Below are 144179 nucleotides of genomic sequence, written 5' to 3'. Positions count from 1 at the left end.
AATGACTCTAAACACACTTATTTTTGTTCCAAAAGTGATATTTCACATGCAAAAGTCATTTTGAGTCAAAAAATTAAAAATTAAAAAATTACCATTTTTGACCAACTGGAGAAAGTTCGACATCTTTATAACTACTTTTTAAAGCCTCAATGTGACCAAAATTGCCATTTTTACAGACTTTTTCTCCTTCTCAGAAGCTTCTATTTTGACCAATTTCAGGCATTAAAATGACTCTAAACACACTTATATTAGTTCCAAAAGTGATAATTCACATGCAATAGTCATTTACTGTCAAAAAATTAAATATTAAAAAAATTACCATTTTTGACCATCTGGAGAAAGTTCGACAGGTCACGGGTCATCGTTTTTCATCAGAAAATTGATTTTTTGGACTGTAGAAAAATTGATTCAAAATGTCATTTGGATTGTGCCTCATGTTGAATAACTACTTTTTAAAGCCTCAATGTGACCAAAATTGGCATTTTTACAGACTTTTTCTCCTACTCAGAAGCTTCTATTTTGACCAATTTCCGGCATTAAAATGACTCTAAACACACTTATTTTATTTTTAAAATTGATATTTCACATGCAAAAGTCATTTACTGTCAAAAAATTAAATATTAAAAAATTACAATTTTTGACCATCTGGAGAAAGTTCGACAGGTCACGGGTCATCGTTTTTCATCAGAAAATTGATTTTTTTGGACTGTAGAAAAATTGATTCAAAATGTCATTTGGATTGTGCCTCATGTTGAATAACTACTTTTTAAAGCCTCAATGTGACCAAAATTGGCATTTTTACAGACATTTTCTCCTACTCAGAAACTTCTATTTCCACCAATTTCAGGGATTAAAATGACTCTAAACACACTTATTTTTGTTCCAAAAGTGATATTTCACATGCAAAAGTCATTTTGAGTCAAAAAATTAAAAATTAAAAAATTACCATTTTTGACCATCTGGAGAAAGTTCGACATCTTTATAACTACTTTTTAAAGCCTCAATGTGACCAAAATTGCCATTTTTACAGACTTTTTCTCCTTCTCAGAAGCTTCTATTTTGACCAATTTCAGGCATTAAAATGACTCTAAACACACTTATATTAGTTCCAAAAGTGATAATTCACATGCAATAGTCATTTACTGTCAAAAAATTAAATATTAAAAAATTACCATTTTTGACTATCTGGAGAAAGTTCGACAGGTCACGGGTCATCGTTTTTCATCAGAAAATTGATTTTTTGGACTGTAGAAAAATTGATTCAAAATGTCATTTGGATTGTGCCTCATGTTGAATAACTACTTTTTAAAGCCTCAATGTGACCAAAATTGGCATTTTTACAGACATTTTCTCCTACTCAGAAACTTCTATTTCCACCAATTTCAGGGATTAAAATGACTCTAAACACACTTATTTTTGTTCCAAAAGTGATATTTCACATGCAAAAGTCATTTTGAGTCCAAAAATTAAAAATTAAAAAATTACAATTTTTGACCATCTGGAGAAAGTTCGACACCTTTATAACTACTTTTTAAAGCCTCAATGTGACCAAAATTGCCATTTTTACAGACTTTTTCTCCTTCTCAGAAGCTTCTATTTTGACCAATTTCAGGCATTAAAATGACTCTAAACACACTTATATTAGTTCCAAAACTGATAATTCACATGCAACAGTCATTTACTGTCAAAAAATTAAATATTAAAAAATTACCATTTTTGACCATCTGGAGAAAGTTCGACAGGTCACGGGTCATCGTTTTTCATCAGAAAATTGATTTTTTGGACTGTAGAAAAATTGATTCAAAATGTCATTTGGATTGTGCCTCATGTTGAATAACTACTTTTTAAAGCCTCAATGTGACCAAAATTGCCATTTTTACAGACTTTTTCTCCTTCTCAGAAGCTTCTATTTTGACCAATTTCAGGCATTAAAATGACTCTAAACACACTTATATTAGTTCCAAAAGTGATAATTCACATGCAAAAGTCATTTTGAGTCAAAAAATTAAATATTAAAAATTTACCATCTTTGACCATCTGGAGAAAGTTCGACAGGTCACGGGTCATCGTTTTCATCAGAAAATTGATTTTTTGGACTGTAGAAAAATTGATTCAAAATGTCATTTGGATGGTGCCTCATGTTGAATAACTACTTTTTAAAGCCTCAATGTGACCAAAATTGCCATTTTTACTGACTTTTTCTCCTACTCAGAAGCTTCTATTTTGACCAATTTCAGGCATTAAAATGACTCTAAACACACTTATTTCAGTTCCAAAAGTGATAATTCACATGCAATAGTCATTTACAATCAAGAAATTAAATATTAAAAAATTACCATTTTTGACGATCTGAAGAAAGTTCGACAGGTCACGGGTCATCGTTTTTCATCAGAAAATTGATTTTTTGGACTGTAGAAAAATTGATTCAAAATGTCATTTGGATTGTGCCTCATGTTGAATAAGTACTTTTTAAAGCCTCAATGTGACCAAAATTGCCATTCTTACAGACTTTTTCTCCTTCTCAGAAGCTTCTATTTTGACCAATTTCAGGCATTAAAATGACTCTAAACACACTTATATTAGTTCCAAACGTGATAATTCACATGCAATAGTCATTTACTGTCAAAAAATTAAATATTAAAAAATTACCATTTTTGACTATCTGGAGAAAGTTCGACAGGTCACGGGTCATCGTTTTTCATCAGAAAATTGATTTTTTGGACTGTAGAAAAATTGATTCAAAATGTCATTTGGATTGTGCCTCATGTTGAATAACTACTTTTTAAAGCCTCAATGTGACCAAAATTGGCATTTTTACAGACATTTTCTCCTACTCAGAAACTTCTATTTCGACCAATTTCAGGGATTAAAATGACTCTAAACACACTTATTTGTGTTCCAAAAGTGATATTTCACATGTAAAAGTCATTTTGAGTCAAAAAATTAAATAATAAAAAATTACCATTTTTGACCATCTGGAGAAAGTTTGACATCTTTATAACTACTTTTTAAAGCCTCAATGTGACCAAAATTGCCATTTTTACAGACTTTTTCTCCTTCTCAGAAGCTTCTATTTTGACCAATTTCAGGCATTAAAATGACTCTAAACACACTTATATTAGTTCCAAAAGGGATAATTCACATGCAATAGTCATTTACTGTCAAAAAATTAAATATTAAAAAATTACCATTTTTGACGATCTGGAGAAAGTTCGACAGGTCGGGTCATCGTTTTTCATCAGAAAATTGATTTTTTGGACTGTAGAAAAATTGATTCAAAATGTCATTTGGATTGTGCGTCATGTTGAATAACTCCTTTTTAAAGCCTCAATGTGACCACAATTGGCATTTTTACAGACATTTTCTCCTACTCAGAAACTTCTATTTCCACCAATTTCAGGGATTAAAATGACTCTAAACACACTTATTTTTGTTCCAAAAGTGATATTTCACATGCAAAAGTCATTTTGAGTCCAAAAATTAAAAATTAAAAAATTACCATTTTTGACCATCTGGAGAAAGTTCGACACCTTTATAACTACTTTTTAAAGCCTCAATGTGACCAAAATTGCCATTTTTACAGACTTTTTCTCCTTCTCAGAAGCTTCTATTTTGACCAATTTCAGGCATTAAAATGACTCTAAACACACTTATATTAGTTCCAAAACTGATAATTCACATGCAACAGTCATTTACTGTCAAAAAATTAAATATTAAAAAATTACCATTTTTGACCATCTGGAGAAAGTTCGACAGGTCACGGGTCATCGTTTTTCATCAGAAAATTGATTTTTTGGACTGTAGAAAAATTGATTCAAAATGTCATTTGGATTGTGCCTCATGTTGAATAACTACTTTTTAAAGCCTCAATGTGACCAAAATTGCCATTTTTACAGACTTTTTCTCCTTCTCAGAAGCTTCTATTTTGACCAATTTCAGGCATTAAAATGACTCTAAACACACTTATATTAGTTCCAAAAGTGATAATTCACATGCAAAAGTCATTTTGAGTCAAAAAATTAAATATTAAAAATTTACCATCTTTGACCATCTGGAGAAAGTTCGACAGGTCACGGGTCATCGTTTTCATCAGAAAATTGATTTTTTGGACTGTAGAAAAATTGATTCAAAATGTCATTTGGATGGTGCCTCATGTTGAATAACTACTTTTTAAAGCCTCAATGTGACCAAAATTGCCATTTTTATAGACTTTTTCTCCTACTCAGAAGCTTCTATTTTGACCAATTTCAGGCATTAAAATGACTCTAAACACACTTATTTCAGTTCCAAAAGTGATAATTCACATGCAATAGTCATTTACAATCAAGAAATTAAATATTAAAAAATTACCATTTTTGACGATCTGAAGAAAGTTCGACAGGTCACGGGTCATCGTTTTTCATCAGAAAATTGATTTTTTGGACTGTAGAAAAATTGATTCAAAATGTCATTTGGATTGTGCCTCATGTTGAATAACTACTTTTTAAAGCCTCAATGTGACCAAAATTGGCATTTTTACAGACATTTTCTCCTACTCAGAAACTTCTATTTCCACCAATTTCAGGGATTAAAATGACTCTAAACACACTTATTTTTGTTCCAAAAGTGATATTTCACATGCAAAAGTCATTTTGAGTCCAAAAATTAAAAATTAAAAAATTACCATTTTTGACCATCTGGAGAAAGTTCGACACCTTTATAACTACTTTTTAAAGCCTCAATGTGACCAAAATTGCCATTTTTACAGACTTTTTCTCCTTCTCAGAAGCTTCTATTTTGACCAATTTCAGGCATTAAAATGACTCTAAACACACTTATATTAGTTCCAAAACTGATAATTCACATGCAACAGTCATTTACTGTCAAAAAATTAAATATTAAAAAATTACCATTTTTGACCATCTGGAGAAAGTTCGACAGGTCACGGGTCATCGTTTTTCATCAGAAAATTGATTTTTTGGACTGTAGAAAAATTGATTCAAAATGTCATTTGGATTGTGCCTCATGTTGAATAACTACTTTTTAAAGCCTCAATGTGACCAAAATTGCCATTTTTACAGACTTTTTCTCCTTCTCAGAAGCTTCTATTTTGACCAATTTCAGGCATTAAAATGACTCTAAACACACTTATATTAGTTCCAAAAGTGATAATTCACATGCAAAAGTCATTTTGAGTCAAAAAATTAAATATTAAAAATTTACCATCTTTGACCATCTGGAGAAAGTTCGACAGGTCACGGGTCATCGTTTTCATCAGAAAATTGATTTTTTGGACTGTAGAAAAATTGATTCAAAATGTCATTTGGATGGTGCCTCATGTTGAATAACTACTTTTTAAAGCCTCAATGTGACCAAAATTGCCATTTTTATAGACTTTTTCTCCTACTCAGAAGCTTCTATTTTGACCAATTTCAGGCATTAAAATGACTCTAAACACACTTATTTCAGTTCCAAAAGTGATAATTCACATGCAATAGTCATTTACAATCAAGAAATTAAATATTAAAAAATTACCATTTTTGACGATCTGAAGAAAGTTCGACAGGTCACGGGTCATCGTTTTTCATCAGAAAATTGATTTTTTGGACTGTAGAAAAATTGATTCAAAATGTCATTTGGATTGTGCCTCATGTTGAATAACTACTTTTTAAAGCCTCAATGTGACCAAAATTGGCATTTTTACAGACATTTTCTCCTACTCAGAAACTTCTATTTCGACCAATTTCAGGGATTAAAATGACTCTAAACACACTTATTTGTGTTCCAAAAGTGATATTTCACATGTAAAAGTCATTTTGAGTCAAAAAATTAAATAATAAAAAATTACCATTTTTGACCATCTGGAGAAAGTTTGACATCTTTATAACTACTTTTTAAAGCCTCAATGTGACCAAAATTGCCATTTTTACAGACTTTTTCTCCTTCTCAGAAGCTTCTATTTTGACCAATTTCAGGCATTAAAATGACTCTAAACACACTTATATTAGTTCCAAAAGTGATAATTCACATGCAATAGTCATTTACTGTCAAAAAATTAAATATTAAAAAATTACCATTTTTGACGATCTGGAGAAAGTTCGACAGGTCGGGTCATCGTTTTTCATCAGAAAATTGATTTTTTGGACTGTAGAAAAATTGATTCAAAATGTCATTTGGATTGTGCGTCATGTTGAATAACTCCTTTTTAAAGCCTCAATGTGACCACAATTGGCATTTTTACAGACATTTTCTCCTACTCAGAAACTTCTATTTCCACCAATTTCAGGGATTAAAATGACTCTAAACACACTTATTTTTGTTCCAAAAGTGATATTTCACATGCAAAAGTCATTTTGAGTCCAAAAATTAAAAATTAAAAAATTACCATTTTTGACCATCTGGAGAAAGTTCGACACCTTTATAACTACTTTTTAAAGCCTCAATGTGACCAAAATTGCCATTTTTACAGACTTTTTCTCCTTCTCAGAAGCTTCTATTTTGACCAATTTCAGGCATTAAAATGACTCTAAACACACTTATATTAGTTCCAAAACTGATAATTCACATGCAACAGTCATTTACTGTCAAAAAATTAAATATTAAAAAATTACCATTTTTGACCATCTGGAGAAAGTTCGACAGGTCACGGGTCATCGTTTTTCATCAGAAAATTGATTTTTTGGACTGTAGAAAAATTGATTCAAAATGTCATTTGGATTGTGCCTCATGTTGAATAACTACTTTTTAAAGCCTCAATGTGACCAAAATTGCCATTTTTACAGACTTTTTCTCCTTCTCAGAAGCTTCTATTTTGACCAATTTCAGGCATTAAAATGACTCTAAACACACTTATATTAGTTCCAAAAGTGATAATTCACATGCAAAAGTCATTTTGAGTCAAAAAATTAAATATTAAAAATTTACCATCTTTGACCATCTGGAGAAAGTTCGACAGGTCACGGGTCATCGTTTTCATCAGAAAATTGATTTTTTGGACTGTAGAAAAATTGATTCAAAATGTCATTTGGATGGTGCCTCATGTTGAATAACTACTTTTTAAAGCCTCAATGTGACCAAAATTGCCATTTTTATAGACTTTTTCTCCTACTCAGAAGCTTCTATTTTGACCAATTTCAGGCATTAAAATGACTCTAAACACACTTATTTCAGTTCCAAAAGTGATAATTCACATGCAATAGTCATTTACAATCAAGAAATTAAATATTAAAAAATTACCATTTTTGACGATCTGAAGAAAGTTCGACAGGTCACGGGTCATCGTTTTTCATCAGAAAATTGATTTTTTGGACTGTAGAAAAATTGATTCAAAATGTCATTTGGATTGTGCCTCATGTTGAATAAGTACTTTTTAAAGCCTCAATGTGACCAAAATTGCCATTCTTACAGACTTTTTCTCCTTCTCAGAAGCTTCTATTTTGACCAATTTCAGGCATTAAAATGACTCTAAACACACTTATATTAGTTCCAAAATTGATAATTCACATGCAATAGTCATTTACTGTCAAAAAATTAAATATTAAAAAATTACCATTTTTGACCATCTGGAGAATGTTCGACAGGTCACGGGTCATCGTTTTTCATCAGAAAATTGATTTTTTGGACTGTAGAAAAATTGATTCAAAATGTCATTTGGATTGTGCCTCATGTTGAATAATACTTTTTAAAGCCTCAATGTGACCAAAATTGCCATTTTTACAGACTTTTTCTTCTTCTCAGAAGCTTCTATTTTGACCAATTTCAGGCATTAAAATGACTCTAAACACACTTATATTAGTTCCAAAAGTGATAATTCACATGCAATAGTCATTTACTGTCAAAAAATTAAATATTAAAAAATTACCATTTTTGACGATCTGGAAAAAGTTCGACAGGTCGGGTCATCGTTTTTCATCAGAAAATAGTTTTTTTGGACTGTAGAAAAATTGATTCAAAATGTCATTTGGATTGTGCCTCATGTTGAATAACTACTTTTTAAAGCCTCAATGTGATCAAAATTGGCATTTTTACAGACTTTTTCTCCTACTCAGAAACTTCTATTTCGACCAATTTCAGGCATTAAAATGACTCTAAACACACTTATTTTTGTTCCAAAAGTGATATTTCACATGCAAAAGTCATTTTGAGTCAAAAAATTAAATATTAAAAATTTACCATCTTTGACCATCTGGAGAAAGTTCGACAGGTCACGGGTCATCGTTTTCATCAGAAAATTGATTTTTTGGACTGTAGAAAAATTGATTCAAAATGTCATTTGGGTTGTGCCTCATGTTGAATAACTACTTATTGAAGCCTCAATGTGACCAAAATTGGCATTTTTACAGACATTTTCTCCTACTCAGAAACTTCTATTTCGACCAATTTCAGGCATTAAAATGGCTCTAAACACACTTATTATTGTTCCAAAAGGGATATTTCACATGCAAAAGTCATTTTGAGTCAAAAAATTAAATATTAAAAAATTACCATTTTTGACGATCTGAAGAAAGTTCGACAGGTCACGGGTCATCGTTTTTCATCAGAAAATTGGTTTTTTGGACTGTAGAAAAATTGATTCAAAATGTCATTTGGATGGTGCCTCATGTTGAATAACTACTTTTTAAAGCCTCAATGTGACCAAAATTGCCATTTTTACAGACTTTTTCTCCTACTCAGAAGCTTCTATTTTGACCAATTTCAGGCATTAAAATGACTCTAAACACACTTATTTCAGTTCCAAAAGTGATAATTCACATGCAATAGTCATTTACAGTCAAGAAATTAAATATTAAAAAATTACCATTTTTGACGATCTGAAGAAAGTTCGACAGGTCACGGGTCATCGTTTTTCATCAGAAAATTGATTTTTTGGACTGTAGAAAAATTGATTCAAAATGTCATTTGGATTGTGCCTCATGTTGAATAACTCCTTTTTAAAGCCTCAATGTGACCAAAATTGGCATTTTTTGCAGACTTTTTCTACTACTCAGAAGCCTCTATTTCAACCAATTTCAGGCATTAAAATGACTCTAAACACACTTATATTAGTTCCAAAAGTAATAATTCACATGCACTAGTCATTTTCTGTCAAAAAATTAAATAATAAAAAATTACCATTTTTGACCATCTGGAGAAAGTTAGACTGGTCACGGGTCATCGTTTTTCATCAGAAAATAGTTTTTTTGGACTGTAGAAAAATTGATTCAAAATGTCATTTGGATTGTGCCTCATGTTGAATAACTACTTTTTAAAGCCTCAATGTGATCAAAATTGGCATTTTTACAGACATTTTCTCCTACTCAGAAGCTTCTATTTTGACCAATTTCAGGCATTAAAATGACTCTAAACACACTTATTTCAGTTCCAAAAGTGATAATTCACATGCAATAGTCATTTACAGTCAAGAAATTAAATATTAAAAAATTACCATTTTTGACGATCTGAAGAAAGTTCGACAGGTCACGGGTCATCGTTTTTCATCAGAAAATTGATTTTTTGGACTGTAGAAAAATTGATTCAAAATGTCATTTGGATTGTGCCTCATGTTGAATAACTCCTTTTTAAAGCCTCAATGTGACCAAAATTGGCATTTTTTGCAGACTTTTTCTACTACTCAGAAGCCTCTATTTCAACCAATTTCAGGCATTAAAATGACTCTAAACACACTTATATTAGTTCCAAAAGTAATAATTCACATGCAATAGTCATTTTCTGTCAAAAAATTAAATAATAAAAAATTACCATTTTTGACCATCTGGAGAAAGTTAGACTGGTCACGGGTCATCGTTTTTCATCAGAAAATAGTTTTTTTGGACTGTAGAAAAATTGATTCAAAATGTCATTTGGATTGTGCCTCATGTTGAATAACTACTTTTTAAAGCCTCAATGTGATCAAAATTGGCATTTTTACAGACTTTTTCTCCTACTCAGAAACTTCTATTTCGACCAATTTCAGGCATTAAAATGACTCTAAACACACTTATTTTTGTTCCAAAAGTGATATTTCACATGCAAAAGTCATTTTGAGTCAAAAAATTAAATATTAAAAATTTACCATCTTTGACCATCTGGAGAAAATTCGACAGGTCACGGGTCATCGTTTTCATCAGAAAATTGATTTTTTGGACTGTAGAAAAATTGATTCAAAATGTCATTTGGATTGTGCCTCATGTTGAATAACTACTGTTTTAAGCCTCAATGTGACCAAAATTGGCATTTTTACAGACTTTTTCTCCTACTCAGAAGCTTCTATTTTGACCAATTTCAGGCATTAAAATGACTCTAAACACACTTATTTTTGTTCCAAAAGTGATATTTCACATGTAAAAGTCATTTTGAGTCAAAAAATTAAAAATTAAAAAATTACCATTTTTGACCAACTGGAGAAAGTTCGACATCTTTATAACTACTTTTTAAAGCCTCAATGTGACCAAAATTGCCATTTTTACAGACTTTTTCTCCTTCTCAGAAGCTTCTATTTTGACCAATTTCAGGCATTAAAATGACTCTAAACACACTTATATTAGTTCCAAAAGTGATAATTCACATGCAATAGTCATTTACTGTCAAAAAATTAAATATTAAAAAAATTACCATTTTTGACCATCTGGAGAAAGTTCGACAGGTCACGGGTCATCGTTTTTCATCAGAAAATGGATTTTTTGGACTGTAGAAAAATTGATTCAAAATGTCATTTGGATTGTGCCTCATGTTGAATAACTACTTTTTAAAGCCTCAATGTGACCAAAATTGCCATTTTTACAGACTTTTTCTCCTTCTCAGAAGCTTCTATTTTGACCAATTTCAGGCATTAAAATGACTCTAAACACACTTATATTAGTTCCAAAAGTGATAATTCACATGCAATAGTCATTTACTGTCAAAAAATTAAATATTAAAAAATTACCATTTTTGACGATCTGAAGAAAGTTCGACAGGTCACGGGTCATCGTTTTTCATCAGAAAATCGATTTTTTGGACTGTAGAAAAATTGATTCAAAATGTCATTTGGATTGTGCCTCATGTTGAATAAGTACTTTTTAAAGCCTCAATGTGACCAAAATTGCCATTCTTACAGACTTTTTCTCCTTCTCAGAAGCTTCTATTTTGACCAATTTCAGGCATTAAAATGACTCTAAACACACTTATATTAGTTCCAAACGTGATAATTCACATGCAATAGTCATTTACTGTCAAAAAATTAAATATTAAAAAATTACCATTTTTGACTATCTGGAGAAAGTTCGACAGGTCACGGGTCATCGTTTTTCATCAGAAAATTGATTTTTTGGACTGTAGAAAAATTGATTCAAAATGTCATTTGGATTGTGCCTCATGTTGAATAACTACTTTTTAAAGCCTCAATGTGACCAAAATTGGCATTTTTACAGACATTTTCTCCTACTCAGAAACTTCTATTTCGACCAATTTCAGGGATTAAAATGACTCTAAACACACTTATTTGTGTTCCAAAAGTGATATTTCACATGTAAAAGTCATTTTGAGTCAAAAAATTAAATAATAAAAAATTACCATTTTTGACCATCTGGAGAAAGTTTGACATCTTTATAACTACTTTTTAAAGCCTCAATGTGACCAAAATTGCCATTTTTACAGACTTTTTCTCCTTCTCAGAAGCTTCTATTTTGACCAATTTCAGGCATTAAAATGACTCTAAACACACTTATATTAGTTCCAAAAGTGATAATTCACATGCAATAGTCATTTACTGTCAAAAAATTAAATATTAAAAAATTACCATTTTTGACGATCTGGAGAAAGTTCGACAGGTCGGGTCATCGTTTTTCATCAGAAAATTGATTTTTTGGACTGTAGAAAAATTGATTCAAAATGTCATTTGGATTGTGCGTCATGTTGAATAACTCCTTTTTAAAGCCTCAATGTGACCACAATTGGCATTTTTACAGACATTTTCTCCTACTCAGAAACTTCTATTTCCACCAATTTCAGGGATTAAAATGACTCTAAACACACTTATTTTTGTTCCAAAAGTGATATTTCACATGCAAAAGTCATTTTGAGTCCAAAAATTAAAAATTAAAAAATTACCATTTTTGACCATCTGGAGAAAGTTCGACACCTTTATAACTACTTTTTAAAGCCTCAATGTGACCAAAATTGCCATTTTTACAGACTTTTTCTCCTTCTCAGAAGCTTCTATTTTGACCAATTTCAGGCATTAAAATGACTCTAAACACACTTATATTAGTTCCAAAACTGATAATTCACATGCAACAGTCATTTACTGTCAAAAAATTAAATATTAAAAAATTACCATTTTTGACCATCTGGAGAAAGTTCGACAGGTCACGGGTCATCGTTTTTCATCAGAAAATTGATTTTTTGGACTGTAGAAAAATTGATTCAAAATGTCATTTGGATTGTGCCTCATGTTGAATAACTACTTTTTAAAGCCTCAATGTGACCAAAATTGCCATTTTTACAGACTTTTTCTCCTTCTCAGAAGCTTCTATTTTGACCAATTTCAGGCATTAAAATGACTCTAAACACACTTATATTAGTTCCAAAAGTGATAATTCACATGCAAAAGTCATTTTGAGTCAAAAAATTAAATATTAAAAATTTACCATCTTTGACCATCTGGAGAAAGTTCGACAGGTCACGGGTCATCGTTTTCATCAGAAAATTGATTTTTTGGACTGTAGAAAAATTGATTCAAAATGTCATTTGGATGGTGCCTCATGTTGAATAACTACTTTTTAAAGCCTCAATGTGACCAAAATTGCCATTTTTATAGACTTTTTCTCCTACTCAGAAGCTTCTATTTTGACCAATTTCAGGCATTAAAATGACTCTAAACACACTTATTTCAGTTCCAAAAGTGATAATTCACATGCAATAGTCATTTACAATCAAGAAATTAAATATTAAAAAATTACCATTTTTGACGATCTGAAGAAAGTTCGACAGGTCACGGGTCATCGTTTTTCATCAGAAAATTGATTTTTTGGACTGTAGAAAAATTGATTCAAAATGTCATTTGGATTGTGCCTCATGTTGAATAAGTACTTTTTAAAGCCTCAATGTGACCAAAATTGCCATTCTTACAGACTTTTTCTCCTTCTCAGAAGCTTCTATTTTGACCAATTTCAGGCATTAAAATGACTCTAAACACACTTATATTAGTTCCAAAATTGATAATTCACATGCAATAGTCATTTACTGTCAAAAAATTAAATATTAAAAAATTACCATTTTTGACCATCTGGAGAATGTTCGACAGGTCACGGGTCATCGTTTTTCATCAGAAAATTGATTTTTTGGACTGTAGAAAAATTGATTCAAAATGTCATTTGGATTGTGCCTCATGTTGAATAATACTTTTTAAAGCCTCAATGTGACCAAAATTGCCATTTTTACAGACTTTTTCTTCTTCTCAGAAGCTTCTATTTTGACCAATTTCAGGCATTAAAATGACTCTAAACACACTTATATTAGTTCCAAAAGTGATAATTCACATGCAATAGTCATTTACTGTCAAAAAATTAAATATTAAAAAATTACCATTTTTGACGATCTGGAAAAAGTTCGACAGGTCGGGTCATCGTTTTTCATCAGAAAATAGTTTTTTTGGACTGTAGAAAAATTGATTCAAAATGTCATTTGGATTGTGCCTCATGTTGAATAACTACTTTTTAAAGCCTCAATGTGATCAAAATTGGCATTTTTACAGACTTTTTCTCCTACTCAGAAACTTCTATTTCGACCAATTTCAGGCATTAAAATGACTCTAAACACACTTATTTTTGTTCCAAAAGTGATATTTCACATGCAAAAGTCATTTTGAGTCAAAAAATTAAATATTAAAAATTTACCATCTTTGACCATCTGGAGAAAGTTCGACAGGTCACGGGTCATCGTTTTCATCAGAAAATTGATTTTTTGGACTGTAGAAAAATTGATTCAAAATGTCATTTGGGTTGTGCCTCATGTTGAATAACTACTTATTGAAGCCTCAATGTGACCAAAATTGGCATTTTTACAGACATTTTCTCCTACTCAGAAACTTCTATTTCGACCAATTTCAGGCATTAAAATGGCTCTAAACACACTTATTATTGTTCCAAAAGTGATATTTCACATGCAAAAGTCATTTTGAGTCAAAAAATTAAATATTAAAAAATTACCATTTTTGACGATCTGAAGAAAGTTCGACAGGTCACGGGTCATCGTTTTTCATCAGAAAATTGGTTTTTTGGACTGTAGAAAAATTGATTCAAAATGTCATTTGGATGGTGCCTCATGTTGAATAACTACTTTTTAAAGCCTCAATGTGACCAAAATTGCCATTTTTACAGACTTTTTCTCCTACTCAGAAGCTTCTATTTTGACCAATTTCAGGCATTAAAATGACTCTAAACACACTTATTTCAGTTCCAAAAGTGATAATTCACATGCAATAGTCATTTACAGTCAAGAAATTAAATATTAAAAAATTACCATTTTTGACGATCTGAAGAAAGTTCGACAGGTCACGGGTCATCGTTTTTCATCAGAAAATTGATTTTTTGGACTGTAGAAAAATTGATTCAAAATGTCATTTGGATTGTGCCTCATGTTGAATAACTCCTTTTTAAAGCCTCAATGTGACCAAAATTGGCATTTTTTGCAGACTTTTTCTACTACTCAGAAGCCTCTATTTCAACCAATTTCAGGCATTAAAATGACTCTAAACACACTTATATTAGTTCCAAAAGTAATAATTCACATGCACTAGTCATTTTCTGTCAAAAAATTAAATAATAAAAAATTACCATTTTTGACCATCTGGAGAAAGTTAGACTGGTCACGGGTCATCGTTTTTCATCAGAAAATAGTTTTTTTGGACTGTAGAAAAATTGATTCAAAATGTCATTTGGATTGTGCCTCATGTTGAATAACTACTTTTTAAAGCCTCAATGTGATCAAAATTGGCATTTTTACAGACATTTTCTCCTACTCAGAAGCTTCTATTTTGACCAATTTCAGGCATTAAAATGACTCTAAACACACTTATTTCAGTTCCAAAAGTGATAATTCACATGCAATAGTCATTTACAGTCAAGAAATTAAATATTAAAAAATTACCATTTTTGACGATCTGAAGAAAGTTCGACAGGTCACGGGTCATCGTTTTTCATCAGAAAATTGATTTTTTGGACTGTAGAAAAATTGATTCAAAATGTCATTTGGATTGTGCCTCATGTTGAATAACTCCTTTTTAAAGCCTCAATGTGACCAAAATTGGCATTTTTTGCAGACTTTTTCTACTACTCAGAAGCCTCTATTTCAACCAATTTCAGGCATTAAAATGACTCTAAACACACTTATATTAGTTCCAAAAGTAATAATTCACATGCAATAGTCATTTTCTGTCAAAAAATTAAATAATAAAAAATTACCATTTTTGACCATCTGGAGAAAGTTAGACTGGTCACGGGTCATCGTTTTTCATCAGAAAATAGTTTTTTTGGACTGTAGAAAAATTGATTCAAAATGTCATTTGGATTGTGCCTCATGTTGAATAACTACTTTTTAAAGCCTCAATGTGATCAAAATTGGCATTTTAACAGACTTTTTCTCCTACTCAGAAACTTCTATTTCGACCAATTTCAGGCATTAAAATGACTCTAAACACACTTATTTTTGTTCCAAAAGTGATATTTCACATGCAAAAGTCATTTTGAGTCAAAAAATTAAATATTAAAAATTTACCATCTTTGACCATCTGGAGAAAGTTCGACAGGTCACGGGTCATCGTTTTCATCAGAAAATTGATTTTTTGGACTGTAGAAAAATTGATTCAAAATGTCATTTGGATTGTGCCTCATGTTGAATAACTACTGTTTTAAGCCTCAATGTGACCAAAATTGGCATTTTTACAGACTTTTTCTCCTACTCAGAAGCTTCTATTTTGACCAATTTCAGGCATTAAAATGACTCTAAACACACTTATTTTTGTTCCAAAAGTGATATTTCACATGTAAAAGTCATTTTGAGTCAAAAAATTAAAAATTAAAAAATTACCATTTTTGACCAACTGGAGAAAGTTCGACATCTTTATAACTACTTTTTAAAGCCTCAATGTGACCAAAATTGCCATTTTTACAGACTTTTTCTCCTTCTCAGAAGCTTCTATTTTGACCAATTTCAGGCATTAAAATGACTCTAAACACACTTATATTAGTTCCAAAAGTGATAATTCACATGCAATAGTCATTTACTGTCAAAAAATTAAATATTAAAAAAATTACCATTTTTGACCATCTGGAGAAAGTTCGACAGGTCACGGGTCATCGTTTTTCATCAGAAAATGGATTTTTTGGACTGTAGAAAAATTGATTCAAAATGTCATTTGGATTGTGCCTCATGTTGAATAACTACTTTTTAAAGCCTCAATGTGACCAAAATTGCCATTTTTACAGACTTTTTCTCCTTCTCAGAAGCTTCTATTTTGACCAATTTCAGGCATTAAAATGACTCTAAACACACTTATATTAGTTCCAAAAGTGATAATTCACATGCAATAGTCATTTACTGTCAAAAAATTAAATATTAAAAAATTACCATTTTTGACTATCTGGAGAAAGTTCGACAGGTCACGGGTCATCGTTTTTCATCAGAAAATTGATTTTTTGGACTGTAGAAAAATTGATTCAAAATGTCATTTGGATTGTGCCTCATGTTGAATAACTACTTTTTAAAGCCTCAATGTGACCAAAATTGGCATTTTTACAGACTTTTTCTCCTACTCAGAAGCTTCTATTTTGACCAATTTCCGGCATTAAAATGACTCTAAACACACTTATTTTATTTTTAAAATTGATATTTCACATGCAAAAGTCATTTACTGTCAAAAAATTAAATATTAAAAAATTACAATTTTTGACCATCTGGAGAAAGTTCGACAGGTCACGGGTCATCGTTTTTCATCAGAAAATTGATTTTTTTGGACTGTAGAAAAATTGATTCAAAATGTCATTTGGATTGTGCCTCATGTTGAATAACTACTTTTTAAAGCCTCAATGTGACCAAAATTGGCATTTTTACAGACATTTTCTCCTACTCAGAAACTTCTATTTCCACCAATTTCAGGGATTAAAATGACTCTAAACACACTTATTTTTGTTCCAAAAGTGATATTTCACATGCAAAAGTCATTTTGAGTCAAAAAATTAAAAATTAAAAAATTACCATTTTTGACCATCTGGAGAAAGTTCGACATCTTTATAACTACTTTTTAAAGCCTCAATGTGACCAAAATTGCCATTTTTACAGACTTTTTCTCCTTCTCAGAAGCTTCTATTTTGACCAATTTCAGGCATTAAAATGACTCTAAACACACTTATATTAGTTCCAAAAGTGATAATTCACATGCAATAGTCATTTACTGTCAAAAAATTAAATATTAAAAAATTACCATTTTTGACTATCTGGAGAAAGTTCGACAGGTCACGGGTCATCGTTTTTCATCAGAAAATTGATTTTTTGGACTGTAGAAAAATTGATTCAAAATGTCATTTGGATTGTGCCTCATGTTGAATAACTACTTTTTAAAGCCTCAATGTGACCAAAATTGGCATTTTTACAGACATTTTCTCCTACTCAGAAACTTCTATTTCGACCAATTTCAGGGATTAAAATGACTCTAAACACACTTATTTGTGTTCCAAAAGTGATATTTCACATGTAAAAGTCATTTTGAGTCAAAAAATTAAATAATAAAAAATTACCATTTTTGACCATCTGGAGAAAGTTTGACATCTTTATAACTAATTTTTAAAGCCTCAATGTGACCAAAATTGCCATTTTTACAGACTTTTTCTCCTTCTCAGAAGCTTCTATTTTGACCAATTTCAGGCATTAAAATGACTCTAAACACACTTATATTAGTTCCAAAAGTGATAACTCACATGCAATAGTCATTTACTGTCAAAAAATTAAATATTAAAAAATTACCATTTTTGACGATCTGGAGAAAGTTCGACAGGTCGGGTCATCGTTTTTCATCAGAAAATTGATTTTTTGGACTGTAGAAAAATTGATTCAAAATATCATTTGGATTGTGCCTAATGTTGAATAACTACTTTTTAAAGCCTCAATGTGACCAAAATTGGCATTTTTTGCAGACTTTTTCTACTACTCAGAAGCCTCTATTTCAACCAATTTCAGGCATTAAAATGACTCTAAACACACTTATATTAGTTCCAAAAGTAATAATTCACATGCAATAGTCATTTTCTGTCAAAAAATTAAATAATAAAAAATTACCATTTTTGACCATCTGGAGAAAGTTAGACTGGTCACGGGTCATCGTTTTTCATCAGAAAATAGTTTTTTTGGACTGTAGAAAAATTTATTCAAAATGTCATTTGGATTGTGCCTCATGTTGAATAACTACTTTTTAAAGCCTCAATGTGATCAAAATTGGCATTTTTACAGACTTTTTCTCCTACTCAGAAACTTCTATTTCGACCGATTTCAGGCATTAAAATGACTCTAAACACACTTATTTTTGTTCCAAAAGTGATATTTCACATGCAAAAGTCATTTTGAGTCAAAAAATTAAATATTAAAAATTTACCATCTTTGACCATCTGGAGAAAGTTCGACAGGTCACGGGTCATCATTTTCATCAGAAAATTGATTTTTTGGACTGTAGAAAAATTGATTCAAAATGTCATTTGGGTTGTGCCTCATGTTGAATAACTACTTATTGAAGCCTCAATGTGACCAAAATTGGCATTTTTACAGACATTTTCTCCTACTCAGAAACTTCTATTTCGACCAATTTCAGGCATTAAAATGGCTCTAAACACACTTATTATTGTTCCAAAAGTGATATTTCACATGCAAAAGTCATTTTGAGTCAAAAAATTAAATATTAAAAAATTACCATTTTTGACGATCTGAAGAAAGTTCGACAGGTCACGGGTCATCGTTTTTCATCAGAAAATTGATTTTTTGGACTGTAGAAAAATTGATTCAAAATGTCATTTGGATGGTGCCTCATGTTGAATAATTACTTTTTAAAGCCTCAACGTGACCAAAATTGCCATTTTTACAGACTTTTTCTCCTACTCAGAAGCTTCTATTTTGACCAATTTCAGGCATTAAAATGACTCTAAACACACTTATTTCAGTTCCAAAAGTGATAATTCACATGCAATAGTCATTTACAGTCAAGAAATTAAATATTAAAAAATTACCATTTTTGACGATCTGAAGTAAGTTCGACAGGTCACGGGTCATCGTTTTTCATCAGAAAATTGATTTTTTGGACTGTAGAAAAATTGATTCAAAATGTCATTTGGATTGTGCCTCATGTTGAATAACTACTTTTTAAAGCCTCAATGTGACCAAAATTGGCATTTTTTGCAGACTTTTTCTACTACTCAGAAGCCTCTATTTCAACCAATTTCAGGCATTAAAATGACTCTAAACACACTTATATTAGTTCCAAAAGTAATAATTCACATGCAATAGTCATTTTCTGTCAAAAAATTAAATAATAAAAAATTACCATTTTTGACCATCTGGAGAAAGTTAGACTGGTCACGGGTCATCGTTTTTCATCAGAAAATAGTTTTTTTGGACTGTAGAAAAATTGATTCAAAATGTCATTTGGATTGTGCCTCATGTTGAATAACTACTTTTTAAAGCCTCAATGTGATCAAAATTGGCATTTTTACAGACTTTTTCTCCTACTCAGAAACTTCTATTTCGACCAATTTCAGGCATTAAAATGACTCTAAACACACTTATTTTTGTTCCAAAAGTGATATTTCACATGCAAAAGTCATTTTGAGTCACAAAATTAAATATTAAAAATTTACCATCTTTGACCATCTGGAGAAAGTTCGACAGGTCACGGGTCATCGTTTTCATCAGAAAATTGATTTTTTGGACTGTAGAAAAATTGATTCAAAATGTCATTTGGGTTGTGCCTCATGTTGAATAACTACTTATTGAAGCCTCAATGTGACCAAAATTGGCATTTTTACAGACATTTTCTCCTACTCAGAAACTTCTATTTCGACCAATTTCAGGCATTAAAATGGCTCTAAACACACTTATTATTGTTCCAAAGTGATATTTCACATGCAAAAGTCATTTTGAGTCAAAAAAATAAGTATTAAAAAATTACCATTTTTGACGATCTGAAGAAAGTTCGACAGGTCACGGGTCATCGTTTTTCATCAGAAAATTGATTTTTTGGACTGTAGAAAAATTGATTCAAAATGTCATTTGGATGGTGCCTCATGTTGAATAACTACTTTTTAAAGCCTCAATGTGACCAAAATTGCCATTTTTACAGACTTTTTCTACTACTCAGAAGCTTCTATTTTGACTAATTTCAGGCATTAAAATGACTCTAAACACACTTATATTACTACCAAAACTGATAATTCACATGCAATAGTCATTTAGTGTCAAGAAATTAAATATTAAAAAATTACCATTTTTGACCATCTGGAGAATGTTCAACAGGTCACGGGTCATCGTTTTTCATCAAAAAATTGATTTTTTGGACTGTAGAAAAATTGATTCAAAATGTCATTTGGATTGTGCCTCATGTTGAATAATTACTTTTTAAAGCCTCAATGAGACCAAAATTGCCATTTTTACAGACTTTTTCTCCTTCTCAGAAGCTTCTATTTTGACCAATTTCAGGCATTAAAATGACTCTAAACACAGTTATATTAGTTCCAAAAGTGATAATTCACATGCAATAGTCATTTACTGTCAAAAAATTAAATATTAAAAAATTACCATTTTTGACCATCTGGAGAAAGTCCGACAGGTCACGGGTCATCGTTTTTCATCAGAAAATTGATTTTTTGGATTGTAGAAAAATTGATTCAAAATGTCATTTGGATTGTGCCTCATGTTGAATAACTACTGTTTTAAGCCTCAATGTGACCAAAATTGGCATTTTTACAGACTTTTTCTCCTACTCAGAAGCTTCTATTTTGACCAATTTCAGGCATTAAAATGACTCTAAACACACTTATATTAGTTCCAAAATTGATATTTCACATGCAAAAGTCATTTTGAGTCAAAAAATTAAAAATTAAAAAATTACCACTTTTGACCATCTGGAGAAAGTTCGACATCTTTATAACTACTTTTTAAAGCCTCAATGTGACCAAAATTGCCATTTTTACAGACTTTTTCTCCTTCTCAGAAGCTTCTATTTTGACCAATTTCAGGCATTAAAATGACTCTAAACACACTTATATTAGTTCTAAAATTGATATTTCACATGCAAAAGTCATTTACTGTCAAAAAATTAAATATTAAAAAATTACCATTTTTGACCATCTGGAGAAAGTTCGACAGGTCACGGGTCATCGTTTTTCATCAGAAAATTGATTTTTTGGACTGTAGAAAAATTGATTCAAAATGTCATTTGGATTGTGCCTCATGTTGAATAACTACTTTTTAAAGCCTCAATGTGACCAAAATTGCCATTTTTACAGACTTTTTCTCCTTCTCAGAAGCTTCTATTTTGACCAATTTCAGGCATTAAAATGACTCTAAACACACTTATATTAGTTCCAAAAGTGATAATTCACATGCAATAGTCATTTACTGTCAAAAAATTAAATATTAAAAAATTACCATTTTTGACTATCTGGAGAAAGTTCGACAGGTCACGGGTCATCGTTTTTCATCAGAAAATTGATTTTTTGGACTGTAGAAAAATTGATTCAAAATGTCATTTGGATTGTGCCTCATGTTGAATAACTACTTTTTAAAGCCTCAATGTGACCAAAATTGGCATTTTTACAGACATTTTCTCCTACTCAGAAACTTCTATTTTGACCAATTTCAGGGATTAAAATGACTCTAAACACACTTATTTGTGTTCCAAAAGTGATATTTCACATGTAAAAGTCATTTTGAGTCAAAAAATTAAATAATAAAAAATTATCATTTTTGACCATCTGGAGAAAGTTTGACATCTTTATAACTACTTTTTAAAGCCTCAATGTGACCAAAATTGCCATTTTTACAGACTTTTTCTCCTTCTCAGAAGCTTCTATTTTGACCAATTTCAGGCATTAAAATGACTCTAAACACACTTATATTCGTTCCAAAAGTGATAATTCACATGCAATAGTCATTTACTGTCAAAAAATTAAATATTAAAAAATTACCATTTTTGACCATCTGGAGAAAGTTCGACAGGTCGGGTCATCGTTTTTCATCAGAAAATTGATTTTTTGGACTGTAGAAAAATTGATTCAAAATGTCATTTGGATTGTGCCTCATGTTGAATAACTATCTTTTTAAAGCCTCAATGTGACCAAAATTGGCATTTTTTGCAGACTTTTTCTACTACTCAGAAGTCTCTATTTCAACCAATTTCATGCATTAAAATGACTCTAAACACACTTATATTAGTTCCAAAAGTAATAATTCACATGCAATAGTCATTTTCTGTCAAAAAATTAAATAATAAAAAATTACCATTTTTGACCATCTGGAGAAAGTTAGACTGGTCACGGGTCATCGTTTTTCATCAGAAAATAGTTTTGTGGGACTGTAGAAAAATTGATTCAAAATGTCATTTGGATTGTGCCTCATGTTGAATAACTACTTTTTAAAGCCTCAATGTGACCAAAATTGGAATTTTTACAGACATTTTCTCCTACTCAGAAACTTCTATTTCCACCAATTTCAGGGATTAAAATGACTCTAAACACACTTATTTTTGTTCTCAAAGTGATATTTCACATGCAAAAGTCATTTTGAGTCAAAAAATTAAAAATTAAAAAATTACCATTTTTGACCATCTGGAGAAAGTTCGACATCTTTATAACTCCTTTTTAAAGCCTCAATGTGACCAAAATTGGCATTTTTACAGACATTTTCTCCTACTCAGAAACTTCTATTTCCACCAATTTCAGGGATTAAAATGACTCTAAACACACTTATTTTTGTTCCAAAAGTGATATTTCACATGCAAAAGTCATTTTGAGTCAAAAAATTAAAAATTAAAAAATTACCATTTTTGACCATCTGGAGAAAGTTCGACATCTTTATAACTACTTTTTAAAGCCTCAATGTGACCAAAATTGCCATTTTTACAGACTTTTTCTCCTTCTCAGAAGCTTCTATTTTGACCAATTTCAGGCATTAAAATGACTCTAAACACACTTATATTAGTTCCAAAAGTGATAATTCACATGCAATAGTCATTTACTGTCAAAAAATTAAATATTAAAAAATTAACATTTTTACCATCTGGAGAAAGTTCGACAGGTCACGGGTCATCGTTTTTCATCAGAAAATTGATTTTTTGGACTGTAGAAAAATTGATTCAAAATGTCATTTGGATTGTGCCTCATGTTGAATAACTACTTTTTAAAGCCTCAATGTGACCAAAATTGCCATTTTTACAGACTTTTTCTCCTTCTCAGAAGCTTCTATTTTGACCAATTTCATGCATTAAAATGACTCTAAACACACTTATGTTAGTTCCAAAAGTGATAATTCACATGCAATAGTCATTTACTGTCAAAAAATTAAATATTAAAAAATTACCATTTTTGAATATCTGGAGAAAGTTCGACAGGTCACGGGTCATCGTTTTTCATCAGAAAATTGATTTTTTGGACTGTAGAAAAATTGATTCAAAATGTCATTTGGGTTGTGCCTCATGTTGAATAACTACTTATTGAAGCCTCAATGTGACCAAAATTGGCATTTTTACAGACATTTTCTCCTACTCAGAAACTTCTATTTCGACCAATTTCAGGCATTAAAATGGCTCTAAACACACTTATTATTGTTCCAAAGTGATATTTCACATGCAAAAGTCATTTTGAGTCCAAAAAAAAAATATTAAAAAATTACCATTTTTGATGATCTGAAGAAAGTTCGACAGGTCACGGGTCATCATTTTTCATCAGAAAATTGATTTTTTGGACTGTAGAAAAATTGATTCAAAATGTCATTTGGATTGTGCCTCATGTTGAATAACTACTTTTTAAAGCCTCAATGTGACCAAAATTGCCATTTTTACAGACTTTTTCTCCTTCTCAGAAACTTCTATTTTGACCAATTTCAGGCATTAAAATGACTCTAAACACACTTATATTACTACCAAAAGTGATAATTCACATGCAATAGTCATTTACTGTCAAGAAATTAAATATTAAAAAATTACCATTTTTGACTATCTGGAGAATGTTCGACAGGTCACGGGTCATCGTTTTTCATCAAAAAATTGATTTTTTGGACTGTAGAAAAATTGATTCAAAATGTCATTTGGATTGTGCCTCATGTTGAATAACTACTTTTTAAAGCCTCAATTTGACCAAAATTGCAATTTTTACAGACTTTTTCTCCTTCTCAGAAGCTTCTATTTTGACCAATTTCAGGCATTAAAATGACTCTAAACACACTTATATTAGTTCCAAAAGTGATAATTCACATGCAATAGTCATTTACTGTCAAAAAATTAAATATTAAAAAATTACCATTTTTGACTATCTGGAGAAAGTTCGACAGGTCACGGGTCATCGTTTTTCATCAGAAAATTGATTTTTTGGACTGTAGAAAAATTGATTCAAAATGTCATTTGGATTGTGCCTCATGTTGAATAACTACTTTTTAAAGCCTCAATGTGACCAAAATTGGCATTTTTACAGACATTTTCTCCTACTCAGAAACTTCTATTTTGACCAATTTCAGGGATTAAAATGACTCTAAACACACTTATTTGTGTTCCAAAAGTGATATTTCACATGTAAAAGTCATTTTGAGTCAAAAAATTAAATAATAAAAAATTACCATTTTTGACCATCTGGAGAAAGTTTGACATCTTTATAACTACTTTTTAAAGCCTCAATGTGACCAAAATTGCCATTTTTACAGACTTTTTCTCCTTCTCAGAAGCTTCTATTTTGACCAATTTCAGGCATTAAAATGACTCTAAACACACTTATATTCGTTCCAAAAGTGATAATTCACATGCAATAGTCATTTACTGTCAAAAAATTAAATATTAAAAAATTACCATTTTTGACCATCTGGAGAAAGTTCGACAGGTCGGGTCATCGTTTTTCATCAGAAAATTGATTTTTTGGACTGTAGAAAAATTGATTCAAAATGTCATTTGGATTGTGCCTCATGTTGAATAACTATCTTTTTAAAGCCTCAATGTGACCAAAATTGGCATTTTTTGCAGACTTTTTCTACTACTCAGAAGTCTCTATTTCAACCAATTTCATGCATTAAAATGACTCTAAACACACTTATATTAGTTCCAAAAGTAATAATTCACATGCAATAGTCATTTTCTGTCAAAAAATTAAATAATAAAAAATTACCATTTTTGACCATCTGGAGAAAGTTAGACTGGTCACGGGTCATCGTTTTTCATCAGAAAATAGTTTTGTGGGACTGTAGAAAAATTGATTCAAAATGTCATTTGGATTGTGCCTCATGTTGAATAACTACTTTTTAAAGCCTCAATGTGACCAAAATTGGAATTTTTACAGACATTTTCTCCTACTCAGAAACTTCTATTTCCACCAATTTCAGGGATTAAAATGACTCTAAACACACTTATTTTTGTTCTCAAAGTGATATTTCACATGCAAAAGTCATTTTGAGTCAAAAAATTAAAAATTAAAAAATTACCATTTTTGACCATCTGGAGAAAGTTCGACATCTTTATAACTCCTTTTTAAAGCCTCAATGTGACCAAAATTGGCATTTTTACAGACATTTTCTCCTACTCAGAAACTTCTATTTCCACCAATTTCAGGGATTAAAATGACTCTGAACACACTTATTTTTGTTCCAAAAGTGATATTTCACATGCAAAAGTCATTTTGAGTCAAAAAATTAAAAATTAAAAAATTACCATTTTTGACCATCTGGAGAAAGTTCGACATCTTTATAACTACTTTTTAAAGCCTCAATGTGACCAAAATTGCCATTTTTACAGACTTTTTCTCCTTCTCAGAAGCTTCTATTTTGACCAATTTCAGGCATTAAAATGACTCTAAACACACTTATATTAGTTCCAAAAGTGATAATTCACATGCAATAGTCATTTACTGTCAAAAAATTAAATATTAAAAAATTAACATTTTTACCATCTGGAGAAAGTTCGACAGGTCACGGGTCATCGTTTTTCATCAGAAAATTGATTTTTTGGACTGTAGAAAAATTGATTCAAAATGTCATTTGGATTGTGCCTCATGTTGAATAACTACTTTTTAAAGCCTCAATGTGACCAAAATTGCCATTTTTACAGACTTTTTCTCCTTCTCAGAAGCTTCTATTTTGACCAATTTCATGCATTAAAATGACTCTAAACACACTTATGTTAGTTCCAAAAGTGATAATTCACATGCAATAGTCATTTACTGTCAAAAAATTAAATATTAAAAAATTACCATTTTTGAATATCTGGAGAAAGTTCGACAGGTCACGGGTCATCGTTTTTCATCAGAAAATTGATTTTTTGGACTGTAGAAAAATTGATTCAAAATGTCATTTGGGTTGTGCCTCATGTTGAATAACTACTTATTGAAGCCTCAATGTGACCAAAATTGGCATTTTTACAGACATTTTCTCCTACTCAGAAACTTCTATTTCGACCAATTTCAGGCATTAAAATGGCTCTAAACACACTTATTATTGTTCCAAAGTGATATTTCACATGCAAAAGTCATTTTGAGTCCAAAACAAAAATATTAAAAAATTACCATTTTTGATGATCTGAAGAAAGTTCGACAGGTCACGGGTCATCATTTTTCATCAGAAAATTGATTTTTTGGACTGTAGAAAAATTGATTCAAAATGTCATTTGGATTGTGCCTCATGTTGAATAACTACTTTTTAAAGCCTCAATGTGACCAAAATTGGCATTTTTTGCAGACTTTTTCTACTAATCAGAAGCCTTTATTTCAACCAATTTCAGGCACTAAAATGACTCTAAACACACTTATTTCAGTTCCAAAAGTGATAATTCACAAGCAATAGTCATTTACAGTCAAGAAATTAAATATTAATAAATTACCATTTTTGACGATCTGAAGAAAGTTCGACAAGTCACGGGTCATTGTTTTTCATCAGAAAATTGATTTTTTGGACTGTAGAAAAATTGATTCAAAATGTCATTTGGATTGTGCCTCATGTTGAATAACTACTTTTTAAAGCCTCAATGTGACCAAAATTGCCATTTTTACAGACTTTTTCTCCTTCTCAGAAACTTCTATTTTGACCAATTTCAGGCATTAAAATGACTCTAAACACACTTATATTACTACCAAAAGTGATAATTCACATGCAATAGTCATTTACTGTCAAGAAATTAAATATTAAAAAATTACCATTTTTGACCATCTGGAGAATGTTCAACAGGTCACGGGTCATCGTTTTTCATCAAAAAATTGATTTTTTGGACTGTAGAAAAATTGATTCAAAATGTCATTTGGATTGTGCCTCATGTTGAATAACTACTTTTTAAAGCCTCAATTTGACCAAAATTGCAATTTTTACAGACTTTTTCTCCTTCTCAGAAGCTTCTATTTTGACCAATTTCAGGCATTAAAATGACTCTAAACACACTTATATTAGTTCCAAAAGTGATAATTCACATGCAATAGTCATTTACTGTCAAAAAATTAAATATTAAAAAATTACCATTTTTGACTATCTGGAGAAAGTTCGACAGGTCACGGGTCATCGTTTTTGATCAGAAAATTGATTTTTTGACTGTAGAAAAATTTATTCAAAATGTCATTTGGATTGTGCCTCATGTTGAATAACTACTTTTTAAATCCTCAATGTGACCAAAATTGGCATTTTTACAGACATTTTCTCCTACTCAGAAGCTTCTATTTTGACCAATTTCAGGCATTAAAATGACTCTAAACACACTTATTTCAGTTCCAAAAGTGATAATTCACATGCAATAGTCATTTACAGTCAAGAAATTAAATATTAAAACATTACCATTTTTGATGATCTGAAGAAAGTTGGACAGGTCACGGGTCATCGTTTTTCATCAGAAAATTGATTTTTTGGACTGTAGAAAAATTGATTCAAAATGTCATTTGGATTTTGCCTCATGTTGAATAAGTACTTTTTAAAGCCTCAATGTGACCAAAATTGGCATTTTTTGCAGACTTTTTCTACTAATCAGTAGCCTTTATTTCAACCAATTTCAGGCACTAAAATGACTCTAAACACACTTATTTCAGTTCCAAAAGTGATAATTCACAAGCAATAGTCATTTACAGTCAATAAATTAAATATTAATAAATTACCATTTTTGACGATCTGAAGAAAGTTCGACAAGTCACGGGTCATTGTTTTTCATCAGAAAATTGATTTTTTGGACTGTAGAAAAATTGATTCAAAATGTCATTTGGATTGTGCCTCATGTTGAATAACTACTTTTTAAAGCCTCAATGTGACCAAAATTGCCATTTTTACAGACTTTTTCTCCTTCTCAGAAACTTCTATTTTGACTAATTTCAGGCATTAAAATGACTCTAAACACACTTATATTACTACCAAACGTGATAATTCACATGCAATAGTCATTTACTGTCAAGAAATTAAATATTAGGAGCCTAGCGCGCAACCAAGATGGCCGCGTAGGTGCGAGGCTCCCGAGGACCTCCGCGACCTCCTGAATTAATCCTGGCTATATCCTGTCCTTTTTGAGGGGACTGTGTCGGTGAACCCGAGCTGAGGCGCCACCCGTTTTCCGTGTTCGAATCGGACCCCGAACACCGGCGGGAGCGCCGATCGAAGGTTGCGGCCTTCCCCGCGCCGGCCCCCCGGATTGGAGTAGTGGGGCGATCCGGGGACAAAGTGAACAACAGCGGCGGGCACGGCTGGGCGACTCGCGTACCCCGCGCTTTCACTTTCACTTTTGCACCCTCCTCGCCTCCAGCGAGGTAGGGTCGCAAAGCGGGGTGCGGTGGTGTGGTCTTGTCTAGGTGCCCGGCTGACCCGCCAGCTGTGGATCATCCTGCGGTGCGGTGGCCGCCCTCCCCCCCCCCCGGACCCCGTGAACGGGTTTATCGGCCCTTTTGAGGAGATTGGCACGACGGTGGGAGAGCAAGCATGTCCACCAAACAAGATGGCGACCGGGCGAAGGTGAAGACGACCCGCCGTGGCCCGGTGCACCAATCCAACAGTATGGACCGCTACACTCTCCAGAAGGGATCTCCGGAGACATCGCGCACGTCCCCGGCGGGCCTGACGGAGACGCCTGCCCAGCCGGTGGACCTGACCCTCCGGGACGTCATGGGCGCCATCGCGGAGATGAAGGCCTCGGTGGACCAGCGCTTCGACACCCTAGCGCAAAAAATAGACTCGGTCCTTGTGGATGTGAGCCTGGTGAGGGCCGACCTGTCTAAGACGAATGACCGGGTCGATTCCCTGACCCACACCACAACGGGCCTCGAGACAGATGTGGCGGCCCTCCAAAAGGAGGTGCGCCGGCTTGGCCAGGCGAGCGCCCTGATGGACCGGCGACTGGAGGATTCCGAGGGTCGTGCCAGGAGGAATAATGTTCGTATTGTGGGGGTGCCGGAGGGACGAGAGGCGGAGGCCGCCGACCTTTTTGTGGAAGATCTAATCCTTACCCATCTGCAGCCCCGGGGCCTGAGTAAGCTTTTTGCGGTGGAGCGTGCTCACCGGGTCCCTGGGGGTAGGCCGAAGGCCGGTGCCCCGCCGCGGCCTCTCATTGCCCGGGTTTTTAACTTTCGGGACAGGGACGCTATCCTGCAAACCTCCAGGCAACAGGGACCGGTCAAGCTTGACAACATGGATGTGCGTTTCTACCCGGACTTTACTCCGGCGGTCCAAAAGCAGAGACTGAGTTTTCTCGGTATTAAACGTCGCCTGCGGGACCTGAACCTAAAGTACTCAATGCTCTTTCCAGCTAAGCTAAGGGTGGAGGTGGAAGGTCGCACACACTTCTTTGATCGACCCGAGGCGGCTGGGGACTGGTTGGACACTCTGCCTGATGATCGGGGCCGGGGGGGTGGGGGGGGTGCGGGCGGTGGAGAGGGCCTGCCGGATCAGAATTAAGGGGTGAATAATAGACCCTGCTCGGGACAATACTTCTTTACCATTTCTCGATCGTGTATGTTCCCCTCCTATGGAGGTCGTACGGGGTCTGTTGGGGGCTTCCCTCCTCCTCTGGGGTACTAGTTAGTCTTTCTCTATGGGGCGACAGGCACACTGCACTTTGGGCGGGCTGACTGGGCTCATGCAGGGGTGCAGGGAGGGGGGAGTTCTGTTGGGATGGGGGGGCGGGGGGGGTGTGTTGTTTGTTCGCACCGCAAGGCAAACCCTTTATTGTATTGCTGTTCTCGAAATGCTCTGTGGGGGACGACTGATTGCTTCTACGTATGATGGGGGGTAGGGACTTGGCTGTGTTGTCCTGGAATGTTAACGGCCTGGGGGATCGGATTAAGCGTGGTGTGGTCCTGCAGTTCCTGAAACGTATATCGCCAGATGTTGTCTTCTTGCAGGAGACACACCTTATAGGTAACTCCTTCCATGCCATGAATCGGCGAGGCTATCGTTTGGTGGCCCACTCGGGCTTCACTTCGGGGTCGCGGGGGGTGGGTATCCTGATCAAGAACTCGCTCCCGCTGGAGATTGATGAGGTGCGCCATGACGAGAGGGGACGCTACACTGTCCTGGTGGGTAGAATGGAGGGTAGAGTGTTTGTTTTCATGTCAGTGTACGTCCCGCCTGGGCTACAAGCTACTACATTTGCGGACCTGGGGCGCCTCCTCCTGGACCTCCCGGGTGGCCTGCTGGTGGTTGGGGGGGACTTCAATGCGGTAGTTTCTGGTTCTATGGATCGTCACCCCCCTAGGGACCTCCCCCGGGCACAGGCGTGGCTGTCCGGCCTTTTAGACACACTGGGCCTGGTGGATTGCTGGCAACTAAAACACCCTACGCAGCTGCAGTACACCTTCCACTCGGGTGCCCATGGTAGCCTCTCGCGACTTGACTACATCCTGGTCCCGGCGGCCCACGCTGGGAGGGTAGGAGAGGTGTGCCATCTGGCGCGGGGTATTTCGGATCACTCCCCATTACTGTTACATTTTGATGTCTTCCCGAGGGGGGAGGGCAGGGTGGCCCCAATCAATGCATGGTACTTGCGAGACCCCACCATTCGTGCCGACTTGATCAAATCCTTACAGCGATATTTTGACGAGAATGTGGGGTCTGTCCCTTCGGCCATCTCCCTGTGGGAGGCCTTTAAGGTAGTCCTCAGAGGGGAGGCCCTCTCCTTTATCTCCCATGCCCGGAGGCGTGAGCGGGAGGAGGTGACCCGGGTGGAGGCCGAGATTGTGGAACTGGAGGGTGACCTGGGGAGCGGGGTAACGGATGCCAAGTTGCATGTTTTGCACCTCAAGCAGGCGGCCTATAGGGCCCTCGTCACGGAGGCGGCCAGGGGCCTCAGTAGAGAGCAACAGGGACGATTGTATGATGTGGGCGATAAGGCGGGTAAATTGATTGCGTGGTTGGATAAGAGGGAGAGAGCGAGTCGTGTGGTTCCTTTGATTGAGAGGATGGATGGTGCGCGTGTCACCGAGCCGGAAGCCATTGTCTCCTGCTTCGCGGACTACTTCCGCGAGGAGTACTCCCCGGTTTCCCCCTGCTCGGAGGAAGATTCCCATTCCCTGCTTCGGGACATAGCGCTGCCCTCCCTTTCGGTGGAGGACAGGGATTCACTGGACGCTCCTCCCACCTCGGACGAAATTGCCCTGGCTATTCGCTCGGTCGCGTCCGGCAAGGCCATGGGCCCTAATGGTCTCCCCATCGAGCTTTACAAGCTGCGCCCGGATGTACTAGCGCCCCACCTGCGCGCGATGTTCCTGGCGGCCCACTCGCAGGGTTCCCTCCCGCCGGACCAGCGTCTGGCCACGATCGTGGTGATACACAAGGAGGGGAGACCCCGTGAGCGGGTCACATCCTACAGGCCAATTTCGCTCTTGAACGCGGAACCCAAAATCCTCGCCAAGGTGTTGGCCAACCGGTTGGTCGGTGTGGTGGGCGACTTGGTCCACCAAGACCAATCTGGATTTATACCCCATCGCAACACGGCTCTTAATCTGCGACGCTTGCACGGGGTGCTCGCGCGTGTCCCGTTTGTGCGGGAGCCGGCCATCTTGGCATCCTTAGACGCCACCATGGCGTTTGACACGCTTGAATGGCCATACATCTGGGCGATGCTGGCGAAATTCGGATTTGGCCCGGGGTTCATTAGCTGGGTCAAATTGTTGTATTCGGGCCCATTGGCGCAGGTGGTGGTGAATGGGCGAGTCTCGGCCCCATTCGAGCTGGGGCGGGGCACGCGTCAGGGTTGCCCCTTGTCGCCGCTCCTGTTTGCACTGGCCTTGGAGCCCTTGGCGGAGTGGCTACGGTGGCACCCTTCTATCCGTGGTCTCCGCTGGACCCCTGAGTATGAGGACCGCGTGTCCCTCTACGCCGATGATATCCTTTTGTATCTCGCCTCCCCGCGCAAATCGCTGATTGTCCTGGTTGATGTTTTGCGCTCCTTCGGGCGTAACTCAGGCCTTGTCATCAACTGGGCGAAATCCTGCGTATATGTGCTTTCCGGGGAGGCTCCAGCCCTACCGCGTGACTGCTCGATCCAGATTGCCTCCCAGGGGTTCCGGTACCTGGGTATATATATCACTCTGGACCCGGAGGCCCGCTATGAGCGGAACTTGTTGCCCCCCCTCCAGCGCTTGCGAGAGGATGTCGCCCGTTGGCGGCGTCTTCCGCTCTCGCCACTTGGCCGAGCGGCCTTGTTTAAGATGATGTCCTTGCCGCGCTTCCTGTACGCCCTCCAGAACACTATGGACTTGGTCCCAGCGCGCTACTTCCGCGAGGTGGAGGGCCTGCAGCGGCGCCTGTTCTGGGACGGGAGGCCGCGTATTGCTCTGGCCAAATTGACGCTCCCGTGGTACGATGGGGGGTCGCCCTCCCGGACATTAAACGGTATTACTGGGCCTCCCAGCTAGCTGCAATCAATCATGGCCTTTACGGGCCCGCCTTGAACCCGGCATTTGAAATGGACAAGATGCTCCTGCCCGGTGGCGATTGTAATCGAGCGCTCTACTCTGGCATGCCCGACTCCCGTCTGACGGGACCGACGAGTGTCATGGTGCGTGTATGGCACGCGGCTAATGCAGCTATGGGGTGGAAGGACCGTTTGACCCGGGCATCACCGCTGTATGCGTCTGAGAGGTTGGGCTCCCTGTGGACATCGAAGGGCTTCGAGAAGTGGGACACGATCGGAATCAGCACGGTGGGAGATCTCTGGACGAGGGGGGGCTTCAAGACTTTTGAGACGCTGCAGACGGAGTTTCAGCTGCAAGGCAGTGAGTACTTTCGATACTTACAAGTCCGCCACGCGCTGGCCTCTGTCTTCCCGGATGTTGCGTCCATTCCGGAGTCTTCCCCCCTAGAGGACAGGGTGCTGGATGGCCATGTACCAGACAGCACGATCTCCCTTATATATAAAAAACTGATCAATGACAGATCGTGCCTGCTGACTGGCCTCCGCGAGGCCTGGGTTGCCGATGGGCTGGAGCTGGACGACGAGGACTGGATCTCCGCGGTGGCCTCTCCGAAGGAGGTGGCCATCCCGGCTCGCCTTCGCTTCGTCCAGCTTAAGATCCTTCACCGGGTTTACGTCACGGGGCCGAGGCTTCTACGTATGGGCTTTGCTGCTGACGGATTGTGTAAGCGCGGCTGTGGTGCTTTGGCAACTTTCATGCATATACTGTGGGAGTGCCCGAAAGTGGAGCGATTCTGGCGTGGTGTGCATGAGGTTTTGCGTGTGGTTACGCGTGTCGCACTGCTGCCTGAAGCGAGGAGATGCTTGCTGAATGTGTGGGAACCAAATGATTATTCGGTCCCGCAGGCGCGGTGGGTGACTCTGGGGTACATGATAGCGAAGCGTGACATTGCCCAATTGTGGGGATCCCAGAGGCCCCCGGCGGTGTTGGCCTGGAAAGAACATATGGATTGGTGTATGTTTCGTGAAAAAGTAGTGTATGTGGCGAGGGGTAAGCCTGGGGCGTGGGTGAAAATCTGGAGCCCCTGGAACGCTTACCGTGGGGGTATTTGTGAGCCGCCACTGCTACCGGCAGCCTCGCCAGCCCCATCTCCTTAGCCGACCCCCTCCCTCAGCCGTGGGCACGTGGCTCCCCAGTCCCTGCTATACTCCCATTCCCCTCTTCAGAGTTCTGCTGCTGGTTAGGATCCCCCATCTACGGAGCACGTACTGTCACTTGGATCGCGGGTTGCCTTGCGGGTGTGGTTCTTTGTGTTGTTCTGTTTGATAAAAAGAAACCGTATTGTGGGCTAGGAGTTATGCGGCCTACGCTATTGATGTCACCTGATTTGCCAATCTGCTCCGCCAAGAGACTCTCACTGTATGTATGCTATATGCCTTTTGCTACTCTAGCGGCCGGCCGGATGGTTGTAGGCCCATGCCTGTAACTTTTTCATTGTGCAATAAACGGTTTCAAAAAAAAAAAAAAAAAAGAAATTAAATATTAAAAAATTACCATTTTTGACCATCTGGAGAATGTTCGACAGGTCACGGGTCATCGTTTTTCATCAAAAAATTGATTTTTTGGACTGTAGAAAAATTGATTCAAAATGTCATTTGGATTGTGCCTCATGTTGAATAACTACTTTTTAAAGCCTCAATGTGACCAAAATTGCCATTTTTACAGACTTTTTCTCCTTCTCAGAAGCTTCTATTTTGACCAATTTCAGGCATTAAAATGACTCTAAACACACTTATTTCAGTTCCAAAAGTGATAATTCACAAGCAATAGTCATTTACAGTCAAGAAATTAAATATTAATAAATTACCATTTTTGACGATCTGAAGAAAGTTCGACAAGTCACGGGTCATTGTTTTTCATCAGAAAATTGATTTTTTGGACTGTAGAAAAATTGATTCAAAATGTCATTTGGATTGTGCCTCATGTTGAATAACTACTTTTTAAAGCCTCAATGTGACCAAAATTGCCATTTTTACAGACTTTTTCTCCTTCTCAGAAACTTCTATTTTGACCAATTTCAGGCATTAAAATGACTCTAAACACACTTATATTACTACCAAAAGTGATAATTCACATGCAATAGTCATTTACTGTCAAGAAATTAAATATTAAAAAATTACCATTTTTGACCATCTGGAGAATGTTCGACAGGTCACGGGTCATCGTTTTTCATCAAAAAATTGATTTTTTGGACTGTAGAAAAATTGATTCAAAATGTCATTTGGATTGTGCCTCATGTTGAATAACTACTTTTTAAAGCCTCAATTTGACCAAAATTGCCATTTTTACAGACTTTTTCTCCTTCTCAGAAGCTTCTATTTTGACCAATTTCAGGCATTAAAATGACTCTAAACACACTTATATTAGTTCCAAAAGTGATAATTCACATGCAATAGTCATTTACTGTCAAAAAATTAAATATTAAAAAATTACCATTTTTGACTATCTGGAGAAAGTTCGACAGGTCACTGGTCATCGTTTTTCATCAGAAAATTGATTTTTTGACTGTAGAAAAATTTATTCAAAATGTCATTTGGATTGTGCCTCATGTTGAATAACTACTTTTTAAATCCTCAATGTGACCAAAATTGGCATTTTTACAGACATTTTCTCCTACTCAGAAGCTTCTATTTTGACCAATTTCAGGCATTAAAATGACTCTAAACACACTTATTTCAGTTCCAAAAGTGATAATTCACATGCAATAGTCATTTACAGTCAAGAAATTAAATATTAAAACATTACCATTTTTGATGATCTGAAGAAAGTTCGACAGGTCACGGGTCATCGTTTTTCATCAGAAAATTGATTTTTTGGACTGTAGAAAAATTGATTCAAAATGTCATTTGGATTTTGCCTCATGTTGAATAAGTACTTTTTAAAGCCTCAATGTGACCAAAATTGGCATTTTTACAGACATTTTCTCCTACTCAGAAGCTTCTATTTTGACCAATTTCAGGCACTAAAATGACTCTAAACACACTTATTTCAGTTCCAAAAGTGATAATTCACAAGCAATAGTCATTTACAGTCAAGAAATTAAATATTAATAAATTACCATTTTTGACGATCTGAAGAAAGTTCGACAAGTCACGGGTCATTGTTTTTCATCAGAAAATTGATTTTTTGGACTGTAGAAAAATTGATTCAAAATGTCATTTGGATTGTGCCTCATGTTGAATAACTACTTTTTAAAGCCTCAATGTGACCAAAATTGCCATTTTTACAGACTTTTTCTCCTTCTCAGAAACTTCTATTTTGACCAATTTCAGGCATTAAAATGACTCTAAACACACTTATATTACTACCAAAAGTGATAATTCACATGCAATAGTCATTTACTGTCAAGAAATTAAATATTAAAAAATTACCATTTTTGACCATCTGGAGAATGTTCGACAGGTCACGGGTCATCGTTTTTCATCAAAAAATTGATTTTTTGGACTGTAGAAAAATTGATTCAAAATGTCATTTGGATTGTGCCTCATGTTGAATAACTACTTTTTAAAGCCTCAATGTGACCAAAATTGCCATTTTTACAGACTTTTTCTCCTTCTCAGAAGCTTCTATTTTGACCAATTTCAGGCATTAAAATGACTCTAAACACACTTATATTAGTTCCAAAAGTGATAATTCACATGCAATAGTCATTTACTGTCAAAAAATTAAATATTAAAAAATTACCATTTTTGACTATCTGGAGAAAGTTCGACAGGTCACGGGTCATCGTTTTTCATCAGAAAATTGATTTTTTGGACTGTAGAAAAATTGATTCAAAATGTCATTTGGATTGTGCCTCATGTTGAATAACTACTTTTTAAAGCCTCAATGTGACCAAAATTGGCATTTTTACAGACATTTTCTCCTACTCAGAAACTTCTATTTCGACCAATTTCAGGGATTAAAATGACTCTAAACACACTTATTTGTGTTCCAAAAGTGATATTTCACATGCAAAAGTCATTTTGAGTCAAAAAATTAAAAATTAAAAAATTACCATTTTTGACCATCTGGAGAAAGTTTGACATCTTTATAACTACTTTTTAAAGCCTCAATGTGACCAAAATTGCCATTTTTACAGACTTTTTCTCCTTCTCAGAAGCTTCTATTTTGACCAATTTCAGGCATTAAAATGACTCTAAACACACTCATATTAGTTCCAAAAGTGATAATTCACATGCAATAGTCATTTACTGTCAAAAAATTAAATATTAAAAAATTACCATTTTTGACGATCTGGAGAAAGTTCGACAGGTCGGGTCATCGTTTTTCATCAGAAAATTGATTTTTTGGACTGTAGAAAAATTGATTCAAAATATCATTTGGATTGTGCCTAATGTTGAATAACTACTTTTTAAAGCCTCAATGTGACCAAAATTGGCATTTTTTGCAGACTTTTTCTACTACTCAGAAGCCTCTATTTCAACCAATTTCAGGCATTAAAATGACTCTAAACACACTTATATTAGTTCCAAAAATAATAATTCACATGCAATAGTCATTTTCTGTCAAAAAATTAAATAATAAAAAATTACCATTTTTGACCATCTGGAGAAAGTTAGACTGGTCACTGGTCATCGTTTTTCATCAGAAAATAGTTTTTTTGGACTGTAGAAAAATTGATTCAAAATGTCATTTGGATTGTGCCTCATGTTGAATAACTACTTTTTAAAGCCTCAATGTGATCAAAATTGGCATTTTTACAGACTTTTTCTCCTACTCAGAAACTTCTATTTCGACCGATTTCAGGCATTAAAATGACTCTAAACACACTTATTTTTGTTCCAAAAGTGATATTTCACATGCAAAAGTCATTTTGAGTCAAAAAATTAAATATTAAAAATTTACCATCTTTGACCATCTGGAGAAAGTTCGACAGGTCACGGGTCATCGTTTTCATCAGAAAATTGATTTTTTGGACTGTAGAAAAATTGATTCAAAATGTCATTTGGGTTGTGCCTCATGTTGAATAACTACTTATTGAAGCCTCAATGTGACCAAAATTGGCATTTTTACAGACATTTTCTCCTACTCAGAAACTTCTATTTCGACCAATTTCAGGCATTAAAATGGCTCTAAACACACTTATTATTGTTCCAAAAGTGATATTTCACATGCAAAAGTCATTTTGAGTCAAAAAATTAAATATTAAAAAATTACCATTTTTGACGATCTGAAGAAAGTTCGACAGGTCACGGGTCATCGTTTTTCATCAGAAAATTGATTTTTTGGACTGTAGAAAAATTGATTCAAAATGTCATTTGGATGGTGCCTCATGTTAAATAACTACTTTTTAAAGCCTCAATGTGACCAAAATTGCCACTTTTACAGACTTTTTCTCCTACTCAGAAGCTTCTATTTTGACCAATTTCAGGCATTAAAATGACTCTAAACACACTTATTTCAGTTCCAAAAGTGATAATTCACATGCAATAGTCATTTACAGTCAAGAAATTAAATATTAAAAAATTACCATTTTTGACGATCTGAAGTAAGTTCGACAGGTCACGGGTCATCGTTTTTCATCAGAAAATTGATTTTTTGGACTGTAGAAAAATTGATTCAAAATGTCATTTGGATTGTGCCTCATGTTGAATAACTACTTTTTAAAGCCTCAATGTGACCAAAATTGGCATTTTTTGCAGACTTTTTCTACTACTCAGAAGCCTCTATTTCAACCAATTTCAGGCATTAAAATGACTCTAAACACACTTATATTAGTTCCAAAAGTAATAATTCACATGCAATAGTCATTTTCTGTCAAAAAATTAAATAATAAAAAATTACCATTTTTGACCATCTGGAGAAAGTTAGACTGGTCACGGGTCATCGTTTTTCATCAGAAAATAGTTTTTTTGGACTGTAGAAAAATTGATTCAAAATGTCATTTGGATTGTGCCTCATGTTGAATAACTACTTTTTAAAGCCTCAATGTGATCAAAATCGGCATTTTTACAGACTTTTTCTGCCACTCAGAAACTTCTATTTCGACCAATTTCAGGCATTAAAATGACTCTAAACACACTTATTTTTGTTCCAAAAGTGATATTTCACATGCAAAAGTCATTTTGAGTCAAAAAATTAAATATTAAAAATTTACCATCTTTGACCATCTGGAGAAAGTTCGACAGGTCACGGGTCATCGTTTTCATCAGAAAATTGATTTTTTGGACTGTAGAAAAATTGATTCAAAATGTCATTTGGATTGTGCCTCATGTTGAATAACTCCTTTTTAAAGCGTCAATGTGACCAAAATTGCCATTTTTACAGACTTTTTCTCCTTCTCAGAAGCTTCTATTTTGACCAATTTCAGGCATTAAAATGACTCTAAACACACTTATATTAGTTCCAAAAGTGATAATTCACATGCAATAGTCATTTACTGTCAAAAAATTAAATATTAAAAAATTACCATTTTTGACCATCTGGAGAAAGTTCGACAGGTCACGGGTCATCGTTTTTCATCAGAAAATTGATTTTTTGGACTGTAGAAAAATTGATTCAAAATGTCATTTGGATTGTGCCTCATGTTGAATAACTACTTTTTAAAGCCTCAATGTGACCAAAATTGCCATTTTTACAGACTTTTTCTCCTTCTCAGAAGCTTCTATTTTGACCAATTTCAGGCATTAAAATGACTCTAAACACACTTATATTAGTTCCAAAAGTGATAATTCACATGCAATAGTCATTTACTGTCAAAAAATTAAATATTAAAAAATTACCATTTTTGACCATCTGGAGAAAGTTCGACAGGTCACGGGGTCATCGTTTTTCATCAGAAAATGGATTTTTTGGACTGTAGAAAAATTGATTCAAAATGTCATTTGGATTTTGCCTCATGTTGAATAACTACTTTTTAAAGCCTCAATGTGACCAAAATTGCCATTTTTACAGACTTTTTCTCCTTCTCAGAAGCTTCTATTTTGACCAATTTCAGGCATTAAAATGACTCTAAACACACTTATATTAGTTCCAAAAGTGATAATTCACATGCAATAGTCATTTACTGTCAAAAAATTAAATATTAAAAAATTACCATTTTTGACTATCTGGAGAAAGTTCGACAGGTCACGGGTCATCGTTTTTCATCAGAAAATTGATTTTTTGGACTGTAGAAAAATTGATTCAAAATGTCATTTGGATTGTGCCTCATGTTGAATAACTACTTTTTAAAGCCTCAATGTGACCAAAATTGGCATTTTTACAGACATTTTCTCCTACTCAGAAACTTCTATTTCGACCAATTTCAGGGATTAAAATGACTCTAAACACACTTATTTGTGTTCCAAAAGTGATATTTCACATGTAAAAGTCATTTTGAGTCAAAAAATTAAATAATAAAAAATTACCATTTTTGACCATCTGGAGAAAATTTGAAATCTTTATAACTACTTTTTAAAGCCTCAATGTGACCAAAATTGCCATTTTTACAGACTTTTTCTCCTTCTCAGAAGCTTCTATTTTGACCAATTTCAGGCATTAAAATGACTCTAAACACACTTATATTCGTTCCAAAAGTGATAATTCACATGCAATAGTCATTTACTGTCAAAAAATTAAATATTAAAAAATTACCATTTTTGACCATCTGGAGAAAGTTCGACAGGTCGGGTCATCGTTTTTCATCAGAAAATTGATTTTCTGGACTGTAGAAAAATTGATTCAAAATGTCATTTGGATTGTGCCTCATGTTGAATAACTACTTTTTAAAGCCTCAATGTGACCAAAATTGGCATTTTTTGCAGACTTTTTCTACTACTCAGAAGTCTCTATTTCAACCAATTTCATGCATTAAAATGACTCTAAACACACTTATATTAGTTCCAAAAGTAATAATTCACATGCAATAGTCATTTTCTGTCAAAAAATTAAATAATAAAAAATTACCATTTTTGACCATCTGGAGAAAGTTAGACTGGTCACAGGTCATCGTTTTTCATCAGAAAATAGTTTTTTGGGACTGTAGAAAAATTGATTCAAAATGTCATTTGGATTGTGCCTCATGTTGAATAACTACTTTTTAAAGCCTCAATGTGACCAAAATTGGAATTTTTACAGACATTTTCTCCTACTCAGAAACTTCTATTTCCACCAATTTCAGGGATTAAAATGACTCTAAACACACTTATTTTTGTTCTCAAAGTGATATTTCACATGCAAAAGTCATTTTGAGTCAAAAAATTAAAAATTAAAAAATTACCATTTTTGACCATCTGGAGAAAGTTCGACATCTTTATAACTCCTTTTTAAAGCCTCAATGTGACCAAAATTGGCATTTTTACAGACATTTTCTCCTACTCAGAAACTTCTATTTCCACCAATTTCAGGGATTAAAATGACTCTAAACACACTTATTTTTGTTCCAAAAGTGATATTTCACATGCAAAAGTCATTTTGAGTCAAAAAATTAAAAATTAAAAAATTACCATTTTTGACCATCTGGAGAAAGTTCGACATCTTTATAACTACTTTTTAAAGCCTCAATGTGACCAAAATTGCCATTTTTACAGACTTTTTCTCCTTCTCAGAAGCTTCTATTTTGACCAATTTCAGGCATTAAAATGACTCTAAACACACTTATATTAGTTCCAAAAGTGATAATTCACATGCAATAGTCATTTACTGTCAAAAATTAAAATAAAAAATTACCATTTTTGACCATCTGGAGAAAGTTCGACAGGTCACGGGTCATCGTTTTTCATCAGAAAATTGATTTTTTGGACTGTAGAAAAATTGATTCAAAATGTCATTTGGATTGTGCCTCATGTTGAATAACTACTTTTTAAAGCCTCAATGTGACCAAAATTGCCATTTTTACAGACTTTTTCTCCTTCTCAGAAGCTTCTATTTTGACCAATTTCAGGCATTAAAATGTCTCTAAACACACTTATATTAGTTCCAAAAGTGATAATTCACATGCAATAGTCATTTACTGTCAAAAAATTAAATATTAAAAAATTACCATTTTTGAATATCTGGAGAAAGTTCGACAGGTCACGGGTCATCGTTTTTCATCAGAAAATTGATTTTTTGGACTGTAGAAAAATTGATTCAAAATGTCATTTGGATTGTGCCTCATGTTGAATAACTACTTTTTAAAGCCTCAATGTGACCAAAATTGGCATTTTTACAGACATTTTCTCCTACTCAGAAACTTCTATTTCGACCAATTTCAGGGATTAAAATGACTCTAAACACACTTATTTGTGTTCCAAAAGTGATATTTCACATGTAAAAGTCATTTTGAGTCAAAAAATTAAATAATAAAAAATTACCATTTTTGACCATCTGGAGAAAATTTGAAATCTTTATAACTACTTTTTAAAGCCTCAATGTGACCAAAATTGCCATTTTTACAGACTTTTTCTCCTTCTCAGAAGCTTCTATTTTGACCAATTTCAGGCATTAAAATGACTCTAAACACACTTATATTCGTTCCAAAAGTGATAATTCACATGCAATAGTCATTTACTGTCAAAAAATTAAATATTAAAAAATTACCATTTTTGACCATCTGGAGAAAGTTCGACAGGTCGGGTCATCGTTTTTCATCAGAAAATTGATTTTTTGGACTGTAGAAAAATTGATTCAAAATGTCATTTGGATTGTGCCTCATGTTGAATAACTACTTTTTAAAGCCTCAATGTGACCAAAATTGGCATTTTTTGCAGACTTTTTCTACTACTCAGAAGTCTCTATTTCAACCAATTTCATGCATTAAAATGACTCTAAACACACTTATATTAGTTCCAAAAGTAATAATTCACATGCAATAGTCATTTTCTGTCAAAAAATTAAATAATAAAAAATTACCATTTTTGACCATCTGGAGAAAGTTAGACTGGTCACAGGTCATCGTTTTTCATCAGAAAATAGTTTTTTGGGACTGTAGAAAAATTGATTCAAAATGTCATTTGGATTGTGCCTCATGTTGAATAACTACTTTTTAAAGCCTCAATGTGACCAAAATTGGAATTTTTACAGACATTTTCTCCTACTCAGAAACTTCTATTTCCACCAATTTCAGGGATTAAAATGACTCTAAACACACTTATTTTTGTTCTCAAAGTGATATTTCACATGCAAAAGTCATTTTGAGTCAAAAAATTAAAAATTAAAAAATTACCATTTTTGACCATCTGGAGAAAGTTCGACATCTTTATAACTCCTTTTTAAAGCCTCAATGTGACCAAAATTGGCATTTTTACAGACATTTTCTCCTACTCAGAAACTTCTATTTCCACCAATTTCAGGGATTAAAATGACTCTAAACACACTTATTTTTGTTCCAAAAGTGATATTTCACATGCAAAAGTCATTTTGAGTCAAAAAATTAAAAATTAAAAAATTACCATTTTTGACCATCTGGAGAAAGTTCGACATCTTTATAACTACTTTTTAAAGCCTCAATGTGACCAAAATTGCCATTTTTACAGACTTTTTCTCCTTCTCAGAAGCTTCTATTTTGACCAATTTCAGGCATTAAAATGACTCTAAACACACTTATATTAGTTCCAAAAGTGATAATTCACATGCAATAGTCATTTACTGTCAAAAATTAAAATAAAAAATTACCATTTTTGACCATCTGGAGAAAGTTCGACAGGTCACGGGTCATCGTTTTTCATCAGCAAATTGATTTTTTGGACTGTAGAAAAATTGATTTAAAATGTCATTTGGATTGTGCCTCATGTTGAATAACTACTTTTTAAAGCCTCAATGTGACCAAAATTGCCATTTTTACAGACTTTTTCTCCTTCTCAGAAGCTTCTATTTTGACCAATTTCAGGCATTAAAATGTCTCTAAACACACTTATATTAGTTCCAAAAGTGATAATTCACATGCAATAGTCATTTACTGTCAAAAAATTAAATATTAAAAAATTACCATTTTTGAATATCTGGAGAAAGTTCGACAGGTCACGGGTCATCGTTTTTCATCAGAAAATTGATTTTTTGGACTGTAGAAAAATTGATTCAAAATGTCATTTGGGTTGTGCCTCATGTTGAATAACTACTTATTGAAGCCTCAATGTGACCAAAATTGGCATTTTTACAGACATTTTCTCCTACTCAGAAACTTCTATTTCGACCAATTTCAGGTATTAAAATGGCTCTAAACACACTTATTATTGTTCCAAAGTGATATTTCACATGCAAAAGTCATTTTGAGTCAAAAAAATAAATATTAAAAAATTACCATTTTTGACGATCTGAAGAAAGTTCGACAGGTCACGGGTCATCGTTTTTCATCAGAAAATTGATTTTTTGGACTGTAGAAAAATTGATTCAAAATGTCATTTGGATGGTGCCTCATGTTGAATAACTACTTTTTAAAGCCTCAATGTGACCAAAATTGCCATTTTTACAGACTTTTTCTCCTACTCAGAAGCTTCTATTTTGACCAATTTCAGGCATTAAAATGACTCTAAACACACTTATTTCAGTTCCAAAAGTGATAATTCACATGCAATAGTCATTTACAGTCAAGAAATTAAATATTAAAAAATTACCATTTTTGACGATCTGAAGAAAGTTCGACAGGTCACGGGTCATCGTTTTTCATCAGAAAATTGATTTTTTGGACTGTAGAAAAATTGATTCAAAATGTCATTTGGATTGTGCCTCATGTTGAATAAGTACTTTTTAAAGCCTCAATATGACCAAAATTGGCATTTTTTGCAGACCTTTTCTACTAATCAGAAGCCTCTATTTCAACCAATTTCAGGCACTAAAATGACTCTAAACACACTTATTTCAGTTCCAAAAGTGATAATTCACAAGCAATAGTCATTTACAGTCAAGAAATTAAATATTAAAAAATTACCATTTTTGACGATCTGAAGAAAGTTCGACAGGTCACGGGTCATTGTTTTTCATCAGAAAATTGATTTTTTGGACTGTAGAAAAATTGATTCAAAATGTCATTTGGATTGTGCCTCATGTTGAATAACTACTTTTTAAAGCCTCAATGTGACCAAAATTGCCATTTTTACAGACTTTTTCTCCTTCTCAGAAACTTCTATTTTGACTAATTTCAGGCATTAAAATGACTCTAAACACACTTATATTACTACCAAAACTGATAATTCACATGCAATAGTCATTTAGTGTCAAGAAATTAAATATTAAAAAATTACCATTTTTGACCATCTGGAGAATGTTCGACAGGTCACGGGTCATCGTTTTTCATCAAAAAATTGATTTTTTGGACTGTAGAAAAATTGATTCAAAATGTCATTTGGATTGTGCCTCATGTTGAATAATTACTTTTTAAAGCCTCAATGTGACCAAAATTGCCATTTTTACAGACTTTTTCTCCTTCTCAGAAGCTTCTATTTTGACCAATTTCAGGCATTAAAATGACTCTAAACACAGTTATATTAGTTCCAAAAGTGATAATTCACATGCAATAGTCATTTACTGTCAAAAAATTAAATATTAAAAAATTACCATTTTTGACCATCTGGAGAAAGTCCGACAGGTCACGGGTCATCGTTTTTCATCAGAAAATTGATTTTTTGGATTGTAGAAAAATTGATTCAAAATGTCATTTGGATTGTGCCTCATGTTGAATAACTACTGTTTTAAGCCTCAATGTGACCAAAATTGGCATTTTTACAGACTTTTTCTCCTACTCAGAAGCTTCTATTTTGACCAATTTCAGGCATTAAAATGACTCTAAACACACTTATATTAGTTCCAAAATTGATATTTCACATGCAAAAGTCATTTACAGTCAAAAAATTAAATATTAAAAAATTACAATTTTTGACCATCTGGAGAAAGTTCGACAGGTCACGGGTCATCGTTTTTCATCAGAAAATTGATTTTTTTGGACTGTAGAAAAATTGATTCAAAATGTCATTTGGATTGTGCCTCATGTTGAATAACTCCTTTTTAAAGCCTCAAAGTGACCAAAATTGGCATTTTTACAGACATTTTCTCCTACTCAGAAACTTCTATTTCCACCAATTTCAGGGATTAAAATGACTCTAAACACACTTATTTTTGTTCCAAAAGTGATATTTCACATGCAAAAGTCATTTTGAGTCAAAAAATTAAAAATTAAAAAATTACCATTTTTGACCATCTGGAGAAAGTTCGACATTTTTATAACTACTTTTTAAAGCCTCAATGTGACCAAAATTGCCATTTTTACAGACTTTTTCTCCTTCTCAGAAGCTTCTATTTTGACCAATTTCAGGCATTAAAATGACTCTAAACACACTTATATTAGTTCTAAAATTGATATTTCACATGCAATAGTCATTTACTGTCAAAAAATTAAATATTAAAAAATTAACATTTTTGACCATCTGGAGAAAGTTCGACAGGTCACGGGTCATCGTTTTTCATCAGAAAATTGATTTTTTGGACTGTAGAAAAATTGATTCAAAATGTCATTTGGATTGTGCCTCATGTTGAATAACTACTTTTTAAAGCCTCAATGTGACCAAAATTGCCATTTTTACAGACTTTTTCTCCTTCTCAGAAGCTTCTATTTTGACCAATTTCATGCATTAAAATGACTCTAAACACACTTATGTTAGTTCCAAAAGTGATAATTCACATGCAATAGTCATTTACTGTCAAAAAATTAAATATTAAAAAATTACCATTTTTGAATATCTGGAGAAAGTTCAACAGGTCACGGGTCATCGTTTTTCATCAGAAAATTGATTTTTTGGACTGTAGAAAAATTGATTCAAAATGTCATTTGGGTTGTGCCTCATGTTGAATAACTACTTATTGAAGCCTCAATGTGACCAAAATTGGCATTTTTACAGACATTTTCTCCTACTCAGAAACTTCTATTTCGACCAATTTCAGGCATTAAAATGGCTCTAAACACACTTATTATTGTTCCAAAGTGATATTTCACATGCAAAAGTCATTTTGAGTCAAAAAAAAAAATATTAAAAAATTACCATTTTTGATGATCTGAAGAAAGTTCGACAGGTCACGGGTCATCATTTTTCATCAGAAAATTGATTTTTTGGTCTGTAGAAAAATTGATTCAAAATGTCATTTGGATTGTGCCTCATGTTGAATAACTACTTTTTAAAGCCTCAATGTGACCAAAATTGGCATTTTTTGCAGACTTTTTCTACTACTCAGAAGTCTCTATTTCAACCAATTTCATGCATTAAAATGACTCTAAACACACTTATATTAGTTCCAAAAGTAATAATTCACATGCAATAGTCATTTTCTGTCAAAAAATTAAATAATAAAAAATTACCATTTTTGACCATCTGGAGAAAGTTAGACTGGTCACAGGTCATCGTTTTTCATCAGAAAATAGTTTTTTGGGACTGTAGAAAAATTGATTCAAAATGTCATTTGGATTGTGCCTCATGTTGAATAACTACTTTTTAAAGCCTCAATGTGACCAAAATTGGAATTTTTACAGACATTTTCTCCTACTCAGAAACTTCTATTTCCACCAATTTCAGGGATTAAAATGACTCTAAACACACTTATTTTTGTTCCAAAAGTGATATTTCACATGCAAAAGTCATTTTGAGTCAAAAAATTAAAAATTAAAAAATTACCATTTTTGACCATCTGGAGAAAGTTCGACATCTTTATAACTACTTTTTAAAGCCTCAATGTGACCAAAATTGCCATTTTTACAGACTTTTTCTCCTTCTCAGAAGCTTCTATTTTGACCAATTTCAGGCATTAAAATGACTCTAAACACACTTATATTAGTTCCAAAAGTGATAATTCACATGCAATAGTCATTTACTGTCAAAAATTAAAATAAAAAATTACCATTTTTGACCATCTGGAGAAAGTTCGACAGGTCACGGGTCATCGTTTTTCATCAGAAAATTGATTTTTTGGACTGTAGAAAAATTGATTCAAAATGTCATTTGGATTGTGCCTCATGTTGAATAACTACTTTTTAAAGCCTCAATGTGACCAAAATTGCCATTTTTACAGACTTTTTCTCCTTCTCAGAAGCTTCTATTTTGACCAATTTCAGGCATTAAAATGTCTCTAAACACACTTATATTAGTTCCAAAAGTGATAATTCACATGCAATAGTCATTTACTGTCAAAAAATTAAATATTAAAAAATTACCATTTTTGAATATCTGGAGAAAGTTCGACAGGTCACGGGTCATCGTTTTTCATCAGAAAATTGATTTTTTGGACTGTAGAAAAATTGATTCAAAATGTCATTTGGGTTGTGCCTCATGTTGAATAACTACTTATTGAAGCCTCAATGTGACCAAAATTGGCATTTTTACAGACATTTTCTCCTACTCAGAAACTTCTATTTCGACCAATTTCAGGTATTAAAATGGCTCTAAACACACTTATTATTGTTCCAAAGTGATATTTCACATGCAAAAGTCATTTTGAGTCAAAAAAATAAATATTAAAAAATTACCATTTTTGACGATCTGAAGAAAGTTCGACAGGTCACGGGTCATCGTTTTTCATCAGAAAATTGATTTTTTGGACTGTAGAAAAATTGATTCAAAATGTCATTTGGATGGTGCCTCATGTTGAATAACTACTTTTTAAAGCCTCAATGTGACCAAAATTGCCATTTTTACAGACTTTTTCTCCTACTCAGAAGCTTCTATTTTGACCAATTTCAGGCATTAAAATGACTCTAAACACACTTATTTCAGTTCCAAAAGTGATAATTCACATGCAATAGTCATTTACAGTCAAGAAATTAAATATTAAAAAATTACCATTTTTGACGATCTGAAGAAAGTTCGACAGGTCACGGGTCATCGTTTTTCATCAGAAAATTGATTTTTTGGACTGTAGAAAAATTGATTCAAAATGTCATTTGGATTGTGCCTCATGTTGAATAAGTACTTTTTAAAGCCTCAATATGACCAAAATTGGCATTTTTTGCAGACCTTTTCTACTAATCAGAAGCCTCTATTTCAACCAATTTCAGGCACTAAAATGACTCTAAACACACTTATTTCAGTTCCAAAAGTGATAATTCACAAGCAATAGTCATTTACAGTCAAGAAATTAAATATTAAAAAATTACCATTTTTGACGATCTGAAGAAAGTTCGACAGGTCACGGGTCATTGTTTTTCATCAGAAAATTGATTTTTTGGACTGTAGAAAAATTGATTCAAAATGTCATTTGGATTGTGCCTCATGTTGAATAACTACTTTTTAAAGCCTCAATGTGACCAAAATTGCCATTTTTACAGACTTTTTCTCCTTCTCAGAAACTTCTATTTTGACTAATTTCAGGCATTAAAATGACTCTAAACACACTTATATTACTACCAAAACTGATAATTCACATGCAATAGTCATTTAGTGTCAAGAAATTAAATATTAAAAAATTACCATTTTTGACCATCTGGAGAATGTTCGACAGGTCACGGGTCATCGTTTTTCATCAAAAAATTGATTTTTTGGACTGTAGAAAAATTGATTCAAAATGTCATTTGGATTGTGCCTCATGTTGAATAATTACTTTTTAAAGCCTCAATGTGACCAAAATTGCCATTTTTACAGACTTTTTCTCCTTCTCAGAAGCTTCTATTTTGACCAATTTCAGGCATTAAAATGACTCTAAACACAGTTATATTAGTTCCAAAAGTGATAATTCACATGCAATAGTCATTTACTGTCAAAAAATTAAATATTAAAAAATTACCATTTTTGACCATCTGGAGAAAGTCCGACAGGTCACGGGTCATCGTTTTTCATCAGAAAATTGATTTTTTGGATTGTAGAAAAATTGATTCAAAATGTCATTTGGATTGTGCCTCATGTTGAATAACTACTGTTTTAAGCCTCAATGTGACCAAAATTGGCATTTTTACAGACTTTTTCTCCTACTCAGAAGCTTCTATTTTGACCAATTTCAGGCATTAAAATGACTCTAAACACACTTATATTAGTTCCAAAATTGATATTTCACATGCAAAAGTCATTTACAGTCAAAAAATTAAATATTAAAAAATTACAATTTTTGACCATCTGGAGAAAGTTCGACAGGTCACGGGTCATCGTTTTTCATCAGAAAATTGATTTTTTTGGACTGTAGAAAAATTGATTCAAAATGTCATTTGGATTGTGCCTCATGTTGAATAACTCCTTTTTAAAGCCTCAAAGTGACCAAAATTGGCATTTTTACAGACATTTTCTCCTACTCAGAAACTTCTATTTCCACCAATTTCAGGGATTAAAATGACTCTAAACACACTTATTTTTGTTCCAAAAGTGATATTTCACATGCAAAAGTCATTTTGAGTCAAAAAATTAAAAATTAAAAAATTACCATTTTTGACCATCTGGAGAAAGTTCGACATTTTTATAACTACTTTTTAAAGCCTCAATGTGACCAAAATTGCCATTTTTACAGACTTTTTCTCCTTCTCAGAAGCTTCTATTTTGACCAATTTCAGGCATTAAAATGACTCTAAACACACTTATATTAGTTCTAAAATTGATATTTCACATGCAATAGTCATTTACTGTCAAAAAATTAAATATTAAAAAATTAACATTTTTGACCATCTGGAGAAAGTTCGACAGGTCACGGGTCATCGTTTTTCATCAGAAAATTGATTTTTTGGACTGTAGAAAAATTGATTCAAAATGTCATTTGGATTGTGCCTCATGTTGAATAACTACTTTTTAAAGCCTCAATGTGACCAAAATTGCCATTTTTACAGACTTTTTCTCCTTCTCAGAAGCTTCTATTTTGACCAATTTCATGCATTAAAATGACTCTAAACACACTTATGTTAGTTCCAAAAGTGATAATTCACATGCAATAGTCATTTACTGTCAAAAAATTAAATATTAAAAAATTACCATTTTTGAATATCTGGAGAAAGTTCAACAGGTCACGGGTCATCGTTTTTCATCAGAAAATTGATTTTTTGGACTGTAGAAAAATTGATTCAAAATGTCATTTGGGTTGTGCCTCATGTTGAATAACTACTTATTGAAGCCTCAATGTGACCAAAATTGGCATTTTTACAGACATTTTCTCCTACTCAGAAACTTCTATTTCGACCAATTTCAGGCATTAAAATGGCTCTAAACACACTTATTATTGTTCCAAAGTGATATTTCACATGCAAAAGTCATTTTGAGTCAAAAAAAAAATATTAAAAAATTACCATTTTTGATGATCTGAAGAAAGTTCGACAGGTCACGGGTCATCATTTTTCATCAGAAAATTGATTTTTTGGACTGTAGAAAAATTGATTCAAAATGTCATTTGGATTGTGCCTCATGTTGAATAACTACTTTTTAAAGCCTCAATGTGACCAAAATTGGCATTTTTTGCAGACTTTTTCTACTAATCAGAAGCCTTTATTTCAACCAATTTCAGGCACTAAAATGACTCTAAACACACTTATTTCAGTTCCAAAAGTGATAATTCACAAGCAATAGTCATTTACAGTCAAGAAATTAAATATTAATAAATTACCATTTTTGACGATCTGAAGAAAGTTCGACAAGTCACGGGTCATCGTTTTTCATCAAAAAATTGATTTTTTGGACTGTAGAAAAATTGATTCAAAATGTCATTTGGATTGTGCCTCATGTTGAATAACTACTTTTTAAAGCCTCAATTTGACCAAAATTGCCATTTTTACAGACTTTTTCTCCTTCTCAGAAGCTTCTATTTTGACCAATTTCAGGCATTAAAATGACTCTAAACACACTTATATTAGTTCCAAAAGTGATAATTCACATGCAATAGTCATTTACTGTCAAAAAATTAAATATTAAAAAATTACCATTTTTGACTATCTGGAGAAAGTTCGACAGGTCACGGGTCATCGTTTTTCATCAGAAAATTGATTTTTTGACTGTAGAAAAATTGATTCAAAATGTCATTTGGATTGTGCCTCATGTTGAATAACTACTTTTTAAATCCTCAATGTGACCAAAATTGGCATTTTTACAGACATTTTCTCCTACTCAGAAGCTTCTATTTTGACCAATTTCAGGCATTAAAATGACTCTAAACACACTTATTTCAGTTCCAAAAGTGATAATTCACATGCAATAGTCATTTACAGTCAAGAAATTAAATATTAAAACATTACCATTTTTGATGATCTGAAGAAAGTTGGACAGGTCACGGGTCATAGTTTTTCATCAGAAAATTGATTTTTTGGACTGTAGAAAAATTGATTCAAAATGTCATTTGGATTTTGCCTCATGTTGAATAAGTACTTTTTAAAGCCTCAATGTGACCAAAATTGGCATTTTTTGCAGACTTTTTCTACTAATCAGTAGCCTTTATTTCAACCAATTTCAGGCACTAAAATGACTCTAAACACACTTATTTCAGTTCCAAAAGTGATAATTCACAAGCAATAGTCATTTACAGTCAAGAAATTAAATATTAATAAATTACCATTTTTGACGATCTGAAGAAAGTTCGACAAGTCACGGGTCATTGTTTTTCATCAGAAAATTGATTTTTTGGACTGTAGAAAAATTGATTCAAAATGTCATTTGGATTGTGCCTCATGTTGAATAACTACTTTTTAAAGCCTCAATGTGACCAAAATTGCCATTTTTACAGACTTTTTCTCCTTCTCAGAAACTTCTATTTTGACCAATTTCAGGCATTAAAATGACTCTAAACACACTTATATTACTACCAAACGTGATAATTCACATGCAATAGTCATTTACTGTCAAGAAATTAAATATTAAAAAATTACCATTTTTGACCATCTGGAGAATGTTCGACAGGTCACGGGTCATCGTTTTTCATCAAAAAATTGATTTTTTGGACTGTAGAAAAATTGATTCAAAATGTCATTTGGATTGTGCCTCTGTAAAAATGGCAATTTTGGTCACATTGAGGCTTTAAAAAGTAGTTATTCAACATAACTACTTTTTAAAGCCTCAATGTGACCAAAATTGCCATTTTTACAGACTTTTTCTCCTTCTCAGCTCAGAAGCTTCTATTTTGACCAATTTCAGGCATTAAAATGACTCTAAACACACTTATATTAGTTCCAAAAGTGATAATTCACATGCAATAGTCATTTACTGTCAAAAAATTAAATATTAAAAAATTACCATTTTTGACCATCTGGAGAAAGTCCGACAGGTCACGGGTCATCGTTTTTCATCAGAAAATTGATTTTTTGGATTGTAGAAAAATTGATTCAAATTGTCATTTGGATTGTGCCTCATGTTGAATAACTACTTTTTAAAGCCTCAATGTGACCAAAATTGCCATTTTTACAGACTTTTTCTCCTTCTCAGAAGCTTCTATTTTGACCAATTTCATGCATTAAAATGACTCTAAACACACTTATGTTAGTTCCAAAAGTGATAATTCACATGCAATAGTCATTTACTGTCAAAAAATTAAATATTAAAAAATTACCATTTTTGAATATCTGGAGAAAGTTCGACAGGTCACGGGTCATCGTTATTCATCAGAAAATTGATTTTTTGGACTGTAGAAAAATTGATTCAAAATGTCATTTGGGTTGTGCCTCATGTTGAATAACTACTTATTGAAGCCTCAATGTGACCAAAATTGGCATTTTTTGCAGACTTTTTCTACTAATCAGAAGCCTTTATTTCAACCAATTTCAGGCACTAAAATGACTCTAAACACACTTATTTCAGTTCCAAAAGTGATAATTCACAAGCAATAGTCATTTACAGTCAAGAAATTAAATATTAATAAATTACCATTTTTGACGATCTGAAGAAAGTTCGACAAGTCACGGGTCATCGTTTTTCATCAAAAAATTGATTTTTTGGACTGTAGAAAAATTGATTCAAAATGTCATTTGGATTGTGCCTCATGTTGAATAACTACTTTTTAAAGCCTCAATTTGACCAAAATTGCCATTTTTACAGACTTTTTCTCCTTCTCAGAAGCTTCTATTTTGACCAATTTCAGGCATTAAAATGACTCTAAACACACTTATATTAGTTCCAAAAGTGATAATTCACATGCAATAGTCATTTACTGTCAAAAAATTAAATATTAAAAAATTACCATTTTTGACTATCTGGAGAAAGTTCGACAGGTCACGGGTCATCGTTTTTCATCAGAAAATTGATTTTTTGACTGTAGAAAAATTGATTCAAAATGTCATTTGGATTGTGCCTCATGTTGAATAACTACTTTTTAAATCCTCAATGTGACCAAAATTGGCATTTTTACAGACATTTTCTCCTACTCAGAAGCTTCTATTTTGACCAATTTCAGGCCTTAAAATGACTCTAAACACACTTATTTCAGTTCCAAAAGTGATAATTCACATGCAATAGTCATTTACAGTCAAGAAATTAAATATTAAAACATTACCATTTTTGATGATCTGAAGAAAGTTGGACAGGTCACGGGTCATAGTTTTTCATCAGAAAATTGATTTTTTGGACTGTAGAAAAATTGATTCAAAATGTCATTTGGATTTTGCCTCATGTTGAATAAGTACTTTTTAAAGCCTCAATGTGACCAAAATTGGCATTTTTTGCAGACTTTTTCTACTAATCAGTAGCCTTTATTTCAACCAATTTCAGGCACTAAAATGACTCTAAACACACTTATTTCAGTTCCAAAAGTGATAATTCACAAGCAATAGTCATTTACAGTCAAGAAATTAAATATTAATAAATTACCATTTTTGACGATCTGAAGAAAGTTCGACAAGTCACGGGTCATTGTTTTTCATCAGAAAATTGATTTTTTGGACTGTAGAAAAATTGATTCAAAATGTCATTTGGATTGTGCCTCATGTTGAATAACTACTTTTTAAAGCCTCAATGTGACCAAAATTGCCATTTTTACAGACTTTTTCTCCTTCTCAGAAACTTCTATTTTGACCAATTTCAGGCATTAAAATGACTCTAAACACACTTATATTACTACCAAACGTGATAATTCACATGCAATAGTCATTTACTGTCAAGAAATTAAATATTAAAAAATTACCATTTTTGACCATCTGGAGAATGTTCGACAGGTCACGGGTCATCGTTTTTCATCAAAAAATTGATTTTTTGGACTGTAGAAAAATTGATTCAAAATGTCATTTGGATTGTGCCTCTGTAAAAATGGCAATTTTGGTCACATTGAGGCTTTAAAAAGTAGTTATTCAACATAACTACTTTTTAAAGCCTCAATGTGACCAAAATTGCCATTTTTACAGACTTTTTCTCCTTCTCAGCTCAGAAGCTTCTATTTTGACCAATTTCAGGCATTAAAATGACTCTAAACACACTTATATTAGTTCCAAAAGTGATAATTCACATGCAATAGTCATTTACTGTCAAAAAATTAAATATTAAAAAATTACCATTTTTGACCATCTGGAGAAAGTCCGACAGGTCACGGGTCATCGTTTTTCATCAGAAAATTGATTTTTTGGATTGTAGAAAAATTGATTCAAATTGTCATTTGGATTGTGCCTCATGTTGAATAACTACTTTTTAAAGCCTCAATGTGACCAAAATTGCCATTTTTACAGACTTTTTCTCCTTCTCAGAAGCTTCTATTTTGACCAATTTCATGCATTAAAATGACTCTAAACACACTTATGTTAGTTCCAAAAGTGATAATTCACATGCAATAGTCATTTACTGTCAAAAAATTAAATATTAAAAAATTACCATTTTTGAATATCTGGAGAAAGTTCGACAGGTCACGGGTCATCGTTATTCATCAGAAAATTGATTTTTTGGACTGTAGAAAAATTGATTCAAAATGTCATTTGGGTTGTGCCTCATGTTGAATAACTACTTATTGAAGCCTCAATGTGACCAAAATTGGCATTTTTTGCAGACTTTTTCTACTAATCAGAAGCCTTTATTTCAACCAATTTCAGGCACTAAAATGACTCTAAACACACTTATTTCAGTTCCAAAAGTGATAATTCACAAGCAATAGTCATTTACAGTCAAGAAATTAAATATTAATAAATTACCATTTTTGACGATCTGAAGAAAGTTCGACAAGTCACGGGTCATCGTTTTTCATCAAAAAATTGATTTTTTGGACTGTAGAAAAATTGATTCAAAATGTCATTTGGATTGTGCCTCATGTTGAATAACTACTTTTTAAAGCCTCAATTTGACCAAAATTGCCATTTTTACAGACTTTTTCTCCTTCTCAGAAGCTTCTATTTTGACCAATTTCAGGCATTAAAATGACTCTAAACACACTTATATTAGTTCCAAAAGTGATAATTCACATGCAATAGTCATTTACTGTCAAAAAATTAAATATTAAAAAATTACCATTTTTGACTATCTGGAGAAAGTTCGACAGGTCACGGGTCATCGTTTTTCATCAGAAAATTGATTTTTTGACTGTAGAAAAATTGATTCAAAATGTCATTTGGATTGTGCCTCATGTTGAATAACTACTTTTTAAATCCTCAATGTGACCAAAATTGGCATTTTTACAGACATTTTCTCCTACTCAGAAGCTTCTATTTTGACCAATTTCAGGCCTTAAAATGACTCTAAACACACTTATTTCAGTTCCAAAAGTGATAATTCACATGCAATAGTCATTTACAGTCAAGAAATTAAATATTAAAACATTACCATTTTTGATGATCTGAAGAAAGTTGGACAGGTCACGGGTCATAGTTTTTCATCAGAAAATTGATTTTTTGGACTGTAGAAAAATTGATTCAAAATGTCATTTGGATTTTGCCTCATGTTGAATAAGTACTTTTTAAAGCCTCAATGTGACCAAAATTGGCATTTTTTGCAGACTTTTTCTACTAATCAGTAGCCTTTATTTCAACCAATTTCAGGCACTAAAATGACTCTAAACACACTTATTTCAGTTCCAAAAGTGATAATTCACAAGCAATAGTCATTTACAGTCAAGAAATTAAATATTAATAAATTACCATTTTTGACGATCTGAAGAAAGTTCGACAAGTCACGGGTCATTGTTTTTCATCAGAAAATTGATTTTTTGGACTGTAGAAAAATTGATTCAAAATGTCATTTGGATTGTGCCTCATGTTGAATAACTACTTTTTAAAGCCTCAATGTGACCAAAATTGCCATTTTTACAGACTTTTTCTCCTTCTCAGAAACTTCTATTTTGACCAATTTCAGGCATTAAAATGACTCTAAACACACTTATATTACTACCAAACGTGATAATTCACATGCAATAGTCATTTACTGTCAAGAAATTAAATATTAAAAAATTACCATTTTTGACCATCTGGAGAATGTTCGACAGGTCACGGGTCATCGTTTTTCATCAAAAAATTGATTTTTTGGACTGTAGAAAAATTGATTCAAAATGTCATTTGGATTGTGCCTCATGTTGAATAACTACTTTTTAAAGCCTCAATGTGACCAAAATTGCCATTTTTACAGACTTTTTCTCCTTCTCAGCTCAGAAGCTTCTATTTTGACCAATTTCAGGCATTAAAATGACTCTAAACACACTTATATTAGTTCCAAAAGTGATAATTCACATGCAATAGTCATTTACTGTCAAAAAATTAAATATTAAAAAATTACCATTTTTGACCATCTGGAGAAAGTCCGACAGGTCACGGGTCATCGTTTTTCATCAGAAAATTGATTTTTTGGATTGTAGAAAAATTGATTCAAAATGTCATTTGGATTGTGCCTCATGTTGAATAACTACTTTTTAAAGCCTCAATGTGACCAAAATTGCCATTTTTACAGACTTTTTCTCCTTCTCAGAAGCTTCTATTTTGACCAATTTCATGCATTAAAATGACTCTAAACACACTTATGTTAGTTCCAAAAGTGATAATTCACATGCAATAGTCATTTACTGTCAAAAAATTAAATATTAAAAAATTACCATATTTGAATATCTGGAGAAAGTTCGACAGGTCACGGGTCATCGTTTTTCATCAGAAAATTGATTTTTTGGACTGTAGAAAAATTGATTCAAAATGTCATTTGGGTTGTGCCTCATGTTGAATAACTACTTATTGAAGCCTCAATGTGACCAAAATTGGCATTTTTACAGACATTTTCTCCTACTCAGAAGCTTCTATTTTGACCAATTTCAGGCATTAAAATGACTCTAAACACACTTATTTCAGTTCCAAAAGTGATAATTCACAAGCAATAGTCATTTACAGTCAAGAAATTAAATATTAAAACATTACCATTTTTGATGATCTGAAGAAAGTTGGACAGGTCACGGGTCATAGTTTTTCATCAGAAAATTGATTTTTTGGACTGTAGAAAAATTGATTCAAAATGTCATTTGGATTTTGCCTCATGTTGAATAAGTACTTTTTAAAGCCTCAATGTGACCAAAATTGGCATTTTTTGCAGACTTTTTCTACTAATCAGTAGCCTTTATTTCAACCAATTTCAGGCACTAAAATGACTCTAAACACACTTATTTCAGTTCCAAAAGTGATAATTCACAAGCAATAGTCATTTACAGTCAAGAAATTAAATATTAATAAATTACCATTTTTGACGATCTGAAGAAAGTTCGACAAGTCACGGGTCATTGTTTTTCATCAGAAAATTGATTTTTTGGACTGTAGAAAAATTGATTCAAAATGTCATTTGGATTGTGCCTCATGTTGAATAACTACTTTTTAAAGCCTCAATGTGACCAAAATTGCCATTTTTACAGACTTTTTCTCCTTCTCAGAAACTTCTATTTTGACCAATTTCAGGCATTAAAATGACTCTAAACACACTTATATTAGTTCCAAAAGTGATAATTCACATGCAATAGTCATTTACTGTCAAAAAATTAAATATTAAAAAATTACCATTTTTGACTATCTGGAGAAAGTTCGACAGGTCACGGGTCATCGTTTTTCATCAGAAAATTGATTTTTTGACTGTAGAAAAATTGATTCAAAATGTCATTTGGATTGTGCCTCATGTTGAATAACTACTTTTTAAATCCTCAATGTGACCAAAATTGGCATTTTTACAGACATTTTCTCCTACTCAGAAGCTTCTATTTTGACCAATTTCAGGCATTAAAATGACTCTAAACACACTTATTTCAGTTCCAAAAGTGATAATTCACATGCAATAGTCATTTACAGTCAAGAAATTAAATATTAAAACATTACCATTTTTGATGATCTGAAGAAAGTTGGACAGGTCACGGGTCATAGTTTTTCATCAGAAAATTGATTTTTTGGACTGTAGAAAAATTGATTCAAAATGTCATTTGGATTTTGCCTCATGTTGAATAAGTACTTTTTAAAGCCTCAATGTGACCAAAATTGGCATTTTTTGCAGACTTTTTCTACTAATCAGTAGCCTTTATTTCAACCAATTTCAGGCACTAAAATGACTCTAAACACACTTATTTCAGTTCCAAAAGTGATAATTCACAAGCAATAGTCATTTACAGTCAAGAAATTAAATATTAATAAATTACCATTTTTGACGATCTGAAGAAAGTTCGACAAGTCACGGGTCATTGTTTTTCATCAGAAAATTGATTTTTTGGACTGTAGAAAAATTGATTCAAAATGTCATTTGGATTGTGCCTCATGTTGAATAACTACTTTTTAAAGCCTCAATGTGACCAAAATTGCCATTTTTACAGACTTTTTCTCCTTCTCAGAAACTTCTATTTTGACCAATTTCAGGCATTAAAATGACTCTAAACACACTTATATTACTACCAAACGTGATAATTCACATGCAATAGTCATTTACTGTCAAGAAATTAAATATTAAAAAATTACCATTTTTGACCATCTGGAGAATGTTCGACAGGTCACGGGTCATCGTTTTTCATCAAAAAATTGATTTTTTGGACTGTAGAAAAATTGATTCAAAATGTCATTTGGATTGTGCCTCTGTAAAAATGGCAATTTTGGTCACATTGAGGCTTTAAAAAGTAGTTATTCAACATAACTACTTTTTAAAGCCTCAATGTGACCAAAATTGCCATTTTTACAGACTTTTTCTCCTTCTCAGCTCAGAAGCTTCTATTTTGACCAATTTCAGGCATTAAAATGACTCTAAACACACTTATATTAGTTCCAAAAGTGATAATTCACATGCAATAGTCATTTACTGTCAAAAAATTAAATATTAAAAAATTACCATTTTTGACCATCTGGAGAAAGTCCGACAGGTCACGGGTCATCGTTTTTCATCAGAAAATTGATTTTTTGGATTGTAGAAAAATTGATTCAAATTGTCATTTGGATTGTGCCTCATGTTGAATAACTACTTTTTAAAGCCTCAATGTGACCAAAATTGCCATTTTTACAGACTTTTTCTCCTTCTCAGAAGCTTCTATTTTGACCAATTTCATGCATTAAAATGACTCTAAACACACTTATGTTAGTTCCAAAAGTGATAATTCACATGCAATAGTCATTTACTGTCAAAAAATTAAATATTAAAAAATTACCATTTTTGAATATCTGGAGAAAGTTCGACAGGTCACGGGTCATCGTTATTCATCAGAAAATTGATTTTTTGGACTGTAGAAAAATTGATTCAAAATGTCATTTGGGTTGTGCCTCATGTTGAATAACTACTTATTGAAGCCTCAATGTGACCAAAATTGGCATTTTTTGCAGACTTTTTCTACTAATCAGAAGCCTTTATTTCAACCAATTTCAGGCACTAAAATGACTCTAAACACACTTATTTCAGTTCCAAAAGTGATAATTCACAAGCAATAGTCATTTACAGTCAAGAAATTAAATATTAATAAATTACCATTTTTGACGATCTGAAGAAAGTTCGACAAGTCACGGGTCATCGTTTTTCATCAAAAAATTGATTTTTTGGACTGTAGAAAAATTGATTCAAAATGTCATTTGGATTGTGCCTCATGTTGAATAACTACTTTTTAAAGCCTCAATTTGACCAAAATTGCCATTTTTACAGACTTTTTCTCCTTCTCAGAAGCTTCTATTTTGACCAATTTCAGGCATTAAAATGACTCTAAACACACTTATATTAGTTCCAAAAGTGATAATTCACATGCAATAGTCATTTACTGTCAAAAAATTAAATATTAAAAAATTACCATTTTTGACTATCTGGAGAAAGTTCGACAGGTCACGGGTCATCGTTTTTCATCAGAAAATTGATTTTTTGACTGTAGAAAAATTGATTCAAAATGTCATTTGGATTGTGCCTCATGTTGAATAACTACTTTTTAAATCCTCAATGTGACCAAAATTGGCATTTTTACAGACATTTTCTCCTACTCAGAAGCTTCTATTTTGACCAATTTCAGGCCTTAAAATGACTCTAAACACACTTATTTCAGTTCCAAAAGTGATAATTCACATGCAATAGTCATTTACAGTCAAGAAATTAAATATTAAAACATTACCATTTTTGATGATCTGAAGAAAGTTGGACAGGTCACGGGTCATAGTTTTTCATCAGAAAATTGATTTTTTGGACTGTAGAAAAATTGATTCAAAATGTCATTTGGATTTTGCCTCATGTTGAATAAGTACTTTTTAAAGCCTCAATGTGACCAAAATTGGCATTTTTTGCAGACTTTTTCTACTAATCAGTAGCCTTTATTTCAACCAATTTCAGGCACTAAAATGACTCTAAACACACTTATTTCAGTTCCAAAAGTGATAATTCACAAGCAATAGTCATTTACAGTCAAGAAATTAAATATTAATAAATTACCATTTTTGACGATCTGAAGAAAGTTCGACAAGTCACGGGTCATTGTTTTTCATCAGAAAATTGATTTTTTGGACTGTAGAAAAATTGATTCAAAATGTCATTTGGATTGTGCCTCATGTTGAATAACTACTTTTTAAAGCCTCAATGTGACCAAAATTGCCATTTTTACAGACTTTTTCTCCTTCTCAGAAACTTCTATTTTGACCAATTTCAGGCATTAAAATGACTCTAAACACACTTATATTACTACCAAACGTGATAATTCACATGCAATAGTCATTTACTGTCAAGAAATTAAATATTAAAAAATTACCATTTTTGACCATCTGGAGAATGTTCGACAGGTCACGGGTCATCGTTTTTCATCAAAAAATTGATTTTTTGGACTGTAGAAAAATTGATTCAAAATGTCATTTGGATTGTGCCTCATGTTGAATAACTACTTTTTAAAGCCTCAATGTGACCAAAATTGCCATTTTTACAGACTTTTTCTCCTTCTCAGCTCAGAAGCTTCTATTTTGACCAATTTCAGGCATTAAAATGACTCTAAACACACTTATATTAGTTCCAAAAGTGATAATTCACATGCAATAGTCATTTACTGTCAAAAAATTAAATATTAAAAAATTACCATTTTTGACCATCTGGAGAAAGTCCGACAGGTCACGGGTCATCGTTTTTCATCAGAAAATTGATTTTTTGGATTGTAGAAAAATTGATTCAAAATGTCATTTGGATTGTGCCTCATGTTGAATAACTACTTTTTAAAGCCTCAATGTGACCAAAATTGCCATTTTTACAGACTTTTTCTCCTTCTCAGAAGCTTCTATTTTGACCAATTTCATGCATTAAAATGACTCTAAACACACTTATGTTAGTTCCAAAAGTGATAATTCACATGCAATAGTCATTTACTGTCAAAAAATTAAATATTAAAAAATTACCATATTTGAATATCTGGAGAAAGTTCGACAGGTCACGGGTCATCGTTTTTCATCAGAAAATTGATTTTTTGGACTGTAGAAAAATTGATTCAAAATGTCATTTGGGTTGTGCCTCATGTTGAATAACTACTTATTGAAGCCTCAATGTGACCAAAATTGGCATTTTTACAGACATTTTCTCCTACTCAGAAGCTTCTATTTTGACCAATTTCAGGCATTAAAATGACTCTAAACACACTTATTTCAGTTCCAAAAGTGATAATTCACAAGCAATAGTCATTTACAGTCAAGAAATTAAATATTAAAACATTACCATTTTTGATGATCTGAAGAAAGTTGGACAGGTCACGGGTCATAGTTTTTCATCAGAAAATTGATTTTTTGGACTGTAGAAAAATTGATTCAAAATGTCATTTGGATTTTGCCTCATGTTGAATAAGTACTTTTTAAAGCCTCAATGTGACCAAAATTGGCATTTTTTGCAGACTTTTTCTACTAATCAGTAGCCTTTATTTCAACCAATTTCAGGCACTAAAATGACTCTAAACACACTTATTTCAGTTCCAAAAGTGATAATTCACAAGCAATAGTCATTTACAGTCAAGAAATTAAATATTAATAAATTACCATTTTTGACGATCTGAAGAAAGTTCGACAAGTCACGGGTCATTGTTTTTCATCAGAAAATTGATTTTTTGGACTGTAGAAAAATTGATTCAAAATGTCATTTGGATTGTGCCTCATGTTGAATAACTACTTTTTAAAGCCTCAATGTGACCAAAATTGCCATTTTTACAGACTTTTTCTCCTTCTCAGAAACTTCTATTTTGACCAATTTCAGGCATTAAAATGACTCTAAACACACTTATATTACTACCAAACGTGATAATTCACATGCAATAGTCATTTACTGTCAAGAAATTAAATATTAAAAAATTACCATTTTTGACCATCTGGAGAATGTTCGACAGGTCACGGGTCATCGTTTTTCATCAAAAAATTGATTTTTTGGACTGTAGAAAAATTGATTCAAAATGTCATTTGGATTGTGCCTCATGTTGAATAACTACTTTTTAAAGCCTCAATGTGACCAAAATTGCCATTTTTACAGACTTTTTCTCCTTCTCAGCTCAGAAGCTTCTATTTTGACCAATTTCAGGCATTAAAATGACTCTAAACACACTTATATTAGTTCCAAAAGTGATAATTCACATGCAATAGTCATTTACTGTCAAAAAATTAAATATTAAAAAATTACCATTTTTGACCATCTGGAGAAAGTCCGACAGGTCACGGGTCATCGTTTTTCATCAGAAAATTGATTTTTTGGATTGTAGAAAAATTGATTCAAAATGTCATTTGAATTGTGCCTCATGTTGAATAACTACTTTTTAAAGCCTCAATGTGACCAAAATTGCCATTTTTACAGACTTTTTCTCCTTCTCAGAAGCTTCTATTTTGACCAATTTCCTGCATTAAAATGACTCTAAACACACTTATGTTAGTTCCAAAAGTGATAATTCACATGCAATAGTCATTTACTGTCAAAAAATTAAATATTAAAAAATTACCATTTTTGAATATCTGGAGAAAGTTCGACAGGTCACGGGTCATCGTTTTTCATCAGAAAATTGATTTTTTGGACTGTAGAAAAATTGATTCAAAATGTCATTTGGGTTGTCCCTCATGTTGAATAACTACTTATTGAAGCCTCAATGTGACCAAAATTGGCATTTTTACAGACATTTTCTCCTACTCAGAAACTTCTATTTCGACCAATTTCAGGCATTAAAATGGCTCTAAACACACTTATATTAGTTCCAAAGTGATATTTCACATGCAAAAGTCATTTTGAGTCAAAAAAAAAAATATTAAAAAATTACCATTTTTGACGATCTGAAGAAAGTTCGACAGGTCACGGGTCATCGTTTTTCATCAGAAAATTGATTTTTTAGACTGTAGAAAAATTGATTCAAAATGTCATTTGGATGGTGCCTCATGTTGAATAACTACTTTTTAAAGCCTCAATGTGACCAAAATTGCCATTTTTACAGACTTTTTCTCCTACTCAGAAGCTTCTATTTTGACCAATTTCAGGCATTAAAATGACTCTAAACACACTTATTTCAGTTCCAAAAGTGATAATTCACATGCAATAGTCATTTACAGTCAAGAAATTAAATATTAAAAAATTACCATTTTTGATGATCTGAAGAAAGTTCGAGAGGTCACGGGTCATCGTTTTTCATCAGAAAATTGATTTTTTTGGACTGTAGAAAAATTGATTCAAAATGTCATTTGGATTGTGCCTCATGTTGAATAAGTACTTTTTAAAGCCTCAATGTGACCAAAATTGGCATTTTTTGCAGACTTTTTCTACTACTCAGAAGCCTCTATTTCAACTAATTTCAGGCATTAAAATGACTCTAAACACACTTATATTAGTTCCAAAAGTGATAATTCACATGCAATAGTCATTTACTGTAAAAAATTAAATAATAAAAATATACCATTTTTGATCATCTGGAGAAAGTTCGACAGGTCATGGGTCATCGTTTTTCATCAGAAAATTGATTTTTTGGACTGTAGAAAAATTGATTCAAAATGTCATTTGGATTGTGCCTCATGTTGAATAAGTACTTTTTAAATCCTCAATGTGACCAAAATTGGCATTTTTTGTAGACTTTTTCTACTACTCAGAAGCCTCTATTTCAACCAATTTCAGGCATTAAAATGACTCTAAACACACTTATATTAGTTCCAAAAGTGATAATTCACATGCAATAGTCATTTACTGTCAAAAAATTTAATAATAAAAAATTACCATTTTTGACCATCTGGAGAAAGTTCGACAGGTCATGGGTCATCGTTTTTCAACAGAAAATAGTTTCTTTTGGACTGTAGAAAAATTGATTCAAAATGTCATTTGGATTGTGCCTCATGTTGAATAACTACTTTTAAAAGCCTCAATGTGAACAAAATTGGCATTTTTACAGACTTTTTCTCCTACTCAGAAACTTCTATTTCGAACAATTTCAGGCATTAAAATGCCTCTAAACAGACTTATTTTTGTTCCAAATGTGATATTTCACATGCAAAAGTCATTTTGAGTCAAAAAATTAAATATTAAAAATTTACCATTTTTGACCATCTGGAGAAAGTTCGACAGGTCACGGGTCATCAATTTCATCAGAAAATTGATTTTTTGGACTGTAGAAAAATTGATTCAAAATGTCATTTGGATGGTGCCTCATGTTGAATAACTACTTTTTAAAGCCTCAATGTGACCAAAATTGCCATTTTTACAGACTTTTTCTCCTACTCAGAAGCTTCTATTTTGACCAATTTCAGGCATTAAAATGACTCTAAACACACTTATTTCAGTTCCAAAAGTGATAATTCACATGCAATAGTCATTTACAGTCAAGAAATTAAATATTAAAAAATTACCATTTTTGACGATCTGAAGAAAGTTCGACAGGTCACGGGTCATCGTTTTTCATCAGAAAATTGATTTTTTTGGACTGTAGAAAAATTGATTCAAAATGTCATTTGGATTGTGCCTCATGTTGAATAAGTACTTTTTAAAGCCTCAATGTGACCAAAATTGGCATTTTTTGCAGACTTTTTCTACTACTCAGAAGCCTCTATTTCAACTAATTTCAGGCATTAAATTGACTCTAAACACACTTATATTAGTTCCAAAAGTGATAATTCACATGCAATAGTCATTTACTGTCAAAAAATTAAATAATAAAAATATACCATTTTTGACCATCTGGAGAAAGTTCGACAGGTCATGGGTCATCGTTTTTCATCAGAAAATTGATTTTTTGGACTGTAGAAAAATTGATTCAAAATGTCATTTGGATTGTGCCTCAAGTTGAATAAGTACTTTTTAAATCCTCAATGTGACCAAAATTGGCATTTTTTGTAGACTTTTTCTACTACTCAGAAGCCTCTATTTCAATCAATTTCAGGCATTAAAATGACTCTAAACACACTTATATTAGTTCCAAAAGTGATAATTCACATGCAATAGTCATTTACTGTCAAAAAATTTAATAATAAAAAATTACCATTTTTGACCATCTGGAGAAAGTTCGACAGGTCATGGGTCATCGTTTTTCAACAGAAAATAGTTTCTTTTGGACTGTAGAAAAATTGATTCAAAATGTCATTTGGATTGTGCCTCATGTTGAATAACTACTTTTAAAAGCCTCAATGTGACCAAAATTGGCATTTTTACAGACTTTTTCTCCTACTCAGAAACTTCTATTTCGACCAATTTCAGGCATTAAAATGCCTCTAAACAGACTTATTTTTGTTCCAAACTTGATATTTCTCATGCAAAAGTCATTTTGAGTCAAAAAATTAAATATTAAAAATTTACCATTTTTGACCATCTGGAGAAAGTTCGACAGGTCACGGGTCATCAATTTCATCAGAAAATTGATTTTTTGGACTGTAGAAAAATTGATTCAAAATGTCATTTGGATTGTGCCTCATGTTGAATAACTACTTTTTAAAGCCTCAATGTGACCAAAATTGCCATTTTTACAGACTTTTTCTCCTTCTCAGAAACTTCTATTTTGACCAATTTCAGGCATTAAAATGACTCTAAACACACTTATATTACTACCAAAAGTGATAATTCACATGCAATAGTCATTTACTGTCAAGAAATTAAATATTAAAAAATTACCATTTTTGACCATCTGGAGAATGTTCGACAGGTCACGGGTCATCGTTTTTCATCAAAAAATTGATTTTTTGGACTGTAGAAAAATTGATTCAAAATGTCATTTGGATTGTGCCTCATGTTGAATAACTACTTTTTAAAGCCTCAATGTGACCAAAATTGCCATTTTTACAGACTTTTTCTCCTTCTCAGAAGCTTCTATTTTGACCAATTTCAGGCATTAAAATGACTCTAAACACACTTATATTAGTTCCAAAAGTGATAATTCACATGCAATAGTCATTTACTGTCAAAAAATTAAATATTAAAAAATTACAATTTTTGACCATCTGGAGAAAGTCCGACAGGTCACGGGTCATCGTTTTTCATCAGAAAATTGATTTTTTGGATTGTAGAAAAATTGATTCAAAATGTCATTTGGATTGTGCCTCATGTTGAATAACTACTGTTTTAAGCCTCAATGTGACCAAAATTGGCATTTTTACAGACTTTTTCTCCTACTCAGAAGCTTCTATTTTGACCAATTTCAGGCATTAAAATGACTCTAAACACACTTATATTAGTTCTAAAATTGATATTTCACATGCAAAAGTCATTTACAGTCAAAAAATTAAATATTAAAAAATTACAATTTTTGACCATCTGGAGAAAGTTCGACAGGTCACGGGTCATCGTTTTTCATCAGAAAATTGATTTTTTGGACTGTAGAAAAATTGATTCAAAATGTCATTTGGGTTGTGCCTCATGTTGAATAACTACTTATTGAAGCCTCAATGTGACCAAAATTGGCATTTTTACAGACATTTTCTCCTACTCAGAAACTTCTATTTCGACCAATTTCAGGCATTAAAATGGCTCTAAACACACTTATTATTGTTCCAAAGTGATATTTCACATGCAAAAGTCATTTTGAGTCAAAAAAAAAATATTAAAAAATTACCATTTTTGATGATCTGAAGAAAGTTCGACAGGTCACGGGTCATCATTTTTCATCAGAAAATTGATTTTTTGGACTGTAGAAAAATTGATTCAAAATGTCATTTGGATTGTGCCTCATGTTGAATAACTACTTTTTAAAGCCTCAATGTGACCAAAATTGGCATTTTTTGCAGACTTTTTCTACTAATCAGAAGCCTTTATTTCAACCAATTTCAGGCACTAAAATGACTCTAAACACACTTATTTCAGTTCCAAAAGTGATAATTCACAAGCAATAGTCATTTACAGTCAAGAAATTAAATATTAATAAATTACCATTTTTGACGATCTGAAGAAAGTTCGACAAGTCACGGGTCATTGTTTTTCATCAGAAAATTGATTTTTTGGACTGTAGAAAAATTGATTCAAAATGTCATTTGGATTGTGCCTCATGTTGAATAACTACTTTTTAAAGCCTCAATGTGACCAAAATTGCCATTTTTACAGACTTTTTCTCCTTCTCAGAAACTTCTATTTTGACCAATTTCAGGCATTAAAATGACTCTAAACACACTTATATTACTACCAAAAGTGATAATTCACATGCAATAGTCATTTACTGTCAAGAAATTAAATATTAAAAAATTACCATTTTTGACCATCTGGAGAATGTTCGACAGGTCACGGGTCATCGTTTTTCATCAAAAAATTGATTTTTTGGACTGTAGAAAAATTGATTCAAAATGTCATTTGGATTGTGCCTCATGTTGAATAACTACTTTTTAAAGCCTCAATTTGACCAAAATTGCCATTTTTACAGACTTTTTCTCCTTCTCAGAAGCTTCTATTTTGACCAATTTCAGGCATTAAAATGACTCTAAACACACTTATATTAGTTCCAAAAGTGATAATTCACATGCAATAGTCATTTACTGTCAAAAAATTAAATATTAAAAAATTACCATTTTTGACTATCTGGAGAAAGTTCGACAGGTCACGGGTCATCGTTTTTCATCAGAAAATTGATTTTTTGACTGTAGAAAAATTGATTCAAAATGTCATTTGGATTGTGCCTCATGTTGAATAACTACTTTTTAAATCCTCAATGTGACCAAAATTGGCATTTTTACAGACATTTTCTCCTACTCAGAAGCTTCTATTTTGACCAATTTCAGGCATTAAAATGACTCTAAACACACTTATTTCAGTTCCAAAAGTGATAATTCACATGCAATAGTCATTTACAGTCAAGAAATTAAATATTAAAACATTACCATTTTTGATGATCTGAAGAAAGTTGGACAGGTCACGGGTCATAGTTTTTCATCAGAAAATTGATTTTTTGGACTGTAGAAAAATTGATTCAAAATGTCATTTGGATTTTGCCTCATGTTGAATAAGTACTTTTTAAAGCCTCAATGTGACCAAAATTGGCATTTTTTGCAGACTTTTTCTACTAATCAGTAGCCTTTATTTCAACCAATTTCAGGCACTAAAATGACTCTAAACACACTTATTTCAGTTCCAAAAGTGATAATTCACAAGCAATAGTCATTTACAGTCAAGAAATTAAATATTAATAAATTACCATTTTTGACGATCTGAAGAAAGTTCGACAAGTCACGGGTCATTGTTTTTCATCAGAAAATTGATTTTTTGGACTGTAGAAAAATTGATTCAAAATGTCATTTGGATTGTGCCTCATGTTGAATAACTACTTTTTAAAGCCTCAATGTGACCAAAATTGCCATTTTTACAGACTTTTTCTCCTTCTCAGAAACTTCTATTTTGACCAATTTCAGGCATTAAAATGACTCTAAACACACTTATATTACTACCAAACGTGATAATTCACATGCAATAGTCATTTACTGTCAAGAAATTAAATATTAAAAAATTACCATTTTTGACCATCTGGAGAATGTTCGACAGGTCACGGGTCATCGTTTTTCATCAAAAAATTGATTTTTTGGACTGTAGAAAAATTGATTCAAAATGTCATTTGGATTGTGCCTCATGTTGAATAACTACTTTTTAAAGCCTCAATGTGACCAAAATTGCCATTTTTACAGACTTTTTCTCCTTCTCAGCTCAGAAGCTTCTATTTTGACCAATTTCAGGCATTAAAATGACTCTAAACACACTTATATTAGTTCCAAAAGTGATAATTCACATGCAATAGTCATTTACTGTCAAAAAATTAAATATTAAAAAATTACCATTTTTGACCATCTGGAGAAAGTCCGACAGGTCACGGGTCATCGTTTTTCATCAGAAAATTGATTTTTTGGATTGTAGAAAAATTGATTCAAAATGTCATTTGGATTGTGCCTCATGTTGAATAACTACTTTTTAAAGCCTCAATGTGACCAAAATTGCCATTTTTACAGACTTTTTCTCCTTCTCAGAAGCTTCTATTTTGACCAATTTTATGCATTAAAATGACTCTAAACACACTTATGTTAGTTCCAAAAGTGATAATTCACATGCAATAGTCATTTACTGTCAAAAAATTAAATATTAAAAAATTACCATTTTTGAATATCTGGAGAAAGTTCGACAGGTCACGGGTCATCGTTTTTCATCAGAAAATTGATTTTTTGGACTGTAGAAAAATTGATTCAAAATGTCATTTGGGTTGTGCCTCATGTTGAATAACTACTTATTGAAGCCTCAATGTGACCAAAATTGGCATTTTTACAGACATTTTCTCCTACTCAGAAACTTCTATTTCGACCAATTTCAGGCATTAAAATGGCTCTAAACACACTTATATTAGTTCCAAAGTGATATTTCACATGCAAAAGTCATTTTGAGTCAAAAAAAAAAATATTAAAAAATTACCATTTTTGACGATCTGAAGAAAGTTCGACAGGTCACGGGTCATCGTTTTTCATCAGAAAATTGATTTTTTGGACTGTAGAAAAATTGATTCAAAATGTCATTTGGATTGTGCCTCATGTTGAATAACTACTTTTTAAAGCCTCAATGTGACCAAAATTGCCATTTTTACAGACTTTTTCTCCTACTCAGAAGCTTCTATTTTGACCAATTTCAGGCATTAAAATGACTCTAAACACACTTATTTCAGTTCCAAAAGTGATAATTCACATGCAATAGTCATTTACAGTCAAGAAATTAAATATTAAAAAATTACCATTTTTGATGATCTGAAGAAAGTTCGAGAGGTCACGGGTCATCGTTTTTCATCAGAAAATTGATTTTTTTGGACTGTAGAAAAATTGATTCAAAATGTCATTTGGATTGTGCCTCATGTTGAATAAGTACTTTTTAAAGCCTCAATGTGACCAAAATTGGCATTTTTTGCAGACTTTTTCTACTACTCAGAAGCCTCTATTTCAACTAATTTCAGGCATTAAAATGACTCTAAACACACTTATATTAGTTCCAAAAGTGATAATTCACATGCAATAGTCATTTACTGTCAAAAAATTAAATATTAAAAAATTACCATTTTTGAATATCTGGAGAAAGTTCAACAGGTCACGGGTCATCGTTTTTCATCAGAAAATTGATTTTTTGGACTGTAGAAAAATTGATTCAAAATGTCATTTGGGTTGTGCCTCATGTTGAATAACTACTTATTGAAGCCTCAATGTGACCAAAATTGGCATTTTTACAGACATTTTCTCCTACTCAGAAACTTCTATTTCGACCAATTTCAGGCATTAAAATGGCTCTAAACACACTTATTATTGTTCCAAAGTGATATTTCACATGCAAAAGTCATTTTGAGTCAAAAAAAAAAATATTAAAAAATTACCATTTTTGATGATCTGAAGAAAGTTCGACAGGTCACGGGTCATCATTTTTCATCAGAAAATTGATTTTTTGGACTGTAGAAAAATTGATTCAAAATGTCATTTGGATTGTGCCTCATGTTGAATAACTACTTTTTAAAGCCTCAATGTGACCAAAATTGGCATTTTTTGCAGACTTTTTCTACTACTCAGAAGTCTCTATTTCAACCAATTTCATGCATTAAAATGACTCTAAACACACTTATATTAGTTCCAAAAGTAATAATTCACATGCAATAGTCATTTTCTGTCAAAAAATTAAATAATAAAAAATTACCATTTTTGACCATCTGGAGAAAGTTAGACTGGTCACAGGTCATCGTTTTTCATCAGAAAATAGTTTTTTGGGACTGTAGAAAAATTGATTCAAAATGTCATTTGGATTGTGCCTCATGTTGAATAACTACTTTTTAAAGCCTCAATGTGACCAAAATTGGAATTTTTACAGACATTTTCTCCTACTCAGAAACTTCTATTTCCACCAATTTCAGGGATTAAAATGACTCTAAACACACTTATTTTTGTTCTCAAAGTGATATTTCACATGCAAAAGTCATTTTGAGTCAAAAAATTAAAAATTAAAAAATTACCATTTTTGACCATCTGGAGAAAGTTCGACATCTTTATAACTCCTTTTTAAAGCCTCAATGTGACCAAAATTGGCATTTTTACAGACATTTTCTCCTACTCAGAAACTTCTATTTCCACCAATTTCAGGGATTAAAATGACTCTAAACACACTTATTTTTGTTCCAAAAGTGATATTTCACATGCAAAAGTCATTTTGAGTCAAAAAATTAAAAATTAAAAAATTACCATTTTTGACCATCTGGAGAAAGTTCGACATCTTTATAACTACTTTTTAAAGCCTCAATGTGACCAAAATTGCCATTTTTACAGACTTTTTCTCCTTCTCAGAAGCTTCTATTTTGACCAATTTCAGGCATTAAAATGACTCTAAACACACTTATATTAGTTCCAAAAGTGATAATTCACATGCAATAGTCATTTACTGTCAAAAATTAAAATAAAAAATTACCATTTTTGACCATCTGGAGAAAGTTCGACAGGTCACGGGTCATCGTTTTTCATCAGAAAATTGATTTTTTGGACTGTAGAAAAATTGATTCAAAATGTCATTTGGATTGTGCCTCATGTTGAATAACTACTTTTTAAAGCCTCAATGTGACCAAAATTGCCATTTTTACAGACTTTTTCTCCTTCTCAGAAGCTTCTATTTTGACCAATTTCAGGCATTAAAATGTCTCTAAACACACTTATATTAGTTCCAAAAGTGATAATTCACATGCAATAGTCATTTACTGTCAAAAAATTAAATATTAAAAAATTACCATTTTTGAATATCTGGAGAAAGTTCGACAGGTCACGGGTCATCGTTTTTCATCAGAAAATTGATTTTTTGGACTGTAGAAAAATTGATTCAAAATGTCATTTGGATTGTGCCTCATGTTGAATAACTACTTTTTAAAGCCTCAATGTGACCAAAATTGGCATTTTTACAGACATTTTCTCCTACTCAGAAACTTCTATTTCGACCAATTTCAGGGATTAAAATGACTCTAAACACACTTATTTGTGTTCCAAAAGTGATATTTCACATGTAAAAGTCATTTTGAGTCAAAAAATTAAATAATAAAAAATTACCATTTTTGACCATCTGGAGAAAATTTGAAATCTTTATAACTACTTTTTAAAGCCTCAATGTGACCAAAATTGCCATTTTTACAGACTTTTTCTCCTTCTCAGAAGCTTCTATTTTGACCAATTTCAGGCATTAAAATGACTCTAAACACACTTATATTCGTTCCAAAAGTGATAATTCACATGCAATAGTCATTTACTGTCAAAAAATTAAATATTAAAAAATTACCATTTTTGACCATCTGGAGAAAGTTCGACAGGTCGGGTCATCGTTTTTCATCAGAAAATTGATTTTTTGGACTGTAGAAAAATTGATTCAAAATGTCATTTGGATTGTGCCTCATGTTGAATAACTACTTTTTAAAGCCTCAATGTGACCAAAATTGGCATTTTTTGCAGACTTTTTCTACTACTCAGAAGTCTCTATTTCAACCAATTTCATGCATTAAAATGACTCTAAACACACTTATATTAGTTCCAAAAGTAATAATTCACATGCAATAGTCATTTTCTGTCAAAAAATTAAATAATAAAAAAATTACCATTTTTGACCATCTGGAGAAAGTTAGACTGGTCACAGGTCATCGTTTTTCATCAGAAAATAGTTTTTTGGGACTGTAGAAAAATTGATTCAAAATGTCATTTGGATTGTGCCTCATGTTGAATAACTACTTTTTAAAGCCTCAATGTGACCAAAATTGGAATTTTTACAGACATTTTCTCCTACTCAGAAACTTCTATTTCCACCAATTTCAGGGATTAAAATGACTCTAAACACACTTATTTTTGTTCTCAAAGTGATATTTCACATGCAAAAGTCATTTTGAGTCAAAAAATTAAAAATTAAAAAATTACCATTTTTGACCATCTGGAGAAAGTTCGACATCTTTATAACTCCTTTTTAAAGCCTCAATGTGACCAAAATTGGCATTTTTACAGACATTTTCTCCTACTCAGAAACTTCTATTTCCACCAATTTCAGGGATTAAAATGACTCTAAACACACTTATTTTTGTTCCAAAAGTGATATTTCACATGCAAAAGTCATTTTGAGTCAAAAAATTAAAAATTAAAAAATTACCATTTTTGACCATCTGGAGAAAGTTCGACATCTTTATAACTACTTTTTAAAGCCTCAATGTGACCAAAATTGCCATTTTTACAGACTTTTTCTCCTTCTCAGAAGCTTCTATTTTGACCAATTTCAGGCATTAAAATGTCTCTAAACACACTTATATTAGTTCCAAAAGTGATAATTCACATGCAATAGTCATTTACTGTCAAAAAATTAAATATTAAAAAATTACCATTTTTGAATATCTGGAGAAAGTTCGGCAGGTCACGGGTCATCGTTTTTCATCAGAAAATTGATTTTTTGGACTGTAGAAAAATTGATTCAAAATGTCATTTGGGTTGTGCCTCATGTTGAATAACTACTTATTGAAGCCTCAATGTGACCAAAATTGGCATTTTTACAGACATTTTCTCCTACTCAGAAACTTCTATTTCGACCAATTTCAGGTATTAAAATGGCTCTAAACACACTTATTATTGTTCCAAAGTGATATTTCACATGCAAAAGTCATTTTGAGTCAAAAAAATAAATATTAAAAAATTACCATTTTTGACGATCTGAAGAAAGTTCGACAGGTCACGGGTCATCGTTTTTCATCAGAAAATTGATTTTTTGGACTGTAGAAAAATTGATTCAAAATGTCATTTGGATGGTGCCTCATGTTGAATAACTACTTTTTAAAGCCTCAATGTGACCAAAATTGCCATTTTTACAGACTTTTTCTCCTACTCAGAAGCTTCTATTTTGACCAATTTCAGGCATTAAAATGACTCTAAACACACTTATTTCAGTTCCAAAAGTGATAATTCACATGCAATAGTCATTTACAGTCAAGAAATTAAATATTAAAAAATTACCATTTTTGACGATCTGAAGAAAGTTCGACAGGTCACGGGTCATCGTTTTTCATCAGAAAATTGATTTTTTGGACTGTAGAAAAATTGATTCAAAATGTCATTTGGATTGTGCCTCATGTTGAATAAGTACTTTTTAAAGCCTCAATATGACCAAAATTGGCATTTTTTGCAGACCTTTTCTACTAATCAGAAGCCTCTATTTCAACCAATTTCAGGCACTAAAATGACTCTAAACACACTTATTTCAGTTCCAAAAGTGATAATTCACAAGCAATAGTCATTTACAGTCAAGAAATTAAATATTAAAAAATTACCATTTTTGACGATCTGAAGAAAGTTCGACAGGTCACGGGTCATTGTTTTTCATCAGAAAATTGATTTTTTGGACTGTAGAAAAATTGATTCAAAATGTCATTTGGATTGTGCCTCATGTTGAATAACTACTTTTTAAAGCCTCAATGTGACCAAAATTGCCATTTTTACAGACTTTTTCTCCTTCTCAGAAACTTCTATTTTGACTAATTTCAGGCATTAAAATGACTCTAAACACACTTATATTACTACCAAAACTGATAATTCACATGCAATAGTCATTTAGTGTCAAGAAATTAAATATTAAAAAATTACCATTTTTGACCATCTGGAGAATGTTCGACAGGTCACGGGTCATCGTTTTTCATCAAAAAATTGATTTTTTGGACTGTAGAAAAATTGATTCAAAATGTCATTTGGATTGTGCCTCATGTTGAATAATTACTTTTTAAAGCCTCAATGTGACCAAAATTGCCATTTTTACAGACTTTTTCTCCTTCTCAGAAGCTTCTATTTTGACCAATTTCAGGCATTAAAATGACTCTAAACACAGTTATATTAGTTCCAAAAGTGATAATTCACATGCAATAGTCATTTACTGTCAAAAAATTAAATATTAAAAAATTACCATTTTTGACCATCTGGAGAAAGTCCGACAGGTCACGGGTCATCGTTTTTCATCAGAAAATTGATTTTTTGGACTGTAGAAAAATTGATTCAAAATGTCATTTGGATTGTGCCTCATGTTGAATAACTACTTTTTAAAGCCTCAATGTGACCAAAATTGGCATTTTTACAGACATTTTCTCCTACTCAGAAGCTTCTATTTTGACCAATTTCAGGCATTAAAATGACTCTAAACACACTTATTTCAGTTCCAAAAGTGATAATTCACATGCAATAGTCATTTACAGTCAAGAAATTAAATATTAAAACATTACCATTTTTGATGATCTGAAGAAAGTTGGACAGGTCACGGGTCATAGTTTTTCATCAGAAAATTGATTTTTTGGACTGTAGAAAAATTGATTCAAAATGTCATTTGGATTTTGCCTCATGTTGAATAAGTACTTTTTAAAGCCTCAATGTGACCAAAATTGGCATTTTTTGCAGACTTTTTCTACTAATCAGTAGCCTTTATTTCAACCAATTTCAGGCACTAAAATGACTCTAAACACACTTATTTCAGTTCCAAAAGTGATAATTCACAAGCAATAGTCATTTACAGTCAAGAAATTAAATATTAATAAATTACCATTTTTGACGATCTGAAGAAAGTTCGACAAGTCACGGGTCATTGTTTTTCATCAGAAAATTGATTTTTTGGACTGTAGAAAAATTGATTCAAAATGTCATTTGGATTGTGCCTCATGTTGAATAACTACTTTTTAAAGCCTCAATGTGACCAAAATTGCCATTTTTACAGACTTTTTCTCCTTCTCAGAAACTTCTATTTTGACCAATTTCAGGCATTAAAATGACTCTAAACACACTTATATTACTACCAAACGTGATAATTCACATGCAATAGTCATTTACTGTCAAGAAATTAAATATTAAAAAATTACCATTTTTGACCATCTGGAGAATGTTCGACAGGTCACGGGTCATCGTTTTTCATCAAAAAATTGATTTTTTGGACTGTAGAAAAATTGATTCAAAATGTCATTTGGATTGTGCCTCATGTTGAATAACTACTTTTTAAAGCCTCAATGTGACCAAAATTGCCATTTTTACAGACTTTTTCTCCTTCTCAGCTCAGAAGCTTCTATTTTGACCAATTTCAGGCATTAAAATGACTCTAAACACACTTATATTAGTTCCAAAAGTGATAATTCACATGCAATAGTCATTTACTGTCAAAAAATTAAATATTAAAAAATTACCATTTTTGACCATCTGGAGAAAGTCCGACAGGTCACGGGTCATCGTTTTTCATCAGAAAATTGATTTTTTGGATTGTAGAAAAATTGATTCAAAATGTCATTTGGATTGTGCCTCATGTTGAATAACTACTTTTTAAAGCCTCAATGTGACCAAAATTGCCATTTTTACAGACTTTTTCTCCTTCTCAGAAGCTTCTATTTTGACCAATTTTATGCATTAAAATGACTCTAAACACACTTATGTTAGTTCCAAAAGTGATAATTCACATGCAATAGTCATTTACTGTCAAAAAATTAAATATTAAAAAATTACCATTTTTGAATATCTGGAGAAAGTTCGACAGGTCACGGGTCATCGTTTTTCATCAGAAAATTGATTTTTTGGACTGTAGAAAAATTGATTCAAAATGTCATTTGGGTTGTGCCTCATGTTGAATAACTACTTATTGAAGCCTCAATGTGACCAAAATTGGCATTTTTACAGACATTTTCTCCTACTCAGAAACTTCTATTTCGACCAATTTCAGGCATTAAAATGGCTCTAAACACACTTATATTAGTTCCAAAGTGATATTTCACATGCAAAAGTCATTTTGAGTCAAAAAAAAAAATATTAAAAAATTACCATTTTTGACGATCTGAAGAAAGTTCGACAGGTCACGGGTCATCGTTTTTCATCAGAAAATTGATTTTTTGGACTGTAGAAAAATTGATTCAAAATGTCATTTGGATTGTGCCTCATGTTGAATAACTACTTTTTAAAGCCTCAATGTGACCAAAATTGCCATTTTTACAGACTTTTTCTCCTACTCAGAAGCTTCTATTTTGACCAATTTCAGGCATTAAAATGACTCTAAACACACTTATTTCAGTTCCAAAAGTGATAATTCACATGCAATAGTCATTTACAGTCAAGAAATTAAATATTAAAAAATTACCATTTTTGATGATCTGAAGAAAGTTCGAGAGGTCACGGGTCATCGTTTTTCATCAGAAAATTGATTTTTTTGGACTGTAGAAAAATTGATTCAAAATGTCATTTGGATTGTGCCTCATGTTGAATAAGTACTTTTTAAAGCCTCAATGTGACCAAAATTGGCATTTTTTGCAGACTTTTTCTACTACTCAGAAGCCTCTATTTCAACTAATTTCAGGCATTAAAATGACTCTAAACACACTTATATTAGTTCCAAAAGTGATAATTCACATGCAATAGTCATTTACTGTCAAAAAATTAAATATTAAAAAATTACCATTTTTGAATATCTGGAGAAAGTTCAACAGGTCACGGGTCATCGTTTTTCATCAGAAAATTGATTTTTTGGACTGTAGAAAAATTGATTCAAAATGTCATTTGGGTTGTGCCTCATGTTGAATAACTACTTATTGAAGCCTCAATGTGACCAAAATTGGCATTTTTACAGACATTTTCTCCTACTCAGAAACTTCTATTTCGACCAATTTCAGGCATTAAAATGGCTCTAAACACACTTATTATTGTTCCAAAGTGATATTTCACATGCAAAAGTCATTTTGAGTCAAAAAAAAAAATATTAAAAAATTACCATTTTTGATGATCTGAAGAAAGTTCGACAGGTCACGGGTCATCATTTTTCATCAGAAAATTGATTTTTTGGACTGTAGAAAAATTGATTCAAAATGTCATTTGGATTGTGCCTCATGTTGAATAACTACTTTTTAAAGCCTCAATGTGACCAAAATTGGCATTTTTTGCAGACTTTTTCTACTACTCAGAAGTCTCTATTTCAACCAATTTCATGCATTAAAATGACTCTAAACACACTTATATTAGTTCCAAAAGTAATAATTCACATGCAATAGTCATTTTCTGTCAAAAAATTAAATAATAAAAAATTACCATTTTTGACCATCTGGAGAAAGTTAGACTGGTCACAGGTCATCGTTTTTCATCAGAAAATAGTTTTTTGGGACTGTAGAAAAATTGATTCAAAATGTCATTTGGATTGTGCCTCATGTTGAATAACTACTTTTTAAAGCCTCAATGTGACCAAAATTGGAATTTTTACAGACATTTTCTCCTACTCAGAAACTTCTATTTCCACCAATTTCAGGGATTAAAATGACTCTAAACACACTTATTTTTGTTCTCAAAGTGATATTTCACATGCAAAAGTCATTTTGAGTCAAAAAATTAAAAATTAAAAAATTACCATTTTTGACCATCTGGAGAAAGTTCGACATCTTTATAACTCCTTTTTAAAGCCTCAATGTGACCAAAATTGGCATTTTTACAGACATTTTCTCCTACTCAGAAACTTCTATTTCCACCAATTTCAGGGATTAAAATGACTCTAAACACACTTATTTTTGTTCCAAAAGTGATATTTCACATGCAAAAGTCATTTTGAGTCAAAAAATTAAAAATTAAAAAATTACCATTTTTGACCATCTGGAGAAAGTTCGACATCTTTATAACTACTTTTTAAAGCCTCAATGTGACCAAAATTGCCATTTTTACAGACTTTTTCTCCTTCTCAGAAGCTTCTATTTTGACCAATTTCAGGCATTAAAATGACTCTAAACACACTTATATTAGTTCCAAAAGTGATAATTCACATGCAATAGTCATTTACTGTCAAAAATTAAAATAAAAAATTACCATTTTTGACCATCTGGAGAAAGTTCGACAGGTCACGGGTCATCGTTTTTCATCAGAAAATTGATTTTTTGGACTGTAGAAAAATTGATTCAAAATGTCATTTGGATTGTGCCTCATGTTGAATAACTACTTTTTAAGCCTCAATGTGACCAAAATTGCCATTTTTACAGACTTTTTCTCCTTCTCAGAAGCTTCTATTTTGACCAATTTCAGGCATTAAAATGTCTCTAAACACACTTATATTAGTTCCAAAAGTGATAATTCACATGCAATAGTCATTTACTGTCAAAAAATTAAATATTAAAAAATTACCATTTTTGAATATCTGGAGAAAGTTCGACAGGTCACGGGTCATCGTTTTTCATCAGAAAATTGATTTTTTGGACTGTAGAAAAATTGATTCAAAATGTCATTTGGATTGTGCCTCATGTTGAATAACTACTTTTTAAAGCCTCAATGTGACCAAAATTGGCATTTTTACAGACATTTTCTCCTACTCAGAAACTTCTATTTCGACCAATTTCAGGGATTAAAATGACTCTAAACACACTTATTTGTGTTCCAAAAGTGATATTTCACATGTAAAAGTCATTTTGAGTCAAAAAATTAAATAATAAAAAATTACCATTTTTGACCATCTGGAGAAAATTTGAAATCTTTATAACTACTTTTTAAAGCCTCAATGTGACCAAAATTGCCATTTTTACAGACTTTTTCTCCTTCTCAGAAGCTTCTATTTTGACCAATTTCAGGCATTAAAATGACTCTAAACACACTTATATTCGTTCCAAAAGTGATAATTCACATGCAATAGTCATTTACTGTCAAAAAATTAAATATTAAAAAATTACCATTTTTGACCATCTGGAGAAAGTTCGACAGGTCGGGTCATCGTTTTTCATCAGAAAATTGATTTTTTGGACTGTAGAAAAATTGATTCAAAATGTCATTTGGATTGTGCCTCATGTTGAATAACTACTTTTTAAAGCCTCAATGTGACCAAAATTGGCATTTTTTGCAGACTTTTTCTACTACTCAGAAGTCTCTATTTCAACCAATTTCATGCATTAAAATGACTCTAAACACACTTATATTAGTTCCAAAAGTAATAATTCACATGCAATAGTCATTTTCTGTCAAAAAATTAAATAATAAAAAAATTACCATTTTTGACCATCTGGAGAAAGTTAGACTGGTCACAGGTCATCGTTTTTCATCAGAAAATAGTTTTTTGGGACTGTAGAAAAATTGATTCAAAATGTCATTTGGATTGTGCCTCATGTTGAATAACTACTTTTTAAAGCCTCAATGTGACCAAAATTGGAATTTTTACAGACATTTTCTCCTACTCAGAAACTTCTATTTCCACCAATTTCAGGGATTAAAATGACTCTAAACACACTTATTTTTGTTCTCAAAGTGATATTTCACATGCAAAAGTCATTTTGAGTCAAAAAATTAAAAATTAAAAAATTACCATTTTTGACCATCTGGAGAAAGTTCGACATCTTTATAACTCCTTTTTAAAGCCTCAATGTGACCAAAATTGGCATTTTTACAGACATTTTCTCCTACTCAGAAACTTCTATTTCCACCAATTTCAGGGATTAAAATGACTCTAAACACACTTATTTTTGTTCCAAAAGTGATATTTCACATGCAAAAGTCATTTTGAGTCAAAAAATTAAAAATTAAAAAATTACCATTTTTGACCATCTGGAGAAAGTTCGACATCTTTATAACTACTTTTTAAAGCCTCAATGTGACCAAAATTGCCATTTTTACAGACTTTTTCTCCTTCTCAGAAGCTTCTATTTTGACCAATTTCAGGCATTAAAATGTCTCTAAACACACTTATATTAGTTCCAAAAGTGATAATTCACATGCAATAGTCATTTACTGTCAAAAAATTAAATATTAAAAAATTACCATTTTTGAATATCTGGAGAAAGTTCGGCAGGTCACGGGTCATCGTTTTTCATCAGAAAATTGATTTTTTGGACTGTAGAAAAATTGATTCAAAATGTCATTTGGGTTGTGCCTCATGTTGAATAACTACTTATTGAAGCCTCAATGTGACCAAAATTGGCATTTTTACAGACATTTTCTCCTACTCAGAAACTTCTATATCGACCAATTTCAGGTATTAAAATGGCTCTAAACACACTTATTATTGTTCCAAAGTGATATTTCACATGCAAAAGTCATTTTGAGTCAAAAAAATAAATATTAAAAAATTACCATTTTTGACGATCTGAAGAAAGTTCGACAGGTCACGGGTCATCGTTTTTCATCAGAAAATTGATTTTTTGGACTGTAGAAAAATTGATTCAAAATGTCATTTGGATGGTGCCTCATGTTGAATAACTACTTTTTAAAGCCTCAATGTGACCAAAATTGCCATTTTTACAGACTTTTTCTCCTACTCAGAAGCTTCTATTTTGACCAATTTCAGGCATTAAAATGACTCTAAACACACTTATTTCAGTTCCAAAAGTGATAATTCACATGCAATAGTCATTTACAGTCAAGAAATTAAATATTAAAAAATTACCATTTTTGACGATCTGAAGAAAGTTCGACAGGTCACGGGTCATCGTTTTTCATCAGAAAATTGATTTTTTGGACTGTAGAAAAATTGATTCAAAATGTCATTTGGATTGTGCCTCATGTTGAATAAGTACTTTTTAAAGCCTCAATATGACCAAAATTGGCATTTTTTGCAGACCTTTTCTACTAATCAGAAGCCTCTATTTCAACCAATTTCAGGCACTAAAATGACTCTAAACACACTTATTTCAGTTCCAAAAGTGATAATTCACAAGCAATAGTCATTTACAGTCAAGAAATTAAATATTAAAAAATTACCATTTTTGACGATCTGAAGAAAGTTCGACAGGTCACGGGTCATTGTTTTTCATCAGAAAATTGATTTTTTGGACTGTAGAAAAATTGATTCAAAATGTCATTTGGATTGTGCCTCATGTTGAATAACTACTTTTTAAAGCCTCAATGTGACCAAAATTGCCATTTTTACAGACTTTTTCTCCTTCTCAGAAACTTCTATTTTGACTAATTTCAGGCATTAAAATGACTCTAAACACACTTATATTACTACCAAAACTGATAATTCACATGCAATAGTCATTTAGTGTCAAGAAATTAAATATTAAAAAATTACCATTTTTGACCATCTGGAGAATGTTCGACAGGTCACGGGTCATCGTTTTTCATCAAAAAATTGATTTTTTGGACTGTAGAAAAATTGATTCAAAATGTCATTTGGATTGTGCCTCATGTTGAATAATTACTTTTTAAAGCCTCAATGTGACCAAAATTGCCATTTTTACAGACTTTTTCTCCTTCTCAGAAGCTTCTATTTTGACCAATTTCAGGCATTAAAATGACTCTAAACACACTTATATTAGTTCCAAAAGTGATAATTCACATGCAATAGTCATTTACTGTCAAAAAATTAAATATTAAAAAATTACCATTTTTGACCATCTGGAGAAAGTCCGACAGGTCACGGGTCATCGTTTTTCATCAGAAAATTGATTTTTTGGATTGTAGAAAAATTGATTCAAAATGTCATTTGGATTGTGCCTCATGTTGAATAACTACTGTTTTAAGCCTCAATGTGACCAAAATTGGCATTTTTACAGACTTTTTCTCCTACTCAGAAGCTTCTATTTTGACCAATTTCAGGCATTAAAATGACTCTAAACACACTTATATTAGTTCCAAAATTGATATTTCACATGCAAAAGTCATTTACAGTCAAAAAATTAAATATTAAAAAATTACAATTTTTGACCATCTGGAGAAAGTTCGACAGGTCACGGGTCATCGTTTTTCATCAGAAAATTGATTTTTTTGGACTGTAGAAAAATTGATTCAAAATGTCATTTGGATTGTGCCTCATGTTGAATAACTCCTTTTTAAAGCCTCAAAGTGACCAAAATTGGCATTTTTACAGACATTTTCTCCTACTCAGAAACTTCTATTTCCACCAATTTCAGGGATTAAAATGACTCTAAACACACTTATTTTTGTTCCAAAAGTGATATTTCACATGCAAAAGTCATTTTGAGTCAAAAAATTAAAAATTAAAAAATTACCATTTTTGACCATCTGGAGAAAGTTCGACATTTTTATAACTACTTTTTAAAGCCTCAATGTGACCAAAATTGCCATTTTTACAGACTTTTTCTCCTTCTCAGAAGCTTCTATTTTGACCAATTTCAGGCATTAAAATGACTCTAAACACACTTATATTAGTTCTAAAATTGATATTTCACATGCAATAGTCATTTACTGTCAAAAAATTAAATATTAAAAAATTAACATTTTTGACCATCTGGAGAAAGTTCGACAGGTCACGGGTCATCGTTTTTCATCAGAAAATTGATTTTTTGGACTGTAGAAAAATTGATTCAAAATGTCATTTGGATTGTGCCTCATGTTGAATAACTACTTTTTAAAGCCTCAATGTGACCAAAATTGCCATTTTTACAGACTTTTTCTCCTTCTCAGAAGCTTCTATTTTGACCAATTTCATGCATTAAAATGACTCTAAACACACTTATGTTAGTTCCAAAAGTGATAATTCACATGCAATAGTCATTTACTGTCAAAAAATTAAATATTAAAAAATTACCATTTTTGAATATCTGGAGAAAGTTCAACAGGTCACGGGTCATCGTTTTTCATCAGAAAATTGATTTTTTGGACTGTAGAAAAATTGATTCAAAATGTCATTTGGGTTGTGCCTCATGTTGAATAACTACTTATTGAAGCCTCAATGTGACCAAAATTGGCATTTTTACAGACATTTTCTCCTACTCAGAAACTTCTATTTCGACCAATTTCAGGCATTAAAATGGCTCTAAACACACTTATTATTGTTCCAAAGTGATATTTCACATGCAAAAGTCATTTTGAGTCAAAAAAAAAAATATTAAAAAATTACCATTTTTGATGATCTGAAGAAAGTTCGACAGGTCACGGGTCATCATTTTTCATCAGAAAATTGATTTTTTGGACTGTAGAAAAATTGATTCAAAATGTCATTTGGATTGTGCCTCATGTTGAATAACTACTTTTTAAAGCCTCAATGTGACCAAAATTGGCATTTTTTGCAGACTTTTTCTACTACTCAGAAGTCTCTATTTCAACCAATTTCATGCATTAAAATGACTCTAAACACACTTATATTAGTTCCAAAAGTAATAATTCACATGCAATAGTCATTTTCTGTCAAAAAATTAAATAATAAAAAATTACCATTTTTGACCATCTGGAGAAAGTTAGACTGGTCACAGGTCATCGTTTTTCATCAGAAAATAGTTTTTTGGGACTGTAGAAAAATTGATTCAAAATGTCATTTGGATTGTGCCTCATGTTGAATAACTACTTTTTAAAGCCTCAATGTGACCAAAATTGGAATTTTTACAGACATTTTCTCCTACTCAGAAACTTCTATTTCCACCAATTTCAGGGATTAAAATGACTCTAAACACACTTATTTTTGTTCTCAAAGTGATATTTCACATGCAAAAGTCATTTTGAGTCAAAAAATTAAAAATTAAAAAATTACCATTTTTGACCATCTGGAGAAAGTTCGACATCTTTATAACTCCTTTTTAAAGCCTCAATGTGACCAAAATTGGCATTTTTACAGACATTTTCTCCTACTCAGAAACTTCTATTTCCACCAATTTCAGGGATTAAAATGACTCTAAACACACTTATTTTTGTTCCAAAAGTGATATTTCACATGCAAAAGTCATTTTGAGTCAAAAAATTAAAAATTAAAAAATTACCATTTTTGACCATCTGGAGAAAGTTCGACATCTTTATAACTACTTTTTAAAGCCTCAATGTGACCAAAATTGCCATTTTTACAGACTTTTTCTCCTTCTCAGAAGCTTCTATTTTGACCAATTTCAGGCATTAAAATGACTCTAAACACACTTATATTAGTTCCAAAAGTGATAATTCACATGCAATAGTCATTTACTGTCAAAAATTAAAATAAAAAATTACCATTTTTGACCATCTGGAGAAAGTTCGACAGGTCACGGGTCATCGTTTTTCATCAGAAAATTGATTTTTTGGACTGTAGAAAAATTGATTCAAAATGTCATTTGGATTGTGCCTCATGTTGAATAACTACTTTTTAAAGCCTCAATGTGACCAAAATTGCCATTTTTACAGACTTTTTCTCCTTCTCAGAAGCTTCTATTTTGACCAATTTCAGGCATTAAAATGTCTCTAAACACACTTATATTAGTTCCAAAAGTGATAATTCACATGCAATAGTCATTTACTGTCAAAAAATTAAATATTAAAAAATTACCATTTTTGAATATCTGGAGAAAGTTCGACAGGTCACGGGTCATCGTTTTTCATCAGAAAATTGATTTTTTGGACTGTAGAAAAATTGATTCAAAATGTCATTTGGGTTGTGCCTCATGTTGAATAACTACTTATTGAAGCCTCAATGTGACCAAAATTGGCATTTTTACAGACATTTTCTCCTACTCAGAAACTTCTATTTCGACCAATTTCAGGTATTAAAATGGCTCTAAACACACTTATTATTGTTCCAAAGTGATATTTCACATGCAAAAGTCATTTTGAGTCAAAAAAATAAATATTAAAAAATTACCATTTTTGACGATCTGAAGAAAGTTCGACAGGTCACGGGTCATCGTTTTTCATCAGAAAATTGATTTTTTGGACTGTAGAAAAATTGATTCAAAATGTCATTTGGATGGTGCCTCATGTTGAATAACTACTTTTTAAAGCCTCAATGTGACCAAAATTGCCATTTTTACAGACTTTTTCTCCTACTCAGAAGCTTCTATTTTGACCAATTTCAGGCATTAAAATGACTCTAAACACACTTATTTCAGTTCCAAAAGTGATAATTCACATGCAATAGTCATTTACAGTCAAGAAATTAAATATTAAAAAATTACCATTTTTGACGATCTGAAGAAAGTTCGACAGGTCACGGGTCATCGTTTTTCATCAGAAAATTGATTTTTTGGACTGTAGAAAAATTGATTCAAAATGTCATTTGGATTGTGCCTCATGTTGAATAAGTACTTTTTAAAGCCTCAATATGACCAAAATTGGCATTTTTTGCAGACCTTTTCTACTAATCAGAAGCCTCTATTTCAACCAATTTCAGGCACTAAAATGACTCTAAACACACTTATTTCAGTTCCAAAAGTGATAATTCACAAGCAATAGTCATTTACAGTCAAGAAATTAAATATTAAAAAATTACCATTTTTGACGATCTGAAGAAAGTTCGACAGGTCACGGGTCATTGTTTTTCATCAGAAAATTGATTTTTTGGACTGTAGAAAAATTGATTCAAAATGTCATTTGGATTGTGCCTCATGTTGAATAACTACTTTTTAAAGCCTCAATGTGACCAAAATTGCCATTTTTACAGACTTTTTCTCCTTCTCAGAAACTTCTATTTTGACTAATTTCAGGCATTAAAATGACTCTAAACACACTTATATTACTACCAAAACTGATAATTCACATGCAATAGTCATTTAGTGTCAAGAAATTAAATATTAAAAAATTACCATTTTTGACCATCTGGAGAATGTTCGACAGGTCACGGGTCATCGTTTTTCATCAAAAAATTGATTTTTTGGACTGTAGAAAAATTGATTCAAAATGTCATTTGGATTGTGCCTCATGTTGAATAATTACTTTTTAAAGCCTCAATGTGACCAAAATTGCCATTTTTACAGACTTTTTCTCCTTCTCAGAAGCTTCTATTTTGACCAATTTCAGGCATTAAAATGACTCTAAACACAGTTATATTAGTTCCAAAAGTGATAATTCACATGCAATAGTCATTTACTGTCAAAAAATTAAATATTAAAAAATTACCATTTTTGACCATCTGGAGAAAGTCCGACAGGTCACGGGTCATCGTTTTTCATCAGAAAATTGATTTTTTGGATTGTAGAAAAATTGATTCAAAATGTCATTTGGATTGTGCCTCATGTTGAATAACTACTGTTTTAAGCCTCAATGTGACCAAAATTGGCATTTTTACAGACTTTTTCTCCTACTCAGAAGCTTCTATTTTGACCAATTTCAGGCATTAAAATGACTCTAAACACACTTATATTAGTTCCAAAATTGATATTTCACATGCAAAAGTCATTTACAGTCAAAAAATTAAATATTAAAAAATTACAATTTTTGACCATCTGGAGAAAGTTCGACAGGTCACGGGTCATCGTTTTTCATCAGAAAATTGATTTTTTTGGACTGTAGAAAAATTGATTCAAAATGTCATTTGGATTGTGCCTCATGTTGAATAACTCCTTTTTAAAGCCTCAAAGTGACCAAAATTGGCATTTTTACAGACATTTTCTCCTACTCAGAAACTTCTATTTCCACCAATTTCAGGGATTAAAATGACTCTAAACACACTTATTTTTGTTCCAAAAGTGATATTTCACATGCAAAAGTCATTTTGAGTCAAAAAATTAAAAATTAAAAAATTACCATTTTTGACCATCTGGAGAAAGTTCGACATTTTTATAACTACTTTTTAAAGCCTCAATGTGACCAAAATTGCCATTTTTACAGACTTTTTCTCCTTCTCAGAAGCTTCTATTTTGACCAATTTCAGGCATTAAAATGACTCTAAACACACTTATATTAGTTCTAAAATTGATATTTCACATGCAATAGTCATTTACTGTCAAAAAATTAAATATTAAAAAATTAACATTTTTGACCATCTGGAGAAAGTTCGACAGGTCACGGGTCATCGTTTTTCATCAGAAAATTGATTTTTTGGACTGTAGAAAAATTGATTCAAAATGTCATTTGGATTGTGCCTCATGTTGAATAACTACTTTTTAAAGCCTCAATGTGACCAAAATTGCCATTTTTACAGACTTTTTCTCCTTCTCAGAAGCTTCTATTTTGACCAATTTCATGCATTAAAATGACTCTAAACACACTTATGTTAGTTCCAAAAGTGATAATTCACATGCAATAGTCATTTACTGTCAAAAAATTAAATATTAAAAAATTACCATTTTTGAATATCTGGAGAAAGTTCAACAGGTCACGGGTCATCGTTTTTCATCAGAAAATTGATTTTTTGGACTGTAGAAAAATTGATTCAAAATGTCATTTGGGTTGTGCCTCATGTTGAATAACTACTTATTGAAGCCTCAATGTGACCAAAATTGGCATTTTTACAGACATTTTCTCCTACTCAGAAACTTCTATTTCGACCAATTTCAGGCATTAAAATGGCTCTAAACACACTTATTATTGTTCCAAAGTGATATTTCACATGCAAAAGTCATTTTGAGTCAAAAAAAAAAATATTAAAAAATTACCATTTTTGATGATCTGAAGAAAGTTCGACAGGTCACGGGTCATCATTTTTCATCAGAAAATTGATTTTTTGGACTGTAGAAAAATTGATTCAAAATGTCATTTGGATTGTGCCTCATGTTGAATAACTACTTTTTAAAGCCTCAATGTGACCAAAATTGGCATTTTTTGCAGACTTTTTCTACTAATCAGAAGCCTTTATTTCAACCAATTTCAGGCACTAAAATGACTCTAAACACACTTATTTCAGTTCCAAAAGTGATAATTCACAAGCAATAGTCATTTACAGTCAAGAAATTAAATATTAATAAATTACCATTTTTGACGATCTGAAGAAAGTTCGACAAGTCACGGGTCATCGTTTTTCATCAAAAAATTGATTTTTTGGACTGTAGAAAAATTGATTCAAAATGTCATTTGGATTGTGCCTCATGTTGAATAACTACTTTTTAAAGCCTCAATTTGACCAAAATTGCCATTTTTACAGACTTTTTCTCCTTCTCAGAAGCTTCTATTTTGACCAATTTCAGGCATTAAAATGACTCTAAACACACTTATATTAGTTCCAAAAGTGATAATTCACATGCAATAGTCATTTACTGTCAAAAAATTAAATATTAAAAAATTACCATTTTTGACTATCTGGAGAAAGTTCGACAGGTCACGGGTCATCGTTTTTCATCAGAAAATTGATTTTTTGACTGTAGAAAAATTGATTCAAAATGTCATTTGGATTGTGCCTCATGTTGAATAACTACTTTTTAAATCCTCAATGTGACCAAAATTGGCATTTTTACAGACATTTTCTCCTACTCAGAAGCTTCTATTTTGACCAATTTCAGGCATTAAAATGACTCTAAACACACTTATTTCAGTTCCAAAAGTGATAATTCACATGCAATAGTCATTTACAGTCAAGAAATTAAATATTAAAACATTACCATTTTTGATGATCTGAAGAAAGTTGGACAGGTCACGGGTCATAGTTTTTCATCAGAAAATTGATTTTTTGGACTGTAGAAAAATTGATTCAAAATGTCATTTGGATTTTGCCTCATGTTGAATAAGTACTTTTTAAAGCCTCAATGTGACCAAAATTGGCATTTTTTGCAGACTTTTTCTACTAATCAGTAGCCTTTATTTCAACCAATTTCAGGCACTAAAATGACTCTAAACACACTTATTTCAGTTCCAAAAGTGATAATTCACAAGCAATAGTCATTTACAGTCAAGAAATTAAATATTAATAAATTACCATTTTTGACGATCTGAAGAAAGTTCGACAAGTCACGGGTCATTGTTTTTCATCAGAAAATTGATTTTTTGGACTGTAGAAAAATTGATTCAAAATGTCATTTGGATTGTGCCTCATGTTGAATAACTACTTTTTAAAGCCTCAATGTGACCAAAATTGCCATTTTTACAGACTTTTTCTCCTTCTCAGAAACTTCTATTTTGACCAATTTCAGGCATTAAAATGACTCTAAACACACTTATATTACTACCAAACGTGATAATTCACATGCAATAGTCATTTACTGTCAAGAAATTAAATATTAAAAAATTACCATTTTTGACCATCTGGAGAATGTTCGACAGGTCACGGGTCATCGTTTTTCATCAAAAAATTGATTTTTTGGACTGTAGAAAAATTGATTCAAAATGTCATTTGGATTGTGCCTCATGTTGAATAACTACTTTTTAAAGCCTCAATGTGACCAAAATTGCCATTTTTACAGACTTTTTCTCCTTCTCAGCTCAGAAGCTTCTATTTTGACCAATTTCAGGCATTAAAATGACTCTAAACACACTTATATTAGTTCCAAAAGTGATAATTCACATGCAATAGTCATTTACTGTCAAAAAATTAAATATTAAAAAATTACCATTTTTGACCATCTGGAGAAAGTCCGACAGGTCACGGGTCATCGTTTTTCATCAGAAAATTGATTTTTTGGATTGTAGAAAAATTGATTCAAAATGTCATTTGGATTGTGCCTCATGTTGAATAACTACTTTTTAAAGCCTCAATGTGACCAAAATTGCCATTTTTACAGACTTTTTCTCCTTCTCAGAAGCTTCTATTTTGACCAATTTCATGCATTAAAATGACTCTAAACACACTTATGTTAGTTCCAAAAGTGATAATTCACATGCAATAGTCATTTACTGTCAAAAAATTAAATATTAAAAAATTACCATTTTTGAATATCTGGAGAAAGTTCGACAGGTCACGGGTCATCGTTTTTCATCAGAAAATTGATTTTTTGGACTGTAGAAAAATTGATTCAAAATGTCATTTGGGTTGTGCCTCATGTTGAATAACTACTTATTGAAGCCTCAATGTGACCAAAATTGGCATTTTTTGCAGACTTTTTCTACTAATCAGAAGCCTTTATTTCAACCAATTTCAGGCACTAAAATGACTCTAAACACACTTATTTCAGTTCCAAAAGTGATAATTCACAAGCAATAGTCATTTACAGTCAAGAAATTAAATATTAATAAATTACCATTTTTGACGATCTGAAGAAAGTTCGACAAGTCACGGGTCATCGTTTTTCATCAGAAAATTGATTTTTTGGACTGTAGAAAAATTGATTCAAAATGTCATTTGGATTTTGCCTCATGTTGAATAAGTACTTTTTAAAGCCTCAATGTGACCAAAATTGGCATTTTTTGCAGACTTTTTCTACTAATCAGTAGCCTTTATTTCAACCAATTTCAGGCACTAAAATGACTCTAAACACACTTATTTCAGTTCCAAAAGTGATAATTCACAAGCAATAGTCATTTACAGTCAAGAAATTAAATATTAATAAATTACCATTTTTGACGATCTGAAGAAAGTTCGACAAGTCACGGGTCATTGTTTTTCATCAGAAAATTGATTTTTTGGACTGTAGAAAAATTGATTCAAAATGTCATTTGGATTGTGCCTCATGTTGAATAACTACTTTTTAAAGCCTCAATGTGACCAAAATTGCCATTTTTACAGACTTTTTCTCCTTCTCAGAAACTTCTATTTTGACCAATTTCAGGCATTAAAATGACTCTAAACACACTTATATTACTACCAAACGTGATAATTCACATGCAATAGTCATTTACTGTCAAGAAATTAAATATTAAAAAATTACCATTTTTGACCATCTGGAGAATGTTCGACAGGTCACGGGTCATCGTTTTTCATCAAAAAATTGATTTTTTGGACTGTAGAAAAATTGATTCAAAATGTCATTTGGATTGTGCCTCATGTTGAATAACTACTTTTTAAAGCCTCAATGTGACCAAAATTGCCATTTTTACAGACTTTTTCTCCTTCTCAGCTCAGAAGCTTCTATTTTGACCAATTTCAGGCATTAAAATGACTCTAAACACACTTATATTAGTTCCAAAAGTGATAATTCACATGCAATAGTCATTTACTGTCAAAAAATTAAATATTAAAAAATTACCATTTTTGACCATCTGGAGAAAGTCCGACAGGTCACGGGTCATCGTTTTTCATCAGAAAATTGATTTTTTGGATTGTAGAAAAATTGATTCAAAATGTCATTTGGATTGTGCCTCATGTTGAATAACTACTTTTTAAAGCCTCAATGTGACCAAAATTGCCATTTTTACAGACTTTTTCTCCTTCTCAGAAGCTTCTATTTTGACCAATTTCATGCATTAAAATGACTCTAAACACACTTATGTTAGTTCCAAAAGTGATAATTCACATGCAATAGTCATTTACTGTCAAAAAATTAAATATTAAAAAATTACCATTTTTGAATATCTGGAGAAAGTTCGACAGGTCACGGGTCATCGTTTTTCATCAGAAAATTGATTTTTTGGACTGTAGAAAAATTGATTCAAAATGTCATTTGGGTTGTGCCTCATGTTGAATAACTACTTTTTGAAGCCTCAATGTGACCAAAATTGGCATTTTTACAGACATTTTCTCCTACTCAGAAACTTCTATTTCGACCAATTTCAGGCATTAAAATGGCTCTAAACACACTTATATTAGTTCCAAAGTGATATTTCACATGCAAAAGTCATTTTGAGTCAAAAAAAAAATATTAAAAAATTACCATTTTTGACGATCTGAAGAAAGTTCGACAGGTCACGGGTCATCGTTTTTCATCAGAAAATTGATTTTTTGGACTGTAGAAAAATTGATTCAAAATGTCATTTGGATGGTGCCTCATGTTGAATAACTACTTTTTAAAGCCTCAATGTGACCAAAATTGCCATTTTTACAGACTTTTTCTCCTACTCAGAAGCTTCTATTTTGACCAATTTCAGGCATTAAAATGACTCTAAACACACTTATTTCAGTTCCAAAAGTGATAATTCACATGCAATAGTCATTTACAGTCAAGAAATTAAATATTAAAAAATTACCATTTTTGATGATCTGAAGAAAGTTCGAGAGGTCACGGGTCATCGTTTTTCATCAGAAAATTGATTTTTTTGGACTGTAGAAAAATTGATTCAAAATGTCATTTGGATTGTGCCTCATGTTGAATAAGTACTTTTTAAAGCCTCAATGTGACCAAAATTGGCATTTTTTGCAGACTTTTTCTACTACTCAGAAGCCTCTATTTCAACTAATTTCAGGCATTAAAATGACTCTAAACACACTTATATTAGTTCCAAAAGTGATAATTCACATGCAATAGTCATTTACTGTCAAAAAATTAAATAATAAAAATATACCATTTTTGATCATCTGGAGAAAGTTCGACAGGTCATGGGTCATCGTTTTTCATCAGAAAATTGATTTTTTGGACTGTAGAAAAATTGATTCAAAATGTCATTTGGATTGTGCCTCATGTTGAATAAGTACTTTTTAAATCCTCAATGTGACCAAAATTGGCATTTTTTGTAGACTTTTTCTACTACTCAGAAGCCTCTATTTCAACCAATTTCAGGCATTAAAATGACTCTAAACACACTTATATTAGTTCCAAAAGTGATAATTCACATGCAATAGTCATTTACTGTCAAAAAATTTAATAATAAAAAATTACCATTTTTGACCATCTGGAGAAAGTTCGACAGGTCATGGGTCATCGTTTTTCAACAGAAAATAGTTTCTTTTGGACTGTAGAAAAATTGATTCAAAATGTCATTTGGATTGTGCCTCATGTTGAATAACTACTTTTAAAAGCCTCAATGTGAACAAAATTGGCATTTTTACAGACTTTTTCTCCTACTCAGAAACTTCTATTTCGAACAATTTCAGGCATTAAAATGCCTCTAAACAGACTTATTTTTGTTCCAAATGTGATATTTCACATGCAAAAGTCATTTTGAGTCAAAAAATTAAATATTAAAAATTTACCATTTTTGACCATCTGGAGAAAGTTCGACAGGTCACGGGTCATCAATTTCATCAGAAAATTGATTTTTTGGACTGTAGAAAAATTGATTCAAAATGTCATTTGGATTGTGCCTCATGTTGAATAACTACTTTTTAAAGCCTCAATGTGACCAAAATTGCCATTTTTACAGACTTTTTCTCCTTCTCAGAAACTTCTATTTTGACCAATTTCAGGCATTAAAATTACTCTAAACACACTTATATTACTACCAAAAGTGATAATTCACATGCAATAGTCATTTACTGTCAAGAAATTAAATATTAAAAAATTACCATTTTTGACCATCTGGAGAATGTTCGACAGGTCACGGGTCATCGTTTTTCATCAAAAAATTGATTTTTTGGACTGTAGAAAAATTGATTCAAAATGTCATTTGGATTGTGCCTCATGTTGAATAACTACTTTTTAAAGCCTCAATGTGACCAAAATTGCCATTTTTACAGACTTTTTCTCCTTCTCAGAAGCTTCTATTTTGACCAATTTCAGGCATTAAAATGACTCTAAACACACTTATATTAGTTCCAAAAGTGATAATTCACATGCAATAGTCATTTACTGTCAAAAAATTAAATATTAAAAAATTACAATTTTTGACCATCTGGAGAAAGTCCGACAGGTCACGGGTCATCGTTTTTCATCAGAAAATTGATTTTTTGGATTGTAGAAAAATTGATTCAAAATGTCATTTGGATTGTGCCTCATGTTGAATAACTACTGTTTTAAGCCTCAATGTGACCAAAATTGGCATTTTTACAGACTTTTTCTCCTACTCAGAAGCTTCTATTTTGACCAATTTCAGGCATTAAAATGACTCTAAACACACTTATATTAGTTCTAAAATTGATATTTCACATGCAAAAGTCATTTACAGTCAAAAAATTAAATATTAAAAAATTACAATTTTTGACCATCTGGAGAAAGTTCGACAGGTCACGGGTCATCGTTTTTCATCAGAAAATTGATTTTTTTGGACTGTAGAAAAATTGATTCAAAATGTCATTTGGATTGTGCCTCATGTTGAATAACTCCTTTTTAAAGCCTCAATGTGACCAAAATTGCCATTTTTACAGACTTTTTCTCCTTCTCAGAAGCTTCTATTTTGACCAATTTCAGGCATTAAAATGACTCTAAACACACTTATATTCGTTGCAGAAGTGATAATTCACATGCAATAGTCATTTACTGTCAAGAAATTAAATATTAAAAAATTACCATTTTTGACCATCTGGAGAATGTTCGACAGGTCACGGGTCATCGTTTTTCATCAAAAAATTGATTTTTTGGACTGTAGAAAAATTGATTCAAAATGTCATTTGGATTGTGCCTCATGTTGAATAACTACTTTTTAAAGCCTCAATGTGACCAAAATTGCCATTTTTACAGACTTTTTCTCCTTCTCAGAAGCTTCTATTTTGACCAATTTCAGGCATTAAAATGACTCTAAACACACTTATATTAGTTCCAAAAGTGATAATTCACATGCAATAGTCATTTACTGTCAAAAAATTAAATATTAAAAAATTACAATTTTTGACCATCTGGAGAAAGTCCGACAGGTCACGGGTCATCGTTTTTCATCAGAAAATTGATTTTTTGGATTGTAGAAAAATTGATTCAAAATGTCATTTGGATTGTGCCTCATGTTGAATAACTACTGTTTTAAGCCTCAATGTGACCAAAATTGGCATTTTTACAGACTTTTTCTCCTACTCAGAAGCTTCTATTTTGACCAATTTCAGGCATTAAAATGACTCTAAACACACTTATATTAGTTCTAAAATTGATATTTCACATGCAAAAGTCATTTACAGTCAAAAAATTAAATATTAAAAAATTACAATTTTTGACCATCTGGAGAAAGTTCGACAGGTCACGGGTCATCGTTTTTCATCAGAAAATTGATTTTTTTGGACTGTAGAAAAATTGATTCAAAATGTCATTTGGATTGTGCCTCATGTTGAATAACTCCTTTTTAAAGCCTCAATGTGACCAAAATTGCCATTTTTACAGACTTTTTCTCCTTCTCAGAAGCTTCTATTTTGACCAATTTCAGGCATTAAAATGACTCTAAACACACTTATATTCGTTGCAGAAGTGATAATTCACATGCAATAGTCATTTACTGTCAAAAAATTAAATATTAAAAAATTAACATTTTTGACCATCTGGAGAAAGTTCGACAGGTCACGGGTCATCGTTTTTCATCAGAAAATTGATTTTTTGGACTGTAGAAAAATTGATTCAAAATGTCATTTGGATTGTGCCTCATGTTGAATAACTACTTTTTAAAGCCTCAATGTGACCAAAATTGCCATTTTTACAGACTTTTTCTCCTTCTCAGAAGCTTCTATTTTGACCAATTTCAGGCATTAAAATGACTCTAAACACACTTATATTAGTTCCAAAAGTGATAATTCACATGCAATAGTCATTTACTGTCAAAAAATTAAATATTAAAAAATTACAATTTTTGACCATCTGGAGAAAGTCCGACAGGTCACGGGTCATCGTTTTTCATCAGAAAATTGATTTTTTGGATTGTAGAAAAATTGATTCAAAATGTCATTTGGATTGTGCCTCATGTTGAATAACTACTGTTTTAAGCCTCAATGTGACCAAAATTGGCATTTTTACAGACTTTTTCTCCTACTCAGAAGCTTCTATTTTGACCAATTTCAGGCATTAAAATGACTCTAAACACACTTATATTAGTTCTAAAATTGATATTTCACATGCAAAAGTCATTTACAGTCAAAAAATTAAATATTAAAAAATTACAATTTTTGACCATCTGGAGAAAGTTCGACAGGTCACGGGTCATCGTTTTTCATCAGAAAATTGATTTTTTTGGACTGTAGAAAAATTGATTCAAAATGTCATTTGGATTGTGCCTCATGTTGAATAACTCCTTTTTAAAGCCTCAATGTGACCAAAATTGCCATTTTTACAGACTTTTTCTCCTTCTCAGAAGCTTCTATTTTGACCAATTTCAGGCATTAAAATGACTCTAAACACACTTATATTCGTTGCAGAAGTGATAATTCACATGCAATAGTCATTTACTGTCAAAAAATTAAATATTAAAAAATTAACATTTTTGACCATCTGGAGAAAGTTCGACAGGTCACGGGTCATCGTTTTTCATCAGAAAATTGATTTTTTGGACTGTAGAAAAATTGATTCAAAATGTCATTTGGATTGTGCCTCATGTTGAATAACTACTTTTTAAAGCCTCAATGTGACCAAAATTGCCATTTTTACAGACTTTTTCTCCTTCTCAGAAACTTCTATTTTGACCAATTTCAGGCATTAAAATGACTCTAAACACACTTATATTACTACCAAAAGTGATAATTCACATGCAATAGTCATTTACTGTCAAGAAATTAAATATTAAAAAATTACCATTTTTGACCATCTGGAGAATGTTCGACAGGTCACGGGTCATCGTTTTTCATCAAAAAATTGATTTTTTGGACTGTAGAAAAATTGATTCAAAATGTCATTTGGATTGTGCCTCATGTTGAATAACTACTTTTTAAAGCCTCAATGTGACCAAAATTGCCATTTTTACAGACTTTTTCTCCTTCTCAGAAGCTTCTATTTTGACCAATTTCAGGCATTAAAATGACTCTAAACACACTTATATTAGTTCCAAAAGTGATAATTCACATGCAATAGTCATTTACTGTCAAAAAATTAAATATTAAAAAATTACAATTTATGACCATCTGGAGAAAGTCCGACAGGTCACGGGTCATCGTTTTTCATCAGAAAATTGATTTTTTGGATTGTAGAAAAATTGATTCAAAATGTCATTTGGATTGTGCCTCATGTTGAATAACTACTGTTTTAAGCCTCAATGTGACCAAAATTGGCATTTTTACAGACTTTTTCTCCTACTCAGAAGCTTCTATTTTGACCAATTTCAGGCATTAAAATGACTCTAAACACACTTATATTAGTTCTAAAATTGATATTTCACATGCAAAAGTCATTTACAGTCAAAAAATTAAATATTAAAAAATTACAATTTTTGACCATCTGGAGAAAGTTCGACAGGTCACGGGTCATCGTTTTTCATCAGAAAATTGATTTTTTTGGACTGTAGAAAAATTGATTCAAAATGTCATTTGGATTGTGCCTCATGTTGAATAACTCCTTTTTAAAGCCTCAATGTGACCAAAATTGGCATTTTTACAGACATTTTCTCCTACTCAGAAACTTCTATTTCCACCAATTTCAGGGATTAAAATGACTCTAAACACACTTATTTGTGTTCCAAAAGTGATATTTCACATGCAAAAGTCATTTTGAGTCAAAAAATTAAAAATTAAAAAATTACCATTTTTGACCATCTGGAGAAAGTTCGACATCTTTATAACTACTTTTTAAAGCCTCAATGTGACCAAAATTGCCATTTTTACAGACTTTTTCTCCTTCTCAGAAGCTTCTATTTTGACCAATTTCAGGCATTAAAATGACTCTAAACACACTTATATTAGTTCCAAAAGTGATAATTCACATGCAATAGTCATTTACTGTCAAAAAATTAAATATTAAAAAATTACCATTTTTGACTATCTGGAGACAGTTCGACAGGTCACGGGTCATCGTTTTTCATCAGAAAATTGATTTTTTGGACTGTAGAAAAATTGATTCAAAATGTCATTTGGATTGTGCCTCATGTTGAATAACTACTTTTTAAAGCCTCAATGTGACCAAAATTGGCATTTTTACAGACATTTTCTCCTACTCAGAAACTTCTATTTCGACCAATTTCAGGGATTAAAATGACTCTAAACACACTTATTTTAGTTCCAAAAGTGATAATTCACATGCAATAGTCATTTACAGTCAAAAAATTAAATATTAAAAAATTACCATTTTTGACCATCTGGAGAAAATTCGACAGGTCGCGGATCATCGTTTTACATCAGGAAATTGATTTTTTGGACTGTGGAAGAATTGATTCAAAATGTAATTTGGATTGTGCCTCATGTTGAATAACTACTTTTTAAAGCCTCAATGTGACAAAAAGTGCCATTTTTACAGACTTTTTGTCCTACTCAGAAGCTTTTATTTTGACCAAATTCAGGCATTAAAATGACTCTAAACACACTTATTTTTGTTCCAAATGTGATATTTCACATGCAAATGTCATTTACAGTCAAAAAATTAAATATTACAAAATTACCATTTTTGACCAACTGGAGATAGTTCGACAGGTCACGGGTCATCGTTTTTCATCAGAAAATTGATTTTTTGGACTGTAGAAAAATTGATTCAAAATGTCATTTGGATTGTGCCTCATGTTGAATAACTACTTTCTAAAGCCTCAATGTGACCAAAATTGCCTTTTTTACAGACTTTTTCTACTACTCAGAAGCTTCTATTTCGACCAATTTCAGGCATTAAAATGACTCTAAACACACTTATTTTAGTTCCAAAAGTGATAATTCACATGCAATAGTCATTTACAGTCAAAAAATTCAATATTAAAAAATTACCATTTTTGACCATCTGGAGAAAATTCGACAGGTCGCGGATCATCGTTTTTCATCAGAAAATTGATTGTTTGGACTGTGGAAGAATTGATTCAAAATTTTATTTGGATTGTGCCTCATGTTGAATAACTACTTTTTAAAGCCTCAATGTGACCAAAAGTGCCATTTTTACAGACTTTTTCTCCTACTCAGAAGCTTTTATTTTGACCAATTTCAGGCATTAAAATGACTCTAAACACACTTATTTTTGTTCCAAATGTGATATTTCACATGCAAATGTCATTTACAGTCAAAAAATTAAATATTACAAAATTACCATTTTTGACCAACTGGAGATAGTTCGACAGGTCACGGGTCATCGTTTTTCATCAGAAAATTGATTTTTTGGACTGTAGAAAAATTGATTCAAAATGTCATTTGGATTGTGCCTCATGTTGAATAACTACTTTCTAAAGCCTCAATTTGACCAAAATTGCATTTTTTACAGACTTTTTCTCCTACTCAGAAGCTTCTATTTCGACCAATTTCAGGCATTAAAATGACTCTAAACACACTTATTTTAGTTCCAAAAGTGATAATTCACATGCAATAGTCATTTACAGTCAAAAAATTAAATATTAAAAAATTACCATTTTTGACCATCTGGAGAAAATTCGACCGGTCGCGGATCATCGTTTTTCATCAGAAAATTGATTGTTTGGACTGTAGAAAAATTGATTCAAAATGTCATTTGGATTGTGCCTCATGTTGAATAACTACTTTTTAAAGCCTCAATGTGACCAAAATTGCCATTTTTACAGACTTTTTCTCCTTCTCAGAAACTTCTATTTTGACCAATTTCAGGCATTAAAATGACTCTAAACACACTTATATTACTACCAAAAGTGATAATTCACATGCAATAGTCATTTACTGTCAAGAAATTAAATATTAAAAAATTACCATTTTTGACCATCTGGAGAATGTTCGACAGGTCACGGGTCATCGTTTTTCATCAAAAAATTGATTTTTTGGACTGTAGAAAAATTGATTCAAAATGTCATTTGGATTGTGCCTCATGTTGAATAACTACTTTTTAAAGCCTCAATGTGACCAAAATTGCCATTTTTACAGACTTTTTCTCCTTCTCAGAAGCTTCTATTTTGACCAATTTCAGGCATTAAAATGACTCTAAACACACTTATATTAGTTCCAAAAGTGATAATTCACATGCAATAGTCATTTACTGTCAAAAAATTAAATATTAAAAAATTACAATTTTTGACCATCTGGAGAAAGTCCGACAGGTCACGGGTCATCGTTTTTCATCAGAAAATTGATTTTTTGGATTGTAGAAAAATTGATTCAAAATGTCATTTGGATTGTGCCTCATGTTGAATAACTACTGTTTTAAGCCTCAATGTGACCAAAATTGGCATTTTTACAGACTTTTTCTCCTACTCAGAAGCTTCTATTTTGACCAATTTCAGGCATTAAAATGACTCTAAACACACTTATATTAGTTCTAAAATTGATATTTCACATGCAAAAGTCATTTACAGTCAAAAAATTAAATATTAAAAAATTACAATTTTTGACCATCTGGAGAAAGTTCGACAGGTCACGGGTCATCGTTTTTCATCAGAAAATTGATTTTTTTGGACTGTAGAAAAATTGATTCAAATGTCATTTGGATTGTGCCTCATGTTGAATAACTCCTTTTTAAAGCCTCAATGTGACCAAAATTGGCATTTTTACAGACATTTTCTCCTACTCAGAAACTTCTATTTCCACCAATTTCAGGGATTAAAATGACTCTAAACACACTTATTTGTGTTCCAAAAGTGATATTTCACATGCAAAAGTCATTTTGAGTCAAAAAATTAAAAATTAAAAAATTACCATTTTTGACCATCTGGAGAAAGTTCGACATCTTTATAACTACTTTTTAAAGCCTCAATGTGACCAAAATTGCCATTTTTACAGACTTTTTCTCCTTCTCAGAAGCTTCTATTTTGACCAATTTCAGGCATTAAAATGACTCTAAACACACTTATATTAGTTCCAAAAGTGATAATTCACATGCAATAGTCATTTACTGTCAAAAAATTAAATATTAAAAAATTACCATTTTTGACTATCTGGAGACAGTTCGACAGGTCACGGGTCATCGTTTTTCATCAGAAAATTGATTTTTTGGACTGTAGAAAAATTGATTCAAAATGTCATTTGGATTGTGCCTCATGTTGAATAACTACTTTTTAAAGCCTCAATGTGACCAAAATTGGCATTTTTACAGACATTTTCTCCTACTCAGAAACTTCTATTTCGACCAATTTCAGGGATTAAAATGACTCTAAACACACTTATTTTAGTTCCAAAAGTGATAATTCACATGCAATAGTCATTTACAGTCAAAAAATTAAATATTAAAAAATTACCATTTTTGACCATCTGGAGAAAATTCGACAGGTCGCGGATCATCGTTTTACATCAGGAAATTGATTTTTTGGACTGTGGAAGAATTGATTCAAAATGTAATTTGGATTGTGCCTCATGTTGAATAACTACTTTTTAAAGCCTCAATGTGACAAAAAGTGCCATTTTTACAGACTTTTTGTCCTACTCAGAAGCTTTTATTTTGACCAAATTCAGGCATTAAAATGACTCTAAACACACTTATTTTTGTTCCAAATGTGATATTTCACATGCAAATGTCATTTACAGTCAAAAAATTAAATATTACAAAATTACCATTTTTGACCAACTGGAGATAGTTCGACAGGTCACGGGTCATCGTTTTTCATCAGAAAATTGATTTTTTGGACTGTAGAAAAATTGATTCAAAATGTCATTTGGATTGTGCCTCATGTTGAATAACTACTTTCTAAAGCCTCAATGTGACCAAATTGCCTTTTTTACAGACTTTTTCTACTACTCAGAAGCTTCTATTTCGACCAATTTCAGGCATTAAAATGACTCTAAACACACTTATTTTAGTTCCAAAAGTGATAATTCACATGCAATAGTCATTTACAGTCAAAAAATTCAATATTAAAAAATTACCATTTTTGACCATCTGGAGAAAATTCGACAGGTCGCGGATCATCGTTTTTCATCAGAAAATTGATTGTTTGGACTGTGGAAGAATTGATTCAAAATTTTATTTGGATTGTGCCTCATGTTGAATAACTACTTTTTAAAGCCTCAATGTGACCAAAAGTGCCATTTTTACAGACTTTTTCTCCTACTCAGAAGCTTTTATTTTGACCAATTTCAGGCATTAAAATGACTCTAAACACACTTATTTTTGTTCCAAATGTGATATTTCACATGCAAATGTCATTTACAGTCAAAAAATTAAATATTACAAAATTACCATTTTTGACCAACTGGAGATAGTTCGACAGGTCACGGGTCATCGTTTTTCATCAGAAAATTGATTTTTTGGACTGTAGAAAAATTGATTCAAAATGTCATTTGGATTGTGCCTCATGTTGAATAACTACTTTCTAAAGCCTCAATTTGACCAAAATTGCATTTTTTACAGACTTTTTCTCCTACTCAGAAGCTTCTATTTCGACCAATTTCAGGCATTAAAATGACTCTAAACACACTTATTTTAGTTCCAAAAGTGATAATTCACATGCAATAGTCATTTACAGTCAAAAAATTAAATATTAAAAAATTACCATTTTTGACCATCTGGAGAAAATTCGACCGGTCGCGGATCATCGTTTTTCATCAGAAAATTGATTGTTTGGACTGTAGAAAAATTGATTCAAAATGTCATTTGGATTGTGCCTCATGTTGAATAACTACTTTTTAAAGCCTCAATGTGACCAAAATTGCCATTTTTACAGACTTTTTCTCCTTCTCAGAAACTTCTATTTTGACCAATTTCAGGCATTAAAATGACTCTAAACACACTTATATTACTACCAAAAGTGATAATTCACATGCAATAGTCATTTACTGTCAAGAAATTAAATATTAAAAAATTACCATTTTTGACCATCTGGAGAATGTTCGACAGGTCACGGGTCATCGTTTTTCATCAAAAAATTGATTTTTTGGACTGTAGAAAAATTGATTCAAAATGTCATTTGGATTGTGCCTCATGTTGAATAACTACTTTTTAAAGCCTCAATGTGACCAAAATTGCCATTTTTACAGACTTTTTCTCCTTCTCAGAAGCTTCTATTTTGACCAATTTCAGGCATTAAAATGACTCTAAACACACTTATATTAGTTCCAAAAGTGATAATTCACATGCAATAGTCATTTACTGTCAAAAAATTAAATATTAAAAAATTACAATTTTTGACCATCTGGAGAAAGTCCGACAGGTCACGGGTCATCGTTTTTCATCAGAAAATTGATTTTTTGGATTGTAGAAAAATTGATTCAAAATGTCATTTGGATTGTGCCTCATGTTGAATAACTACTGTTTTAAGCCTCAATGTGACCAAAATTGGCATTTTTACAGACTTTTTCTCCTACTCAGAAGCTTCTATTTTGACCAATTTCAGGCATTAAAATGACTCTAAACACACTTATATTAGTTCTAAAATTGATATTTCACATGCAAAAGTCATTTACAGTCAAAAAATTAAATATTAAAAAATTACAATTTTTGACCATCTGGAGAAAGTTCGACAGGTCACGGGTCATCGTTTTTCATCAGAAAATTGATTTTTTTGGACTGTAGAAAAATTGATTCAAAATGTCATTTGGATTGTGCCTCATGTTGAATAACTCCTTTTTAAAGCCTCAATGTGACCAAAATTGCCATTTTTACAGACTTTTTCTCCTTCTCAGAAGCTTCTATTTTGACCAATTTCAGGCATTAAAATGACTCTAAACACACTTATATTCGTTGCAGAAGTGATAATTCACATGCAATAGTCATTTACTGTCAAGAAATTAAATATTAAAAAATTACAATTTTTGACCATCTGGAGAAAGTCCGACAGGTCACGGGTCATCGTTTTTCATCAGAAAATTGATTTTTTGGATTGTAGAAAAATTGATTCAAAATGTCATTTGGATTGTGCCTCATGTTGAATAACTACTGTTTTAAGCCTCAATGTGACCAAAATTGGCATTTTTACAGACTTTTTCTCCTACTCAGAAGCTTCTATTTTGACCAATTTCAGGCATTAAAATGACTCTAAACACACTTATATTAGTTCTAAAATTGATATTTCACATGCAAAAGTCATTTACAGTCAAAAAATTAAATATTAAAAAATTACAATTTTTGACCATCTGGAGAAAGTTCGACAGGTCACGGGTCATCGTTTTTCATCAGAAAATTGATTTTTTTGGACTGTAGAAAAATTGATTCAAAATGTCATTTGGATTGTGCCTCATGTTGAATAACTCCTTTTTAAAGCCTCAATGTGACCAAAATTGCCATTTTTACAGACTTTTTCTCCTTCTCAGAAGCTTCTATTTTGACCAATTTCAGGCATTAAAATGACTCTAAACACACTTATATTCGTTGCAGAAGTGATAATTCACATGCAATAGTCATTTACTGTCAAAAAATTAAATATTAAAAAATTAACATTTTTGACCATCTGGAGAAAGTTCGACAGGTCACGGGTCATCGTTTTTCATCAGAAAATTGATTTTTTGGACTGTAGAAAAATTGATTCAAAATGTCATTTGGATTGTGCCTCATGTTGAATAACTACTTTTTAAAGCCTCAATGTGACCAAAATTGCCATTTTTACAGACTTTTTCTCCTTCTCAGAAGCTTCTATTTTGACCAATTTCAGGCATTAAAATGACTCTAAACACACTTATATTAGTTCCAAAAGTGATAATTCACATGCAATAGTCATTTACTGTCAAAAAATTAAAAATTAAAAAATTACAATTTTTGACCATCTGGAGAAAGTCCGACAGGTCACGGGTCATCGTTTTTCATCAGAAAATTGATTTTTTGGATTGTAGAAAAATTGATTCAAAATGTCATTTGGATTGTGCCTCATGTTGAATAACTACTGTTTTAAGCCTCAATGTGACCAAAATTGGCATTTTTACAGACTTTTTCTCCTACTCAGAAGCTTCTATTTTGACCAATTTCAGGCATTAAAATGACTCTAAACACACTTATGTTAGTTCTAAAATTGATATTTCACATGCAAAAGTCATTTACAGTCAAAAAATTAAATATTAAAAAATTACAATTTTTGACCATCTGGAGAAAGTTCGACAGGTCACGGGTCATCGTTTTTCATCAGAAAATTGATTTTTTTGGACTGTAGAAAAATTGATTCAAAATGTCATTTGGATTGTGCCTCATGTTGAATAACTCCTTTTTAAAGCCTCAATGTGACCAAAATTGCCATTTTTACAGACTTTTTCTCCTTCTCAGAAGCTTCTATTTTGACCAATTTCAGGCATTAAAATGACTCTAAACACACTTATATTCGTTGCAGAAGTGATAATTCACATGCAATAGTCATTTACTGTCAAAAAATTAAATATTAAAAAATTAACATTTTTGACCATCTGGAGAAAGTTCGACAGGTCACGGGTCATCGTTTTTCATCAGAAAATTGATTTTTTGGACTGTAGAAAAATTGATTCAAAATGTCATTTGGATTGTGCCTCATGTTGAATAACTACTTTTTAAAGCCTCAATGTGACCAAAATTGCCATTTTTACAGACTTTTTCTCCTTCTCAGAAACTTCTATTTTGACCAATTTCAGGCATTAAAATGACTCTAAACACACTTATATTACTACCAAAAGTGATAATTCACATGCAATAGTCATTTACTGTCAAGAAATTAAATATTAAAAAATTACCATTTTTGACCATCTGGAGAATGTTCGACAGGTCACGGGTCATCGTTTTTCATCAAAAAATTGATTTTTTGGACTGTAGAAAAATTGATTCAAAATGTCATTTGGATTGTGCCTCATGTTGAATAACTACTTTTTAAAGCCTCAATGTGACCAAAATTGCCATTTTTACAGACTTTTTCTCCTTCTCAGAAGCTTCTATTTTGACCAATTTCAGGCATTAAAATGACTCTAAACACACTTATATTAGTTCCAAAAGTGATAATTCACATGCAATAGTCATTTACTGTCAAAAAATTAAATATTAAAAAATTACAATTTTTGACCATCTGGAGAAAGTCCGACAGGTCACGGGTCATCGTTTTTCATCAGAAAATTGATTTTTTGGATTGTAGAAAAATTGATTCAAAATGTCATTTGGATTGTGCCTCATGTTGAATAACTACTGTTTTAAGCCTCAATGTGACCAAAATTGGCATTTTTACAGACTTTTTCTCCTACTCAGAAGCTTCTATTTTGACCAATTTCAGGCATTAAAATGACTCTAAACACACTTATATTAGTTCTAAAATTGATATTTCACATGCAAAAGTCATTTACAGTCAAAAAATTAAATATTAAAAAATTACAATTTTTGACCATCTGGAGAAAGTTCGACAGGTCACGGGTCATCGTTTTTCATCAGAAAATTGATTTTTTTGGACTGTAGAAAAATTGATTCAAAATGTCATTTGGATTGTGCCTCATGTTGAATAACTCCTTTTTAAAGCCTCAATGTGACCAAAATTGGCATTTTTACAGACATTTTCTCCTACTCAGAAACTTCTATTTCCACCAATTTCAGGGATTAAAATGACTCTAAACACACTTATTTGTGTTCCAAAAGTGATATTTCACATGCAAAAGTCATTTTGAGTCAAAAAATTAAAAATTAAAAAATTACCATTTTTGACCATCTGGAGAAAGTTCGACATCTTTATAACTACTTTTTAAAGCCTCAATGTGACCAAAATTGCCATTTTTACAGACTTTTTCTCCTTCTCAGAAGCTTCTATTTTGACCAATTTCAGGCATTAAAATGACTCTAAACACACTTATATTAGTTCCAAAAGTGATAATTCACATGCAATAGTCATTTACTGTCAAAAAATTAAATATTAAAAAATTACCATTTTTGACTATCTGGAGACAGTTCGACAGGTCACGGGTCATCGTTTTTCATCAGAAAATTGATTTTTTGGACTGTAGAAAAATTGATTCAAAATGTCATTTGGATTGTGCCTCATGTTGAATAACTACTTTTTAAAGCCTCAATGTGACCAAAATTGGCATTTTTACAGACATTTTCTCCTACTCAGAAACTTCTATTTCGACCAATTTCAGGGATTAAAATGACTCTAAACACACTTATTTGTGTTCCAAAAGTGATATTTCACATGCAAAAGTCATTTTGAGTCAAAAAATTAAAAACTTAAAAAATTACCATTTTTGACCATCTGGAGAAAGTTCGACATCTTTATAACTACTTTTTAAAGCCTCGATGTGACCAAAATTGCCATTTTTACAGACTTTTTCTCCTTCTCAGAAGCTTCTATTTTGACCAATTTCAGGCATTAAAATGACTCTAAACACACTTATATTAGTTCCAAAAGTGATAATTCACATGCAATAGTCATTTACTGTCCAAAAATTAAATATTAAAAAATTACCATTTTTGACCATCTAGAGAAAGTTCGACAGGTCGGGTCATCGTTTTTCATCAGAAAATTGATTTTTTGGACTGTAGAAAAATTGATTCAAAATGTCATTTGGATTGTGCCTCATGTTGAATAACTACTTTTTAAAGCCTCAATGTGACCAAAATTGGCATTTTTTGTAGACTTTTTCTACTACTCAGAAGTCTCTATTTCAACCAATTTCATGCATTAAAATGACTCTAAACACACTTATATTAGTTCCAAAAGTAATAATTCACATGCAGTAGTCATTTTCTGTCAAAAAATTAAATAATAAAAAATTACCATTTTTGACTATCTGGAGAAAGTTAGACTGGTCACGGGTCATCGTTTTTCATCAGAAAATAGTTTTTTGGGACTGTAGAAAAATTGATTCAAAATGTCATTTGGATTGTGCCTCATGTTGAATAAATACTTTTTAAAGCCTCAATGTGACCAAAATTGGAATTTTTACAGACATTTTCTCCTACTCAGAAACTTCTATTTCCACCAATTTCAGGGATTAAAATGACTCTAAACACACTTATTTTTGTTCCAAATGTGATATTTCACATGCAAAAGTCATTTTGAGTCAAAAAATTAAAAATTCAAAAATTACCATTTTTGACCATCTGGAGAAAGTTCGACATCTTTATAACTACTTTTTAAAGCCTCAATGTGACCAAAATTGCCATTTTTACAGACTTTTTCTCCTTCTCAGAAGCTTCTATTTTGACCAATTTCAGGCATTAAAATGACTCTAAACACACTTATATTAGTTCCAAAAGTGATAATTCACATGCAATAGTCATTTACTGTCAAAAAATTAAATATTAAAAAATTACCATTTTTGACCATCTGGAGAAAGTTCGACAGGTCACGGGTCATCGTTTTTCATCAGAAAATTGCTTTTTTGGACTGTAGAAAAATTGATTCAAATTGTCATTTGGATTGTGCCTCATGTTGAATAACTACTTTTTAAAGCCTCAATGTGACCAAAATTGCCATTTTTACAGACTTTTTCTCCTTCTCAGAAGCTTCTATTTTGACCAATTTCAGGCATTAAAATGACTCTAAACACACTTATATTAGTTCCAAAAGTGATAATTCACATGCAATAGTCATTTACTGTCAAAAAATTAAATATTAAAAAATTACAATTTTTGACCATCTGGAGAAAGTCCGACAGGTCACGGGTCATCGTTTTTCATCAGAAAATTGATTTTTTGGATTGTAGAAAAATTGATTCAAAATGTCATTTGGATTGTGCCTCATGTTGAATAACTACTGTTTTAAGCCTCAATGTGACCAAAATTGGCATTTTACAGACTTTTTCTCCTACTCAGAAGCTTCTATTTTGACCAATTTCAGGCATTAAAATGACTCTAAACACACTTATATTAGTTCTAAAATTGATATTTCACATGCAAAAGTCATTTACAGTCAAAAAATTAAATATTAAAAAATTACAATTTTTGACCATCTGGAGAAAGTTCGACAGGTCACGGGTCATCGTTTTTCATCAGAAAATTGATTTTTTTGGACTGTAGAAAAATTGATTCAAAATGTCATTTGGATTGTGCCTCATGTTGAATAACTCCTTTTTAAAGCCTCAATGTGACCAAAATTGGCATTTTTACAGACATTTTCTCCTACTCAGAAACTTCTATTTCCACCAATTTCAGGGATTAAAATGACTCTAAACACACTTATTTGTGTTCCAAAAGTGATATTTCACATGCAAAAGTCATTTTGAGTCAAAAAATTAAAAATTAAAAAATTACCATTTTTGACCATCTGGAGAAAGTTCGACATCTTTATAACTACTTTTTAAAGCCTCAATGTGACCAAAATTGCCATTTTTACAGACTTTTTCTCCTTCTCAGAAGCTTCTATTTTGACCAATTTCAGGCATTAAAATGACTCTAAACACACTTATATTAGTTCCAAAAGTGATAATTCACATGCAATAGTCATTTACTGTCAAAAAATTAAATATTAAAAAATTACCATTTTTGACTATCTGGAGACAGTTCGACAGGTCACGGGTCATCGTTTTTCATCAGAAAATTGATTTTTTGGACTGTAGAAAAATTGATTCAAAATGTCATTTGGATTGTGCCTCATGTTGAATAACTACTTTTTAAAGCCTCAATGTGACCAAAATTGGCATTTTTACAGACATTTTCTCCTACTCAGAAACTTCTATTTCGACCAATTTCAGGGATTAAAATGACTCTAAACACACTTATTTGTGTTCCAAAAGTGATATTTCACATGCAAAAGTCATTTTGAGTCAAAAAATTAAAAACTTAAAAAATTACCATTTTTGACCATCTGGAGAAAGTTCGACATCTTTATAACTACTTTTTAAAGCCTCGATGTGACCAAAATTGCCATTTTTACAGACTTTTTCTCCTTCTCAGAAGCTTCTATTTTGACCAATTTCAGGCATTAAAATGACTCTAAACACACTTATATTAGTTCCAAAAGTGATAATTCACATGCAATAGTCATTTACTGTCCAAAAATTAAATATTAAAAAATTACCATTTTTGACCATCTGGAGAAAGTTCGACAGGTCGGGTCATCGTTTTTCATCAGAAAATTGATTTTTTGGACTGTAGAAAAATTGATTCAAAATGTCATTTGGATTGTGCCTCATGTTGAATAACTACTTTTTAAAGCCTCAATGTGACCAAAATTGGCATTTTTTGTAGACTTTTTCTACTACTCAGAAGTCTCTATTTCAACCAATTTCATGCATTAAAATGACTCTAAACACACTTATATTAGTTCCAAAAGTAATAATTCACATGCAATAGTCATTTTCTGTCAAAAAATTAAATAATAAAAAATTACCATTTTTGACCATCTGGAGAAAGTTAGACTGGTCACGGGTCATCGTTTTTCATCAGAAAATAGTTTTTTGGGACTGTAGAAAAATTGATTCAAAATGTCATTTGGATTGTGCCTCATGTTGAATAAATACTTTTTAAAGCCTCAATGTGACCAAAATTGGAATTTTTACAGACATTTTCTCCTACTCAGAAACTTCTATTTCCACCAATTTCAGGGATTAAAATGACTCTAAACACACTTATTTTTGTTCCAAATGTGATATTTCACATGCAAAAGTCATTTTGAGTCAAAAAATTAAAAATTAAAAAATTACCATTTTTGACCATCTGGAGAAAGTTCGACATCTTTATAACTACTTTTCAAAGCCTCAATGTGACCAAAATTGCCATTTTTACAGACTTTTTCTCCTTCTCAGAAGCTTCTATTTTGACCAATTTCAGGCATTAAAATGACTCTAAACACACTTATATTAGTTCCAAAAGTGATAATTCACATGCAATAGTCATTTACTGTCAAAAAATTAAATATTAAAAAATTACCATTTTTGACCATCTGGAGAAAGTTCGACAGGTCACGGGTCATCGTTTTTCATCAGAAAATTGCTTTTTTGGACTGTAGAAAAATTGATTCAAAATGTCATTTGGATTGTGCCTCATGTTGAATAACTACTTTTTAAAGCCTCAATGTGACCAAAATTGCCATTTTTACAGACTTTTTCTCCTACTCAGAAGCTTCTATTTTGACCAATTTCAGGCATTAAAATGACTCTAAACACACTTATATTAGTTCCAAAAGTAATAATTCACATGCAATAGTCATTTTCTGTCAAAAAATTAAATAATAAAAAATTACCATTTTTGACCATCTGGAGAAAGTTAGACTGGTCACGGGTCATCGTTTTTCATCAGAAAATAGTTTTTTGGGACTGTAGAAAAATTGATTCAAAATGTCATTTGGATTGTGCCTCATGTTGAATAACTACTTTTTAAAGCCTCAATGTGACCAAAATTGGAATTTTTACAGACATTTTCTCCTACTCAGAAACTTCTATTTCCACCAATTTCAGGGATTAAAATGACTCTAAACACACTTATTTTTGTTCTCAAAGTGATATTTCACATGCAAAAGTCATTTTGAGTCAAAAAATTAAAAATTAAAAAATTACCATTTTTGACCATCTGGAGAAAGTTCGACATCTTTATAACTACTTTTTAAAGCCTCAATGTGACCAAAATTGCCATTTTTACAGACTTTTTCTCCTTCTCAGAAGCTTCTATTTTGACCAATTTCAGGCATTAAAATGACTCTAAACACACTTATATTCGTTGCAAAAGTGATAATTCACATGCAATAGTCATTTACTGTCAAAAAATTAAATATTAAAAAATTACCATTTTTGACCATCTGGAGAAAGTTCGACAGGTCACGGGTCATCGTTTTTCATCAGAAAATTGATTTTTTGGACTGTAGAAAAATTGATTCAAAATGTCATTTGGATTGTGCCTCATGTTGAATAACTACTTTTTAAAGCCTCAATGTGACCAAAATTGCCATTTTTACAGACTTTTTCTCCTTCTCAGAAACTTCTATTTTGACCAATTTCAGGCATTAAAATGACTCTAAACACACTTATATTACTACCAAAAGTGATAATTCACATGCAATAGTCATTTACTGTCAAGAAATTAAATATTAAAAAATTACCATTTTTGACCATCTGGAGAATGTTCGACAGGTCACGGGTCATCGTTTTTCATCAAAAAATTGATTTTTTGGACTGTAGAAAAATTGATTCAAAATGTCATTTGGATTGTGCCTCATGTTGAATAACTACTTTTTAAAGCCTCAATGTGACCAAAATTGCCATTTTTACAGACTTTTTCTCCTTCTCAGAAGCTTCTATTTTGACCAATTTCAGGCATTAAAATGACTCTAAACACACTTATATTAGTTCCAAAAGTGATAATTCACATGCAATAGTCATTTACTGTCAAAAAATTAAATATTAAAAAATTACCATTTTTGACCATCTGGAGAAAGTTCGACAGGTCACGGGTCATCGTTTTTCATCAGAAAATTGCTTTTTTGGACTGTAGAAAAATTGATTCAAAATGTCATTTGGATTGTGCCTCATGTTGAATAACTACTTTTTAAAGCCTCAATGTGACCAAAATTGCCATTTTTACAGACTTTTTCTCCTTCTCAGAAGCTTCTATTTTGACCAATTTCAGGCATTAAAATGACTCTAAACACACTTATATTAGTTCCAAAAGTGATAATTCACATGCAATAGTCATTTACTGTCAAAAAATTAAATATTAAAAAATTACAATTTTTGACCATCTGGAGAAAGTCCGACAGGTCACGGGTCATCGTTTTTCATCAGAAAATTGATTTTTTGGATTGTAGAAAAATTGATTCAAAATGTCATTTGGATTGTGCCTCATGTTGAATAACTACTGTTTTAAGCCTCAATGTGACCAAAATTGGCACTTTTACAGACTTTTTCTCCTACTCAGAAGCTTCTATTTTGACCAATTTCAGGCATTAAAATGACTCTAAACACACTTATATTAGTTCTAAAATTGATATTTCACATGCAAAAGTCATTTACAGTCAAAAAATTAAATATTAAAAAATTACAATTTTTGACCATCTGGAGAAAGTTCGACAGGTCACGGGTCATCGTTTTTCATCAGAAAATTGATTTTTTTGGACTGTAGAAAAATTGATTCAAAATGTCATTTGGATTGTGCCTCATGTTGAATAACTCCTTTTTAAAGCCTCAATGTGACCAAAATTGCCATTTTTACAGACTTTTTCTCCTTCTCAGAAGCTTCTATTTTGACCAATTTCAGGCATTAAAATGACTCTAAACACACTTATATTACTACCAAAAGTGATAATTCACATGCAATAGTCATTTACTGTCAAGAAATTAAATATTAAAAAATTACCATTTTTGACCATCTGGAGAAAGTTCGACATCTTTATAACTACTTTTTAAAGCCTCAATGTGACCAAAATTGCCATTTTTACAGACTTTTTCTCCTTCTCAGAAGCTTCTATTTTGACCAATTTCAGGCATTAAAATGACTCTAAACACACTTATATTAGTTCCAAAAGTGATAATTCACATGCAATAGTCATTTACTGTCAAAAAATTAAATATTAAAAAATTACCATTTTTGACTATCTGGAGACAGTTCGACAGGTCACGGGTCATCGTTTTTCATCAGAAAATTGATTTTTTGGACTGTAGAAAAATTGATTCAAAATGTCATTTGGATTGTGCCTCATGTTGAATAACTACTTTTTAAAGCCTCAATGTGACCAAAATTGGCATTTTTACAGACATTTTCTCCTACTCAGAAACTTCTATTTCGACCAATTTCAGGGATTAAAATGACTCTAAACACACTTATTTGTGTTCCAAAAGTGATATTTCACATGCAAAAGTCATTTTGAGTCAAAAAATTAAAAACTTAAAAAATTACCATTTTTGACCATCTGGAGAAAGTTCGACATCTTTATAACTACTTTTTAAAGCCTCGATGTGACCAAAATTGCCATTTTTACAGACTTTTTCTCCTTCTCAGAAGCTTCTATTTTGACCAATTTCAGGCATTAAAATGACTCTAAACACACTTATATTAGTTCCAAAAGTGATAATTCACATGCAATAGTCATTTACTGTCCAAAAATTAAATATTAAAAAATTACCATTTTTGACCATCTGGAGAAAGTTCGACAGGTCGGGTCATCGTTTTTCATCAGAAAATTGATTTTTTGGACTGTAGAAAAATTGATTCAAAATGTCATTTGGATTGTGCCTCATGTTGAATAACTACTTTTTAAAGCCTCAATGTGACCAAAATTGGCATTTTTGTAGACTTTTTCTACTACTCAGAAGTCTCTATTTCAACCAATTTCATGCATTAAAATGACTCTAAACACACTTATATTAGTTCCAAAAGTAATAATTCACATGCAATAGTCATTTTCTGTCAAAAAATTAAATAATAAAAAATTACCATTTTTGACCATCTGGAGAAAGTTAGACTGGTCACGGGTCATCGTTTTTCATCAGAAAATAGTTTTTTGGGACTGTAGAAAAATTGATTCAAAATGTCATTTGGATTGTGCCTCATGTTGAATAACTCCTTTTTAAAGCCTCAATGTGACCAAAATTGGCATTTTTACAGACTTTTTCTCCTTCTCAGAAACTTCTATTTTGACCAATTTCAGGCATTAAAATGACTCTAAACACACTTATATTAGTTCTAAAATTGATATTTCACATGCAAAAGTCATTTACAGTCAAAAAATTAAATATTAAAAAATTACAATTTTTGACCATCTGGAGAAAGTTCGACAGGTCACGGGTCATCGTTTTTCATCAGAAAATTTATTTTTTTGGACTGTAGAAAAATTGATTCAAAATGTCATTTGGATTGTGCCTCATGTTGAATAACTACTTTTTAAAGCCTCAATGTGACCAAAATTGCCATTTTTACAGACTTTTTCTCCTTCTCAGAAACTTCTATTTTGACCAATTTCAGGCATTAAAATGACTCTAAACACACTTATATTACTACCAAACGTGATAATTCACATGCAATAGTCATTTACTGTCAAGAAATTAAATATTAAAAAATTACCATTTTTGACCATCTGGAGAATGTTCGACAGGTCACGGGTCATCGTTTTTCATCAAAAAATTGATTTTTTGGACTGTAGAAAAATTGATTCAAAATGTCATTTGGATTGTGCCTCATGTTGAATAACTACTTTTTAAAGCCTCAATGTGACCAAAATTGCCATTTTTACAGACTTTTTCTCCTTCTCAGCTCAGAAGCTTCTATTTTGACCAATTTCAGGCATTAAAATGACTCTAAACACACTTATATTAGTTCCAAAAGTGATAATTCACATGCAATAGTCATTTACTGTCAAAAAATTAAATATTAAAAAATTACCATTTTTGACCATCTGGAGAAAGTCCGACAGGTCACGGGTCATCGTTTTTCATCAGAAAATTGATTTTTTGGATTGTAGAAAAATTGATTCAAAATGTCATTTGGATTGTGCCTCATGTTGAATAACTACTTTTTAAAGCCTCAATGTGACCAAAATTGCCATTTTTACAGACTTTTTCTCCTTCTCAGAAGCTTCTATTTTGACCAATTTCCTGCATTAAAATGACTCTAAACACACTTATGTTAGTTCCAAAAGTGATAATTCACATGCAATAGTCATTTACTGTCAAAAAATTAAATATTAAAAAATTACCATTTTTGAATATCTGGAGAAAGTTCGACAGGTCACGGGTCATCGTTTTTCATCAGAAAATTGATTTTTTGGACTGTAGAAAAATTGATTCAAAATGTCATTTGGGTTGTCCCTCATGTTGAATAACTACTTATTGAAGCCTCAATGTGACCAAAATTGGCATTTTTACAGACATTTTCTCCTACTCAGAAACTTCTATTTCGACCAATTTCAGGCATTAAAATGGCTCTAAACACACTTATATTAGTTCCAAAGTGATATTTCACATGCAAAAGTCATTTTGAGTAAAAAAAAAAATATTAAAAAATTACCATTTTTGACGATCTGAAGAAAGTTCGACAGGTCACGGGTCATCGTTTTTCATCAGAAAATTGATTTTTTGGACTGTAGAAAAATTGATTCAAAATGTCATTTGGATGGTGCCTCATGTTGAATAACTACTTTTTAAAGCCTCAATGTGACCAAAATTGCCATTTTTACAGACTTTTTCTCCTACTCAGAAGCTTCTATTTTGACCAATTTCAGGCATTAAAATGACTCTAAACTAACTTATTTCAGTTCCAAAAGTGATAATTCACATGCAATAGTCATTTACAGTCAAGAAATTAAATATTAAAAAATTACCATTTTTGATGATCTGAAGAAAGTTCGAGAGGTCACGGGTCATCGTTTTTCATCAGAAAATTGATTTTTTTGGACTGTAGAAAAATTGATTCAAAATGTCATTTGGATTGTGCCTCATGTTGAATAAGTACTTTTTAAAGCCTCAATGTGACCAAAATTGGCATTTTTTGCAGACTTTTTCTACTACTCAGAAGCCTCTATTTCAACTAATTTCAGGCATTAAAATGACTCTAAACACACTTATATTAGTTCCAAAAGTGATAATTCACATGCAATAGTCATTTACTGTCAAAAAATTAAATAATAAAAATATACCATTTTTGATCATCTGGAGAAAGTTCGACAGGTCATGGGTCATCGTTTTTCATCAGAAAATTGATTTTTTGGACTGTAGAAAAATTGATTCAAAATGTCATTTGGATTGTGCCTCATGTTGAATAAGTACTTTTTAAATCCTCAATGTGACCAAAATTGGCATTTTTTGTAGACTTTTTCTACTACTCAGAAGCCTCTATTTCAACCAATTTCAGGCATTAAAATGACTCTAAACACACTTATATTAGTTCCAAAAGTGATAATTCACATGCAATAGTCATTTACTGTCAAAAAATTTAATAATAAAAAATTACCATTTTTGACCATCTGGAGAAAGTTCGACAGGTCATGGGTCATCGTTTTTCAACAGAAAATAGTTTCTTTTGGACTGTAGAAAAATTGATTCAAAATGTCATTTGGATTGTGCCTCATGTTGAATAACTACTTTTAAAAGCCTCAATGTGAACAAAATTGGCATTTTTACAGACTTTTTCTCCTACTCAGAAACTTCTATTTCGAACAACTTCAGGCATTAAAATGCCTCTAAACAGACTTATTTTTGTTCCAAATGTGATATTTCACATGCAAAAGTCATTTTGAGTCAAAAAATTAAATATTAAAAATTTACCATTTTTGACCATCTGGAGAAAGTTCGACAGGTCACGGGTCATCAATTTCATCAGAAAATTGATTTTTTGGACTGTAGAAAAATTGATTCAAAATGTCATTTGGATGGTGCCTCATGTTGAATAACTACTTTTTAAAGCCTCAATGTGACCAAAATTGCCATTTTTACAGACTTTTTCTCCTACTCAGAAGCTTCTATTTTGACCAATTTCAGGCATTAAAATGACTCTAAACACACTTATTTCAGTTCCAAAAGTGATAATTCACATGCAATAGTCATTTACAGTCAAGAAATTAAATATTAAAAAATTACCATTTTTGACGATCTGAAGAAAGTTCGACAGGTCACGGGTCATCGTTTTTCATCAGAAAATTGATTTTTTTGGACTGTAGAAAAATTGATTCAAAATGTCATTTGGATTGTGCCTCATGTTGAATAAGTACTTTTTAAAGCCTCAATGTGACCAAAATTGGCATTTTTTGCAGACTTTTTCTACTACTCAGAAGCCTCTATTTCAACTAATTTCAGGCATTAAATTGACTCTAAACACACTTATATTAGTTCCAAAAGTGATAATTCACATGCAATAGTCATTTACTGTCAAAAAATTAAATAATAAAAATATACCATTTTTGACCATCTGGAGAAAGTTCGACAGGTCATGGGTCATCGTTTTTCATCAGAAAATTGATTTTTTGGACTGTAGAAAAATTGATTCAAAATGTCATTTGGATTGTGCCTCAAGTTGAATAAGTACTTTTTAAATCCTCAATGTGACCAAAATTGGCATTTTTTGTAGACTTTTTCTACTACTCAGAAGCCTCTATTTCAATCAATTTCAGGCATTAAAATGACTCTAAACACACTTATATTAGTTCCAAAAGTGATAATTCACATGCAATAGTCATTTACTGTCAAAAAATTTAATAATAAAAAATTACCATTTTTGACCATCTAGAGAAAGTTCGACAGGTCATGGGTCATCGTTTTTCAACAGAAAATAGTTTCTTTTGGACTGTAGAAAAATTGATTCAAAATGTCATTTGGATTGTGCCTCATGTTGAATAACTACTTTTAAAAGCCTCAATGTGACCAAAATTGGCATTTTTACAGACTTTTTCTCCTACTCAGAAACTTCTATTTCGACCAATTTCAGGCATTAAAATGCCTCTAAACAGACTTATTTTTGTTCCAAACTTGATATTTCTCATGCAAAAGTCATTTTGAGTCAAAAAATTAAATATTAAAAATTTACCATTTTTGACCATCTGGAGAAAGTTCGACAGGTCACGGGTCATCAATTTCATCAGAAAATTGATTTTTTGGACTGTAGAAAAATTGATTCAAAATGTCATTTGGATTGTGCCTCATGTTGAATAACTACTTTTTAAAGCCTCAATGTGACCAAAATTGCCATTTTTACAGACTTTTTCTCCTTCTCAGAAACTTCTATTTTGACCAATTTCAGGCATTAAAATGACTCTAAACACACTTATATTACTACCAAAAGTGATAATTCACATGCAATAGTCATTTACTGTCAAGAAATTAAATATTAAAAAATTACCATTTTTGACCATCTGGAGAATGTTCGACAGGTCACGGGTCATCGTTTTTCATCAAAAAATTGATTTTTTGGACTGTAGAAAAATTGATTCAAAATGTCATTTGGATTGTGCCTCATGTTGAATAACTACTTTTTAAAGCCTCAATGTGACCAAAATTGCCATTTTTACAGACTTTTTCTCCTTCTCAGAAGCTTCTATTTTGACCAATTTCAGGCATTAAAATGACTCTAAACACACTTATATTAGTTCCAAAAGTGATAATTCACATGCAATAGTCATTTACTGTCAAAAAATTAAATATTAAAAAATTACAATTTTTGACCATCTGGAGAAAGTCCGACAGGTCACGGGTCATCGTTTTTCATCAGAAAATTGATTTTTTGGATTGTAGAAAAATTGATTCAAAATGTCATTTGGATTGTGCCTCATGTTGAATAACTACTGTTTTAAGCCTCAATGTGACCAAAATTGGCATTTTTACAGACTTTTTCTCCTACTCAGAAGCTTCTATTTTGACCAATTTCAGGCATTAAAATGACTCTAAACACACTTATATTAGTTCTAAAATTGATATTTCACATGCAAAAGTCATTTACAGTCAAAAAATTAAATATTAAAAAATTACAATTTTTGACCATCTGGAGAAAGTTCGACAGGTCACGGGTCATCGTTTTTCATCAGAAAATTGATTTTTTGGACTGTAGAAAAATTGATTCAAAATGTCATTTGGGTTGTGCCTCATGTTGAATAACTACTTATTGAAGCCTCAATGTGACCAAAATTGGCATTTTTACAGACATTTTCTCCTACTCAGAAACTTCTATTTCGACCAATTTCAGGCATTAAAATGGCTCTAAACACACTTATTATTGTTCCAAAGTGATATTTCACATGCAAAAGTCATTTTGAGTCAAAAAAAAAAATATTAAAAAATTACCATTTTTGACCATCTGGAGAAAGTTCGACAGGTCACGGGTCATCATTTTTCATCAGAAAATTGATTTTTTGGACTGTAGAAAAATTGATTCAAAATGTCATTTGGATTGTGCCTCATGTTGAATAACTACTTTTTAAAGCCTCAATGTGACCAAAATTGGCATTTTTTGCAGACTTTTTCTACTAATCAGAAGCCTTTATTTCAACCAATTTCAGGCACTAAAATGACTCTAAACACACTTATTTCAGTTCCAAAAGTGATAATTCACAAGCAATAGTCATTTACAGTCAAGAAATTAAATATTAATAAATTACCATTTTTGACGATCTGAAGAAAGTTCGACAAGTCACGGGTCATTGTTTTTCATCAGAAAATTGATTTTTTGGACTGTAGAAAAATTGATTCAAAATGTCATTTGGATTGTGCCTCATGTTGAATAACTACTTTTTAAAGCCTCAATGTGACCAAAATTGCCATTTTTACAGACTTTTTCTCCTTCTCAGAAACTTCTATTTTGACCAATTTCAGGCATTAAAATGACTCTAAACACACTTATATTACTACCAAAAGTGATAATTCACATGCAATAGTCATTTACTGTCAAGAAATTAAATATTAAAAAATTACCATTTTTGACCATCTGGAGAATGTTCGACAGGTCACGGGTCATCGTTTTTCATCAAAAAATTGATTTTTTGGACTGTAGAAAAATTGATTCAAAATGTCATTTGGATTGTGCCTCATGTTGAATAACTACTTTTTAAAGCCTCAATTTGACCAAAATTGCCATTTTTACAGACTTTTTCTCCTTCTCAGAAGCTTCTATTTTGACCAATTTCAGGCATTAAAATGACTCTAAACACACTTATATTAGTTCCAAAAGTGATAATTCACATGCAATAGTCATTTACTGTCAAAAAATTAAATATTAAAAAATTACCATTTTTGACTATCTGGAGAAAGTTCGACAGGTCACGGGTCATCGTTTTTCATCAGAAAATTGATTTTTTGACTGTAGAAAAATTGATTCAAAATGTCATTTGGATTGTGCCTCATGTTGAATAACTACTTTTTAAATCCTCAATGTGACCAAAATTGGCATTTTTACAGACATTTTCTCCTACTCAGAAGCTTCTATTTTGACCAATTTCAGGCATTAAAATGACTCTAAACACACTTATTTCAGTTCCAAAAGTGATAATTCACATGCAATAGTCATTTACAGTCAAGAAATTAAATATTAAAACATTACCATTTTTGATGATCTGAAGAAAGTTGGACAGGTCACGGGTCATAGTTTTTCATCAGAAAATTGATTTTTTGGACTGTAGAAAAATTGATTCAAAATGTCATTTGGATTTTGCCTCATGTTGAATAAGTACTTTTTAAAGCCTCAATGTGACCAAAATTGGCATTTTTTGCAGACTTTTTCTACTAATCAGTAGCCTTTATTTCAACCAATTTCAGGCACTAAAATGACTCTAAACACACTTATTTCAGTTCCAAAAGTGATAATTCACAAGCAATAGTCATTTACAGTCAAGAAATTAAATATTAATAAATTACCATTTTTGACGATCTGAAGAAAGTTCGACAAGTCACGGGTCATTGTTTTTCATCAGAAAATTGATTTTTTGGACTGTAGAAAAATTGATTCAAAATGTCATTTGGATTGTGCCTCATGTTGAATATCTACTTTTTAAAGCCTCAATGTGACCAAAATTGCCATTTTTACAGACTTTTTCTCCTTCTCAGCTCAGAAGCTTCTATTTTGACCAATTTCAGGCATTAAAATGACTCTAAACACACTTATATTAGTTCCAAAAGTAATAATTCACATGCAATAGTCATTTACTGTCAAAAAATTAAATATTAAAAAATTACCATTTTTGACCATCTGGAGAAAGTCCGACAGGTCACGGGTCATCGTTTTTCATCAGAAAATTGATTTTTTGGATTGTAGAAAAATTGATTCAAAATGTCATTTGGATTGTGCCTCATGTTGAATAACTACTTTTTAAAGCCTCAATGTGACCAAAATTGCCATTTTTACAGACTTTTTCTCCTTCTCAGAAGCTTCTATTTTGACCAATTTCATGCATTAAAATGACTCTAAACACACTTATGTTAGTTCCAAAAGTGATAATTCACATGCAATAGTCATTTACTGTCAAAAAATTAAATATTAAAAAATTACCATTTTTGAATATCTGGAGAAAGTTCGACAGGTCACGGGTCATCGTTTTTCATCAGAAAATTGATTTTTTGGACTGTAGAAAAATTGATTCAAAATGTCATTTGGGTTGTCCCTCATGTTGAATAACTACTTATTGAAGCCTCAATGTGACCAAAATTGGCATTTTTACAGACATTTTCTCCTACTCAGAAACTTCTATTTCGACCAATTTCAGGCATTAAAATGGCTCTAAACACACTTATATTAGTTCCAAAGTGATATTTCACATGCAAAAGTCATTTTGAGTCCAAAAAAAAAATATTAAAAAATTACCATTTTTGACGATCTGAAGAAAGTTCGACAGGTCACGGGTCATCGTTTTTCATCAGAAAATTGATTTTTTGGACTGTAGAAAAATTGATTCAAAATGTCATTTGGATTGTGCCTCATGTTGAATAACTACTTTTTAAAGCCTCAATGTGACCAAAATTGCCATTTTTACAGACTTTTTCTCCTACTCAGAAGCTTCTATTTTGACCAATTTCAGGCATTAAAATGATTCTAAACACACTTATTTCAGTTCCAAAAGTGATAATTCACATGCAATAGTCATACACAGTCAAGAAATTAAATATTAAAAAATTACCATTTTTGATGATCTGAAGAAAGTTCGAGAGGTCACGGGTCATCGTTTTTCATCAGAAAATTGATTTTTTTGGACTGTAGAAAAATTGATTCAAAATGTCATTTGGATTGTGCCTCATGTTGAATAAGTACTTTTTAAAGCCTCAATGTGACCAAAATTGGCATTTTTTGCAGACTTTTTCTACTACTCAGAAGCCTCTATTTCAACTAATTTCAGGCATTAAAATGACTCTAAACACACTTATATTAGTTCCAAAAGTGATAATTCACATGCAATAGTCATTTACTGTCAAAAAATTAAATAATAAAAATATACCATTTTTGATCATCTGGAGAAAGTTCGACAGGTCATGGGTCATCGTTTTTCATCAGAAAATTGATTTTTTGGACTGTAGAAAAATTGATTCAAAATGTCATTTGGATTGTGCCTCATGTTGAATAAGTACTTTTTAAATCCTCAATGTGACCAAAATTGGCATTTTTTGTAGACTTTTTCTACTACTCAGAAGCCTCTATTTCAACCAATTTCAGGCATTAAAATGACTCTAAACACACTTATATTAGTTCCAAAAGTCATAATTCACATGCAATAGTCATTTACTGTCAAAAAATTTAATAATAAAAAATTACCATTTTTGACCATCTGGAGAAAGTTCGACAGGTCATGGGTCATCGTTTTTCAACAGAAAATAGTTTCTTTTGGACTGTAGAAAAATTGATTCAAAATGTCATTTGGATTGTGCCTCATGTTGAATAACTACTTTTAAAAGCCTCAATGTGAACAAAATTGGCATTTTTACAGACTTTTTCTCCTACTCAGAAACTTCTATTTCGAACAATTTCAGGCATTAAAATGCCTCTAAACAGACTTATTTTTGTTCCAAATGTGATATTTCACATGCAAAAGTCATTTTGAGTCAAAAAATTAAATATTAAAAATTTACCATTTTTGACCATCTGGAGAAAGTTCGACAGGTCACGGGTCATCAATTTCATCAGAAAATTGATTTTTTGGACTGTAGAAAAATTGATTCAAAATGTCATTTGGATTGTGCCTCATGTTGAATAACTACTTTTTAAAGCCTCAATGTGACCAAAATTGCCATTTTTACAGACTTTTTCTCCTTCTCAGAAGCTTCTATTTTGACCAATTTCAGGCATTAAAATGACTCTAAACACACTTATATTAGTTCCAAAAGTGATAATTCACATGCAATAGTCATTTACTGTCAAAAAATTAAATATTAAAAAATTACAATTTTTGACCATCTGGAGAAAGTCCGACAGGTCACGGGTCATCGTTTTTCATCAGAAAATTGATTTTTTGGATTGTAGAAAAATTGATTCAAAATGTCATTTGGATTGTGCCTCATGTTGAATAACTACTGTTTTAAGCCTCAATGTGACCAAAATTGGCATTTTTACAGACTTTTTCTCCTACTCAGAAGCTTCTATTTTGACCAATTTCAGGCATTAAAATGACTCTAAACACACTTATATTAGTTCTAAAATTGATATTTCACATGCAAAAGTCATTTACAGTCAAAAAATTAAATATTAAAAAATTACAATTTTTGACCATCTGGAGAAAGTTCGACAGGTCACGGGTCATCGTTTTTCATCAGAAAATTGATTTTTTGGACTGTAGAAAAATTGATTCAAAATGTCATTTGGGTTGTGCCTCATGTTGAATAACTACTTATTGAAGCCTCAATGTGACCAAAATTGGCATTTTTACAGACATTTTCTCCTACTCAGAAACTTCTATTTCGACCAATTTCAGGCATTAAAATGGCTCTAAACACACTTATTATTGTTCCAAAGTGATATTTCACATGCAAAAGTCATTTTGAGTCAAAAAAAAAAATATTAAAAAATTACCATTTTTGATGATCTGAAGAAAGTTCGACAGGTCACGGGTCATCATTTTTCATCAGAAAATTGATTTTTTTGGACTGTAGAAAAATTGATTCAAAATGTCATTTGGATTGTGCCTCATGTTGAATAACTACTTTTTAAAGCCTCAATGTGACCAAAATTGGCATTTTTTGCAGACTTTTTCTACTAATCAGAAGCCTTTATTTCAACCAATTTCAGGCACTAAAATGACTCTAAACACACTTATTTCAGTTCCAAAAGTGATAATTCACAAGCAATAGTCATTTACAGTCAAGAAATTAAATATTAATAAATTACCATTTTTGACGATCTGAAGAAAGTTCGACAAGTCACGGGTCATTGTTTTTCATCAGAAAATTGATTTTTTGGGCTGTAGAAAAATTGATTCAAAATGTCATTTGGATTGTGCCTCATGTTGAATAACTACTTTTTAAAGCCTCAATGTGACCAAAATTGCCATTTTTACAGACTTTTTCTCCTTCTCAGAAACTTCTATTTTGACCAATTTCAGGCATTAAAATGACTCTAAACACACTTATATTACTACCAAAAGTGATAATTAACATGCAATAGTCATTTACTGTCAAGAAATTAAATATTAAAAAATTACCATTTTTGACCATCTGGAGAATGTTCGACAGGTCACGGGTCATCGTTTTTCATCAAAAAATTGATTTTTTGGACTGTAGAAAAATTGATTCAAAATGTCATTTGGATTGTGCCTCATGTTGAATAACTACTTTTTAAAGCCTCAATTTGACCAAAATTGCCATTTTTACAGACTTTTTCTCCTTCTCAGAAGCTTCTATTTTGACCAATTTCAGGCATTAAAATGACTCTAAACACACTTATATTAGTTCCAAAAGTGATAATTCACATGCAATAGTCATTTACTGTCAAAAAATTAAATATTAAAAAATTACCATTTTTGACTATCTGGAGAAAGTTCGACAGGTCACGGGTCATCGTTTTTCATCAGAAAATTGATTTTTTGACTGTAGAAAAATTGATTCAAAATGTCATTTGGATTGTGCCTCATGTTGAATAACTACTTTTTAAATCCTCAATGTGACCAAAATTGGCATTTTTACAGACATTTTCTCCTACTCAGAAGCTTCTATTTTGACCAATTTCAGGCATTAAAATGACTCTAAACACACTTATTTCAGTTCCAAAAGTGATAATTCACATGCAATAGTCATTTACAGTCAAGAAATTAAATATTAAAACATTACCATTTTTGATGATCTGAAGAAAGTTGGACAGGTCACGGGTCATAGTTTTTCATCAGAAAATTGATTTTTTGGACTGTAGAAAAATTGATTCAAAATGTCATTTGGATTTTGCCTCATGTTGAATAAGTACTTTTTAAAGCCTCAATGTGACCAAAATTGGCATTTTTTGCAGACTTTTTCTACTAATCAGTAGCCTTTATTTCAACCAATTTCAGGCACTAAAATGACTCTAAACACACTTATTTCAGTTCCAAAAGTGATAATTCACAAGCAATAGTCATTTACAGTCAAGAAATTAAATATTAATAAATTACCATTTTTGACGATCTGAAGAAAGTTCGACAAGTCACGGGTCATTGTTTTTCATCAGAAAATTGATTTTTTGGACTGTAGAAAAATTGATTCAAAATGTCATTTGGATTGTGCCTCATGTTGAATAACTACTTTTTAAAGCCTCAATGTGACCAAAATTGCCATTTTTACAGACTTTTTCTCCTTCTCAGAAACTTCTATTTTGACCAATTTCAGGCATTAAAATGACTCTAAACACACTTATATTACTACCAAACGTGATAATTCACATGCAATAGTCATTTACTGTCAAGAAATTAAATATTAAAAAATTACCATTTTTGACCATCTGGAGAATGTTCGACAGGTCACGGGTCATCGTTTTTCATCAAAAAATTGATTTTTTGGACTGTAGAAAAATTGATTCAAAATGTCATTTGGATTGTGCCTCATGTTGAATAACTACTTTTTAAAGCCTCAATGTGACCAAAATTGCCATTTTTACAGACTTTTTCTCCTTCTCAGCTCAGAAGCTTCTATTTTGACCAATTTCAGGCATTAAAATGACTCTAAACACACTTATATTAGTTCCAAAAGTGATAATTCACATGCAATAGTCATTTACTGTCAAAAAATTAAATATTAAAAAATTACCATTTTTGACCATCTGGAGAAAGTCCGACAGGTCACGGGTCATCGTTTTTCATCAGAAAATTGATTTTTTGGATTGTAGAAAAATTGATTCAAAATGTCATTTGGATTGTGCCTCATGTTGAATAACTACTTTTTAAAGCCTCAATGTGACCAAAATTGCCATTTTTACAGACTTTTTCTCCTTCTCAGAAGCTTCTATTTTGACCAATTTCCTGCATTAAAATGACTCTAAACACACTTATGTTAGTTCCAAAAGTGATAATTCACATGCAATAGTCATTTACTGTCAAAAAATTAAATATTAAAAAATTACCATTTTTGAATATCTGGAGAAAGTTCGACAGGTCACGGGTCATCGTTTTTCATCAGAAAATTGATTTTTTGGACTGTAGAAAAATTGATTCAAAATGTCATTTGGGTTGTGCCTCATGTTGAATAACTACTTTTTGAAGCCTCAATGTGACCAAAATTGGCATTTTTACAGACATTTTCTCCTACTCAGAAACTTCTATTTCGACCAATTTCAGGCATTAAAATGGCTCTAAACACACTTATATTAGTTCCAAAGTGATATTTCACATGCAAAAGTCATTTTGAGTCAAAAAAAAAAATATTAAAAAATTACCATTTTTGACGATCTGAAGAAAGTTCGACAGGTCACGGGTCATCGTTTTTCATCAGAAAATTGATTTTTTGGACTGTAGAAAAATTGATTCAAAATGTCATTTGGATGGTGCCTCATGTTGAATAACTACTTTTTAAAGCCTCAATGTGACCAAAATTGCCATTTTTACAGACTTTTTCTCCTACTCAGAAGCTTCTATTTTGACCAATTTCAGGCATTAAAATGACTCTAAACACACTTATTTCAGTTCCAAAAGTGATAATTCACATGCAATAGTCATTTACAGTCAAGAAATTAAATATTAAAAAATGACCATTTTTGATGATCTGAAGAAAGTTCGAGAGGTCACGGGTCATCGTTTTTCATCAGAAAATTGATTTTTTTGGACTGTAGAAAAATTGATTCAAAATGTCATTTGGATTGTGCCTCATGTTGAATAAGTACTTTTTAAAGCCTCAATGTGACCAAAATTGGCATTTTTTGCAGACTTTTTCTACTACTCAGAAGCCTCTATTTCAACTAATTTCAGGCATTAAAATGACTCTAAACACACTTATATTAGTTCCAAAAGTGATAATTCACATGCAATAGTCATTTACTGTCAAAAAATTAAATAATAAAAATATACCATTTTTGATCATCTGGAGAAAGTTCGACAGGTCATGGGTCATCGTTTTTCATCAGAAAATTGATTTTTTGGACTGTAGAAAAATTGATTCAAAATGTCATTTGGATTGTGCCTCATGTTGAATAAGTACTTTTTAAATCCTCAATGTGACCAAAATTGGCATTTTTTGTAGACTTTTTCTACTACTCAGAAGCCTCTATTTCAACCAATTTCAGGCATTAAAATGACTCTAAACACACTTATATTAGTTCCAAAAGTGATAATTCACATGCAATAGTCATTTACTGTCAAAAAATTTAATAATAAAAAATTACCATTTTTGACCATCTGGAGAAAGTTCGACAGGTCATGGGTCATCGTTTTTCAACAGAAAATAGTTTCTTTTGGACTGTAGAAAAATTGATTCAAAATGTCATTTGGATTGTGCCTCATGTTGAATAACTACTTTTAAAAGCCTCAATGTGAACAAAATTGGCATTTTTACAGACTTTTTCTCCTACTCAGAAACTTCTATTTCGAACAATTTCAGGCATTAAAATGCCTCTAAACAGACTTATTTTTGTTCCAAATGTGATATTTCACATGCAAAAGTCATTTTGAGTCAAAAAATTAAATATTAAAAATTTACCATTTTTGACCATCTGGAGAAAGTTCGACAGGTCACGGGTCATCAATTTCATCAGAAAATTGATTTTTTGGACTGTAGAAAAATTGATTCAAAATGTCATTTGGATGGTGCCTCATGTTGAATAACTACTTTTTAAAGCCTCAATGTGACCAAAATTGCCATTTTTACAGACTTTTTCTCCTACTCAGAAGCTTCTATTTTGACCAATTTCAGGCATTAAAATGACTCTAAACACACTTATTTCAGTTCCAAAAGTGATAATTCACATGCAATAGTCATTTACAGTCAAGAAATTAAATATTAAAAAATTACCATTTTTGATGATCTGAAGAAAGTTCGAGAGGTCACGGGTCATCGTTTTTCATCAGAAAATTGATTTTTTTGGACTGTAGAAAAATTGATTCAAAATGTCATTTGGATTGTGCCTCATGTTGAATAAGTACTTTTTAAAGCCTCAATGTGACCAAAATTGGCATTTTTTGCAGACTTTTTCTACTACTCAGAAGCCTCTATTTCAACTAATTTCAGGCATTAAAATGACTCTAAACACACTTATATTAGTTCCAAAAGTGATAATTCACATGCAATAGTCATTTACTGTCAAAAAATTAAATAATAAAAATATACCATTTTTGATCATCTGGAGAAAGTTCGACAGGTCATGGGTCATCGTTTTTCATCAGAAAATTGATTTTTTGGACTGTAGAAAAATTGATTCAAAATGTCATTTGGATTGTGCCTCATGTTGAATAAGTACTTTTTAAATCCTCAATGTGACCAAAATTGGCATTTTTTGTAGACTTTTTCTACTACTCAGAAGCCTCTATTTCAACCAATTTCAGGCATTAAAATGACTCTAAACACACTTATATTAGTTCCAAAAGTGATAATTCACATGCAATAGTCATTTACTGTCAAAAAATTTAATAATAAAAAATTACCATTTTTGACCATCTGGAGAAAGTTCGACAGGTCATGGGTCATCGTTTTTCAACAGAAAATAGTTTCTTTTGGACTGTAGAAAAATTGATTCAAAATGTCATTTGGATTGTGCCTCATGTTGAATAACTACTTTTAAAAGCCTCAATGTGAACAAAATTGGCATTTTTACAGACTTTTTCTCCTACTCAGAAACTTCTATTTCGAACAATTTCAGGCATTAAAATGCCTCTAAACAGACTTATTTTTGTTCCAAATGTGATATTTCACATGCAAAAGTCATTTTGAGTCAAAAAATTAAATATTAAAAATTTACCATTTTTGACCATCTGGAGAAAGTTCGACAGGTCACGGGTCATCAATTTCATCAGAAAATTGATTTTTTGGACTGTAGAAAAATTGATTCAAAATGTCATTTGGATGGTGCCTCATGTTGAATAACTACTTTTTAAAGCCTCAATGTGACCAAAATTGCCATTTTTACAGACTTTTTCTCCTACTCAGAAGCTTCTATTTTGACCAATTTCAGGCATTAAAATGACTCTAAACACACTTATTTCAGTTCCAAAAGTGATAATTCACATGCAATAGTCATTTACAGTCAAGAAATTAAATATTAAAAAATTACCATTTTTGACGATCTGAAGAAAGTTCGACAGGTCACGGGTCATCGTTTTTCATCAGAAAATTGATTTTTTTGGACTGTAGAAAAATTGATTCAAAATGTCATTTGGATTGTGCCTCATGTTGAATAAGTACTTTTTAAAGCCTCAATGTGACCAAAATTGGCATTTTTTGCAGACTTTTTCTACTACTCAGAAGCCTCTATTTCAACTAATTTCAGGCATTAAATTGACTCTAAACACACTTATATTAGTTCCAAAAGTGATAATTCACATGCAATAGTCATTTACTGTCAAAAAATTAAATAATAAAAATATACCATTTTTGACCATCTGGAGAAAGTTCGACAGGTCATGGGTCATCGTTTTTCATCAGAAAATTGATTTTTTGGACTGTAGAAAAATTGATTCAAAATGTCATTTGGATTGTGCCTCAAGTTGAATAAGTACTTTTTAAATCCTCAATGTGACCAAAATTGGCATTTTTTGTAGACTTTTTCTACTACTCAGAAGCCTCTATTTCAATCAATTTCAGGCATTAAAATGACTCTAAACACACTTATATTAGTTCCAAAAGTGATAATTCACATGCAATAGTCATTTACTGTCAAAAAATTTAATAATAAAAAATTACCATTTTTGACCATCTGGAGAAAGTTCGACAGGTCATGGGTCATCGTTTTTCAACAGAAAATAGTTTCTTTTGGACTGTAGAAAAATTGATTCAAAATGTCATTTGGATTGTGCCTCATGTTGAATAACTACTTTTAAAAGCCTCAATGTGACCAAAATTGGCATTTTTACAGACTTTTTCTCCTACTCAGAAACTTCTATTTCGACCAATTTCAGGCATTAAAATGCCTCTAAACAGACTTATTTTTGTTCCAAACTTGATATTTCTCATGCAAAAGTCATTTTGAGTCAAAAAATTAAATATTAAAAATTTACCATTTTTGACCATCTGGAGAAAGTTCGACAGGTCACGGGTCATCAATTTCATCAGAAAATTGATTTTTTGGACTGTAGAAAAATTGATTCAAAATGTCATTTGGATTGTGCCTCATGTTGAATAACTACTTTTTAAAGCCTCAATGTGACCAAAATTGCCATTTTTACAGACTTTTTCTCCTTCTCAGAAACTTCTATTTTGACCAATTTCAGGCATTAAAATGACTCTAAACACACTTATATTACTACCAAAAGTGATAATTCACATGCAATAGTCATTTACTGTCAAGAAATTAAATATTAAAAAATTACCATTTTTGACCATCTGGAGAATGTTCGACAGGTCACGGGTCATCGTTTTTCATCAAAAAATTGATTTTTTGGACTGTAGAAAAATTGATTCAAAATGTCATTTGGATTGTGCCTCATGTTGAATAACTACTTTTTAAAGCCTCAATGTGACCAAAATTGCCATTTTTACAGACTTTTTCTCCTTCTCAGAAGCTTCTATTTTGACCAATTTCAGGCATTAAAATGACTCTAAACACACTTATATTAGTTCCAAAAGTGATAATTCACATGCAATAGTCATTTACTGTCAAAAAATTAAATATTAAAAAATTACAATTTTTGACCATCTGGAGAAAGTCCGACAGGTCACGGGTGATCGTTTTTCATCAGAAAATTGATTTTTTGGATTGTAGAAAAATTGATTCAAAATGTCATTTGGATTGTGCCTCATGTTGAATAACTCCTTTTTAAAGCCTCAATGTGACCAAAATTGCCATTTTTACAGACTTTTTCTCCTTCTCAGAAGCTTCTATTTTGACCAATTTCAGGCATTAAAATGACTCTAAACACACTTATATTCGTTGCAGAAGTGATAATTCACATGCAATAGTCATTTACAGTCAAAAAATTAAATATTAAAAAATTAACATTTTTGACCATCTGGAGAAAGTTCGACAGGTCACGGGTCATCGTTTTTCATCAGAAAATTGATTTTTTGGACTGTAGAAAAATTGATTCAAAATGTCATTGGAATTGTGCCTCATGTTGAATAACTACTTTTTAAAGCCTCAATGTGACCAAACTTGCCATTTTTACAGACTTTTTCTCCTTCTCAGAAGCTTCTATTTTGACCAATTTCAGGCATTAAAATGACTCTAAACACACTTATATTAGTTCCAAAAGTGATAATTCACATGCAATAGTCATTTACTGTCAAAAAATTAAATATTAAAAAATTACAATTTTTGACCATCTGGAGAAAGTCCGACAGGTCACGGGTCATCGTTTTTCATCAGAAAATTGATTTTTTGGATTGTAGAAAAATTGATTCAAAATGTCATTTGGATTGTGCCTCATGTTGAATAACTACTGTTTTAAGCCTCAATGTGACCAAAATTGGCATTTTTACAGACTTTTTCTCCTACTCAGAAGCTTCTATTTTGACCAATTTCAGGCATTAAAATGACTCTAAACACACTTATATTAGTTCTAAAATTGATATTTCACATGCAAAAGTCATTTACAGTCAAAAAATTAAATATTAAAAAATTACAATTTTTGACCATCTGGAGAAAGTTCGACAGGTCACGGGTCATCGTTTTTCATCAGAAAATTGATTTTTTTGGACTGTAGAAAAATTGATTCAAAATGTCATTTGGATTGTGCCTCATGTTGAATAACTCCTTTTTAAAGCCTCAATGTGACCAAAATTGCCATTTTTACAGACTTTTTCTCCTTCTCAGAAGCTTCTATTTTGACCAATTTCAGGCATTAAAATGACTCTAAACACACTTATATTCGTTGCAGAAGTGATAATTCACATGCAATAGTCATTTACTGTCAAAAAATTAAATATTAAAAAATTAACATTTTTGACCATCTGGAGAAAGTTCGACAGGTCACGGGTCATCGTTTTTCATCAGAAAATTGATTTTTTGGACTGTAGAAAAATTGATTCAAAATGTCATTTGGATTGTGCCTCATGTTGAATAACTACTTTTTAAAGCCTCAATGTGACCAAAATTGCCATTTTTACAGACTTTTTCTCCTTCTCAGAAACTTCTATTTTGACCAATTTCAGGCATTAAAATGACTCTAAACACACTTATATTACTACCAAAAGTGATAATTCACATGCAATAGTCATTTACTGTCAAGAAATTAAATATTAAAAAATTACCATTTTTGACCATCTGGAGAATGTTCGACAGGTCACGGGTCATCGTTTTTCATCAAAAAATTGATTTTTTGGACTGTAGAAAAATTGATTCAAAATGTCATTTGGATTGTGCCTCATGTTGAATAACTACTTTTTAAAGCCTCAATGTGACCAAAATTGCCATTTTTACAGACTTTTTCTCCTTCTCAGAAGCTTCTATTTTGACCAATTTCAGGCATTAAAATGACTCTAAACACACTTATATTAGTTCCAAAAGTGATAATTCACATGCAATAGTCATTTACTGTCAAAAAATTAAATATTAAAAAATTACAATTTTTGACCATCTGGAGAAAGTCCGACAGGTCACGGGTCATCGTTTTTCATCAGAAAATTGATTTTTTGGATTGTAGAAAAATTGATTCAAAATGTCATTTGGATTGTGCCTCATGTTGAATAACTACTGTTTTAAGCCTCAATGTGACCAAAATTGGCATTTTTACAGACTTTTTCTCCTACTCAGAAGCTTCTATTTTGACCAATTTCAGGCATTAAAATGACTCTAAACACACTTATATTAGTTCTAAAATTGATATTTCACATGCAAAAGTCATTTACAGTCAAAAAATTAAATATTAAAAAATTACAATTTTTGACCATCTGGAGAAAGTTCGACAGGTCACGGGTCATCGTTTTTCATCAGAAAATTGATTTTTTTGGACTGTAGAAAAATTGATTCAAAATGTCATTTGGATTGTGCCTCATGTTGAATAACTCCTTTTTAAAGCCTCAATGTGACCAAAATTGGCATTTTTACAGACATTTTCTCCTACTCAGAAACTTCTATTTCCACCAATTTCAGGGATTAAAATGACTCTAAACACACTTATTTGTGTTCCAAAAGTGATATTTCACATGCAAAAGTCATTTTGAGTCAAAAAATTAAAAATTAAAAAATTACCATTTTTGACCATCTGGAGAAAGTTCGACATCTTTATAACTACTTTTTAAAGCCTCAATGTGACCAAAATTGCCATTTTTACAGACTTTTTCTCCTTCTCAGAAGCTTCTATTTTGACCAATTTCAGGCATTAAAATGACTCTAAACACACTTATATTAGTTCCAAAAGTGATAATTCACATGCAATAGTCATTTACTGTCAAAAAATTAAATATTAAAAAATTACCATTTTTGACTATCTGGAGACAGTTCGACAGGTCACGGGTCATCGTTTTTCATCAGAAAATTGATTTTTTGGACTGTAGAAAAATTGATTCAAAATGTCATTTGGATTGTGCCTCATGTTGAATAACTACTTTTTAAAGCCTCAATGTGACCAAAATTGGCATTTTTACAGACATTTTCTCCTACTCAGAAACTTCTATTTCGACCAATTTCAGGGATTAAAATGACTCTAAACACACTTATTTGTGTTCCAAAAGTGATATTTCACATGCAAAAGTCATTTGGAGTCAAAAAATTAAAAACTTAAAAAATTACCATTTTTGACCATCTGGAGAAAGTTCGACATCTTTATAACTACTTTTTAAAGCCTCGATGTGACCAAAATTGCCATTTTTACAGACTTTTTCTCCTTCTCAGAAGCTTCTATTTTGACCAATTTCAGGCATTAAAATGACTCTAAACACACTTATATTAGTTCCAAAAGTGATAATTCACATGCAATAGTCATTTACTGTCCAAAAATTAAATATTAAAAAATTACCATTTTTGACCATCTGGAGAAAGTTCGACAGGTCGGGTCATCGTTTTTCATCAGAAAATTGATTTTTTGGACTGTAGAAAAATTGATTCAAAATGTCATTTGGATTGTGCCTCATGTTGAATAACTACTTTTTAAAGCCTCAATGTGACCAAAATTGGCATTTTTTGTAGACTTTTTCTACTACTCAGAAGTCTCTATTTCAACCAATTTCATGCATTAAAATGACTCTAAACACACTTATATTAGTTCCAAAAGTAATAATTCACATGCAATAGTCATTTTCTGTCAAAAAATTAAATAATAAAAAATTACCATTTTTGACTATCTGGAGAAAGTTAGACTGGTCACGGGTCATCGTTTTTCATCAGAAAATAGTTTTTTGGGACTGTAGAAAAATTGATTCAAAATGTCATTTGGATTGTGCCTCATGTTGAATAAATACTTTTTAAAGCCTCAATGTGACCAAAATTGGAATTTTTACAGACATTTTCTCCTACTCAGAAACTTCTATTTCCACCAATTTCAGGGATTAAAATGACTCTAAACACACTTATTTTTGTTCCAAATGTGATATTTCACATGCAAAAGTCATTTTGAGTCAAAAAATTAAAAATTAAAAAATTACCATTTTTGACCATCTGGAGAAAGTTCGACATCTTTATAACTACTTTTTTAAGCCTCATTGTGACCAAAATTGCCATTTTTACAGACTTTTTCTCCTTCTCAGAAGCTTCTATTTTGACCAATTTCAGGCATTAAAATGACTCTAAACACACTTATATTAGTTCCAAAAGTGATAATTCACATGCAATAGTCATTTACTGTCAAAAAATTAAATATTAAAAAATTACCATTTTTGACCATCTGGAGAAAGTTCGACAGGTCACGGGTCATCGTTTTTCATCAGAAAATTGCTTTTTTGGACTGTAGAAAAATTGATTCAAAATGTCATTTGGATTGTGCCTCATGTTGAATAACTACTTTTTAAAGCCTCAATGTGACCAAAATTGCCATTTTTACAGACTTTTTCTCCTTCTCAGAAGCTTCTATTTTGACCAATTTCAGGCATTAAAATGACTCTAAACACACTTATATTAGTTCCAAAAGTGATAATTCACATGCAATAGTCATTTACTGTCAAAAAATTAAATATTAAAAAATTACAATTTTTGACCATCTGGAGAAAGTCCGACAGGTCACGGGTCATCGTTTTTCATCAGAAAATTGATTTTTTGGATTGTAGAAAAATTGATTCAAAATGTCATTTGGATTGTGCCTCATGTTGAATAACTACTGTTTTAAGCCTCAATGTGACCAAAATTGGCATTTTTACAGACTTTTTCTCCTACTCAGAAGCTTCTATTTTGACCAATTTCAGGCATTAAAATGACTCTAAACACACTTATATTAGTTCTAAAATTGATATTTCACATGCAAAAGTCATTTACAGTCAAAAAATTAAATATTAAAAAATTACAATTTTTGACCATCTGGAGAAAGTTCGACAGGTCACGGGTCATCGTTTTTCATCAGAAAATTGATTTTTTTGGACTGTAGAAAAATTGATTCAAAATGTCATTTGGATTGTGCCTCATGTTGAATAACTCCTTTTTAAAGCCTCAATGTGACCAAAATTGGCATTTTTACAGACATTTTCTCCTACTCAGAAACTTCTATTTCCACCAATTTCAGGGATTAAAATGACTCTAAACACACTTATTTGTGTTCCAAAAGTGATATTTCACATGCAAAAGTCATTTTGAGTCAAAAAATTAAAAATGAAAAAATTACCATTTTTGACCATCTGGAGAAAGTTCGACATCTTTATAACTACTTTTTAAAGCCTCAATGTGACCAAAATTGCCATTTTTACAGACTTTTTCTCCTTCTCAGAAGCTTCTATTTTGACCAATTTCAGGCATTAAAATGACTCTAAACACACTTATATTAGTTCCAAAAGTGATAATTCACATGCAATAGTCATTTACTGTCAAAAAATTAAATATTAAAAAATTACCATTTTTGACTATCTGGAGACAGTTCGACAGGTCACGGGTCATCGTTTTTCATCAGAAAATTGATTTTTTGGACTGTAGAAAAATTGATTCAAAATGTCATTTGGATTGTGCCTCATGTTGAATAACTACTTTTTAAAGCCTCAATGTGACCAAAATTGGCATTTTTACAGACATTTTCTCCTACTCAGAAACTTCTATTTCGACCAATTTCAGGGATTAAAATGACTCTAAACACACTTATTTGTGTTCCAAAAGTGATATTTCACATGCAAAAGTCATTTTGAGTCAAAAAATTAAAAACTTAAAAAATTACCATTTTTGACCATCTGGAGAAAGTTCGACATCTTTATAACTACTTTTTAAAGCCTCGATGTGACCAAAATTGCCATTTTTACAGACTTTTTCTCCTTCTCAGAAGCTTCTATTTTGACCAATTTCAGGCATTAAAATGACTCTAAACACACTTATATTAGTTCCAAAAGTGATAATTCACATGCAATAGTCATTTACTGTCCAAAAATTAAATATTAAAAAATTACCATTTTTGACCATCTGGAGAAAGTTCGACAGGTCGGGTCATCGTTTTTCATCAGAAAATTGATTTTTTGGACTGTAGAAAAATTGATTCAAAATGTCATTTGGATTGTGCCTCATGTTGAATAACTACTTTTTAAAGCCTCAATGTGACCAAAATTGGCATTTTTTGTAGACTTTTTCTACTACTCAGAAGTCTCTATTTCAACCAATTTCATGCATTAAAATGACTCTAAACACACTTATATTAGTTCCAAAAGTAATAATTCACATGCAATAGTCATTTTCTGTCAAAAAATTAAATAATAAAAAATTACCATTTTTGACCATCTGGAGAAAGTTAGACTGGTCACGGGTCATCGTTTTTCATCAGAAAATAGTTTTTTGGGACTGTAGAAAAATTGATTCAAAATGTCATTTGGATTGTGCCTCATGTTGAATAACTACTTTTTAAAGCCTCAATGTGACCAAAATTGGAATTTTTACAGACATTTTCTCCTACTCAGAAACTTCTATTTCCACCAATTTCAGGGATTAAAATGACTCTAAACACACTTATTTTTGTTCTCAAAGTGATATTTCACATGCAAAAGTCATTTTGAGTCAAAAAATTAAAAATTAAAAAATTACCATTTTTGACCATCTGGAGAAAGTTCGACATCTTTATAACTACTTTTTAAAGCCTCAATGTGACCAAAATTGCCATTTTTACAGACTTTTTCTCCTTCTCAGAAGCTTCTATTTTGACCAATTTCAGGCATTAAAATGACTCTAAACACACTTATATTCGTTGCAAAAGTGATAATTCACATGCAATAGTCATTTACTGTCAAAAAATTAAATATTAAAAAATTAACATTTTTGACCATCTGGAGAAAGTTCGACAGGTCACGGGTCATCGTTTTTCATCAGAAAATTGATTTTTTGGACTGTAGAAAAATTGATTCAAAATGTCATTTGGATTGTGCCTCATGTTGAATAACTACTTTTTAAAGCCTCAATGTGACCAAAATTGCCATTTTTACAGACTTTTTCTCCTTCTCAGAAACTTCTATTTTGACCAATTTCAGGCATTAAAATGACTCTAAACACACTTATATTACTACCAAAAGTGATAATTCACATGCAATAGTCATTTACTGTCAAGAAATTAAATATTAAAAAATTACCATTTTTGACCATCTGGAGAATGTTCGACAGGTCACGGGTCATCGTTTTTCATCAAAAAATTGATTTTTTGGACTGTAGAAAAATTGATTCAAAATGTCATTTGGATTGTGCCTCATGTTGAATAACTACTTTTTAAAGCCTCAATGTGACCAAAATTGCCATTTTTACAGACTTTTTCTCCTTCTCAGAAGCTTCTATTTTGACCAATTTCAGGCATTAAAATGACTCTAAACACACTTATATTAGTTCCAAAAGTGATAATTCACATGCAATAGTCATTTACTGTCAAAAAATTAAATATTAAAAAATTACAATTTTTGACCATCTGGAGAAAGTCCGACAGGTCACGGGTCATCGTTTTTCATCAGAAAATTGATTTTTTGGATTGTAGAAAAATTGATTCAAAATGTCATTTGGATTGTGCCTCATGTTGAATAACTACTGTTTTAAGCCTCAATGTGACCAAAATTGGCATTTTTACAGACTTTTTCTCCTACTCAGAAGCTTCTATTTTGACCAATTTCAGGCATTAAAATGACTCTAAACACACTTATATTAGTTCTAAAATTGATATTTCACATGCAAAAGTCATTTACAGTCAAAAAATTAAATATTAAAAAATTACAATTTTTGACCATCTGGAGAAAGTTCGACAGGTCACGGGTCATCGTTTTTCATCAGAAAATTGATTTTTTTGGACTGTAGAAAAATTGATTCAAAATGTCATTTGGATTGTGCCTCATGTTGAATAACTCCTTTTTAAAGCCTCAATGTGACCAAAATTGCCATTTTTACAGACTTTTTCTCCTTCTCAGAAGCTTCTATTTTGACCAATTTCAGGCATTAAAATGACTCTAAACACACTTATATTCGTTGCAGAAGTGATAATTCACATGCAATAGTCATTTACTGTCAAAAAATTAAATATTAAAAAATTAACATTTTTGACCATCTGGAGAAAGTTCGACAGGTCACGGGTCATCGTTTTTCATCAGAAAATTGATTTTTTGGACTGTAGAAAAATTGATTCAAAATGTCATTTGGATTGTGCCTCATGTTGAATAACTACTTTTTAAAGCCTCAATGTGACCAAAATTGCCATTTTTACAGACTTTTTCTCCTTCTCAGAAACTTCTATTTTGACCAATTTCAGGCATTAAAATGACTCTAAACACACTTATATTACTACCAAAAGTGATAATTCACATGCAATAGTCATTTACTGTCAAGAAATTAAATATTAAAAAATTACCATTTTTGACCATCTGGAGAATGTTCGACAGGTCACGGGTCATCGTTTTTCATCAAAAAATTGATTTTTTGGACTGTAGAAAAATTGATTCAAAATGTCATTTGGATTGTGCCTCATGTTGAATAACTACTTTTTAAAGCCTCAATGTGACCAAAATTGCCATTTTTACAGACTTTTTCTCCTTCTCAGAAGCTTCTATTTTGACCAATTTCAGGCATTAAAATGACTCTAAACACACTTATATTAGTTCCAAAAGTGATAATTCACATGCAATAGTCATTTACTGTCAAAAAATTAAATATTAAAAAATTACAATTTTTGACCATCTGGAGAAAGTTCGACAGGTCACGGGTCATCGTTTTTCATCAGAAAATTGATTTTTTTGGACTGTAGAAAAATTGATTCAAAATGTCATTTGGATTGTGCTTCATGTTGAATAACTACTTTTTAAAGCCTCAATGTGACCAAAATTGCCATTTTTACAGACTTTTTCTCCTTCTCAGAAGCTTCTATTTTGACCAATTTCAGGCATTAAAATGACTCTAAACACACGTATATTAGTTCCAAAAGTGATAATTCACATGCAATAGTCATTTACTGTCAAAAAATTAAATATTAAAAAATTACCATTTTTGACCATCTGGAGAAAGTTCGACAGGTCGGGTCATCGTTTTTCATCAGAAAATTGATTTTTTGGACTGTAGAAAAATTGATTCAAAATGTCATTTGGATTGTGCCTCATGTTGAATAACTACTTTTTAAAGCCTCAATGTGACCAAAATTGGCATTTTTTGCAGACTTTTTCTACTACTCAGAAGTCTCTATTTCAACCAATTTCATGCATTTAAATGACTCTAAACACACTTATATTAGTTCCAAAAGTAATAATTCACATGCAATAGTCATTTTCTGTCAAAAAATTAAATAATAAAAAATTACCATTTTTGACCATCTGGAGAAAGTTAGACTGGTCACGGGTCATCGTTTTTCATCAGAAAATAGTTTTTTGGGACTGTAGAAAAATTGATTCAAAATGTCATTTGGATTGTGCCTCATGTTGAATAACTACTTTTTAAAGCCTCAATGTGACCAAAATTGGAATTTTTACAGACATTTTCTCCTACTCAGAAACTTCTATTTCCACCAATTTCAGGGATTAAAATGACTCTAAACACACTTATTTTTGTTCTCAAAGTGATATTTCACATGCAAAAGTCATTTTGAGTCAAAAAATTAAAAATTAAAAAATTACCATTTTTGACCATCTGGAGAAAGTTCGACATCTTTATAACTACTTTTTAAAGCCTCAATGTGACCAAAATTGCCATTTTTACAGACTTTTTCTCCTTCTCAGAAGCTTCTATTTTGACCAATTTCAGGCATTAAAATGACTCTAAACACACTTATATTCGTTGCAAAAGTGATAATTCACATGCAATAGTCATTTACTGTCAAAAAATTAAATATTAAAAAATTAACATTTTTGACCATCTGGAGAAAGTTCGACAGGTCACGGGTCATCGTTTTTCATCAGAAAATTGATTTTTTGGACTGTAGAAAAATTGATTCAAAATGTCATTTGGATTGTGCCTCATGTTGAATAACTACTTTTTAAAGCCTCAATGTGACCAAAATTGCCATTTTTACAGACTTTTTCTCCTTCTCAGAAACTTCTATTTTGACCAATTTCAGGCATTAAAATGACTCTAAACACACTTATATTACTACCAAAAGTGATAATTCACATGCAATAGTCATTTACTGTCAAGAAATTAAATATTAAAAAATTACCATTTTTGACCATCTGGAGAATGTTCGACAGGTCACGGGTCATCGTTTTTCATCAAAAAATTGATTTTTTGGACTGTAGAAAAATTGATTCAAAATGTCATTTGGATTGTGCCTCATGTTGAATAACTACTTTTTAAAGCCTCAATGTGACCAAAATTGCCATTTTTACAGACTTTTTCTCCTTCTCAGAAGCTTCTATTTTGACCAATTTCAGGCATTAAAATGACTCTAAACACACTTATATTAGTTCAAAAAGTGATAATTCACATGCAATAGTCATTTACTGTCAAAAAATTAAATATTAAAAAATTACAATTTTTGACCATCTGGAGAAAGTCCGACAGGTCACGGGTCATCGTTTTTCATCAGAAAATTGATTTTTTGGATTGTAGAAAAATTGATTCAAAATGTCATTTGGATTGTGCCTCATGTTGAATAACTACTGTTTTAAGCCTCAATGTGACCAAAATTGGCATTTTTACAGACTTTTTCTCCTACTCAGAAGCTTCTATTTTGACCAATTTCAGGCATTAAAATGACTCTAAACACACTTATATTAGTTCTAAAATTGATATTTCACATGCAAAAGTCATTTACAGTCAAAAAATTAAATATTAAAAAATTACAATTTTTGACCATCTGGAGAAAGTTCG

Source organism: Triturus cristatus, chromosome 7 (genome assembly GCF_964204655.1).
Source record: "Triturus cristatus chromosome 7, aTriCri1.1, whole genome shotgun sequence".
In the NCBI taxonomy this organism is placed as follows: domain Eukaryota; kingdom Metazoa; phylum Chordata; class Amphibia; order Caudata; family Salamandridae; genus Triturus; species Triturus cristatus.
Note: the sequence above shows the minus strand (reverse complement) of the source record.